This window comes from Cannabis sativa, chromosome 2, assembly GCF_029168945.1.
Source record: "Cannabis sativa cultivar Pink pepper isolate KNU-18-1 chromosome 2, ASM2916894v1, whole genome shotgun sequence".
Lineage (NCBI taxonomy): Eukaryota > Viridiplantae > Streptophyta > Magnoliopsida > Rosales > Cannabaceae > Cannabis > Cannabis sativa.
The window spans coordinates 25,534,966-25,678,814 of NC_083602.1; the positions used below are offsets into that span (position 1 = coordinate 25,534,966).

The 143,849-nt window shown below is 32.3% G+C and overlaps 8 protein-coding genes, 6 long non-coding RNA genes, 7 other non-coding genes and 2 pseudogenes across 32 annotated transcripts; 5 read left to right on the forward strand and 18 right to left on the reverse strand.

The window, feature by feature from the left end:
- Positions 1-9: 9 nt before the first annotated feature.
- LOC115721638 (U1 spliceosomal RNA) lies at positions 10-170 on the reverse strand. Its single transcript, XR_004012645.2, has one exon. It is a non-coding gene; the product is annotated as a U1 spliceosomal RNA (small nuclear RNA).
- Positions 171-10,333: 10,163 nt separating this feature from the next.
- On the reverse strand, positions 10,334-12,177 carry LOC115710193 (uncharacterized). The gene is made up of 3 exons (XR_009686218.1): positions 11,851-12,177; positions 11,621-11,694; positions 10,334-10,545 (listed from the first exon to the last, which is right to left on the reverse strand). It is a non-coding gene; the product is annotated as an uncharacterized LOC115710193 (long non-coding RNA).
- Positions 12,178-22,813: 10,636 nt separating this feature from the next.
- LOC133028968 (rRNA-processing protein fcf2-like) lies at positions 22,814-28,199 on the reverse strand. 4 transcript variants are annotated; one of them, XM_061110361.1, is made up of 6 exons: positions 28,088-28,199; positions 25,103-25,339; positions 24,957-25,017; positions 23,753-23,821; positions 23,511-23,626; positions 22,814-23,104 (listed from the first exon to the last, which is right to left on the reverse strand). In XM_061110361.1, exons 2-6 carry the CDS (start codon positions 25,336-25,338, stop codon positions 22,996-22,998), a joined length of 591 nt encoding a protein of 196 aa, XP_060966344.1. In that variant the 5' UTR covers position 25,339; positions 28,088-28,199; the 3' UTR covers positions 22,814-22,995. The 4 variants fall into 4 exon arrangements, with proteins under 4 accessions (XP_060966344.1, XP_060966341.1, XP_060966343.1 ...); XM_061110358.1 differs by lacking the exon at positions 28,088-28,199 and adding an exon at positions 25,450-25,734; XM_061110360.1 differs by lacking the exon at positions 28,088-28,199 and adding an exon at positions 25,461-25,540.
- A 380-nt stretch (positions 28,200-28,579) lies between these two features.
- On the reverse strand, positions 28,580-34,036 carry LOC133034885 (rRNA-processing protein fcf2-like). 4 transcript variants are annotated; one of them, XM_061110365.1, is made up of 6 exons: positions 33,923-34,036; positions 30,929-31,165; positions 30,783-30,843; positions 29,580-29,648; positions 29,337-29,452; positions 28,580-28,930 (listed from the first exon to the last, which is right to left on the reverse strand). In XM_061110365.1, the coding sequence occupies exons 2-6, from the start codon at positions 31,162-31,164 to the stop codon at positions 28,822-28,824; spliced, it is 591 nt and encodes a 196-aa protein (XP_060966348.1). In that variant the 5' UTR covers position 31,165; positions 33,923-34,036; the 3' UTR covers positions 28,580-28,821. The 4 variants fall into 4 exon arrangements, with proteins under 4 accessions (XP_060966348.1, XP_060966347.1, XP_060966346.1 ...); XM_061110364.1 differs by lacking the exon at positions 33,923-34,036 and adding an exon at positions 31,287-31,366; XM_061110363.1 differs by lacking the exon at positions 33,923-34,036 and adding an exon at positions 31,276-31,364.
- A 378-nt stretch (positions 34,037-34,414) lies between these two features.
- LOC133033876 (uncharacterized) lies at positions 34,415-37,227 on the reverse strand. Its single transcript, XM_061108936.1, has 6 exons — positions 37,168-37,227; positions 36,765-37,054; positions 36,619-36,679; positions 35,414-35,482; positions 35,173-35,288; positions 34,415-34,765 (listed from the first exon to the last, which is right to left on the reverse strand). The coding sequence occupies exons 1-6, from the start codon at positions 37,225-37,227 to the stop codon at positions 34,657-34,659; spliced, it is 705 nt and encodes a 234-aa protein (XP_060964919.1). The 3' UTR covers positions 34,415-34,656.
- A 153-nt stretch (positions 37,228-37,380) lies between these two features.
- LOC133034886 (uncharacterized) lies at positions 37,381-38,719 on the reverse strand. The gene is made up of 2 exons (XR_009686213.1): positions 38,667-38,719; positions 37,381-37,592 (listed from the first exon to the last, which is right to left on the reverse strand). It is a non-coding gene; the product is annotated as an uncharacterized LOC133034886 (long non-coding RNA).
- A 1,532-nt stretch (positions 38,720-40,251) lies between these two features.
- LOC133034887 (rRNA-processing protein fcf2-like) lies at positions 40,252-42,932 on the reverse strand (annotated as a pseudogene).
- Positions 42,933-43,217: 285 nt separating this feature from the next.
- On the reverse strand, positions 43,218-44,553 carry LOC133034888 (uncharacterized). The gene is made up of 2 exons (XR_009686214.1): positions 44,503-44,553; positions 43,218-43,429 (listed from the first exon to the last, which is right to left on the reverse strand). It is a non-coding gene; the product is annotated as an uncharacterized LOC133034888 (long non-coding RNA).
- A 1,505-nt stretch (positions 44,554-46,058) lies between these two features.
- On the reverse strand, positions 46,059-46,972 carry LOC133034889 (uncharacterized). Its single transcript, XR_009686215.1, has 2 exons — positions 46,816-46,972; positions 46,059-46,409 (listed from the first exon to the last, which is right to left on the reverse strand). It is a non-coding gene; the product is annotated as an uncharacterized LOC133034889 (long non-coding RNA).
- Positions 46,973-49,023: 2,051 nt separating this feature from the next.
- Positions 49,024-51,417, reverse strand: LOC133034890 (uncharacterized). Its single transcript, XR_009686216.1, has 2 exons — positions 50,022-51,417; positions 49,024-49,731 (listed from the first exon to the last, which is right to left on the reverse strand). It is a non-coding gene; the product is annotated as an uncharacterized LOC133034890 (long non-coding RNA).
- Positions 51,418-51,447: 30 nt separating this feature from the next.
- LOC133033877 (uncharacterized) lies at positions 51,448-53,080 on the reverse strand (annotated as a pseudogene).
- A 390-nt stretch (positions 53,081-53,470) lies between these two features.
- On the reverse strand, positions 53,471-54,806 carry LOC133034891 (uncharacterized). The gene is made up of 2 exons (XR_009686217.1): positions 54,468-54,806; positions 53,471-53,682 (listed from the first exon to the last, which is right to left on the reverse strand). It is a non-coding gene; the product is annotated as an uncharacterized LOC133034891 (long non-coding RNA).
- Positions 54,807-63,375: 8,569 nt separating this feature from the next.
- LOC115721506 (U1 spliceosomal RNA) lies at positions 63,376-63,534 on the reverse strand. Its single transcript, XR_004012525.1, has one exon. It is a non-coding gene; the product is annotated as a U1 spliceosomal RNA (small nuclear RNA).
- A 197-nt stretch (positions 63,535-63,731) lies between these two features.
- LOC133034893 (cysteine synthase-like) lies at positions 63,732-67,645 on the forward strand. 2 transcript variants are annotated; one of them, XM_061110371.1, is made up of 11 exons: positions 63,732-64,032; positions 65,357-65,428; positions 65,531-65,640; positions 65,772-65,829; positions 66,035-66,298; positions 66,389-66,526; positions 66,621-66,672; positions 66,758-66,837; positions 67,074-67,133; positions 67,247-67,327; positions 67,436-67,645. In XM_061110371.1, exons 2-11 carry the CDS (start codon positions 65,390-65,392, stop codon positions 67,523-67,525), a joined length of 972 nt encoding a protein of 323 aa, XP_060966354.1. In that variant the 5' UTR covers positions 63,732-64,032; positions 65,357-65,389; the 3' UTR covers positions 67,526-67,645. The 2 variants fall into 2 exon arrangements, with proteins under 2 accessions (XP_060966354.1, XP_060966353.1); XM_061110370.1 differs by lacking the exon at positions 63,732-64,032 and adding an exon at positions 64,663-65,046.
- LOC133035233 (U1 spliceosomal RNA) lies at positions 63,880-64,040 on the reverse strand. The gene has a single exon (XR_009686511.1). It is a non-coding gene; the product is annotated as a U1 spliceosomal RNA (small nuclear RNA).
- A 106-nt stretch (positions 67,646-67,751) lies between the features above and the next one.
- On the reverse strand, positions 67,752-67,912 carry LOC115721448 (U1 spliceosomal RNA). The gene has a single exon (XR_004012471.1). It is a non-coding gene; the product is annotated as a U1 spliceosomal RNA (small nuclear RNA).
- A 679-nt stretch (positions 67,913-68,591) lies between these two features.
- On the forward strand, positions 68,592-72,127 carry LOC115719689 (cysteine synthase). The gene is made up of 11 exons (XM_030648834.2): positions 68,592-68,892; positions 69,169-69,263; positions 69,373-69,482; positions 70,021-70,078; positions 70,448-70,711; positions 70,791-70,928; positions 71,043-71,094; positions 71,275-71,354; positions 71,515-71,574; positions 71,661-71,741; positions 71,848-72,127. The coding sequence occupies exons 2-11, from the start codon at positions 69,225-69,227 to the stop codon at positions 71,935-71,937; spliced, it is 972 nt and encodes a 323-aa protein (XP_030504694.1). The 5' UTR covers positions 68,592-68,892; positions 69,169-69,224; the 3' UTR covers positions 71,938-72,127.
- A 59-nt stretch (positions 72,128-72,186) lies between these two features.
- LOC115721472 (U1 spliceosomal RNA) lies at positions 72,187-72,346 on the reverse strand. Its single transcript, XR_004012493.2, has one exon. It is a non-coding gene; the product is annotated as a U1 spliceosomal RNA (small nuclear RNA).
- Positions 72,347-86,873: 14,527 nt separating this feature from the next.
- LOC133035281 (small nucleolar RNA R71) lies at positions 86,874-86,980 on the forward strand. Its single transcript, XR_009686557.1, has one exon. It is a non-coding gene; the product is annotated as a small nucleolar RNA R71 (small nucleolar RNA).
- Positions 86,981-94,295: 7,315 nt separating this feature from the next.
- Positions 94,296-97,747, forward strand: LOC115719520 (cysteine synthase). 5 transcript variants are annotated; one of them, XM_030648598.2, is made up of 12 exons: positions 94,446-94,655; positions 94,758-94,824; positions 95,057-95,152; positions 95,242-95,351; positions 95,491-95,548; positions 95,817-96,080; positions 96,159-96,296; positions 96,409-96,460; positions 96,844-96,923; positions 97,029-97,088; positions 97,178-97,258; positions 97,371-97,747. In XM_030648598.2, exons 3-12 carry the CDS (start codon positions 95,114-95,116, stop codon positions 97,458-97,460), a joined length of 972 nt encoding a protein of 323 aa, XP_030504458.2. In that variant the 5' UTR covers positions 94,446-94,655; positions 94,758-94,824; positions 95,057-95,113; the 3' UTR covers positions 97,461-97,747. The 5 variants fall into 5 exon arrangements, 4 of the variants coding, with proteins under 4 accessions (XP_030504457.2, XP_030504458.2, XP_030504459.2 ...); XM_030648597.2 differs by lacking the exon at positions 94,758-94,824 and having other exon boundaries at positions 94,296-94,655; XM_030648599.2 differs by lacking the exon at positions 94,758-94,824 and having other exon boundaries at positions 94,446-94,710.
- A 640-nt stretch (positions 97,748-98,387) lies between these two features.
- LOC115711040 (ethylene-responsive transcription factor 5-like) lies at positions 98,388-98,930 on the reverse strand. Its single transcript, XM_061109266.1, has one exon. It carries the CDS (start codon positions 98,928-98,930, stop codon positions 98,388-98,390), a length of 543 nt encoding a protein of 180 aa, XP_060965249.1.
- Positions 98,931-108,739: 9,809 nt separating this feature from the next.
- LOC133035250 (small nucleolar RNA R71) lies at positions 108,740-108,846 on the reverse strand. The gene has a single exon (XR_009686527.1). It is a non-coding gene; the product is annotated as a small nucleolar RNA R71 (small nucleolar RNA).
- A 7,549-nt stretch (positions 108,847-116,395) lies between these two features.
- LOC133034895 (uncharacterized) lies at positions 116,396-117,841 on the forward strand. The gene is made up of 6 exons (XM_061110373.1): positions 116,396-116,555; positions 116,685-116,815; positions 117,058-117,166; positions 117,291-117,330; positions 117,612-117,701; positions 117,787-117,841. Exons 1-6 carry the CDS (start codon positions 116,417-116,419, stop codon positions 117,818-117,820), a joined length of 543 nt encoding a protein of 180 aa, XP_060966356.1. The 5' UTR covers positions 116,396-116,416; the 3' UTR covers positions 117,821-117,841.
- The last annotated feature ends 26,008 nt before the right edge of the window (positions 117,842-143,849 follow it).

Below are 143,849 nucleotides of genomic sequence, written 5' to 3' on the forward strand. Positions count from 1 at the left end.
CTACATTAGAGAGGGGCCGCGCGAACGCAGGCCCCAACTACCACAAATTATGACGTTGGCTCTCCTACTTGAGGAGACCATAAGCTGGCACCCCTCCTAAGTGCAATGGAGGTCACCAACCTAGGCCATGAGCCTTCATGATCGCTCATTGACCCCGTCCAGGTAAGTATGTAGCTCTTCGTTCTTTCCTTTACTTATACTATCAACAGCTATTTTATGTTTTATTCGTATTCAATGTGGGACTTAAGGAAATAGCTTTGGTGTCAACTGCTAGGTGCCGTGAGTGAGATCCAACTCCACATGTACTCTACATTTGGTAATAATCCCAAAAAGAAAAAGGATAGGAAAAATCAAATTACTACTCCAACAGTATTTTGAAAAGGAAAAATCACTAGCATTTGGATGAGATCATCTCCTAATTGAGTGTTAAAAAAGTAGTGTATTGTTATATTTTAGCATACTTAAAAAAAAATACTACTCCAACAATATTTTAAAAAGTATGTCAAATTTGGCACATGTTGAAAATTGTGCTAAATTTGACACAAAATATTACATTGTGTCAAATTCTACTTTTTTTATTTAATATAGTGCCACTAATTATTATGACTTATTAACTTTTACATAACTTTATCATTTTTATTTACAATGTTACTATTATTTAAGCAATAAAAAAATAAAAAATAATGATGTTTGTATATTTTTAATATAATATTAATGATGATCAATATAATTATATTTTTTTATATCTTTACATTAGAGCACAATTATAAATTTATAAATAGTGGGCTAATTATAACACAAACTTAATTTTTGTGTCAAATTTAGCACAAATTTTACATTTTACATTGGAGATAATAGGAGGTGCTATATAGGTGGTGTATTTTTATTTTTTTTAGCATTTTTTAAGAAAAGATTTCTCCAATAGTGTACTGTAAGTTGTGACAAATTTGACACACTAAAAATTAAGTCAAATTTAGCATAAGATATAACATTGTATCAAATTTAACACACATAAATATTACTTTTTTAATTATGCTTTTGCTACTAATCATTTATAACATGCTTTAATACATATATTTTAATTACAATATTATCATTAATAATTTTTAAAATATGTAGTTTATTGTAATCATTAATGATATTTTACTTTTTAGACTAATATATGTTATGTTATTATGTATTGGAGTACAATTGTAAAGGTTGTGTGAAATATAATATTTTTTTTTTTTGTGCTAAATTTAACACAAAATTTGTATCTTGCATTGGAGATGATATAACTACCTAACATGACATCTACAAGGGAATTTAAATGAAACAAAAACCAATAATTATAATTTGAAACAATGTGAATAACCTTTGATATCTTTGAAAAATATACATATATATATATACTAGGTGGTAGAAAACGTGCCAAAGAACTTCCGTTAAAATGAATGGATTAATCATATTTCTTATTTTTATTAATTATATTTAAATAAAAACAGATAAAATATCTAATTAAATTAGCAGATTAGATGTAAAAAAAATTAAAATTCTAATCAAAATCACTAAAGATATGTACATATTTATAACAAAAATATTAAGATAGCATATTGTTATTGGTGTATTTTAATATCAGCTTCTAAAATTTTTAATTTAATAAATGATTTAAAAAAAATACCAATTAATATTAGGTACCAAATCAGTATAGTATTGAGCACTTAAGGTGTCACATAGCAATAATAATACAAAAAGTTATTTACTAAAAAAATAGTACAAAGATATTCAAAAAAAGTAAAATTAAAAAAAAAAAGATAAAAAATCTACAAACCAATTATTGAGTACCAAACCAATATATCATTAAGTACATCATTGTAAAAAAAATAAAATTTAAAAAAACAAAAAAAAAACATAAAAGATAAAAAAAAAATTAGCAAATGTTACAAAATTATTAAAAAAATACTAACTAATTAGTAATTATTTACAAAAAAATAATAGTGAATAATACAAAAATTATCCATAAAAAAGAAAAAAAAATACAAAAGACAAAAAAAAATTACAAATCAATTATTGAGTACCATACTGATATGACAATAAGTACGTTAAGGGCCCGTTTGGTACGTAGGACTGGATTGGATTAGACAGGTTAATTTGTCCAATCCAGTATTTGGACATGTTAGAAGTCTGGATAACTAATCCAGCTAATCTCATCTATCTGGGATTATTTATCCCATCCAGCAGGGTGGGATAAATAATCCCATGCAGGTAAGATTTTTTTTTTTATCATTTTTTTAATTTTAATTTTATTAATATATTTTAAATTTAATAAGAATTTAAATGAAAAAATTATCACACATTTATTTATACATTTTTTTAATCAAAAACTTATTCATTAAAATTAGTGAAATGTATAATTTTAAATTATTATACATAAGTTTTCTAAATTTTAAATATTATTAATTAAACAATAGTTACTTAAATTAATTCTAAGAAAAATAATATGACAATAAAATTATACATTATTTTTAATTACTAGAAAATTTATATAAATATTTTAAAAAATTAATATTTATATTAAATTAGTGTTTAAGATAAACACTTTTATATTATTCAAGTATTTTTATTTTATTATTTTAATTATTTATTAAATAAAAAATATGATAAAATATTTTCTTATATATTTATGATTTATACTTGATTATATAAGATATATTATTTTATTTTATAATTTTATAATTTAATTATTTTTATTTTTTGCTGTGAATTATTCATTTGTTATTTATCATTATATATTTTAATTTAATTTATTATTATTTATTTTAATTTTAATTTAAGTTTTTCTTTTTCTAAAAGGAAATAAATAAAATAGTCCAGTTTATTCTTGAACCAAACACAAGATTACTTTCAGCATAATCCAATCTTGTCCAGTCTAGTCTAATCCTTTTCAGTCCAATCCTGCATACCAAACGAGCTCTAAGAGTACTAATAGCAAGTACAAAAAACTATTTACCAAAAAAAATATAATTAAAACAAATTTAAAAATGTACGAAAAAATTGTATCACACTGATATAGTATTAAGTACATTATCGATATGGCATTAAGCTCATTAAAAGTACTAATAACAAGTACAAAAAATTATTTACCAAAAAAATAGAATTGAAAAATTAAATTTTAAAAAAAATAGAATTAAAAAATAAAATTAAAGAAAAATAGAATTAACAAAAAAAAGTAAAAAAAAACGAACTTAACAAAAAAAAAAAACTCGCAAAAGACAAGAACAACTTGTCAAATATCCACCTTTCTATGGATGTTATAGATATTACATGTATAAATTTTTCATTTGTTTTATTTATATTACTGGTGTTTAAAAAATTTTACAATCATCCAACATAGTCGGTCCTAGGTATAAGCGGGTTAGACTTGTGCTTAGGACTCACATTTTTTAAGACCTAAAAAATCAAAAGTCTTATTATGTTTTTATTTAAGTAAAATTAAGTATATTGTAAACAACAAATTTTACAGTTTAGTTAGTTGGAATGTATGGCACATTACGCAATGTTGTTGGTTCGAGTCTCGTGATAATTTTTTTTTCAATATTTTCTTTATATATTTTTGAAAGTGAGGATTCTAAAATTTAAATGGTCTTAAGTCTATATATTCTCAGGATCGGCTTTGTCTGCCCAAGCCAAATCGAATAAACCAACGAAAAATTTAGCCCGAATAACTTAATGAAAATTCAAACCGCCCAATGAATATGTTGAATGGGTTAAAGATTATTCTAAATCTCCTAATATAACCCAAATAAACCGATTTATGTATTTTTTTTTAAATATATATATAAAATATTACATAAAATATGTTTATTGGTTAAAAGTTTAGACTTTATGGTATTTAACTTGAAATTTAGACTTTATAATTAATAATTTTGATTGCATTTGAATATTAAAACTGAAATATAAAATTTACATTATATTAATTTTTTTTAAGGAATGTTTGATTAATACTTTAATATTTATTAAATAGATGTTACGTGCCAAGTCACGTATGTTAATTTTATTTTAGTTTTTAGTTTTTTTTTAATATCATAATTTTAAAATTAATAATATTCAATGTAGTGATAATCATTGAAATTTGAAAGCATAATAGTGATTTAAATAAAAATAAAATTACTATTATACTTTGTAATAGTAATTAAAAAAAATTATTATTCGTCCTAAATTTATCTTCAGAATTAATGAAAATGCTCATCTGGTTAAACTATCAAAACATTCAAATTTAATTTAAAATGATATTTAAAATTTAACTAATTCTAAATGTAGGATACTGACCCTTACGTGACAACATCTAATAATTTGTTATTTTTTTATTTAAAAAAAAGTCACCCAATAACTTCTCATAAACTTAAAATTATGTTATATAACCATATTTTATATAGAATAAATGTGATCGAGCCAAAAAAACAAATAGAAAAATTATTTAACAATGTATATATATATATAATATATAAATAGTAGTAAATTCTTATTTAGAATAAAATCTAACGAAATAACATAAATATATTTAGAAAACCTAATCGTAGATGTACAACAGCAAAAACTCAATCGTATTTTTTTTTTTTTGGATTTAATGAGATTTATTTTATTATATATAAATAAAAAGTGACTCATGAATTTCTCATAAACCATTTTATTTTTAATAATAAACTATTTTACTTTTAATAAAAAGTCACCATGAATTTCTCATAAACTAAGAATTCTGTTACATAAGCACACTTTATATAGAATAGATATTTTTCTTATATTAAAGTTCTTAAAATTAATTTAGATTATAATATTTTTAAACTTGAAATTAAATACTATATTTTTGTTTTTTTTTTAAAAAAAATCTCATTATTTAAATATTAAAAAACTAACAATAATAATTATAAAAAAAAAAGTGTATAACTCTCATTCTCTAAAAAAAAGTGTATAACCCGACCAAACATAGTAGTCTTTACTTCTGCAATGAGAATAAGAAAATACTATGTTTCATGACTTGCATATAAGAAAATAAATTTAAAATAAACTAAAAAAACTATAAGGCTCATCATGCGAACGTAAGCCCTTTCTGTAATAAATTATAACATAGCCTTTCTTATGGAGACCTTAGGTCACTCGCTTCTAAAGTGCAATGGAAGTCAACTACCTAGGTCATTAGCAGTGTTAGTCCTAAGCTCAAATTTGGGGGTTTTATATTTATACAAATATTTATCTAATCAATTAATATTAAATATAGTGGGTTGATGATGTATTTTAAAATAGAGTAAATTACGCATACGGACGGAATTTCAAAATTAATATCACAACTAACGATGTTTAATTAATTGTGAAATATATAGTTAGTTTCTTGAACAATTATATACGTAGGTTTGTACTTATTATTTTGCTTTTTTTTTTATTTCTTTTTCTCTTTCTTTGTATGTACTCACTACTTTATTTTTTATTTTATATTTCTTTCTTCTTTTTCCTAAACATCAATTCATCTCCTTCCTATTCTTTTTTTACCTGTTTTGAAAGTACATTTTTGATAATAACAATATGATTCTTTTCAAAATTATACTTTCTGGTTTTTTTTTTTTTAAAAAAAGTAGTTTTAAAATTATTTTCCAATTACATAGATAATTGTTTAGTCTTAAAAGTTCTATCATTATGATATATTTTTCAATGCAATCATTTTAATATGAGGGAAGCATATATTTTTTTTACTATTATTAGAAAAAATAATTTAAATTAAAAGTAATTTATAGTTTAACTAAAAAGCAAAATCAAAATTTAAGTTTAAACAAAATAAAATATATCAACTAATTTTATTGGTTATTAAAAATATATTTTATTATTTAATATTTAAAAGTTACTAAATTGTATACTACATAAATTTATATTGTGAAACAATATTGATCAATTTCTTATTATATTTTTCAAGTCACAACATTAATAATTATTTGTGCTAAAAAATTACACTATTACGATCTACTCTTAAAAATTAAAGATATATATTTTTTCCGACTAGTATTAAATAGGTAACATTTTAGTTACTAAATTGTATTCTCACAAATTTTTTTTGTAGAGCATTTTCGATTGTTTTTAAAAATAACTTATAAGAAAAGAACTATAGGTTTTTTACCGAATAAAATTTTCAGAATTAAAAGTAACCTTATAGCTTCTTAATAAAAAAAAGTAATAAGTAATAACTTAAATAAAATTCAAAATTAATGTGTCAACTGATTAATATTATTAAAAATTGTTTGTAATTTTTTTATAAAAGTTATTATATAGTATATATTCTATATAAACTTATTTTGAAAAGAAAGTTATACTTATTTTGCTAATATAAGCTACTTAGTAATTTTATGTATTTTATTATACTTTATTAGATTTAAATATATTTTAAAATAACGTAAACGTTACTATATAAAAATAAGCAAACAAAAAAGTAACATAAATGTATCTTCATGAACTATATATATAACTCAAATAAAATTATGATTTTAAAAGTTAGTAACAAATTTATATTTATATAATATATATATGGGTGCACTCTTAATGGGTATTACCCATGAATGGGTAAAATTAGAAAATTTTGAGTTTTTATACTTAATTTTTTTGTCTAATTAAAAAGATCTCTTATTTTTATATCATATGGGCTGAGATTGTTCCATCGGTAAAAAAATAAAAAAAAAGTTTTTTATCAAGAAAATAAGAAAAGAAAAACTTGAGTTTGAGTTAAATATTTTTGTATGAACATATTTTTGATATAGTGTAAAAAGAGATATTTTTTGATATTTTTTTTAATTAAGTAGTTAAATTAAGAATAGAAATTTAAATTTGTGATTTAATTATTCGTTATTAGATCAAAATTCGAAGGTTTGATATTTTTAAAATTAATATTTATAGTTAAATTTGTTTAGTAACCATTCATGGGTAATACCCATTAAGAAGTGTTCCATATATATATAAAGATAATAATATTTTACAAACAAATTAGTATTTTCGTGTCTTATTTTTTTTAATAACATGTTATAGTAATTTTTAAATATATATTTTTAGGGGATTTTTTTATTTTTACATTTTAAAGTAGTTTTTTTTCACATTTTTATGGAAATCCATATAGCAACCTGCATATCAACTAATGGAGCAATCTAAATCACAACTTAAATTTAAATAACAACTACCGAAACAACTGAAATCATAAAAATAAAAACAAAAAGTTAAAAAAATATTATATGAGATGATTCCCTTCTTTTTATTAACAACAATGAAAAAAATAAACTAAAAGGTTTATTAGGAAAAAAAAAACTAAAAAGTTATTTTTGATTTTGAATATATGTTTTACACATTTTAAAATGATGACATTCAAAAATAATATTGTAGTTAGAAAAAATGATAAAAGTTAAAAATTAAAAAAGGAAAAAATAAATAATTTGTTGTTAAAAAAACAAAAAGGGAAAAAAAAAGGTCAGCAAAAGTGACGCTGACAATGAATTAATAATGCAGTGCATTATTTCTTATTCGGTATTACTAACCTTATTTTTAATAATTAAAATTATTTTTGTTATTTTTATAAATAATTATCTAATCATGTATAAATATAAAAAATCCCCAAATATATATATACATGACTCAACCCCATTCCGACCCAAATTAAATGGGTTGTCATTTTTCCAAGGGAAATTTTTATATCTATACATAATAATTAAATCAATTACAATAATACCGTACAAATTTAAAATTATACAATTACAGCAACACGTTAACTATTATATACCTGTTAATTATATTTAGTGTTTGTTTGTTTCCTTAAACAAGCTATGATGATATTTTCTCACTTCTTAAAACTTCAAAAATAAATTCTGACAACATTACTTATTATTTGAGCTCAATGACACCTTCATGATCTACCTTTATAAAATATATATTTTGTCATTATTTCTAAAATCAAAATAAACCAATTAATTACCTATTATATCAATAAAATAGTACAATTACATTTATACAAGCAACTTTATTTTAATTAATTAATTGAAACTTAAATTTATATTTTAGCTAATTTTTGTATTATTTTCAAACTTAGAAACCAATAAATTACAATATATGATAACAGAGATACTTATATAATTCAGACAGTTATCATATATAATTTATTTAGCAAAAAAGCTATGTAGGATAGGTAGTCAATAATTTTTTATCAATTATAAAAACTTATTTTATGTTATATTATTTGAGATACATTTTTGATTATTTCTAAAATTTATTTTGAAAATCTTAATATGCCAAATGAGTTACATTTAGATCATATTATATATCTTATAATTATTTAAAGTATATTTTGGTAACTTTTTATAAACTAATGAACAAATTATCATGCTATCAAAAAATTACTAGTGTCTGTAGTAATTCAACATATCAAAAATACACTTTTCGTTATCTTTTTTTTTTAAAAAAAAAAAAATTAACTAATTAGTTACTTTTATATTTTTTTTTTATTTTTACTTCATATTGTATGAGATACTTTTTAGTTATTTTAAAATTGTAAATATCTTAATATACAAATTACTTATTAAGTTACATATTAGTAACTTTCAAGTTTATTTAGAAACTCTGTTTCAAAAAAAAAGTTAATTTAGAAACTAATAAATTGTAAACCATATTTAGCAAATAGTTCCATTTAATATAAAAAAATTTATAAATTATATGCTTTATATTAAATAATTATGTGCATAAAAATATATTAATTTATAAATTACTATGTAGTAACACATATTATCAAAATGCACATTTTGTTATCCATTTATTTATTATTATTATTTTAAAATAAACCAATTTCTTTATTTTTATCATATTATCTAGAATACTTTTAATTACTTTCAAAAATTACTCGTAAACATCTTCATATATGAATTGTTTGTTAAGTTACATACTTGTAACTTTCAAGTTTATTTTAAAAACTAATTATAAAAGTAAAATGTAAATTAAATAGAAAAGTAAACCCGTGAATAACCAAGTATTTTTTAGCAACCTTTGAATTTGGTTTATATATCAAATTTTGTTCAATTTAAAAAATTAGTTACTTTTTGGCTAACTAAATGAAAAAAATAAATAAACTACTTTTGAATGTAGTTATTTTAACATGTAAGAAATACATATATTTTTCATTTGTCATCATAATACAAAGCAACTAAATCAACTATTTAGTTTTTGGTGATACCTAAAATGAAACTTAGAAGCAACTACGAAGTTACTTTTCTACATACAACACAAAAATAATTCATTCTTTTTTTAATATGTATATTTTGATAAAAAAAAAATAGTTGCTTAATGATGACAATAAAAAATATTGTGATGTTGGGATTTTAGTGGGGGCCAATGATATTTTAACTAGTAAATTAATCCTATACACTAATTAGTTACTTGTTTATAAAATTTTTACTTTTATAATTATTTGTATACATTGTTGCAATTTAACTAATGAGTACATAACTTTTTGAAAAAATAAAAAAACGAATGAGTATATAATTAGTATGGTAAGTAATTAAGTAATTACTTTGATTCTAAAGAAGACAAAAAATATATGGTTCCACATCTCAAAATGATCATATTGAACATTAAATCGTAATTGTATAATTTTTGAAGCTAAACAAATAGTGGTGTGATTATAATTTTTTCTTAAGTTGCAGAAAAAAAATATTTATTTTATTGTTTCTATGTATAATTACCTAATTTTTAATTTTACAAGTCTTCCTTAAAAAGAAAAAAAAATAAAGAAGAAGTTGTGAGCTTAGCTATAAAATGTGAACAGTACCAATAGTTTTAAAACGGTATAAAAGAACGTTAAATTTGTTATTGAGATAGATTAAGTTATAGTTAATAATAAAAGACAAAAAGCGTGTCTACATGTAAATATCTCTTTTTCCAAACCAATTAACTTTCGGCCCATAATTATACAAGTTGGTCGGCCCATTTTCGGGTTGGGTTGGCCGGGTTGGTCGGCCCAACCCTACCCATGATCAGCCCTAAGTCACACTGAGCATAAGTAACAAATGTACCAGAAATAAACCTTTCAAAAATAATTCAGTTTCCTAGGGTTCCAACTACGGAGCACAGCGAGCAAATTGGGTGGTCTGCGCAGTTTTTTATTTGGCGGGTTTTTAAAAGTGCAACCCATAACCCCATTTAAGCAGCGGTTTTGGGTGGATTATTGGGAGGATTGGATTAAATGAAATTAATGATTAAGAAAGAAAAAAGTTGTAAATTTTATAATCTATTAGTTTGTTAAATCTGTAAAAAAAAAAAAATATGTGGTTCATTCACAACAAAATAATCCATCCTTCAAGCATCTTTCTTAAATGAAGATTTTGTTTTAATGTAAGAAATTGATAATACAAAACATATACCAGAGTAAAATAAAAAGAATATGCTAAGACCAACTTGCATGGTCTTTTTTAACCAAAAATATAGCTACAACAATTTTATTATTTTGCATGAAGAATGCATTTTAACATTCAAGTAATCATAATAGCCCATCCTGATCTGATAAGAATAATGGATTAGAAGATCACTTTTAGATCAAAGATGATATTAGAAAGAAGAAGAATGAAGGGTTGCAAATAAGAAAAATAATCTGTTAAAGATAACCAAGAAAAGAAAAAGTTTGAGAAACAAGATAAACTAAACTAAAACTAAGTAGAAGAACAAGACAGAAAAAGAAATCAATACACGAATAAAACAACCCAAATTAGAATATCAGATAGAACCAAATCAACATTTAGGAGTCAAAGTAAATGGAATCTGTCCCAAAAACATTGAAAAAAAGCAAATTTGATCGGTGAATACACAAAGGAAACTACTATTACAACAATATAATACCAATGCTATGGAATTAAGCAACCAAAACCTAAATTACGAAGTACTACAAAGTGCTTCAGAAGGTAGTTTACTCATTAAAATCAATACACAAATAAATATAACCCAAATTAGAATATTAGATAGAACCAAATCAACATTTAGGAGCCAAAGTAAATGGAATCTGTCCCAAAAAAATTAAAAAAAAAAACAATTTTGATCAGTGAACACTTAAAGTAGAGAAATTTGAGCATCGGTCGGTTTGGTCGGTTTTTTTATAAATAAAAATCCGAATTTCGGTTTTCGGTTTGGATTGGTTCAATCCGAAAACCGACCGACCAATCCAGAAACATCCTTAAAACCGACCAATGTGAACCGCGGTTTGGTCGGTTAAAACCGACCAAACCGATTTTTTTTTTGTGTAAAATATAATAAAATTGTTCACTTTATTCTTCTCACAACAACACCACACAAAAGCAACACAAAGACAAACACTATCAGTATTTGGACCATAACAAAAAGACCCCATTCATTCCTTGTCTCTCCCAATTATTCACACTCTAATCATATAACCAACAATCATGTCACAACACACAACAACAACACTATGCACAATACAATGTATATACAACAAAAAAGATCACGGGATTTTGCTACCCCTAATTCTACACCAACAAATACCAGAGAAGAGAGTTTTAATTTTAAGAGAAAGAAAAGAAAACAACAATACAAGAGTACTACGAAGCTGTTTGTGTAAGAATACCTTAAACCAATTTGGGTTGTGCTTAGAGTGAGATATAGGTCGAGTCTTGGCAGAGTCTTGACACAGTTTTAAACCTGAAAATGAAACCTAAAATAATTTAAATTTTAAACTCAGAGCTGTTATTCAAATAAAAGATAAAGAGCATTAAATTTGTGAGAAAGATCTGAGAGTAGAATAAATAAAGAAAAATAAAAGAATGTACAAGAAAAAGAAAAAAAAATTACAATTACCTTAAATCTGAATATGGAAGATGGTGCTTGATTGATGTTGATGATGAGAAGAGAGTTTCGGATGGAGAGACGAGAGAAGAAGAGAGTGAGAGTAAGAGTGACTGGGTGAGTGAGATTGGGGGTCGGGGGCGGGGCAATGGATTATGGATTGAAACTTTGTTTGAAGTTTGAACTTTAAAGCCCTAAACTATGGCTATGGCAGAAAAAAAAATGAGAGAGAAGAAGGTGAGTGTGGTGAGAGAGAGTGAGTCACGAGTGAGAAGGAAAGGGTTTGGAGAGAGAGAGTCAATCAAGTCAATCACTTTATTAAAGGTTTATACTTTTAAATTTTAATATTAATAATGTAAAGCCCGCTTAGTTAATTTGGAAATTAGCAGTTATTTATGTTAATCAGGAAATTATTTATAGCCATTTAAATAATTTATTATGGAATTCAGATATGCATAATTATGTTATCAGCAGTTTTTATATTTCGCATTTCCGGTGTCCGGTATTTTGGAACGCGGCGTTTGGCTCAGTAGAGATCACAACTTAGTATGTTAGTATTTTGGGGACGGGTTTTAGACATTGGGAATGTCGGGAATGGCCGGGAATTTAGAATGTCCCAAAAAATACCCCTTAAGTATGATTTATGTGGTTTTTGTATGGAGGGGCAAAATGGTCTTTTTGCCCCAATGATATTTTGTCTTATGTGACTTTTAATTGGAATTAAATGTTTAATTTATGCATGTTATTTGGCTGAAAGAATTAGTGTGTAAAGACTCCTTTTTATTCATTTTCATTTAACTTAGAAAAAAATAGAATATTTTCAAAAGAAACTCTCTTTTCTCTCTCTCTTTTTCGGCTGAGAACTTTGGGGTTCTAGAGCTGGATTTTGTGGTGATTCAAAGCTTGGGTTTGCAAACTTTATTGATCTCTTGTGTGGTATGTGTTTCCTAGTCCCTTTCTCCTTAAATTCTTGAAGAAAAATGATGAAATTGGATGATAATGCATGTGATTTTTGAGAGATGTTTCTGCTGTGTTTTGTTGTTGATTTAAGTTGTTTAAAGCATGATTTTTGATGTTAAATGAGTTGTGTGAAGCATGAGTAGCTAGGTTGTTCAAGCTTTTAAATTATATGTGAAAATTGATGATTTTTGTGAGAAAATGCCATGTTTTGTTTCTGTATATTTGCTGGATGTTATTGTTAGTTTGCAGAGGTGTTTTAATGCTTAGTTAAGTAGAATTAACTAGGCTAGGGTGCATGCTAGTGGGTTTAACCAAGTTTGAGTTCTTGAACTCAAAGCTTGGTCTTCAATGGTGAATTTTGCATGTGGGATTTCTGGGTAGGTTTGATGCTCTAGAATGGTTATTTGGGACCTATAGAGGAGGTCTGGAAAGTTTGGGATCATTTGGGTTCGAATTGGTCAAGATATGGGAATTTTTGGTTGCTGCCTGCGAGGAACCGGAATTCCGGTTGAGCATCCGGAATTCCGGATGGGGGTTCAGATTTTCCCAGAACCGGAATTCCGGTTGGGCAACCGGACTTCCGGATGGGGGATTTTTCAGAACCCTAGTTTTCCTCGTTTTTGGATTTTTAGGGGTATTGCCATGCTTTTTATCGATAGGGAAACTTTTAGTTTCGAGTTTTAGTCCCCGGGAAGTGATTTAGCGTGTCACTTATAGCGTTGTGATTTTTATGGTTTAGGAGCCGATGTCCGCCGTTCAGCTTCAGTTCCAGTCAGGTTGACCGGCACACCTGAAATCGGAATCCAGGTAAGATTAGTATAACAGTATGCATATGTAGATTACATGTTTAGCGTGCATGTAGGAAGCCTGTTAGATTACATTAGATATGTATTAGGCTTCGAACCATCCAACCCTGTCACGTCGGTACAGGCTGGAGTATGACCAAAGACGGCGGAGTATGACCGGTTTGACCGATCAGGCTGACACGTGGTTGGTGGTTCCGTGCTATTGACGTAGCCCGTCGGTACAGTGTGGAGTATGACCAGCGGGCGGAGTAGGACCGGTTCGACCGATCGGGAGGGTATAGTAACACGTCGGTACAGTGGAGTATGACCGACGGCGGAGTATGACCGGTTCGACCGATCAGGTTGTTACGTGTCAATAGTACCGTCCCCTGAACGTTCAAAACTCAGTACCATGTTGGACATGGCAGTAGTGCTCAGTACCATGTTGGACATGGCAGTAGCGGGACTCAGTATCGTGTTGGACACGGCAGTCAGTTTTATGTATGATATTATTATGCTTTTCTTGCGAGTCCGTCGAGCTCACGGTTTATTTGCATGTGTAGGTAAAGGCAAGGCGATTCTTTGATGGACCGTGAGCGAGCTTATGAGATTGTACATGTCGGGGCGGTTAGGCCTGGAGCGTACGATCCTCGGGACAGCACGGCTAAGATTTTGTAAATGTCGTTAGACGACTTTATTTTGATGTAAAAGTTAAACAGTAAAAACGTTTGTAAATATTTTTATAAATCGGGATCCCGAGACTTTTTATAATATGGTTTATAAGTTTAATTAAAAAGCAAAATTTTAATTAATCACGTTTTTCCATAAACCTCGTTGACTAGCAACGAGCTGCACAGTACGTTTAAAAATCACGTAATACGCCTAAGATAGTTAGGGTGTTACAATTTGGTATCGGCCGCCGGGTTGTCTTAGAAGATCGTCACGACATGTACAATCATCATCGGCGGATTAGCTCGGTTCACGGTTCAGTAAGCCTTTATTGCTTTAGTAGTTTGTTTTATTCAGTTATGAAAAAGAAAAGCCTGTTAGGAAGCATGTTAGTAGCCTGATAGTAGAATAGGCGCATGTTTCATTTCTAATTTCCAAATTAAGCGGCATTAGTAAGCTCGCCCTGAATACGACCTGATATGCCAACTCTTGGTTTCGCAGGCGGTTCTAACTAGATGGACGCCAGGCGGACCACGAGGAGTCAGGGCAACTCCGTAGGGTCGAATCAGGGACAGGGAGCTCAGTTTCCCCCACCTGCTAGGGGCCGAGGTAGAGGTCCCCGAGGCAGGGCTCGTGGTCGGGGTGATGAGAACCCGCCACAGGCTGCCCAGGCTCCCCCAGCCGATCAGGGAGCCCCGAACTGGGAGTTGCGGTTTGCGGAGATGCAAGCCAGGATCGAAGAGCAAGACCTCGAGATTCAGAGGTTGAGACAGCAGGGTGCTCCTGCAGTTCCAGTGCCAGTAATTCCAGAGGCACCTGCCCCTGCTGCCCAGGCCGAGATAGTGGTGGCGGCCCATAGATTGGAACCGTTGTATGAGAGGTTCCGGAAACAAGCACCTCCGGTATTCCTGGGAGGTCCAGATGTGTCGAAAGCCGAGCAGTGGCTTACGGTGATCACCAGGATTCTGAACTTTATGGGTGTCACCGGCAACGACAGAGTGGTGTGCGCCACATTTCAGTTCCAGGAGGATGCCCTGGTATGGTGGGACATGGTGTCTCAGATTCACGATGTCACCACCATGACCTGGGAAAGATTCCAAGAACTTTTCAACGCGAAGTACTACAATGAGGCGGTTAGAAGCGCCAAGAGAAAGGAATTCGTTCACCTGACCCAGCGGGAGAACATGAGTGTCACTGAGTATACTACTCGGTTGTGGGACAGGCGAGGTTAGCCTCGGGTATTGTGCCGACCGACTTCAGTAGGAAGGAGAAGTATCTGGACGGGTTGAATCCCAAGATCAGGCATGACCTGATGATTACCACTGACGACAGCACCACCTATGCTCAGATGGTGGAGAAGGCACTGCGAGCTGAGGGCGCAGTGGGGTGTATGTCAGATTCAGCCCGGTACTCGGTTGGTGGCGGAGCTCCTACCCCTCGCTTCGGGCTTCGGCGGGGAGTAGTGGTTCGGCCATTGATCGAGAGGAAGAGGGCACCCAGCTTCGGCGGCTCGAGCCAAAACAAGAGGTTCGGGGGAACCGGAACGAGAGGGAGTCGTCTGGTGGTAATGAGACTCGCTTCTCCTATCCCGAGTGCCCTATCTGCAAGAGGCACCATCGGGGAGAGTGCAAGGGGCAGGGATGCTTTCATTGTGGCATGCCCGGGCACTTCAAGAGGGAATGTCCCCGGCTCGGCCGGAGGCACCGAGAGCTCCGGCGATACCCACTCCGGCCTGGGGTATTCGCGATCACGCGAGGCGATGCGGATGCCGGCCCATCGGTTGTTACAGTCGGATTCTTATTAACGACTCGTTTTATTCGGTCTTTGTTTGATTACGGGGCTACACGTTCTTATGTGGCGGCCGAGTCTTTAGTAAGTTGGGTAGACCCTTTGATAGATATGAGTCGGGGTTTGGAACCACATTTTACAGCGGAGAATTGGTTATCTCCAATAGGTGGATTAGGTCTATGCCGATCAGGATAGATGGTAGAGAGTTGAGCGCTGATCTGATAGAGATGAGCTTAGTCGAATTTGATATTATCTTAGGAATGGATTTCCTATCTAAATATTCGGCGAGCATTGATTGCAAGAGGAAGATGGTGGTCTTCCAACCAGAAAGTGAAGAACCGTTCGTATTTGTGGGTTCGGTTCAGGGGTCTCGGATCCCGGTGATCTCGGCTATGTCAGCGAGAGAATTATTGCACGGTGGGTGCTTAGGGTTTCTGGCCGTGGTGGTGGACACCACTCGGCCAGACACCATTCGGCCAGAGGACATCAGTGTGGTTCGGGAATTTCTGGACGTTTTTCCCGAAGAACTTCCAGGGTTACCACCTCATCGGGAGATTGACTTTGTGATTGACTTGGCACCAGGGGTGGATCCGGTTTCTAAAGCCCCGTATAGGATGGCTCCAGCTGAACTTAAGGAGTTAAAAATTCAGCTCCAGGGGTTGCTTGACATAGGGTTCATTCGGCCCAGTGTATCACCTTGGGGAGCCCCGGTTTTGTTCGTGAAGAAGAAAGATGGCTCTATGAGGATGTGCATCGACTACAGAGAGTTGAACAAGCTGACGGTGAAGAATAAATATCCATTACCTAGGATCGATGACTTGTTCGATCAGCTTCAGGGGAAGACGGTCTTCTCTAAGATTGATCTCCGTTCGGGTTATCATCAGTTGAGGATCCGAGAGGAGGACATTCCAAAGACGGCTTTCCGCACTAGGTATGGACACTACGAGTTCCTGGTTATGTCATTCGGACTAACCAATGCTCCTGCAGCATTCATGGACCTGATGAATAGAGTATTCAAGGATTTCCTCGATATCTGTGTAATTGTGTTTATCGACGACATCCCCGTGTACTCTTAGTCAGAAGAGGAGCATGAGTTACATCTTCAGATGGTACTGCAACGACTTCGAGAACATAGACTCTACGCCAAGTTCAAGAAATGTGAGTTCTGGTTGTCTCAAGTGTCCTTCCTAGGGCACATAGTGAGTAAAGATGGGATCAAGGTGGATCCCGGAAAGATCGAATCCGTCAGGGATTGGCCGAGACCGAAGACAGTGACAGAGATCAGAAGCTTTTTGGGATTAGCTGGGTATTACCGTAGGTTCGTGGAGGGGTTCTCCAAAATTTCAATGCCCCTAACCGAGCTTACAAAGAAGAATCAGCGATTTATACGGTCGGATAAATGCGAAGCTAGTTTTCGGGAGGCCGAAACGAGAGGTTGATTCTTTGCTCCGGTACTAGCTTTGCCTTCGAACGAGGAGAAGTTCGTGGTCTATTGTGACGCATCCAAACAGGGTTTGGGGTGCGTATTGATGCAAGCCGATCGGGTTATCGCTTACGCCTCCCGTCAGTTAAAGGATTATGAACAGCGATACCCGACTCATGATTTAGAATTGGCCGCAGTGGTTTTTGCACTGAAGATTTGGCGGCATTACTTGTATGGAGAGAAGTGCGAGATCTATACCGACCATAAAAGTCTCAAGTATTTCTTTACTCAGAAAGATTTGAACATGAGACAGAGGCGTTGGTTGGAGTTAGTGAAGGATTATGATTGCGAGATCCTTTACCATCCCGGGAAAGCCAATGTAGTGGCTGATGCCCTGAGCAGGAAGGGTCCCGGGCAAGTAGCTAGCATGGTTCAGATCTCACCTCAGCTAGCAGGGGATATGGTTAGATCCAGCATTGAGTTTGTGGTAGGTCAGCTTCACAACTTAACGCTGCAATCTGATCTATTGGAAAGAATAAAGGTTGCTCAGACGACAGATCCGGAGTTAGTGAAGATCCGAGATGAGGTATTGGCTGGTCAAGCCAAAGACTTTTCAGTGTCAGATAACGGGATGCTTTTGTATAAAGCCAGGGTTTGTGTCCCGAACAGTGTGGACTTGAGGAACGAGATCTTTGAGGAGGCTCATTCTACCCCGTATTCTCTGCATCCCGGCACCACCAAGATGTACCAAGACTTGAAACCGTACTTCTGGTGGAACGGTATGAAGAAGAATTTGGTAGAATTCGTATCGAGATGCCTCACGTGTCAGCAGATCAAGGCTGAACATCAGAGACCAGCAGGGTTGTTGCAGCCTCTAACCCTACCAGAATGGAAATGGGAGGATATTGCTATGGATTTTGTGGTCGGGTTACCTAGGACCACGGGTATGTTTGATTCCATCTGGGTAGTGGTGGACCGATTTACGAAATCTGCTCATTTTCTGCCGGTTAGAACAACGTTTACAGTGGATCAGTTGGCAGAATTATACGTCAGGGAGATAGTGAGACTTCACGGGGTACCAAAGTCTATAGTTTCGGACAGGGATCCGAAATTCACCTCCAAATTTTGGCAAAGCTTGCAACGGGCAATGGGTACGAAGCTAAAATTCAGTACAGCATTTCATCCTCAGACAGATGGTCAGTCCGAAAGGACAATTCAGATATTGGAGGATATGCTGAGAGCCTGTGTTATGGACTTTGAGGGTTCATGGAGTAAATACCTACCGTTAGTGGAGTTCTCGTACAACAACAGTTACCAGAGTACGATAGGGATGGCACCCTACGAACTGTTGTACGGTAGGAAATGTAGATCCCCTATCCACTGGGATGAGACAGGGGAGAGGAAATACCTAGGTCCAGAATCAGTTCAGCGGACCAATGAGGCAATAGAGAAGATTAAAGCTAGAATGCTTGCCTCCCGGAAGCGGACGGAAGAGTTACGCGGTCCGAAACGTCGAGATGTTGAGTTCCGAGTAGGGGACCATGTGTTTTTGCGAGTATCTCCGATGAAGGGGATTAAACGTTTCGGGAAAAGAGGCAAGTTATGCCCTAGATTTACAGGACCTTTCGAGATTCTCGAGAAGATAGGTCAAGTGGCATATCGGTTAGCATTGCCTCCAGCTTTATCAGCAGTGCACAACGTATTTCATGTCTCAATGTTGAGAAAATACGTTTCAGACCCCTCTCATATAATCAGTTATGAGAGCCTTCAGCTTCAGTCAGATATGTCCTATGAGGAACAGCCAGTGCAGATCCTGGATAGAAAGGATAAAGTCCTTCGGAATAAGACCATAGCATTGGTCAAGGTTCTCTGGAGAAACAGTAAGGTGGAAGAAGCCACCTGGGAGCTTGAGTCAGATATGCGAGCTCAATATCCAGAGTTATTCAGGTTAGATTTCGGGGACGAAATCCTTTTAAGGGGGGGATAGTTGTAAAGCCCGCTTAGTTAATTTGGAAATTAGCAGTTATTTATGTTAATCAGGAAATTATTTATAGCCATTTAAATAATTTATTATGGAATTCAGATATGCATAATTATGTTATCAGCAGTTTTTATATTTCGCATTTCCGGTGTCCGGTATTTTGGAACGCGGCGTTTGGCTCAGTAGAGATCACAACTTAGTATGTTAGTATTTTGGGGACGGGTTTTAGACATTGGGAATGTCGGGAATGGCCGGGAATTTAGAATGTCCCAAAAAATACCCCTTAAGTATGATTTATGTGGTTTTTGTATGGAGGGGCAAAATGGTCTTTTTGCCCCAATGATATTTTGTCTTATGTGACTTTTAATTGGAATTAAATGTTTAATTTATGCATGTTATTTGGCTGAAAGAATTAGTGTGTAAAGACTCCTTTTTATTCATTTTCATTTAACTTAGAAAAAAATAGAATATTTTCAAAAGAAACTCTCTTTTCTCTCTCTCTTTTTCGGCTGAGAACTTTGGGGTTCTAGAGCTGGATTTTGTGGTGATTCAAAGCTTGGGTTTGCAAACTTTATTGATCTCTTGTGTGGTATGTGTTTCCTAGTCCCTTTCTCCTTAAATTCTTGAAGAAAAATGATGAAATTGGATGATAATGCATGTGATTTTTGAGAGATGTTTCTGCTGTGTTTTGTTGTTGATTTAAGTTGTTTAAAGCATGATTTTTGATGTTAAATGAGTTGTGTGAAGCATGAGTAGCTAGGTTGTTCAAGCTTTTAAATTATATGTGAAAATTGATGATTTTTGTGAGAAAATGCCATGTTTTGTTTCTGTATATTTGCTGGATGTTATTGTTAGTTTGCAGAGGTGTTTTAATGCTTAGTTAAGTAGAATTAACTAGGCTAGGGTGCATGCTAGTGGGTTTAACCAAGTTTGAGTTCTTGAACTCAAAGCTTGGTCTTCAATGGTGAATTTTGCATGTGGGATTTCTGGGTAGGTTTGATGCTCTAGAATGGTTATTTGGGACCTATAGAGGAGGTCTGGAAAGTTTGGGATCATTTGGGTTCGAATTGGTCAAGATATGGGAATTTTTGGTTGCCGTCTGCGAGGAACCGGAATTCGGTTGAGCATCCGGAATTCGGATGGGGGTTCGAATTTTCCCGAACGGAATTAGGTTGGGCAACCTGGACTTCGGATGGGGGATTTTTCGTAACCCTAGTTTTCCTCGTTTTTGGATTTTTAGGGGTATTGCCATGCTTTTTATCGATAGGGAAACTTTTAGTTTCGAGTTTTAGTCCGGGAAGTGATTTAGCGTGTCACTTATAGCGTTGTGATTTTTATGGTTTAGGAGCCGATGTAATCCGCCGTTCGGCTTCAGTTCCGGTCAGTTGACCGCACACTGAATTCGGAATCCAGGTAAGATTAGTATAACAGTATGCATATGTAGATTACAGGTTTAGCGTGCATGTAGGAAGCCTGTTAGATTACATTAGATATGTATTAGGCTTCGAACCATCCAACCCCGTCACGTCGGACAGTGGAGTATGACCAGCGGCGGAGTATGACCGGTTTGGCCGATCAGTGACACTTGGTTGGTGGTTCCGTGCTATTGACGTATCCCGTCGGTACGGGCCGGAGTATGACCAGCGGCGGAGTAGGACCGGTTCGGCCGATCGGGAGGGTATAGTAACACGTCGGTACGAGCTGGAGTATGACCCGGCGGCGGAGTATGGACCGGTTCGGCCGATCCGGGTTGTTACGTGTCAATAGTACCGTCCCCGAACGTTCAAAACTCGGTACCATGTTGGACATGGCGGTAGTGCTCGGTACCATGTTGGACATGGCGATGGCGGGACTCGATATCGTGTTGGACACGGCGATCGAGTTTATGTATGATATTATTATGCTTTTCTTGCGAGTACGTCGACTCACAGTTTATTTGCATGTGTAGGTAAAGGCAAGGCAGTTGCTGATGGACCGTGAGCGAGCTTATGAGATTGTACATGTCGGGGCGGTTAGGCCTGGAGCGTACGATCCTCGGGACAGCACGGCTAAGATTTTGTAAATGTCGTTAGACGACTTTATTTTGATGTAAAAGTTAAACAGTAAAAACGTTTGTAAATATTTTTATAAATCGGGATCCCGAGACTTTTTATAATATGGTTTATAAGTTTAATTAAAAAGCAAAATTTTAATTAATCACGTTTTTCCATAAACCTCGTTGACTAGCAACGAGCTGCACAGTACGTTTAAAAATCACGTAATACGCCTAAGATAGTTAGGGTGTTACAAATAAAATAATAATATATTATATATTATATATTATTATTTATCACTTATTAGTTATTAGTATACATAAGTAAAAAAAATTAAAAAATTATATATGGAAAAGGTTTTTCGGTCGGTTTCGGTTTTATTGGTCGGTTTACGATCCGAAAAAAAACCGACCGACTATTGGCGGTTTAAACCGTTGGCGGTTTTTTCGGTTTTCGATTTCGCCGGTTTCGGTTCCAGCGGTGTTCGGTAGGTCGGTTTGAACGGTTTTTTCGGTTTTCTGGATTTTCTGCTCAGCCCTAACTTAAAGGAAACTACTATTACAACAATATAATATCGATGCTATGGAATTAAGCAACCAAAACCTAAATCACAGGCTAATATTTACAGGGTACTACAAAGTGCTTCAGAAGGTAATTTACTCATTAAAATCAATGAAGTTAATAAAAATACAAGACTATAAACCATAAATTGAAAAGCACAACAGAGATTAAATGAAGATTAAGAAGCACAGAAATAAATAAAAAATAGTTCTTTAACCTTTACCTGCGTGAGAGAGATAGAGTTAGAGGCGGTGCCGTTGAGCGAGGGATCGGCACTCGGCGGTGGAAAGGCCTGAGAAGAAGAGTGAGAGAGAAGTTGAACGAGAGAGAGAGGTAATAACTGTAGTGTTTTTAGGGGTTTGTTCTTGTTCTTGTTGGGCCTTTAATATGGGCCTATTCGCTAGCCATTGAAGATGAAGGAATTATTTTTCCTAGAAAAAAAAAATTATTATGTATTTATACAATTTTTAAAATTTTATTTACATAAAATATGATATTTTGATGTATTTTATATTGTACTTCATATGTTAAGAAATTAGTGGCGCTCGAATAAATTAGGGAAAAAATAAAAAGAAAGATTATCTCCCATTTTCATGAACAAAGCTCATAGAAGAGTGTTTGAAATTATATTCATCATAACACCCAATCAAACATGTTTTATGAACATAGAAAAGGTAATAAAATTGCTCGAAAATGATTAATGAACAACTTAGGCTTAACAAAACTACAGGTCATTTTATCTCATATAATATAATGCATGATAACTATATCATACTTTTACTTGAAAGGAACAAATAATACTATTAGCTTAGTTAACATTATAATATTACATTTTCATCAGAACAAAAATGTTGGAACTTTGGTGATCTAAAATCTAAACCTGAAACATAGACACACACAGTTTAGTTGCATCTTCAATAATGGAATCAGTTTACAAAGAAAGAAGAAAAATAAAAATCAATGTCTTCTTTGGTTTGCTCGGTTTTTCGGGTGTTTTCCTTTTATCTTCCATTTATTATTCCCGCCAGGTTGATTTTTCTCTTCTATTTCGCGAACCTTGCGCTTCCTGAAAAGATCAAAGATTAAGGCATATAACATCAGTAACCAAATAAGTTAGATCAGAGAAAAACCTTTCGCCAACAGAATTTACTATCAATCAATCTTCCTTACATTCAATTAGAATTACTAATGCATTACTAATCTCAATTCTAAAACATGATTCGGAAAATCAATGTTATGCTTAGATGTGAAGCACTTAAGGATTGAGAAAAGTGGAGCAAAACAATATCCAAACAACTTTCTCTAAAGTTCTAATCCCTCTTTTGTGAAAACCAAATGCAAATATATATGTTGGCTCTTGTTTTGCCCCTCTACCTCGATAGATCCAATATCCAACCGGAGCCTACGATTTATTTATTTTCATAATGCAAGAAACACGACAAAAGCATAAATCATTTCAAAGCCTATCTTACCTGTAAGCTCCAAGAGTGCGATCAGAGAGCAGCTCGGCTGCAAGAGATGTCTTCCTTTCTTTCTTTGTTAATCTACCATCAAAGAAATCTAGTGGAGACTCTATGATTGTTCCCACCTGATTAATAGCAATAATTACAAAGAACAAAAGAAAGGAAAAAACAACCGTCAAAGGATTTCAAACAAGGAATATAGATTGAATTGGAATATTTATATACGCAATAGGATGGTGGTATACACTTGCCTGGAAATACTTGTTTGACTTTGATTCACCCTTCTTGTAATGCCTTTTTGGATCCATCACATTCCTCAACTATAAACATATGCCAAGTATAATGCGAATCAGTAAAAGCAAAATGAATTTTCCCAAGAAAGAGTTTCTACAATTACATGAACTTGCAAGCAAGTAAATGAAACCCTTTTATGTTTTCCATTGATGAACTTAAATTAAGTCTATATGAAATAACTTGTAGGATATTCATCCTTTATCTCAAAACAAAAGCTAACAAGGCACGACTAAAATCATACTCAATTTTTGGCTGGAGATCAAAAGGGAATTTTTTTTTTAAAAAAAAAAAATCAAAATGCTCGTACTTATGTCATGTGTTAGGTAGAATGACCAGAATGTTGCAATTTGATTGATCCATCTCAGGTGGCATTTAAATCAGATGATAAAAATAGTAATGAAAATGATAGGGCTGTAATGCTTATTCATATAACGGTGATTATATTGTAAAGGCATTACAAAGTTTTTGAAATCAACTAAACAATGGCATTGTAATGACGATTCTATTACGATTATGTTATTGGTAACAGTTGAATACAAGGAGAATTTCAATGAAGCAAAGCTTGCCTAGAAAACTTGGACACTCGCTTATCTCATTCTAACAAAAATATCACCAAACAATATAATAAGCGGGGAGGACACCAAGGTGATTCTCAAAACCTTCCACCTAAGGTTCACTCAAGTGAATGGGTAGGGGTGAGTATTTGACTGAGTGTGTGGTCCGAAACTAAAATCTCTGCAAGTGTAGTTGGAGGGAACAAAGAAGAAAAAGAAACGATACTTATACCGCAGTAATAGAGGCCTTTAAATAGTTAGCCCTAATCCCAATTTTCTGGGACAGCTACTCTACATTACATCATATGTAATTAATACAAGAAGATGAAAAAATTAACTCTTTCGAATAAGATTACCACGATAAAGACAAGGAATGCAATCTCAAAGAGAATAAAAATTCAATTGGATTTTACAATGGGCAAAAGTTATGAAGAAATGCAAGAATTAAAGGCCGTGGACTTTATTCTTTAAGTGTTAACTAGTATAATTGTACAGGGGTAAAAAATTTATTCAACGTTAAGAGAAACAAGCAAAGGATTAACTATGCGTAATGATCAATAAAACGAACTTTGAATAGGAAATATAAAATGGTCAACGACAACTGCACCTTAAGCAATTGAAGATCTTTTTGGAGCTCAGGGGTGATGGTTGGTGCGGGCATGTCAAACCTAATTAAAGTAGAAAAGTAAGTGTAAATTATAGATAATTACAACGGTAGCAAATATATAGATACAAGACAAACAAAGTAGGTACCAATTATGCCCAGCAGTATCTTTGATTTGTTTTCTGAGTATCCTGTTTAACTTCTTAGGGTCATTTGGTGGAACAAAAAGCCCATCAACAAGCTCTGAACTGGGTTTCCAAACTACACTGCTTTCAGGCTGATTTTTATGAGTTGTTGTAGCATTAGAAGCAAAGCCCTTTGCAGATGACAAATTGGGCAACTTTGGTTCCCATGATAGGCCAACCACTGCCTTGATTTCTGACATTCTATAACACAAAACAGCAGATGAGAATGAGAAGGAAAAAAAAGGAGCTCTTTCTACACATAAAAACAACATGATTCAAAGAGTCACACTGAGCATAAGTAACAAATGTACCAGAAATAAACCTTTCAAAAATAATTCAGTTTCCTAGGGTTCCAACTACGGAGCACAGCGAGCAAATTGGGTGGTCTGCGCAGTTTTTTATTTGGCGGGTTTTTAAAAGTGCAACCCATAACCCCATTTAAGCAGCGGTTTTGGGTGGATTATTGGGAGGATTGGATTAAATGAAATTAATGATTAAGAAAGAAAAAAGTTGTAAATTTTATAATCTATTAGTTTGTTAAATCTGTAAAAAAAAAAAAAATATGTGGTTCATTCACAACAAAATAATCCATCCTTCAAGCATCTTTCTTAAATGAAGATTTTGTTTTAATGTAAGAAATTGATAATACAAAACATATACCAGAGTAAAATAAAAAGAATATGCTAAGACCAACTTGCATGGTCTTTTTTAACCAAAAATATAGCTACAACAATTTTATTATTTTGCATGAAGAATGCATTTTAACATTCAAGTAATCATAATAGCCCATCCTGATCTGATAAGAATAATGGATTAGAAGATCACTTTTAGATCAAAGATGATATTAGAAAGAAGAAGAATGAAGGGTTGCAAATAAGAAAAATAATCTGTTAAAGATAACCAAGAAAAGAAAAAGTTTGAGAAACAAGATAAACTAAACTAAAACTAAGTAGAAGAACAAGACAGAAAAAGAAATCAATACACGAATAAAACAACCCAAATTAGAATATCAGATGGAACCAAATCAACATTTAGGAGTCAAAGTAAATGGAATCTGTCCCAAAAACATTGAAAAAAAGCAAATTTGATCGGTGAATACACAAAGGAAACTACTATTACAACAATATAATACCAATGCTATGGAATTAAGCAACCAAAACCTAAATTACAGGGTACTACAAAGTGCTTCAGAAGGTAGTTTACTCATTAAAATCAATACACAAATAAATATAACCCAAATTAGAATATTAGATAGAACCAAATCAACATTTAGGAGCCAAAGTAAATGGAATCTGTCCCAAAAAAATTAAAAAAAAAAACAATTTTGATCAGTGAACACTTAAAGTAGGGCTGAGCATCGGTCGGTTTGGTCGGTTTTTTTACAAATAAAAATCTGAATTTCAGTTTTCGGTTTGGATTGGTTCAATCTGAAAACCGACTGACTAATCCAGAAACATCCTTAAAACCGACCAATGTGAACCACGGTTTAACCGACCAAATCGATTTTTTTGTGTAAAATATAATAAAATTGTTCACTTTATTCTTCTCACAACAACACCACACAAAAGCAACACAAAGACAAACACTATCAGTATTTGGACCATAACAAAAAGACCCCATTCATTCCTTGTCTCTCCCAATTATTCACACTCTAATCATATAACCAACAATCATGTCACAACACACAACAACAACACTATGCACAATACAATGTATATACAACAAAAAAGATCACGGGATTTTGCTACCCCTAATTCTACACCAACAAATACCAGAGAAGAGAGTTTTAATTTTAAGAGAAAGAAAAGAAAACAACAATACAAGAGTACTACGAAGCTGTTTGTGTAAGAATACCTTAAACCAATTTGGGTTGTGCTTAGAGTGAGATATAGGTCGAGTCTTGGCAGAGTCTTGACACAGTTTTAAACCTGAAAATGAAACCTAAAATAATTTAAATTTTAAACTCAGAGCTGTTATTCAAATAAAAGATAAAGAGCATTAAATTTGTGAGAAAGATCTGAGAGTAGAATAAATAAAGAAAAATAAAAGAATGTACAAGAAAAAGAAAAAAAAATTACAATTACCTTAAATCTGAATATGGAAGATGGTGCTTGATTGATGTTGATGATGAGAAGAGAGTTTCGGATGGAGAGACGAGAGAAGAAGAGAGTGAGAGTAAGAGTGACTGGGTGAGTGAGATTGGGGGTCGGGGGCGGGGCAATGGATTATGGATTGAAACTTTGTTTGAAGTTTGAACTTTAAAGCCCTAAACTATGGCTATGGCAGAAAAAAAAATGAGAGAGAAGAAGGTGAGTGTGGTGAGAGAGAGTGAGTCACGAGTGAGAAGGAAAGGGTTTGGAGAGAGAGAGTCAATCAAGTCAATCACTTTATTAAAGGTTTATACTTTTAAATTTTAATATTAATAAAATAATAATATATTATATATTATATATTATTATTTATCACTTATTAGTTATTAGTATACATAAGTAAAAAAATTAAAAAATTATATATGGAAAAGGTTTTTCGGTCGGTTTCGGTTTTATTGGTCGGTTTACGATCCGAAAAAAAACCGACCGACTATTGGCGGTTTAAACCGTTGGCGGTTTTTTCGGTTTTCGATTTCGCCGGTTTCGGTTCCAGCGGTGTTCGGTAGGTCGGTTTGAACGGTTTTTTCGGTTTTCTGGATTTTCTGCTCAGCCCTAACTTAAAGGAAACTACTATTACAACAATATAATATCGATGCTATGGAATTAAGCAACCAAAACCTAAATCACAGGCTAATATTTACAGGGTACTACAAAGTGCTTCAGAAGGTAATTTACTCATTAAAATCAATGAAGTTAATAAAAATACAAGACTATAAACCATAAATTGAAAAGCACAACAGAGATTAAATGAAGATTAAGAAGCACAGAAATAAATAAAAAATAGTTCTTTAACCTTTACCTGCGTGAGAGAGATAGAGTTAGAGGCGGTGCCGTTGAGCGAGGGATCGGCACTCGGCGGTGGAAAGGCCTGAGAAGAAGAGTGAGAGAGAAGTTGAACGAGAGAGAGAGGTAATAACTGTAGTGTTTTTAGGGGTTTGTTCTTGTTCTTGTTGGGCCTTTAATATGGGCCTATTCGCTAGCCATTGAAGATGAAGGAATTATTTTTCCTAGAAAAAAAAAATTATTATGTATTTATACAATTTTTAAAATTTTATTTACATAAAATATGATATTTTGATGTATTTTATATTGTACTTCATATGTTAAGAAATTAGTGGCGCTCGAATAAATTAGGGAAAAAATAAAAAGAAAGATTATCTCCCATTTTCATGAACAAAGCTCATAGAAGAGTGTTTGAAATTATATTCATCATAACACCCAATCAAACATGTTTTATGAACATAGAAAAGGTAATAAAATTGCTCGAAAATGATTAATGAACAACTTAGGCTTAACAAAACTACAAGTCATTTTATCTCATATAATATAATGCATGATAACTATATCATACTTTTACTTGAAAGGAACAAATAATACTATTAGCTTAGTTAACATTATAATATTACATTTTCATCAGAACAAAAATGTTGGAACTTTGGTGATCTAAAATCTAAACACGAAACATAGACACACACAGTTTAGTTGCATCTTCAATAATGGAATCAGTTTACAAAGAAAGAAGAAAAATAAAAATCAATGTCTTCTTTGGTTTGCTCGGTTTTTCGGGTGTTTTCCTTTTATCTTCCATTTATTATTCCCGCCAGGTTGATTTTTCTCTTCTATTTCGCGAACCTTGCGCTTCCTGAAAAGATCAAAGATTAAGGCATATAACATCAGTAACCAAATAAGTTAGATCAGAGAAAAACCTTTCGCCAACAGAATTTACTATCAATCAATCTTCCTTACATTCAATTAGAATTACTAATGCATTACTAATCTCAATTCTAAAACATGATTCGGAAAATCAATGTTATGCTTAGATGTGAAGCACTTAAGGATTGAGAAAAGTGGAGCAAAACAATATCCAAACAACTTTCTCTAAAGTTCTAATCCCTCTTTTGTGAAAACCAAATGCAAATATATATGTTGGCTCTTGTTTTGCCCCTCTACCTCGATAGATCCAATATCCAACCGGAGCCTACGATTTATTTATTTTCATAATGCAAGAAACACGACAAAAGCATAAATCATTTCAAAGCCTATCTTACCTGTAAGCTCCAAGAGTGCGATCAGAGAGCAGCTCGGCTGCAAGAGATGTCTTCCTTTCTTTCTTTGTTAATCTACCATCAAAGAAATCTAGTGGAGACTCTATGATTGTTCCCACCTGATTAATAGCAATAATTACAAAGAACAAAAGAAAGGAAAAAACACTGTCAAAGGATTTCAAACAAGGAATATAGATTGAATTGGAATATTTATATACTGCCAATAGGATGGTGGTATACACTTGCCTGGAAATACTTGTTTGACTTTGATTCACCCTTCTTGTAATGCCTTTTTGGATCCATCACATTCCTCAACTATAAACATATGCCAAGTATAATGCGAATCAGTAAAAGCAAAATGAATTTTCCCAAGAAAGAGTTTCTACAATTACATGAACTTGCAAGCAAGTAAATGAAACCCTTTTATGTTTTCCATTGATGAACTTAAATTAAGTCTATATGAAATAACTTGTAGGATATTCATCCTTTATCTCAAAACAAAAGCTAACAAGGCACGACTAAAATCATACTCAATTTTTGGCTGGAGATCAAAAGGGAATTTTTTTTAAAAAAAAAAAAAATCAAAATGCTCGTACTTATGTCATGTGTTAGGTAGAATGACCAGAATGTTGCAATTTGATTGATCCATCTCAGGTGGCATTTAAATCAGATGATAAAAATAGTAATGAAAATGATAGGGCTGTAATGCTTATTCATATAACGGTGATTATATTGTAAAGGCATTACAAAGTTTTTGAAATCAACTAAACAATGGCATTGTAATGACGATTCTATTACGATTATGTTATTGGTAACAGTTGAATACAAGGAGAATTTCAATGAAGCAAAGCTTGCCTAGAAAACTTGGACACTCGCTTATCTCATTCTAACAAAAATATCACCAAACAATATAATAAGCAGGAGGACACCAAGGTGATTCTCAAAACCTTCCACCTAAGGTTCACTCAAGTGAATGGGTAGGGGTGAGTATTTGACTGAGTGTGTGGTCCGAAACTAAAATCTCTGCAAGTGTAGTTGGAGGGAACAAAGAAGAAAAAGAAACGATACTTATACCGTAGTAATAGAGGCCTTTAAATAGTTAGCCCTAATCCCAATTTTCTGGGACAGCTACTCTACATTACATCATATGTAATTAATACAAGAAGATGAAAAAATTAACTCTTTCGAATAAGATTACCACGATAAAGACAAGGAATGCAATCTCAAAGAGAATAAAAATTCAATTGGATTTTACAATGGGCAAAAGTTATGAAGAAATGCAAGAATTAAAGGCCGTGGACTTTATTCTTTAAGTGTTAACTAGTATAATTGTACAGGGGTAAAAAATTTATTCAACGTTAAGAGAAACAAGCAAAGGATTAACTATGCGTAATGATCAATAAAACGAACTTTGAATAGGAAATATAAAATGGTCAACGACAACTGCACCTTAAGCAATTGAAGATCTTTTTGGAGCTCAGGGGTGATGGTTGGTGCGGGCATGTCAAACCTAATTAAAGTAGAAAAGTAAGTGTAAATTATAGATAATTACAACGGTAGCAAATATATAGATACAAGACAAACAAAGTAGGTACCAATTATGCCCAGCAGTATCTTTGATTTGTTTTCTGAGTATCCTGTTTAACTTCTTAGGGTCATTTGGTGGAACAAAAAGCCCATCAACAAGCTCTGAACTGGGTTTCCAAACTACACTGCTTTCAGGCTGATTTTTATGAGTTGTTGTAGCATTAGAAGCAAAGCCCTTTGCAGATGACAAATTGGGCAACTTTGGTTCCCATGATAGGCCAACCACTGCCTTGATTTCTGACATTCTATAACACAAAACAGCAGATGAGAATGAGAAGGAAAAAAAAGGAGCTCTTTCTACACATAAAAACAACATGATTCAAAGAGTCACACTGAGCATAAGTAACAAATGTACCAGAAATAAACCTTTCAAAAATAATTCAGTTTCCTAGGGTTCCAACTACGGAGCACAGCGAGCAAATTGGGTGGTCTGCGCAGTTTTTTATTTGGCGGGTTTTTAAAAGTGCAACCCATAACCCCATTTAAGCAGCGGTTTTGGGTGGATTATTGGGAGGATTGGATTAAATGAAATTAATGATTAAGAAAGAAAAAAGTTGTAAATTTTATAATCTATTAGTTTGTTAAATCTGTAAAAAAAAAAAAATATGTGGTTCATTCACAACAAAATAATCCATCCTTCAAGCATCTTTCTTAAATGAAGATTTTGTTTTAATGTAAGAAATTGATAATACAAAACATATACCAGAGTAAAATAAAAAGAATATGCTAAGACCAACTTGCATGGTCTTTTTTAACCAAAAATATAGCTACAACAATTTTATTATTTTGCATGAAGAATGCATTTTAACATTCAAGTAATCATAATAGCCCATCCTGATCTGATAAGAATAATGGATTAGAAGATCACTTTTAGATCAAAGATGATATTAGAAAGAAGAAGAATGAAGGGTTGCAAATAAGAAAAATAATCTGTTAAAGATAACCAAGAAAAGAAAAAGTTTGAGAAACAAGATAAACTAAACTAAAACTAAGTAGAAGAACAAGACAGAAAAAGAAATCAATACACGAATAAAACAACCCAAATTAGAATATCAGATAGAACCAAATCAACATTTAGGAGTCAAAGTAAATGGAATCTGTCCCAAAAACATTGAAAAAAAGCAAATTTGATCGGTGAATACACAAAGGAAACTACTATTACAACAATATAATACCAATGCTATGGAATTAAGCAACCAAAACCTAAATTACAGGGTACTACAAAGTGCTTCAGAAGGTAGTTTACTCATTAAAATCAATACACAAATAAATATAACCCAAATTAGAATATTAGATAGAACCAAATCAACATTTAGGAGCCAAAGTAAATGGAATCTGTCCCAAAAAAATTAAAAAAAAAACAATTTTGATCAGTGAACACTTAAAGTAGGGCTGAGCATCGGTCGGTTTGGTCGGTTTTTTTATAAATAAAAATCCGAATTTCGGTTTTCGGTTTGGATTGGTTCAATCCGAAAACCGACCGACCAATCCAGAAACATCCTTAAAACCGACCAATGTGAACCGCGGTTTGGTCGGTTAAAACCGACCAAACCGATTTTTTTTTTGTGTAAAATATAATAAAATTGTTCACTTTATTCTTCTCACAACAACACCACACAAAAGCAACACAAAGACAAACACTATCAGTATTTGGACCATAACAAAAAGACCCCATTCATTCCTTGTCTCTCCCAATTATTCACACTCTAATCATATAACCAACAATCATGTCACAACACACAACAACAACACTATGCACAATACAATGTATATACAACAAAAAAGATCACGGGATTTTGCTACCCCTAATTCTACACCAACAAATACCAGAGAAGAGAGTTTTAATTTTAAGAGAAAGAAAAGAAAACAACAATACAAGAGTACTACGAAGCTGTTTGTGTAAGAATACCTTAAACCAATTTGGGTTGTGCTTAGAGTGAGATATAGGTCGAGTCTTGGCGAGTCTTGACACGATTTTAAACCTGAAAATGAAACCCAAAATAATTTAAATTTTAAACTCAGAGCTGTTATTCAAATAAAAAATAAAGAGCATCAAAATTTGTGAGAAAGATCTGAGAGTAGAATTAATAAAGAAAAATAAAAGAATGTACAAGAAAAAAAAATTACCATTACCTTAAATCTGAATATGGAAGATGGTGCTTGATTGATGTTGATGATGAGAAGAGAGTTTCGGATGGAGAGACGAGAGAAGAAGAGAGTGAGAGTAAGAGTGACTGGGTGAGTGAGATTGGGGGTCGGGGGCGGGGCAATGGATTATGGATTGAAACTTTGTTTGAAGTTTGAACTTTAAAGCCCTAAACTATGGCTATGGCAGAAAAAAAAAAAAATGAGAGAGAAGAAGGTGAGTGTGGTGAGAGAGAGTGAGTCACGAGTGAGAAGGAAAGGGTTTGGAGAGAGAGAGTCAATCAAGTCAATCACTTTATTAAAGGTTTATACTTTTAAATTTTAATATTAATAAAATAATAATATATTATATATTATATATTATTATTTATCACTTATTAGTTATTAGTATACATAAGTAAAAAAATTAAAAAATTATATATGGAAAAGGTTTTTCGGTCGGTTTCGGTTTTATTGGTCGGTTTACGATCCGAAAAAAAACCGACCGACTATTGGCGGTTTAAACCGTTGGCGGTTTTTTCGGTTTTCGGTTTCGCCGGTTTCGGTTCCAGCGGTGTTCGGTAGGTCGGTTTGAACGGTTTTTTCGGTTTTCTGGATTTTCTGCTCAGCCCTAACTTTAAGGAAACTACTATTACAACAATATAATATCGATGCTATGGAATTAAGCAACCAAAACCTAAATCACAGGCTAATATTTACAGGGTACTACAAAGTGCTTCAGAAGGTAATTTACTCATTAAAATCAATGAAGTTAATAAAAATACAAGACTATAAACCATAAATTGAAAAGCACAACAGAGATTAAATGAAGATTAAGAAGCACAGAAATAAATAAAAAATAGTTCTTTAACCTTTACCTGCGTGAGAGAGATAGAGTTAGAGGCGGTGCCGTTGAGCGAGGGATCGGCACTCGGCGGTGGAAAGGCTTGAGAAGAAGAGTGAGAGAGAAGATGAACGAGAGAGAGAGGTAATAACTGTAGTGTTTTTAGGGGTTTGTTCTTGTTCTTGTTGGGCCTTTAATATGAGCCTATTCGCTAGCCATTGAAGATGAAGGAATTATTTTTCCTAGAAAAAAAAAATTATTATGTATTTATACAATTTTTAAAATTTTATTTACATAAAATATGATATTTTGATGTATTTTATATTGTACTTCATATGTTAAGAAATTAGTGGCGCTCGAATAAATTAGGGAAAAAATAAAAAGAAAGATTATCTCCCATTTTCATGAACAAAGCTCATAGAAGAGTGTTTGAAATTATATTCATCATAACACCCAATCAAACATGTTTTATGAACATAGAAAAGGTAATAAAATTGCTCGAAAATGATTAATGAACAACTTAGGCTTAACAAAACTACAAGTCATTTTATCTCATATAATATAATGCATGATAACTATATCATACTTTTACTTGAAAGGAACAAATAATACTATTAGCTTAGTTAACATTATAATATTACATTTTCATCAGAACAAAAATGTTGGAACTTTGGTGATCTAAAATCTAAACCTGAAACATAGACACACACAGTTTAGTTGCATCTTCAATAATGGAATCAGTTTACAAAGAAAGAAGAAAAATAAAAATCAATGTCTTCTTTGGTTTGCTCGGTTTTTCGGGTGTTTTCCTTTTATCTTCCATTTATTATTCCCGCCAGGTTGATTTTTCTCTTCTATTTCGCGAACCTTGCGCTTCCTGAAAAGATCAAAGATTAAGGCATATAACATCAGTAACCAAATAAGTTAGATCAGAGAAAAACCTTTCGCCAACAGAATTTACTATCAATCAATCTTCCTTACATTCAATTAGAATTACTAATGCATTACTAATCTCAATTCTAAAACATGATTCGGAAAATCAATGTTATGCTTAGATGTGAAGCACTTAAGGATTGAGAAAAGTGGAGCAAAACAATATCCAAACAACTTTCTCTAAAGTTCTAATCCCTCTTTTGTGAAAACCAAATGCAAATATATATATGTTGGCTCTTGTTTTGCCCCTCTACCTCGATAGATCCAATATCCAACGGAGCCTACGATTTATTTATTTTCATAATGCAAGAAACACGACAAAAGCATAAATCATTTCAAAGCCTATCTTACCTGTAAGCTCCAAGAGTGCGATCAGAGAGCAGCTCGGCTGCAAGAGATGTCTTCCTTTCTTTCTTTGTTAATCTACCATCAAAGAAATCTAGTGGAGACTCTATGATTGTTCCCACCTGATTAATAGCAATAATTACAAAGAACAAAAGAAAGGAAAAAACACTGTCAAAGGATTTCAAACAAGGAATATAGATTGAATTGGAATATTTATATACGCAATAGGATGGTGGTATACACTTGCCTGGAAATACTTGTTTGACTTTGATTCACCCTTCTTGTAATGCCTTTTTGGATCCATCACATTCCTCAACTATAAACATATGCCAAGTATAATGCGAATCAGTAAAAGCAAAATGAATTTTCCCAAGAAAGAGTTTCTACAATTACATGAACTTGCAAGCAAGTAAATGAAACCCTTTTATGTTTTCCATTGATGAACTTAAATTAAGTCTAGATGAAATAACTTGTAGGATATTCATCCTTTATCTCAAAACAAAAGCTAACAAGGCACGACTAAAATCATACTCAATTTTTGGCTGGAGATCAAAAGGGAATTTTTTTTTAAAAAAAAAAAATCAAAATGCTCGTACTTATGTCATGTGTTAGGTAGAATGACCAGAATGTTGCAATTTGATTGATCCATCTCAGGTGGCATTTAAATCAGATGATAAAAATAGTAATGAAAATGATAGGGCTGTAATGCTTATTCATATAATCGGTGATTATATTGTAAAGGCATTACAAAGTTTTTGAAATCAACTAAACAATGGCATTGTAATGACGATTCTATTACGATTATGTTATTGGTAACAGTTGAATACAAGGAGAATTTCAATGAAGCAAAGCTTGCCTAGAAAACTTGGACACTCGCTTATCTCATTCTAACAAAAATATCACCAAACAATATAATAAGCGAGGAGGACACCAAGGTGATTCTCAAAACCTTCCACCTAAGGTTCACTCAAGTGAATGGGTAGGGGTGAGTATTTGACTGAGTGTGTGGTCCGAAACTAAAATCTCTGCAAGTGTAGTTGGAGGGAACAAAGAAGAAAAAGAAACGATACTTATACCGCAGTAATAGAGGCCTTTAAATAGTTAGCCCTAATCCCAATTTTCTGGGACAGCTACTCTACATTACATCATATGTAATTAATACAAGAAGATGAAAAAATTAACTCTTTCGAATAAGATTACCACGATAAAGACAAGGAATGCAATCTCAAAGAGAATAAAAATTCAATTGGATTTTACAATGGGCAAAAGTTATGAAGAAATGCAAGAATTAAAGGCCGTGGACTTTATTCTTTAAGTGTTAACTAGTATAATTGTACAGGGGTAAAAAATTTATTCAACGTTAAGAGAAACAAGCAAAGGATTAACTATGCGTAATGATCAATAAAACGAACTTTGAATAGGAAATATAAAATGGTCAACGACAACTCGCACCTTAAGCAATTGAAGATCTTTTTGGAGCTCAGGGGTGATGGTTGGTGCGGGCATGTCAAACCTAATTAAAGTAGAAAAGTAAGTGTAAATTATAGATAATTACAACGGTAGCAAATATATAGATACAAGACAAACAAAGTAGGTACCAATTATGCCCAGCAGTATCTTTGATTTGTTTTCTGAGTATCCTGTTTAACTTCTTAGGGTCATTTGGTGGAACAAAAAGCCCATCAACAAGCTCTGAACTGGGTTTCCAAACTACACTGCTTTCAGGCTGATTTTTATGAGTTGTTGTAGCATTAGAAGCAAAGCCCTTTGCAGATGACAAATTGGGCAACTTTGGTTCCCATGATAGGCCAACCAACCGCCTTGATTTCTGACATTCTATAACACAAAACAGCAGATGAGAATGAGAAGGAAAAAAAAGGAGCTCTTTCTACACATAAAAACAACATGATTCAAAGAGTCACACTGAGCATAAGTAACAAATGTACCGAAATAAACCTTTCAAAAATAATTCAGTTTCCTAGGGTTCCAACTACGGAGCACGGCGAGCAAATTGGGTGGTCTCAGCTTTTTATTTGGCGGGTTTTTAAAAGTGCAACCCATAACCCCATTTAAGCAGCGGTTTTGGGTGGATTATTGGGAGGATTGGATTAAATGAAATTAATGATTAAGAAAGAAAAAAGTTGTAAATTTTATAATCTATTAGTTTGTTAAATCTGTAAAAAAAAAAAAATATGTGGTTCATTCACAACAAAATAATCCATCCTTCAAGCATCTTTCTTAAATGAAGATTTTGTTTTAATGTAAGAAATTGATAATACAAAACATATACCAGAGTAAAATAAAAAGAATATGCTAAGACCAACTTGCATGGTCTTTTTTAACCAAAAATATAGCTACAACAATTTTATTATTTTGCATGAAGAATGCATTTTAACATTCAAGTAATCATAATAGCCCATCCTGATCTGATAAGAATAATGGATTAGAAGATCACTTTTAGATCAAAGATGATATTAGAAAGAAGAAGAATGAAGGGTTGCAAATAAGAAAAATAATCTGTTAAAGATAACCAAGAAAAGAAAAAGTTTGAGAAACAAGATAAACTAAACTAAAACTAAGTAGAAGAACAAGACAGAAAAAGAAATCAATACACGAATAAAACAACCCAAATTAGAATATCAGATAGAACCAAATCAACATTTATGAGTCAAAGTAAATGGAATCTGTCCCAAAAACATTGAAAAAAAGCAAATTTGATCTAAGTGAATACACAAAGGAAACTACTATTACAACAATATAATACCAATGCTATGGAATTAAGCAACCAAAACCTAAATTACAGGGTACTACAAAGTGCTTCAGAAGGTAGTTTACTCATTAAAATCAATACACAAATAAATATAACCCAAATTAGAATATTAGATAGAACCAAATCAACATTTAGGAGCCAAAGTAAATGGAATCTGTCCCAAAAAAATTAAAAAAAAAAACAATTTTGATCAGTGAACACTTAAAGTAGGGCTGAGCATCGGTCGGTTTGGTCGGTTTTTTTATAAATAAAAATTCGAATTTCGGTTTTCGGTTTGGATTGGTTCAATCCGAAAACCGACCGACCAATCCAGAAACATCCTTAAAACCGACCAATGTGAACCGCGGTTTGGTCGGTTAAAACCGACCAAACCGATTTTTTTTTTGTGTAAAATATAATAAAATTGTTCACTTTATTCTTCTCACAACAACACCACACAAAAGCAACACAAAGACAAACACTATCAGTATTTGGACCATAACAAAAAGACCCCATTCATTCCTTGTCTCTCCCAATTATTCACACTCTAATCATATAACCAACAATCATGTCACAACACACAACAACAACACTATGCACAATACAATGTATATACAACAAAAAAGATCACGGGATTTTGCTACCCCTAATTCTACACCAACAAATACCAGAGAAGAGAGTTTTAATTTTAAGAGAAAGAAAAGAAAACAACAATACAAGAGTACTACGAAGTCCGTTTGTGTAAGAATACCTTAAACCAATTTGGGTTGTGCTTAGAGTGAGATATAGGTCGAGTCTTGGCAGTCTTGACACGATTTTAAACCTGAAAATGAAACCTAAAATAATTTAAATTTTAAACTCAGAGCTGTTATTCAAATAAAAGATAAAGAGCATTAAATTTGTGAGAAAGATCTGAGAGTAGAATAAATAAAGAAAAATAAAAGAATGTACAAGAAAAAGAAAAAAAAATTACAATTACCTTAAATCTGAATATGGAAGATGGTGCTTGATTGATGTTGATGATGAGAAGAGAGTTTCGGATGGAGAGACGAGAGAAGAAGAGAGTGAGAGTAAGAGTGACTGGGTGAGTGAGATTGGGGGTCGGGGGCGGGGCAATGGATTATGGATTGAAACTTTGTTTGAAGTTTGAACTTTAAAGCCCTAAACTATGGCTATGGCAGAAAGAAAATGAGAGAGAAGAAGGTGAGTGTGGTGAGAGAGAGTGAGTCACGAGTGAGAAGGAAAGGGTTTGGAGAGAGAGAGTCAATCAAGTCAATCACTTTATTAAAGGTTTATACTTTTAAATTTTAATATTAATAAAATAATAATATATTATATATTATATATTATTATTTATCACTTATTAGTTATTAGTATACATAAGTAAAAAAATTAAAAAATTATATATGGAAAAGGTTTTTCGGTCGGTTTCGGTTTTATTGGTCGGTTTACGATCCGAAAAAAAACCGACCGACTATTGGCGGTTTAAACCGTTGGCGGTTTTTTCGGTTTTCGATTTCGCCGGTTTCGGTTCCAGCGGTGTTCGGTAGGTCGGTTTGAACGGTTTTTTCGGTTTTCTGGATTTTCTGCTCAGCCCTAACTTAAAGGAAACTACTATTACAACAATATAATATCGATGCTAAGGAATTAAGCAACCAAAACCTAAATCACAGGCTAATATTTACAGGGTACTACAAAGTGCTTCAGAAGGTAATTTACTCATTAAAATCAATGAAGTTAATAAAAATACAAGACTATAAACCATAAATTGAAAAGCACAACAGAGATTAAATGAAGATTAAGAAGCACAGAAATAAATAAAAAATAGTTCTTTAACCTTTACCTGCGTGAGAGAGATAGAGTTAGAGGCGGTGCCGTTGAGCGAGGGATCGGCACTCGGCGGTGGAAAGGCCTGAGAAGAAGAGTGAGAGAGAAGTTGAACGAGAGAGAGAGGTAATAACTGTAGTGTTTTTAGGGGTTTGTTCTTGTTCTTGTTGGGCCTTTAATATGGGCCTATTCGCTAGCCATTGAAGATGAAGGAATTATTTTTCCTAGAAAAAAAAAATTATTATGTATTTATACAATTTTTAAAATTTTATTTACATAAAATATGATATTTTGATGTATTTTATATTGTACTTCATATGTTAAGAAATTAGTGGCGCTCGAATAAATTAGGGAAAAAATAAAAAAGAAAGATTATCTCCCATTTTCATGAACAAAGCTCATAGAAGAGTGTTTGAAATTATATTCATCATAACACCCAATCAAACATGTTTTATGAACATAGAAAAGGTAATAAAATTGCTCGAAAATGATTAATGAACAACTTAGGCTTAACAAAACTACAAGTCATTTTATCTCATATAATATAATGCATGATAACTATATCATACTTTTACTTGAAAGGAACAAATAATACTATTAGCTTAGTTAACATTATAATATTACATTTTCATCAGAACAAAAATGTTGGAACTTTGGTGATCTAAAATCTAAACCTGAAACATAGACACACACAGTTTAGTTGCATCTTCAATAATGGAATCAGTTTACAAAGAAAGAAGAAAAATAAAAATCAATGTCTTCTTTGGTTTGCTCGGTTTTTCGGGTGTTTTCCTTTTATCTTCCATTTATTATTCCCGCCAGGTTGATTTTTCTCTTCTATTTCGCGAACCTTGCGCTTCCTGAAAAGATCAAAGATTAAGGCATATAACATCAGTAACCAAATAAGTTAGATCAGAGAAAAACCTTTCGCCAACAGAATTTACTATCAATCAATCTTCCTTACATTCAATTAGAATTACTAATGCATTACTAATCTCAATTCTAAAACATGATTCGGAAAATCAATGTTATGCTTAGATGTGAAGCACTTAAGGATTGAGAAAAGTGGAGCAAAACAATATCCAAACAACTTTCTCTAAAGTTCTAATCCCTCTTTTGTGAAAACCAAATGCAAATATATATGTTGGCTCTAGTTTTGCCCCTCTACCTCGATAGATCCAATATCCAACCGGAGCCTACGATTTATTTATTTTCATAATGCAAGAAACACGACAAAAGCATAAATCATTTCAAAGCCTATCTTACCTGTAAGCTCCAAGAGTGCGATCAGAGAGCGGCTCGAGCCGCAAGAGATGTCTTCCTTTCTTTCTTTGTTAATCTACCATCAAAGAAATCTAGTGGAGACTCTATGATTGTTCCCACCTGATTAATAGCAATAATTACAAAGAACAAAAGAAAGGAAAAAACACTGTCAAAGGATTTCAAACAAGGAATATAGATTGAATTGGAATATTTATATACTGCCAATAGGATGGTGGTATACACTTGCCTGGAAATACTTGTTTGACTTTGATTCACCCTTCTTGTAATGCCTTTTTGGATCCATCACATTCCTCAACTATAAACATATGCCAAGTATAATGCGAATCAGTAAAAGCAAAATGAATTTTCCCAAGAAAGAGTTTCTACAATTACATGAACTTGCAAGCAAGTAAATGAAACCCTTTTATGTTTTCCATTGATGAACTTAAATTAAGTCTAGATGAAATAACTTGTAGGATATTCATCCTTTATCTCAAAACAAAAGCTAACAAGGCACGACTAAAATCATACTCAATTTTTGGCTGGAGATCAAAAGGGAATTTTTTTTTAAAAAAAAAAATCAAAATGCTCGTACTTATGTCATGTGTTAGGTAGAATGACCAGAATGTTGCAATTTGATTGATCCATCTCGGTGGCATTTAAATCGATGATAAAAATAGTAATGAAAATGATAGGGCTGTAATGCTTATTCATATAACGGTGATTATATTGTAAAGGCATTACAAAGTTTTTGAAATCAACTAAACAATGGCATTGTAATGACGATTCTATTACGATTATGTTATTGGTAACAGTTGAATACAAGGAGAATTTCAATGAAGCAAAGCTTGCCTAGAAAACTTGGACACTCGCTTATCTCATTCTAACAAAAATATCACCAAACAATATAATAAGCAGGAGGACACCAAGGTGATTCTCAAAACCTTCCACCTAAGGTTCACTCAAGTGAATGGGTAGGGGTGAGTATTTGACTGAGTGTGTGGTCCGAAACTAAAATCTCTGCAAGTGTAGTTGGAGGGAACAAAGAAGAAAAAGAAACGATACTTATACCGCGGAATAGAGGCCTTTAAATAGTTAGCCCTAATCCCAATTTTCTGGGACAGCTACTCTACATTACATCATATGTAATTAATACAAGAAGATGAAAAAATTAACTCTTTCGAATAAGATTACCACGATAAAGACAAGGAATGCAATCTCAAAGAGAATAAAAATTCAATTGGATTTTACAATGGGCAAAAGTTATGAAGAAATGCAAGAATTAAAGGCCGTGGACTTTATTCTTTAAGTGTTAACTAGTATAATTGTACAGGGGTAAAAAATTTATTCAACGTTAAGAGAAACAAGCAAAGGATTAACTATGCGTAATGATCAATAAAACGAACTTTGAATAGGAAATATAAAATGGTCAACGACAACTGCACCTTAAGCAATTGAAGATCTTTTTGGAGCTCAGGGGTGATGGTTGGTGCGGGCATGTCAAACCTAATTAAAGTAGAAAAGTAAGTGTAAATTATAGATAATTACAACGGTAGCAAATATATAGATACAAGACAAACAAAGTAGGTACCAATTATGCCCAGCAGTATCTTTGATTTGTTTTCTCGAGTATCCCGTTTAACTTCTTAGGGTCATTTGGTGGAACAAAAGCCCATCAACAAGCTCGAACTGGGTTTCCAAACTACACTGCTTTCAGGCTGATTTTTATGAGTTGTTGTAGCATTAGAAGCAAAGCCCTTCGCAGATGACAAATTGGGCAACTTTGGTTCCCATGATAGGCCAACCACTGCCTTGATTTCTGACATTCTATAACACAAAACAGCAGATGAGAATGAGAAGGAAAAAAAAGGAGCTCTTTCTACACATAAAAACAACATGATTCAAAGAGTCACACTGAGCATAAGTAACAAATGTACCAGAAATAAACCTTTCAAAAATAATTCAGTTTCCTAGGGTTCCAACTACGGAGCACAGCGAGCAAATTGGGTGGTCTCATGCTAGTTTTTTATTTGGCGGGTTTTTAAAAGTGCAACCCATAACCCCATTTAAGCAGCGGTTTTGGGTGGATTATTGGGAGGATTGGATTAAATGAAATTAATGATTAAGAAAGAAAAAAGTTGTAAATTTTATAATCTATTAGTTTGTTAAATCTGTAAAAAAAAAAAAAATATGTGGTTCATTCACAACAAAATAATCCATCCTTCAAGCATCTTTCTTAAATGAAGATTTTGTTTTAATGTAAGAAATTGATAATACAAAACATATACCAGAGTAAAATAAAAAGAATATGCTAAGACCAACTTGCATGGTCTTTTTTAACCAAAAATATAGCTACAACAATTTTATTATTTTGCATGAAGAATGCATTTTAACATTCAAGTAATCATAATAGCCCATCCTGATCTGATAAGAATAATGGATTAGAAGATCACTTTTAGATCAAAGATGATATTAGAAAGAAGAAGAATGAAGGGTTGCAAATAAGAAAAATAATCTGTTAAAGATAACCAAGAAAAGAAAAAGTTTGAGAAACAAGATAAACTAAACTAAAACTAAGTAGAAGAACAAGACAGAAAAAGAAATCAATACACGAATAAAACAACCCAAATTAGAATATCAGATAGAACCAAATCAACATTTAGGAGTCAAAGTAAATGGAATCTGTCCCAAAAACATTGAAAAAAAGCAAATTTGATCTAAGTGAATACACAAAGGAAACTACTATTACAACAATATAATACCAATGCTATGGAATTAAGCAACCAAAACCTAAATTACGGTGTACTACAAAGTGCTTCAGAAGGTAGTTTACTCATTAAAATCAAGACACAAATAAATATAACCCAAATTAGAATATTAGATAGAACCAAATCAACATTTAGGAGCCAAAGTAAATGGAATCTGTCCCAAAAAAATTAAAAAAAAAAACAATTTTGATCAGTGAACACTTAAAGTAGGGCTGAGCATCGGTCGGTTTGGTCGGTTTTTTTATAAATAAAAATCCGAATTTCGGTTTTCGGTTTGGATTGGTTCAATCCGAAAACCGACCGACCAATCCAGAAACATCCTTAAAACCGACCAATGTGAACCGCGGTTTGGTCGGTTAAAACCGACCAAACCGATTTTTTTTTTGTGTAAAATATAATAAAATTGTTCACTTTATTCTTCTCACAACAACACCACACAAAAGCAACACAAAGACAAACACTATCAGTATTTGGACCATAACAAAAAGACCCCATTCATTCCTTGTCTCTCCCAATTATTCACACTCTAATCATATAACCAACAATCATGTCACAACACACAACAACAACACTATGCACAATACAATGTATATACAACAAAAAAGATCACGGGATTTTGCTACCCCTAATTCTACACCAACAAATACCAGAGAAGAGAGTTTTAATTTTAAGAGAAAGAAAAGAAAACAACAATACAAGAGTACTACGAAGCTGTTTGTGTAAGAATACCTTAAACCAATTTGGGTTGTGCTTAGAGTGAGATATAGGTCGAGTCTTGGCGTAGTCTTGACACGCTTTTAAACTGAAAATGAAACCTAAAATAATTTAAATTTTAAACTCGTAGCCGTTATTCAAATAAAAGATAAAGAGCATTAAATTTGTGAGAAAGATCTGAGAGTAGAATAAATAAAGAAAAATAAAAGAATGTACAAGAAAAAGAAAAAAAAATTACAATTACCTTAAATCTGAATATGGAAGATGGTGCTTGATTGATGTTGATGATGAGAAGAGAGTTTCGGATGGAGAGACGAGAGAAGAAGAGAGTGAGAGTAAGAGGGCGGGGCAATGGATTATGGATTGAAACTTTGTTTGAAGTTTGAACTTTAAAGCCCTAAACTATGGCTATGGCAGAAAGAAAATGAGAGAGAAGAAGGTGAGTGTGGTGAGAGAGAGTGAGTCACGAGTGAGAAGGAAAGGGTTTGGAGAGAGAGAGTCAATCAAGTCAATCACTTTATTAAAGGTTTATACTTTTAAATTTTAATATTAATAAAATAATAATATATTATATATTATATATTATTATTTATCACTTATTAGTTATTAGTATACATAAGTAAAAAAATTAAAAAATTATATATGGAAAAGGTTTTTCGGTCGGTTTCGGTTTTATTGGTCGGTTTACGATCCGAAAAAAAACCGACCGACTATTGGCGGTTTAAACCGTTGGCGGTTTTTCGGTTTTCGATTTCGCCGGTTTCGGTTCCAGCGGTGTTCGGTAGGTCGGTTTGAACGGTTTTTCGGTTTTACGGATTTTCCGCTTTCAGCCCTAACTTAAAGGAAACTACTATTACAACAATATAATATCGATGCTATGGAATTAAGCAACCAAAACCTAAATCACAGGCTAATATTTACAGGGTACTACAAAGTGCTTCAGAAGGTAATTTACTCATTAAAATCAATGAAGTTAATAAAAATACAAGACTATAAACCATAAATTGAAAAGCACAACAGAGATTAAATGAAGATTAAGAAGCACAGAAATAAATAAAAAATAGTTCTTTAACCTTTACCGCGTGAGAGAGATAGAGTTAGAGGCGGTGCGGGTTGAGCGAGGGATCGGCACTCGGCGGTGGAAAGGCCTGAGAAGAAGAGTGAGAGAGAAGTTGAACGAGAGAGAGAGGTAATAACTGTAGTGTTTTTAGGGGTTTGTTCTTGTTCTTGTTGGGCCTTTAATATGGGCCTATTCGCTAGCCATTGAAGATGAAGGAATTATTTTTCCTAGAAAAAAAAAATTATTATGTATTTATACAATTTTTAAAATTTTATTTACATAAAATATGATATTTTGATGTATTTTATATTGTACTTCATATGTTAAGAAATTAGTGGCGCTCGAATAAATTAGGGAAAAAATAAAAAGAAAGATTATCTCCCATTTTCATGAACAAAGCTCATAGAAGAGTGTTTGAAATTATATTCATCATAACACCCAATCAAACATGTTTTATGAACATAGAAAAGGTAATAAAATTGCTCGAAAATGATTAATGAACAACTTAGGCTTAACAAAACTACAAGTCATTTTATCTCATATAATATAATGCATGATAACTATATCATACTTTTACTTGAAAGGAACAAATAATACTATTAGCTTAGTTAACATTATAATATTACATTTTCACCAGAACAAAAATGTTGGAACTTTGGTGATCTAAAATCTAAACCTGAAACATAGACACACACAGTTTAGTTGCATCTTCAATAATGGAATCAGTTTACAAAGAAAGAAGAAAAATAAAAATCAATGTCTTCTTTGGTTTGCTCGGTTTTTCGAGTGTTTTCCTTTTATCTTCCATTTATTATTCCCGCCAGGTTGATTTTTCTCTTCTATTTCGCGAACCTTGCGCTTCCTGAAAAGATCAAAGATTAAGGCATATAACATCAGTAACCAAATAAGTTAGATCAGAGAAAAACCTTTCGCCAACAGAATTTACTATCAATCAATCTTCCTTACATTCAATTAGAATTACTAATGCATTACTAATCTCAATTCTAAAACATGATTCGGAAAATCAATGTTATGCTTAGATGTGAAGCACTTAAGGATTGAGAAAAGTGGAGCAAAACAATATCCAAACAACTTTCTCTAAAGTTCTAATCCCTCTTTTGTGAAAACCAAATGCAAATATATATGTTGGCTCTTGTTTTGCCCCTCTACCTCGATAGATCCAATATCCAACCGGAGCCTACGATTTATTTATTTTCATAATGCAAGAAACACGACAAAAGCATAAATCATTTCAAAGCCTATCTTACCTGTAAGCTCCAAGAGTGCGATCAGAGAGCAGCTCGGCTGCAAGAGATGTCTTCCTTTCTTTCTTTGTTAATCTACCATCAAAGAAATCTAGTGGAGACTCTATGATTGTTCCCACCTGATTAATAGCAATAATTACAAAGAACAAAAGAAAGGAAAAAACACCATCAAAGGATTTCAAACAAGGAATATAGATTGAATTGGAATATTTATATACGCCAATAGGATGGTGGTATACACTTGCTCGGAAATACTTGTTTGACTTTGATTCACCCTTCTTGTAATGCCTTTTTGGATCCATAACATTCCTCAACTATAAACATATGCCAAGTATAATGCGAATCAGTAAAAGCAAAATGAATTTTCCCAAGAAAGAGTTTCTACAATTACATGAACTTGCAAGCAAGTAAATGAAACCCTTTTATGTTTTCCATTGATGAACTTAAATTAAGTCTAGATGAAATAACTTGTAGGATATTCATCCTTTATCTCAAAACAAAAGCTAACAAGGCACGACTAAAATCATACTCAATTTTTGGCTGGAGATCAAAAGGGAATTTTTTTTTAAAAAAAAAAATCAAAATGCTCGTACTTATGTCATGTGTTAGGTAGAATGACCAGAATGTTGCAATTTGATTGATCCATCTCAGGTGGCATTTAAATCAGATGATAAAAATAGTAACGAAAATGATAGGGCTGTAATGCTTATTCATATAACGGTGATTATATTGTAAAGGCATTACAAAGTTTTTGAAATCAACTAAACAATGGCATTGTAATGACGATTCTATTACGATTATGTTATTGGTAACAGTTGAATACAAGGAGAATTTCAATGAAGCAAAGCTTGCCTAGAAAACTTGGACACTCGCTTATCTCATTCTAACAAAAATATCACCAAACAATATAATAAGCAGGAGGACACCAAGGTGATTCTCAAAACCTTCCACCTAAGGTTCACTCAAGTGAATGGGTAGGGGTGAGTATTTGACTGAGTGTGTGGTCCGAAACTAAAATCTCTGCAAGTGTAGTTGGAGTGGAACAAAGAAGAAAAAGAAACGATACTTATACCGCGGTAATAGAGGCCTTTAAATAGTTAGCCCTAATCCCAATTTTCTCGGGACGGCTACTCTACATTACATCATATGTAATTAATACAAGAAGATGAAAAAATTAACTCTTTCGAATAAGATTACCACGATAAAGACAAGGAATGCAATCTCAAAGAGAATAAAAATTCAATTGGATTTTACAATGGGCAAAAGTTATGAAGAAATGCAAGAATTAAAGGCCGTGGACTTTATTCTTTAAGTGTTAACTAGTATAATTGTACGGGGGTAAAAAATTTATTCAACGTTAAGAGAAACAAGCACAGGATTAACTATGCGTAATGATCAATAAAACGAACTTTGAATATGAAATATAAAATGGTCAAAGACAACTGCACCTTAAGCAATTGAAGATCTTTTTGGAGCTCAGGGGTGATGGTTGGTGCGGGCATGTCAAACCTAATTAAAGTAGAAAAGTAAGTGTAAATTATAGATAATTACAACGGTAGCAAATATATAGATACAAGACAAACAAAGTAGGTACCAATTATGCCCGGCGGTATCTTTGATTTGTTTTCTCGAGTATCCTGTTTAACTTCTTAGGGTCATTTGGTGGAACAAAAAGCCCATCAACAAGCTACGAACTGGGTTTCCAAACTACACTCGCTTTCGGGCTGATTTTTATGAGTTGTTGTAGCATTAGTAGCAAAGCCCTTTGCAGATGACAAATTGGGCAACTTTGGTTCCCATGATAGGCCAACCACTGCCTTGATTTCTGACATTCTATAACACAAAACGAGATGAGAATGAGAAGGAAAAAAAAGGAGCTCTTTCTACACATAAAAACAACATGATTCAAAGAGTCACACCGAGCATAAGTAACAAATGTACCGAAATAAACCTTTCAAAAATAATTCGGTTTCCTAGGGTTCCAACTACGGAGCACGGCGAGCAAATTGGGTGGTCTGCGCAGCTTTTTATTTGGCGGGTTTTTAAAGTGCAACCCATAACCCCATTTAAGCAGCGGTTTTGGGTGGATTATTGGGAGGATTGGATTAAATGAAATTAATGATTAAGAAAGAAAAAAGTTGTAAATTTTATAATCTATTAGTTTGTTAAATCTGTAAAAAAAAAAAAATATGTGGTTCATTCACAACAAAATAATCCATCCTTCAAGCATCTTTCTTAAATGAAGATTTTGTTTTAATGTAAGAAATTGATAATACAAAACATATACCAGAGTAAAATAAAAAGAATATGCTAAGACCAACTTGCATGGTCTTTTTTAACCAAAAATATAGCTACAACAATTTTATTATTTTGCATGAAGAATGCATTTTAACATTCAAGTAATCATAATAGCCCATCCTGATCTGATAAGAATAATGGATTAGAAGATCACTTTTAGATCAAAGATGATATTAGAAAGAAGAAGAATGAAGGGTTGCAAATAAGAAAAATAATCTGTTAAAGATAACCAAGAAAAGAAAAAGTTTGAGAAACAAGATAAACTAAACTAAAACTAAGTAGAAGAACAAGACAGAAAAAGAAATCAATACACGAATAAAACAACCCAAATTAGAATATCAGATAGAACCAAATCAACATTTATGAGTCAAAGTAAATGGAATCTGTCCCAAAAACATTGAAAAAAAGCAAATTTGATCGGTGAATACACAAAGGAAACTACTATTACAACAATATAATACCAATGCTATGGAATTAAGCAACCAAAACCTAAATTACAGGGTACTACAAAGTGCTTCAGAAGGTAGTTTACTCATTAAAATCAATACACAAATAAATATAACCCAAATTAGAATATCAGATAGAACCAAATCAACATTTAGGAGCCAAAGTAAATGGAATCTGTCCCAAAAAAATTAAAAAAAAAAAACAATTTTGATCAGTGAACACTTAAAGGAAACTACTATTACAACAATATAATATCGATGCTATGGAATTAAGCAACCAAAACCTAAATCACAGACTAATATTTACAGGGTACTACAAAGTGCTTCAGAAGGTAATTTACTCATTAAAATCAATGAAGTTAATAAAAATACAAGACTATAAACCATAAATTGAAAAGCACAACAGAGATTAAATGAAGATTAAGAAGCACAGAAATAAATAAAAAATAGTTCTTTAACCTTTACCTGCGTGAGAGAGATAGAGTTAGAGGCGGTGCCGTTGAGCGAGGGATCGGCACTCGGCGGTGGAAAGGCCTGAGAAGAAGAGTGAGAGAGAAGATGAACGAGAGAGAGAGGTAATAACTGTAGTGTTTTTAGGGGTTTGTTCTTGTTCTTGTTGGGCCTTTAATATGGGCCTATTCGCTAGCCATTGAAGATGAAGGAATTATTTTTCCTAGAAAAAAAAAATTATTATGTATTTATACAATTTTTAAAATTTTATTTACATAAAATATGATATTTTGATGTATTTTATATTGTACTTCATATGTTAAGAAATTAGTGGCGCTCGAATAAATTAGGGAAAAAATAAAAAGAAAGATTATCTCCCATTTTCATGAACAAAGCTCATAGAAGAGTGTTTGAAATTATATTCATCATAACACCCAATCAAACATGTTTTATGAACATAGAAAAGGTAATAAAATTGCTCGAAAATGATTAATGAACAACTTAGGCTTAACAAAACTACAAGTCATTTTATCTCATATAATATAATGCATGATAACTATATCATACTTTTACTTGAAAGGAACAAATAATACTATTAGCTTAGTTAACATTATAATATTACATTTTCATCAGAACAAAAATGTTGGAACTTTGGTGATCTAAAATCTAAACCTGAAACATAGACACACACAGTTTAGTTGCATCTTCAATAATGGAATCAGTTTACAAAGAAAGAAGAAAAATAAAAATCAATGTCTTCTTTGGTTTGCTCGGTTTTTCGGGTGTTTTCCTTTTATCTTCCATTTATTATTCCCGCCAGGTTGATTTTTCTCTTCTATTTCGCGAACATTGCGCTTCCTGAAAAGATCAAAGATTAAGGCATATAACATCAGTAACCAAATAAGTTAGATCAGAGAAAAACCTTTCGCCAACACAATTTACTATCAATCAATCTTCCTTACATTCAATTAGAATTACTAATGCATTACTAATCTCAATTCTAAAACATGATTCGGAAAATCAATGTTATGCTTAGATGTGAAGCACTTAAGGATTGAGAAAAGTGGAGCAAAACAATATCCAAACAACTTTCTCTAAAGTTCTAATCCCTCTTTTGTGAAAACCAAATGCAAATATATATGTTGGCTCTTGTTTTGCCCCTCTACCTCGATAGATCCAATATCCAACCGGAGCCTACGATTTATTTATTTTCATAATGCAAGAAACACGACAAAAGCATAAATCATTTCAAAGCCTATCTTACCTGTAAGCTCCAAGAGTGCGATCGAGAGAGCGGCTCGAGTGCAAGAGATGTCTTCCTTTCTTTCTTTGTTAATCTACCATCAAAGAAATCTAGTGGAGACTCTATGATTGTTCCCACCTGATTAATAGCAATAATTACAAAGAACAAAAGAAAGGAAAAAACAACCGTCAAAGGATTTCAAACAAGGAATATAGATTGAATTGGAATATTTATATACGCCAATAGGATGGTGGTATACACTTGCCTGAAATACTTGTTTGACTTTGATTCACCCTTCTTGTAATGCCTTTTTGGATCCATCACATTCCTCAACTATAAACATATGCCAAGTATAATGCGAATCAGTAAAAGCAAAATGAATTTTCCCAAGAAAGAGTTTCTACAATTACATGAACTTGCAAGCAAGTAAATGAAACCCTTTTATGTTTTCCATTGATGAACTTAAATTAAGTCTATATGAAATAACTTGTAGGATATTCATCCTTTATCTCAAAACAAAAGCTAACAAGGCACGACTAAAATCATACTCAATTTTTGGTGGAGATCAAAAGGGAATTTTTTTTAAAAAAAAAAATCAAAATGCTCGTACTTATGTCATGTGTTAGGTAGAATGACCGTAATGTTGCAATTTGATTGATCCATCTCGAGTGGCATTTAAATCAGATGATAAAAATAGTAATGAAAATGATAGGGCTGTAATGCTTATTCATATAACGGTGATTATATTGTAAAGGCATTACAAAGTTTTTGAAATCAACTAAACAATGGCATTGTAATGACGATTCTATTACGATTATGTTATTGGTAACAGTTGAATACAAGGAGAATTTCAATGAAGCAAAGCTTGCCTAGAAAACTTGGACACTCGCTTATCTCATTCTAACAAAAATATCACCAAACAATATAATAAGCAGGAGGACACCAAGGTGATTCTCAAAACCTTCCACCTAAGGTTCACTCAAGTGAATGGGTAGGGGTGAGTATTTGACTGAGTGTGTGGTCCGAAACTAAAATCTCTGCAAGTGTAGTTGGAGGGAACAAAGAAGAAAAAGAAACGATACTTATACCGCAGTAATAGAGGCCTTTAAATAGTTAGCCCTAATCCCAATTTTTAGGACAGCTACTCTACATTACATCATATGTAATTAATACAAGAAGATGAAAAAATTAACTCTTTCGAATAAGATTACCACGATAAAGACAAGGAATGCAATCTCAAAGAGAATAAAAATTCAATTGGATTTTACAATGGGCAAAAGTTATGAAGAAATGCAAGAATTAAAGGCCGTGGACTTTATTCTTTAAGTGTTAACTAGTATAATTGTACGGGGTAAAAAATTTATTCAACGTTAAGAGAAACAAGCAAAGGATTAACTATGCGTAATGATCAATAAAACGAACTTTGAATAGGAAATATAAAATGGTCAACGACAACTGCACCTTAAGCAATTGAAGATCTTTTTGGAGCTCAGGGGTGATGGTTGGTGCGGGCATGTCAAACCTAATTAAAGTAGAAAAGTAAGTGTAAATTATAGATAATTACAACGGTAGCAAATATATAGATACAAGACAAACAAAGTAGGTACCAATTATGCCCAGCAGTATCTTTGATTTGTTTTCGAGTATCCCGTTTAACTTCTTAGGGTCATTTGGTGGAACAAAAAGCCCATCAACAAGCTACGAACTGGGTTTCCAAACTACACGCTTTCAGCTGATTTTTATGAGTTGTTGTAGCATTAGAAGCAAAGCCCTTTGCAGATGACAAATTGGGCAACTTTGGTTCCCATGATAGGCCAACCACTGCCTTGATTTACGACATTCTATAACACAAAACAAAGATGAGAATGAGAAGGAAAAAAAGGAGCTCTTTCTACACATAAAAACAACATGATTCAAAGAGTCACACCGAGCATAAGTAACAAATGTACCGTAAATAAACCTTTCAAAAATAATTCAGTTTCCTAGGGTTCCAACTACGGAGCACAGCGAGCAAATTGAGTGGTCTGCGCAGTTTTTTATTTGGCGGGTTTTTAAAAGTGCAACCCATAACCCCATTTAAGCAGCGGTTTTGGGTGGATTATTGGGAGGATTGGATTAAATGAAATTAATGATTAAGAAAGAAAAAAGTTGTAAATTTTATAATCTATTAGTTTGTTAAATCTGTAAAAAAAAAAAAATATGTGGTTCATTCACAACAAAATAATCCATCCTTCAAGCATCTTTCTTAAATGAAGATTTTGTTTTAATGTAAGAAATTGATAATACAAAACATATACCAGAGTAAAATAAAAAGAATATGCTAAGACCAACTTGCATGGTCTTTTTTAACCAAAAATATAGCTACAACAATTTTATTATTTTGCATGAAGAATGCATTTTAACATTCAAGTAATCATAATAGCCCATCCTGATCTGATAAGAATAAAGGATTAGAAGATCACTTTTAGATCAAAGATGATATTAGAAAGAAGAAGAATGAAGGGTTGCAAATAAGAAAAATAATCTGTTAAAGATAACCAAGAAAAGAAAAAGTTTGAGAAACAAGATAAACTAGACTAAAACTAAGTAGAAGAACAAGACAGAAAAAGAAATCAATACACGAATAAAACAACCCAAATTAGAATATCAGATAGAACCAAATCAACATTTAGGAGTCAAAGTAAATGGAATCTGTCCCAAAAACATTGAAAAAAAGCAAATTTGATCGGTGAATACACAAAGGAAACTACTATTACAACAATATAATACCAATGCTATGGAATTAAGCAACCAAAACCTAAATTACAGGGTACTACAAAGTGCTTCAGAAGGTAGTTTACTCATTAAAATCAATACACAAATAAATATAACCCAAATTAGAATATCAGATAGAACCAAATCAACATTTAGGAGCCAAAGTAAATGGAATCTGTCCCAAAAAAATTAAAAAAAAATGCAATTTTGATCAGTGAACACGCAAAGGAAACTACTATTACAACAATATAATACCAATGCTATGGAATTAAGCAACCAAAACCTAAATTACAGGGTAATATTTACAGGGTACTACAAAGTGCTTCAGAAGGTAATTTACTCATTAAAATCAATGAAGTTAATAAAAATACAAGACTATAAACCATAAATTGAAAAGCACAACAGAGATTAAATGAAGATTAAGAAGCACAGAAATAAATAAAAAATAGTTCTTTAACCTTTACCTGCGTGAGAGAGATAGAGTTAGAGGCGGTGCCGTTGAGCGAGGGATCGGCACTCGGCGGTGGAAAGGCCTGAGAAGAAGAGTGAGAGAGAAGATGAACGAGAGAGAGAGGTAATAACTGTAGTGTTTTTAGGGGTTTGTTCTTGTTCTTGTTGGGCCTTTAATATGGGCCTATTCGCTAGCCATTGAAGATGAAGGAATTATTTTTCCTAGAAAAAAAAAAATTATTATGTATTTATACAATTTTTAAAATTTTATTTACATAAAATATAAAATATGATATTTTGATGTATTTTATATTGTACTTTTGTTAATATTTTTTTTTATTATTTTGATGATATTTGGATATTATTTTATTGTAACTTTTTTATTATTTTTATAAAATACTGTAAAAATATATTTAAACGTAAAAATATAAAAAATTTATAAATATAATGATTTATGTAATTGATGATTGATTGGGCTTTAGGTTGGGTGAAGACATTGTATTTTTGTAAATTACACAAAAATTAGAAATTATTTCATAAATATCCAAAAAATGATAAATATTTATATTTTGGAGAGTTTTATTTACACCTCATAAAAGTATATAAAAGTATTAGTACACTCTATTTTAATAATTTTTATTTTATATGAAATATACATCTTTAATTTGTAATAGTTTTTTTTTTCTTTCTTATCATGTTCTTAAAAAATATACCTATAAAATATAAATAAAATGTATTTTAAATATTAAGACAAAAAGATTAAAATAAAAATTATATATGATTTTATTAAAAAAAAAATCATACCTAATTTTTTTTTAAAAAAAAAATTGAAAATAAAAATGAAACTAACTATTGCATTAAAAGAAAATAATGTGAAAAAGAAATTTCAAAAAAATATTAAAAAAGATTTTAAAAAAATAATTTAAGTTAATTATTCTCTTATATTGGGTGCTATAAAGTGCAAATAAATTTTTTCTTATATTTTAAAGAATATACAATTTTTTTAAATATTTTTACGAATTTTAACTATTTATTTTTACAAAAAATTACAGTGTATTCATCTTTGAAAAAAATGTTTTTTTTCCAACAAGTGAAAAACCTATCGGAAAATGTTTTTTTTTTTTGAAGGAAATGATGTATCACATTAAATTAAATCAGCTGTTACAGGAGCACTAATAGATCTAGGACAAGCATCTGTCCACAAATCAACCCCTACAGAACTAGTAACAGACTTTGCTAGTGCATGGGTCACACCATTCGCAACACGCGAAATGGCACAACAAGAACCACCACTAACAGCAGCTAAGAGAGAAATAATCTCCTCAACAATGTTTTAGTATTGTGCTTTCAAGTTTGCTATCTTCTGTCTAGGTATGCACATTTTTCTCACGGGAATGGCCTCGTGGGGACCCGCTCTTAATGGGACGAGAATTCCTCGTTTAAATAAGGAACGAGGTGGGGATGGAGATTAATTTTTGTTCTGAAAGTTAAACAGGGTGGGGATGAGAAGGACACTTACCATCCCAATAGAGACCCATTTAATATTTTGTGTATCTTTTAATAATATTTTATATTTTATAATTTATGTTCATATTTTTTAGTATATTAGTATCATTTTTACTAATTTTTAAGTTGTGTTTTGAATAATAAATAGTATATTGAATAAAAAAAAAGTTTAATATTTTAATTTTTATGTAGTTTAATATTTTTTTATATTTTTAAAATTTTAATATAAACTTTATTTTTATATTAGGGATTCCTGCTCCATCCCCGTTCTATTAGAGAATTTTTCACCCGCCCCCGATAAAAAATAAATGGGAATAATAATTAAAATTTTTAACGGGAATAAAAACCGGAGAGCACTCTCTCCTAATTCTTTGCTCTGTGTGCTTCCTTACTTGTGTCGTACTCATATCTATTTTATTTATTTATTTGTATTATTTATTGTCGTATTTAGTTCAAATTTTTTCTTCAACCTCTTATAATTACAACTTTTTATGGGGTGCTTATAAAACACTATTTGATTTTGAACCCTCATTCCCCATCCCATTGTATTTATCCCATTTAATAAATTTTTACTAATTGGAAATTAGTAGTAAAATTAAGACTTATTTAATGAAAAACACTACATTGATCAAGTCTTAACGGTCAAAATAACAAATAATAAAGAAAGGGGCAGGAGTGTTAGAATGGGCCGGGGCCCACAACGCCGAACTCTTGTCTGGGCCTTCTTTGTCTTCTCTACCTCTACTACCCACTCTCCAACAAGTAAGCAACTATTAGAGTGTTACTTACTCAATTTACTATTATTTTTTTGAGTAAATTACGCATACGGACGGAATTTCAAAATTAATATCACAACTAACGATGTTTAATTAATTGTGAAATATATAGTTAGTTTCTTGAACAATTATATACGTAGGTTTGTACTTATTATTTTGCTTTTTTTTTTATTTCTTTTTCTCTTTCTTTGTATGTACACACTACTTTATTTTTTATTTTATATTTCTTTCTTCTTTTTCCTAAACATCAATTCATCTCCTTCCTATTCTTTTTTTACCTGTTTTGAAAGTACATTTTTGATAATAACAATATGATTCTTTTCAAAATTATACTTTCTGGTTTTTTTTTTTTTAAAAAAAGTAGTTTTAAAATTATTTTCCAATTACATAGATAATTGTTTAGTCTTAAAAGTTCTATCATTATGATATATTTTTCAATGCAATCATTTTAATATGAGGGAAGCATATATTTTTTTTACTATTATTAGAAAAAATAATTTAAATTAAAAGTAATTTATAGTTTAACTAAAAAGCAAAATCAAAATTTAAGTTTAAACAAAATAAAATATATCAACTAATTTTATTGGTTATTAAAAATATATTTTATTATTTAATATTTAAAAGTTACTAAATTGTATACTACATAAATTTATATTGTGAAACAATATTGATCAATTTCTTATTATATTTTTCAAGTCACAACATTAATAATTATTTGTGCTAAAAAATTACACTATTACGATCTACTCTTAAAAATTAAAGATATATATTTTTTCCGACTAGTATTAAATAGGTAACATTTTAGTTACTAAATTGTATTCTCACAAATTTTTTTTGTAGAGCATTTTCGATTGTTTTTAAAAATAACTTATAAGAAAAGAACTATAGGTTTTTTACCGAATAAAATTTTCAGAATTAAAAGTAACCTTATAGCTTCTTAATAAAAAAAAGTAATAAGTAATAACTTAAATAAAATTCAAAATTAATGTGTCAACTGATTAATATTATTAAAAATTGTTTGTAATTTTTTTATAAAAGTTATTATATAGTATATATTCTATATAAACTTATTTTGAAAAGAAAGTTATACTTATTTTGCTAATATAAGCTACTTAGTAATTTTATGTATTTTATTATACTTTATTAGATTTAAATATATTTTAAAATAACGTAAACGTTACTATATAAAAATAAGCAAACAAAAAAGTAACATAAATGTATCTTCATGAACTATATATATAACTCAAATAAAATTATGATTTTAAAAGTTAGTAACAAATTTATATTTATATAATATATATATGGGTGCACTCTTAATGGGTATTACCCATGAATGGGTAAAATTAGAAAATTTTGAGTTTTTATACTTAATTTTTTTGTCTAATTAAAAAGATCTCTTATTTTTATATCATATGGGCTGAGATTGTTCCATCGGTAAAAAAAAAATAAAAAAAAAGTTTTTTATCAAGAAAATAAGAAAAGAAAAACTTGAGTTTGAGTTAAATATTTTTGTATGAACATATTTTTGATATAGTGTAAAAAGAGATATTTTTTGATATTTTTTTTAATTAAGTAGTTAAATTAAGAATAGAAATTTAAATTTGTGATTTAATTATTCGTTATTAGATCAAAATTCGAAGGTTTGATATTTTTAAAATTAATATTTATAGTTAAATTTGTTTAGTAACCATTCATGGGTAATACCCATTAAGAAGTGTTCCATATATATATAAAGATAATAATATTTTACAAACAAATTAGTATTTTCGTGTCTTATTTTTTTTAATAACATGTTATAGTAATTTTTAAATATATATTTTTAGGGGATTTTTTTATTTTTACATTTTAAAGTAGTTTTTTTTCACATTTTTATGGAAATCCATATAGCAACCTGCATATCAACTAATGGAGCAATCTAAATCACAACTTAAATTTAAATAACAACTACCGAAACAACTGAAATCATAAAAATAAAAACAAAAAGTTAAAAAAATATTATATGAGATGATTCCCTTCTTTTTATTAACAACAATGAAAAAAATAAACTAAAAGGTTTATTAGGAAAAAAAAAACTAAAAAGTTATTTTTGATTTTGAATATATGTTTTACACATTTTAAAATGATGACATTCAAAAATAATATTGTAGTTAGAAAAAATGATAAAAGTTAAAAATTAAAAAAGGAAAAAATAAATAATTTGTTGTTAAAAAAACAAAAAGGGAAAAAAAAAGGTCAGCAAAAGTGACGCTGACAATGAATTAATAATGCAGTGCATTATTTCTTATTCGGTATTACTAACCTTATTTTTAATAATTAAAATTATTTTTGTTATTTTTATAAATAATTATCTAATCATGTATAAATATAAAAAATCCCCTTTAAAATATTAGGTGAGGTTAGCACGTGCATCGCTTTTTATTCCATTTTAATTTTGTCTGCTAAAATGTTATTTTATAAATAATTGTAACAAAAAATATAAAATCTAATTTTGACATCTAAATTGTTGTACAAATTATAAATTAAAATACATATGTTAATATTATACAAGAGTAAGAATAAATTTTTAAATTGAGTATTTTAGTTAGATACAAGTATAATCATATATAAGATAATTATTATTTTGATATATTTTAAACATTATTTATATAATTTGTACATAATTTTTATATTGGCTTATAAAAAAAAAATCAAAAAAATCATAAAATTGTTATAAAAGTATTAGATTTATTGATTTTATATAGTAAGCATTCTTATTAGAGAAAATAAGAAAGTTAAATTAATATAATTTTCAATTAATAGGGATTTAATTAAATTTATTAAGATGAGTAGTAAAAATAAGAAAGTTATTTTTCTATTATAATTAAGTACTCTACAAGGTAAATAAGATATAGTAAAAGATAAAATATTAAATTTTGATTCTCTATTATCATATTCATATTACCAATATGAATTATATATAATGTGAGGATATATTATATGAGATTTGATTATATATCACATTATTTTATACTTTACACTTTATTAATATTAATATAATTATATATTTTTGTGAAGGGGGAAAGTGGTATGGTAATATCACACCATTACCACACTATGTAGCACATTAATTGAAGTAAAGGTGTAGGATGTCACTACACAAAAAATTATTTTAATATAATTATGTATTAATTTTTTAATTATGTTTAAGTCTATAGTTATTTCAATAATCGCGTATTTACACATAGAAATTAGCAGTTTATTATTATTTTTTTATATGTGCATGAGTAGAAATTAAGCTTTATTGCTAGAAATAGGTATTAGAGATGTAATTTCTCAATTACGGAAATTTTATTGAATTTTATGTGTGTCATACATGTTAATTATGAGATTTAACTTTTTCATGTTTTATGTTCGGTAATAGTGTAATTCGACAGTTTGACCATTAGTGTCACTTTGATATGGTTGAGTATCTTAGATTTAACGAGACAAGATTTATGGACAGTTAGAATATTGTAGTTATGCAGGGTAATTAGTTATGATAATTTTACCCCTACTTGTGAAGGTTACTTAGTAGACAAGTAAGGGAAATTTTTGTCTTTTTTTCAGCTAAGCTTATTCTAGAATTAATATTTAGTGGATTTTGATGAAAAGTAAACTGTTATATGCTGAAGTTACTAAATTATTCAAGAAGGAACTAGATAACTCCACCAAGAAAATCAAGTTACACTCTCTCTCTCTTCAAACCATCTTTCTCTCACCCCTAACCTAAACTCAGAGAAAAACCAAGAACAATTCATCCATTTAGCAAGGTTTTTCAGCTTTAATTTTAAGAGGAATTGTAAAAATAGATCAAGGTAAATTTTAAGTTTATTTTTTTTCCTTTGAATTTTCAAGTTAAAGTTTGGTTTTATGCATGATTTTGTGAAAGTGGTTCTGTATGAGTTTGGGGAGGTTAGAAATTGTTTTAGGGATTGATTATGATTGTTTGTGGTTGTTTCAAGGGCTCGTAGCAACTGTGGTTTGAGTTGAGTGGGCTTGAGTTTTAGAACTCAAAGCTTGCTCAATAATGGTGGTTTTATTTCAGAGATTTGTTGGTGCCTTTATTTGCTGAATTATGTTTAGAGCATGTTTTTAAGGTGTTTTGGAAAGTTTGAGCAAGTTTGGGTTAGAATTGAGGAAGAAATGTTCGAGTTTTATAACTCTGCTCAGAAATAGTTCATGGTTTCTCTAGGCAGGTAAATGGTTACCCATTTGGGGATTCGATTACCCGTTTGGAATGATTTTTGGGTACCTCAATTTTCATATTTTCTCGATATTTAGAGTATTGCACGCTATTTATTGATAGGGAAACTTCAAATTATGAGTTTAAGTCTCCAAAAGTATTTTAGCTAAACACTTACAAGTATTACATTAATGTGACTTAGGGCTTCCGATCATCGAGCAGTTTTTCCACTCAGGTTAACCGACACACCTGCTTACAGAATTGAGGTAAGATTAGTATAACATATGCATGGGCATCCGATCCAATCCAACATTTTTTTCCTCATCAGATCCAATCCAATTAGTAATTGGATTTGAAAAATTATCATCTGATCCAATCTAATTAGATCTTAAAATCTAATCCAATTACTAATTAGATTGGATCGATTTATTAATTGGATATCAAATTACACACCTAAATTTTAATATTAACTTAAAAATATGAAGAAAAATTAATACGTAAAAACTAAGTATCACCCTTTATTTAAGTTTAATACTCCATAAATATACCATCGTTACAAGTGTAATGTAACTAAAAGTTTCAAATAATTAAAACAACAATATTGCTAAGTAATAAAATAAAACAAAATATCATGAAAATAAATACACAAAACAACCAAATATTACAAATTCAACACAAAAAAATATAATAAAAAGATAATTAATATATATTATATTTTTCAATATTTTTTATCATATAATAATTTTTTAACATATACAAATGTAATTGGATTGAATCGGTTTTTAATTAGATTTTGAGATTGACATCCAATAACCGATCAAATCCAATCAGAATTCAACTTTTAGGATCCAATTGGGTTGGATTGGATTGGATTGGATCAGTTCAGTTCAATTGGATTGAATTGGATGTTGCCCACCCCTAGATGCACATATGCACATGTCTAGTATGCATGTTTCAGTTGCCATCAGATTAACATATCGGGGTATTAGTATGGTGTACACAGAGTTGCACCGTGATACCAACAAATATATATTAGGAAAAACAGAAAGCCATCATATTAACATATCAAGGTATCGGTATGGTGTACACGAAGTTGTACCGAAATACCAACAAATATATGTTAGGCTTTACAGAAAGTATGGACTAATTCTACCAACACTAGTACGCCTAGAGTACTGAGTGCATGTGGTATTATGGTTAGTTGTACTTATAGTATGGATTGATATTACCAACACTAGTACGCCTAGAGTACTGAGTGCATATGGTATTATGGTCAATCGTACTATAGTCAAGAACGTTCGAGACTCAGTCATACGCGTTGCACGCAGGTTTTAGACTGCATGGTAATTAAGTGTATGGACGCTAATTACAAGTCAAATAAATATTTATATTTTATATTTTTCTTATTGAGTCTATAAACTCACAATTATGTTTTCATGTGTGGTAAAGGCAAGGCCAAGGTTGAACAGTAGTGAGTTTGGAGCTAAGTGAAGATTGTACATATCTAGATGGTTAGACTTGGATTTTCCAAATCTTTGGTGTAACGTCCCCGCTTCAAGCCTCCATTGGGTCTTTACACCCACGGAATGATGGCTCTTATACACGAGTACGCCACTCTAGCTGCTTCATGGACTGATGACTGGCCCTACAGACCAACATGAGTGTTTCCAGCATGCTTTGTCCTCAATCGCATGCTTCTTGGGAAAACTTCCTAAGAGGTCACCCATCCTAAAATTGCTCTAGGACAAGCACGCTTAATTGTAGAGTTCTTTCATATGAGCTACCGAAAAACAAGATGCACCTTGTTGATATAGGTAGTACCAATCAATCCATTTAAGCCCTCTTCAATTATGTAGTCACATACCTACACAATCTCAGAATCATCCCGCTTGACCTTCCCCAGGCGATGTGGGATTGCACAGCTTAAATACCGAGTAAGTTGTGCACTCCTGGCAATTTCTCTTATGAATTAAGATAATTTGTTAAACATTGATGTGACATAATATTAAATCAATCTAAGTGTGTCAACTCAACTAACTATTTTTGTAGATTCCATTAATTATGTAGATACTTTTTTCTTTTCTTAAAATACTTAAATTAATTGATGTGTCACAATTAGATTAGTTTATTGCATTATGAGACACCATAGATCTTAATTCTTCTCTTATCTACATTGATTATATTAATATAATATATATGATAACTTAAATTTTAGTGTTTTTTTTCGGAGAGGGCTTAATTTTAGTGTTGAATTATACATTTTCACTTTTGTGCAAACATGTACTTTCTTTCAAGATACATAATCTAATTACCACAATTGAAAAAATATATATAAAATATAATAAACAGTAGAAAAATGGGGTACTTTCAATATACATAATAAGCAAATTGCCACAATAGAAAACACATAAATGTAGAAAAATTGGAAATTAATTTAGAGAGGGGCCGCGCGTACACAGCCCCCACTACCACAAATTACGACGTACAATCTCCTCGAATGGGAGATGTTAGGCAAGTGCACCTCCAAAGTGCAATGGAAGCCACCTACCTAGGCCATGGGCCTTCTTGATCACCCATAGACCCCGTCCAGGTATGTAAGTTTTTTCACTTCTACTTATTCTTGTTTTATTAGTCACTCCTGACCCCTTCTTTTGTTCTTTCCTGATGTGGGACTTTATAGTACATGTTATCCAAATTGTTCAAATTACTATATATATATATAAATATATTTTGGAATTTGGGTGTTAATAAAGATTTCATGAATGAGATAAAATGGGTAAGAATAGAAAACAAACTTAACATACGTTTATTATACAGATAGGAATAAGCTTTAAAAATTCATCAATATCTTACCAAAAAAATCATAAATAGCTCCCAAAAATATAACATTAAGAACTAAAAAACATTGAAAAAAGTAGAAGAGAAAAATTGAGATACATTTAGAGAGGGGCCGCGCGAACGCAGGCCCCCGCTGCCACAAATTATGACGTTAGTTCTCCTACTTGAGGAGACCATGGACAAGCACCCTTCCTAAGTGCAATGGAAGTCACAAGCCCAGGCCATGGTCCTTCTTGATCGACCATTGACCCCGTCCAGGTAAGTAATTAATCCAGAGCTACTTATGTTTAATTTATACATCTACTAACCTCCACCTTCACTTATGCGTGTTCCATGTGGGACTCTTCCATTTAATGATACAAATATAATCGATAGGGATTTAGAGATTACAGACTTTCCTTTTCATAGAAATGTGAAATTAACTTTTCTTTATATAAGGGGTTCATGGAACTTATTCTTTGTCATCTCCATGTGAAAAAGAAAACTGCTAAGATTTCCTTCTTAAAATAATTTCAGTAGCAAAGTGAAAAATGGTCTTTGAGGAGTAAAATTTAAGCATATGATACCTCAAATTTACAACCGCCTGCTGCAATTAGAGATAGGTTCCAATTCATTAAATTAAAAGAGACCATAATAACGTTATATGGAGAAGACGAAGAGCAAAAGACCATTTAGTAACGAAATTTTATTTTATGCAACAAATAATAGTTGCTGTACTGCTAGCAAGGTAACCCAACTAAAATTTGTTTTTGGAAACACTTTTGCAAAACAAAGTGTTTTACATCTGGGGATGGATGAGCCGTAACAAGTAATTAAGGACAAGCAAAGCAAATATCTTCAAGATTTATAATTGAAAAAGAGCATTATTTAAATCAAGGACTAGAGTTATCCATGGAGTTGTAGATAATTTAAATTAATTGGTTAGTTTTTTACTTGTTTATGTTGATTGGATTAAGAAAAGAATTGTCCCAATGCTACAACAACGCATAGATTCCTGTATACTGTAGAACAAGACAAACACATAAAACACGACCATCGATTGTGATAAAAAAATAGACCCAAATATATGTGGGACCAAGCATAGATAAAAAAAAAAAAAAACAAAAAACAAAAAAAACTTCCAATCAAAGTGAAAAAAGTATCATTTATCACAAAACACTAAAAAGGAATTACTACAAGAACATAGACTTGGGACTGTGAGCGAAATAATGAGTATCACACAACACAACAATACCCGCAGACTGCAGTGACCGGTGTTCAGCCTTAAAACAGGTTAAAGGAAGATGTAGTACTTAGATTGCTTGTGCCTTGTTGGTTTGAGGCACTCTGCAAACACTAATGTTTGAGTTAGTTGGTTTTGACCAAATTGTTATTTCAGTTTCTGGTACTGATTATTGAATATATTTCATGGTCTGTTTCACATATTGGGTGATTTTGTCATTCTACCTTATACAGAATATGTGGTTTTTGTTTTTTCCTGTAATTTTACAGGTATTGAGCCTTTGAATTTTTTCTACTCGTCCCTTTTAACTAATTATACCTTTGTTTTCAAAATGGTCCTCGGCAACTTTGGCCTTTGAAGAAAACAATTTGTGGTTGTTTGAAATAAAATAACATGGAGGGCAAGTTCAGAATCAAAAAAGATGTTACTGAAGTAATTTTTCTTTACCAGAAATTAATTTTATGAATTTATTTATTTTTTGTTGCTTTTATGCGGTTTTACTAATGGTCTTCTCTTTTATTTTGGTTCGTGTAGTTGATTGGTAATACGCCAATGGTTTATCTCAACAATGTTGTGGATGGCTGTGTAGCCAGAATTGCTGCCAAGCTAGAAATGATGGAGCCTTGCTCTAGTATTAAAGACAGGCACATACATATATAAATCCTCTTCTATTTCTTTGAAACTAATATCATATTTCTAGGCAATTGGTCAATTTTAGAGTTTTCTATAGATTGATTAACAATGCATTTGACCTTATTGTTCTTCTGGTATTCAGAATTGCCCACAGCATGATTCAAGATGCAGAGGAGAAAGGTCTAATCACACCAGGAAAGGTTAGTCGTGATAGTTTTCAATGTCTAGAGTTATAGTTATATTTTTGACCATACATATTTCATAGCATGGTATTACTGTCCAGCCCATTTGAAAGCTTTTCTAGTTCAGCAATTATGTTTCTGTAACATGATTTCTTTCTGAATTTAAACAAATTATCTTTGTTCTGATTTTGCTTAATTTATTGGGATTGGGGTTTGATTGAAGACTGTCCTCATTGAGCCTACAAGTGGCAATACTGGTATTGGATTAGCATTCATAGCAGCACTTAAGGGTTACAAGCTTAAACTTACCATGCCAGCTTCAATGAGTCTTGAAAGAAAAATTATACTTCGAGCTTTTGGAGCTGAGGTGTATCTTACAGATCCTGCAAAGGCCTTTAAAGGGGGTCTAGATAAGGCTTTGGAGTTGCTAAAGAACACACCAAACGGTTATATGCTTCAGCAATTTGAAAATCCTGCTAATCCTAAGGTACCATAATGTAATTCTTAGTCTTATGAGTTTACCATATTTGGTCAGATTTTGAGTTGGGTTCTTATGTTTTTTCTTTCTTTCTTCCAGATTCATTATGAAACAACTGGCCCAGAAATATGGAGGGACTCGGGAGGAAAAGTTGATGCATTGGTTTCAGGGATAGGGACTGGAGGTACAGTAACTGGAGCAGGGAAGTTCCTTAAGGAGCAAAACTCAGAGATCAAGGTTGAATTTTAATTTAGTTGTGAATGAGAAAAATGGTGTTCAAAGAGAGAGAGAAGTTAATGTACTAATGGTATATTTTCTTGTTTGTATGTAGATTTATGGGGTAGAGCCTGTAGAAAGTGCAGTCTTGTCTGGTGGATTGCCTGGTAATTTATCAGTTTAAATTTATGTGGCTTAAATTTATTGTTTTAGTTTGTCCTAATATAGATATATCTGTTGTTTTCTTATAAGGAAAACATCTGATCCAAGGACTGGGTGCTGGTATAATTCCAGATATTCTAGATGTTAGCCTGCTACATGAAATTTTCCAAGTAAGTTTTGGAGCTACTTATACTGGTTTTGAATTTGACATATAATTTGTATCTGCCTCATGAGTCATTGTTCCAATTTCCTAATGAAAACATCACCACTATGAGTGAAGTGTTGCAACCTAAGCTAAATATGTCATTTGGTCATGAAGTTCAAATGGGAATATCTTTAACTTGATTGTTAGAAACCTAATAATGAAGTCATTTCATATTCTTTTCGATGCTGTCAATGTTTTCAGATATCCAGCGAGGAAGCGATTGAGATGGCCAAGCTGCTTGCCTTGAAAGAAGGCTTACTGGTGTGTCATTCAATTTCCTAATGATATTAAATAAAGAATAAAAAGCTCTAGATTTCTTTTGCTTTTAATATATCCAATTATGATGCTCATTTAGGAAGATGTATGTTTTACAGGTAGGAATTTCATCTGGTGCTGCAGCTGCTGCTGCCATTAAGCTTGCGAAAAGGCCAGAAAATGCTGGAAAGCTCATTGTGGTAAGTCATATTCTTCTCTTAAATTTACTTCTATATTGAAAGATTATTGTGTGCGTAATCCGATTATATTTTCATGGATTAATATCATTTAATTTTGTCAATGTTCAGGTTGTCTTCCCTAGTTTTGGAGAACGTTACCTTTCTACTGCCCTATTTGACTCCATCAGGCATGAGGCAGAAAACATGACTTTTGATTGAAGTTTATTTTTTTTTTTCGTTAGGACTTTGACTGAAGATTTTAAATACAGTTGTTTGAAGATAGTTATTTTGTAAGATTTAATGGTTAAATTCATAATAGCAATCCCATCAAGTTGACTATTTTGTACGAAAGAAACAGTTCGCACAACTATATCATTTTGCTTTCACAGTTAAAATTCAATAACTAAAATTGCAAATTAAAAACTAAAATATGGAACTTAATTGGAGAGGGGCCGCGCGAACGCAGGCCCCCGCTGACACAAATTATGACGTTGGCTCTCCCACTTGGGGAGACCATAAGCAGGCACCCCTCCTAAGTGCAATGGAGGTCACCAGCTCAGGCTATGGGCCTTCTTGATCACCCATTAACCCCGTCCAGGTAAGTATGTTATGCAGTTTCCTATCTTTCCTATCTATACATCCAATTCTTCAACCAATTTCTATACTTTTCCAATGTGGGACTCTTATATTGCATCCTACACAACACGTGAAAACAAATTACCAATATCAAGTTAGGCTCTTGAGAAGCGACATTCTGATTTGGAGGATTAAGGACATGAAAATACTAATGAGTAACCAGTCTTAAAAATTTTATAGACTTTTCCCTTTATAGATTTTTATCTCACTAAAAGTATGAATGCAAGTACAGAATAACACTTTCAAAATCCATTGCATAAAACCATAAAACAGCTTGAAAATTTGGCTGAGATCAAAGCAAACTATAAAACAAAGAAATCAATAAGCATTACATAAGAAAGAAAGAAATTGCATTTAAGGTGAGGTCTACTTCATATAAATATATATATATATTGCTGTTGTTATGTATTGAATTGGTCTCTGCTCTTTTTGTTTTGTACTTGTTTATTATGTTGATTGGATTAAAAAAGATTATCCCAAAGATTTGATTATCTATAGATTCATGTACCAAATACCAACCACAATGCAGAAGATGACCATAAGATTTAACAAAGAAAATATTGGATCCAAATGTGGACCCCAAGCATGGAGAAAAGTACAATCTTGCTTTCCAAGTAATGCCACTTACCTAAAATCATTAAGATAAAGAACTACCGTTAAAACTTAAAGCATAGACTCACTCAACTCTGAGTATATCAAAGGAGCCTGAGTCAACACTCAAACATAAAGTACAATTAAGCTGCAACTTTAGTCACAAACAAAATAAAATATGTATATAGTAGAGAAAAACTATGAAACCAACAATTAGGTGTTATTTATATCATGATGAACTTTGTATATAAAGAGATATTCATGATGAACTTAGTCTCATAATCTTTTTTCTTTGTTGTTGGTTCTGAGTTACTTTACTTCAGATCAGATTTGCAAGGATTTGGAAGTTCCACAACTGAGTATGACTTTTTATTGTTTCCATAAATTGATTGTTCATGTACTTTTAAGTTGAAGCATGTTCGATCTAAATCATTAGATTGTCTCTTATGTTTTAGTTTTCAAATCCTCCTAAATTTCTTTTTGAGCTTTATTGATTTTGACAAGTTTATTATATCAAGTAGTTCCTTTTATCAGATACTGGATACTGAGCCTTTGACTTTGACTTTTATACCATACCTTGCACTATTTGTGCTTTTCTTCGTTTTTTCTAACAAAATGGTATGCTGCTGTTTTAGCCTTTGGAGCTTAGAGAGGGAGAAAATAGCTCTGTAGTTCTTTGAAATAGAATAAGATGGAGGGCAAGTTCGCAATCAAGAAAGACGCTACTGAAGTAATTTATCTTTGTCATAACTTAATCTTATGATGCTTCTTTTGCTTGCTATATATAGTTATATACTACTTTACTAATGGCTTTCTTTTTTTAATTTTGGTTCATGTAGTTGATTGGCAATACGCCAATGGTTTATCTCAACAACGTCGTTGATGGCTGTGTAGCCCGCATTGCTGCCAAGCTAGAAATGATGGAACCTTGCTCTAGTGTCAAAGACAGGCAGGCACAAATATATAAATTTTAGGGTAAATAGCGGCATAAGTATCCAAAGTTTTATGTTTGTAAGCGGCATAAACCCAATGTTTATTTTTAGTGGCATAAGTACCCAATGTTTGTGAAACTGTAATTTTTTTTCAGTTTTGTCAATACAGACTCTATTTTGAATTTATTTAAAGAACATTTGGAAGTAACTGATCCTATATATTTCTATTTAGACCCAATGATAAAAAATTTAGGCCTTATATGTACCCTGTTTAAGACAATATCAGAGTCTATACTGACAAAATTAGAGAAAAATTACAATTTTACAAACATTGGGTACTTATGCCGCTAAAAATAAACATTGGGTTTATGCCGCCTACTAACATAAAACTTTGGGTACTTATGCCACTATTTACCCTAAATTTTATTTCAATAGTTCTTTGGAATCTACATTAATTTTAATCGATGTTATGAGAATTCTAACCTTTTGTGTTTGTGTTAGAACTTTTGATTGATAAAAAAACTATGCAATTGGTCTCACTGTTCTGGTATGCAGGATCGCATACAGTATGATTCAAGATGCAGAGGAAAAGGGCCTAATTACACCAGGAAAGGTTAGTCATGAAGATTTCCTATATTTAATATATGGTTATATAATTGGCCATACATATTCTATAGCATGGTATTACTATATATCGAGCCATTGCCATAGTACATATACAGTTTTTATGCAATCCAAATCTAGTAAATGTTTTATATATATATGCTAATAATTTTCCCGCTACAAGTTCAAACTAAGTTCAGTTTAGTTCTTTTCTTCTCTTTATTTCAAATTTTGTTAAGCCTCAAAAGCAAGTATGTTCAGTCAGTCATACAAGGGAGGCTACCACACATGTAATTGATTTGTTGAATTTCTGAACTCTGAACTAACATCTTTTTCTGACCGGCTATGCTTGAATAATGTGCGTGTGGTGGGGTGAAAGACTGTCCTAGTGGAGCCTACTAGTGGCAACACCGGCATTGGATTGGCATTTGTTGCAGCAGTCAAAGGTTATAAAGTAAAATTAGTTATGCCAATTATAAGCAGTCTCGAAAGAAGAATGGTGAACCGAGCTTTTGGAGCTGAGGTGTACATCGGAAACCCTGAAAAAGGGATTCAAGGGGTTTTTGATAAGGCCTTTGAGCTAGTAAATGAGACCCCTAACAGCTACATGCTTAATCAATTTGAAAATCCAGCCAATCCAAAGGTATTATGCAGAAACAATGGGGTCTGTGATGTTGCCATCATGATCAGATTATTTAATTAAGCTGTCTTTGTTCTTGCAGATACATTATGAGACCACTGGCCCTGAAATATGGAGAGATTCTGAAGGGAAAATTGATGTCTTGGTTGCAGGGATAGGAACTGGGGGTACAGTAGCAGGTGCAGGGCAGTTTCTGAAGGAACAGAACCCAAATATCAAGGTTCATACTTTATATACAACATGTGTCTAGTTTCGATCATTTTTTGTTGTTTGAAAAGGGAGATGGAAACTATTTTTAATTATGTTAATTGGGCTTCTCTTTAATTATGTATAGGTTTATGGGGTAGAACCAGCAGAAAGTGCAATCTTTAATGGTGGAGCACCAGGTGAGCAATTATTCTTAAATCACTTGGTATCCATATTCATCGTTGTGCTTTGCTCTCTCTTATATTTTTGGATATTTAGTTCTTGTAAAAAACAAAATCTTCAGCTTGTCATTTTTGTTGCATTTATGATTAAATTATTGAATTTTCTAACTAGACACGCATGGTTTGGACATGTCTTAGGGAAACATGCTATCCAAGGACTTGGAGTTGGTTTTGTCCCAGAAGTTCTTGATGTTAAGCTACTTGATGAAGTTATTCCAGTAAGTTTAAAACCATTTTGCATATTTCTCAATTCTCAATAGTAGTTGTTAAATGTTAGACCAAATAAATTCTCCTGGTCAACAAGTTCAATGGAAACTTCCATGATTTAATTATACAAAGCTGCTAATGAAGTCATGCCATATTCCTTTCAATAACCAGGTATCAGGCCAGGAAGCCATTGATATGGCCAAACTTCTAGCCTTGAAAGAAGGTCTGCTGGTATGTCATCTAATTTACCTTTTTATCATTTGACTTAATTGAGTTAATGACTTACCTTACTTATTTTAAGAACATATATTTTGCAGGTAGGAATTTCATCTGGTGCTGCAGCTGTTGCGGCCATTAAGATTGCAAAGAGGCCTGAAAATGCTGGAAAACTTATTGCTGTAAGTCTTGATGTGTTCTTTTAAAGATTATTATCTTTGTGGTGGTGGACAATACTCTAATATAATGGACTAATATATTTAGTTGATTCTGTTTAAAAAAATTCAGGTTATATTCCCCAGCTTCGGAGAACGTTACCTTTCTACTGAACTATTTGACTCCATCAGGCAAGAGGCAGAGAACATGACTTTTGACTAAACATTATTCAGAGTTTGCTTCATCGTAATTGTTATGTATTGGATTTAGTCATCCAAATATCAGATCTTTCTTGTCACTTACTCAGCAACCAGATTTTTACAAAATAAATTTCTCATCTTCACTTGTGTTCTAATGTATTGAATTCAGCCATAATTTAATCAGATCTTGATAGCTGTTTAGTTAGTTTCAACTGCATAGAGAAGAATATGAGTATGATGAGACTAGAGCAATATTGAAAGACTAAATTGACAGGGGCCGCGCGAACGCAGGCCCCCACTGGCACAAATTATGACGTTGGTTCTCCCACTTGGGGAGACCATGGGATAGCACCCCTCCGAAGTGCAATGAAGGTCACTAACCCAGGCCATCGACCTTCTTGATCACCTATTGACCCCGTCCAGGTAAGTGCCTTTAGCCGTGGGCTACTGTTGTTATCTATAGATCTCTTTTCCCAACCTAATCGTATTCTCCTTCGATGTGGGACTACGCTATTCATGCTATTCTTCCTAATTTTGAACACTAGAATAGTGCTGACAACAATGGAATGAAAATAAAATGAAAGGCCAAGAGTTTTTTTTTTTTCAAACCAATAGCCTATGATGCATGCAGCAAATATTTTGTAAGCAGATAATCTCTAATATAATTGTTTTTCTTTTTAAAGAATAGTCTATTAATTGGAAAATTAGACCAAATGGTCATTACAAAGTAAGTCATTCGAGAGATAAAAAACAAGAAAACACCCATACTAGTGGTGGGCGAAGGTCCACCGAGTCATATTATAAGCGGCAAAATTACATGATTTACGAATACAGGAAAACATACAACCGATAAAACTATTAGAGAGCTCATAACAAAAATTAAAATAGTTCTCAATCTACCAACACGACGAGAAACACGATTGATAGAGTTGATGACGACCCTAGAGTTGAGGCGGTGGCTTGTTGCACATTTAATAGTTCATTTGACTAAATTAAATGAACATTTATTAATAATTTCTACATTGTTCATTTACGCTTCAGGCTTTTTCAACTCATTCTAACTTAACTTTGAATAATATTGATTTACAGTTGGTATATATCATTTTGAACTATATCGTTTTTATATACTTTGTGCAAGAATTATTTTCAAAAATTATCATCGATCCCAACTGCTTTTCTCCCCCTGATCTAGAGAATTTTTAAAATTTGTGATATCTAATAATATTAATACACCAAAGGGATTTCAATTTATCACAATGAATCAATATTTGTTTTAACTCATATACTATATGACATTGAACTTCAAGTTCAATAAACTTTAGGTTCAAGTTCAATACTTATGAACTTAATTCATTTCTAAGAATGAGTCATAAGTGCATAATTAGAAATATATAAATTTATAAATTTTACAAATGCATGATCATATAATCGTATCACATCAATAAGAAACTATGCAATAAAAATCTAACAATGGCTCGAGATTATTAAAGAAATATAATTTAAATATTTTCTATGTGCAAATATATACACATTCTTCTTTTGAGCCTTATAAATTAACAATGAGAAGAATCTTCTGGTTCTTCAACAAAATTTAGTCAAATCCTTTACAATTTATTGCATATGATTGATCATGTTAAAATAACTCAATTCATGAACTTCAGGTTCACTATAATTTGTATTTCAATGAAACTTTCATAAGGTAATGTAAAATCACTTCAACATAATCATTACAAGTTTCATTTTTATATACACGAATAATATAATTATATTATTCTCCAAAATATATGCACTCTTCAGGAGTCACTATTATGTTTATCAAACTTTATATTTCTTCAGGAATCACTATCATCAATTTAATGATGTGTATAATTTACATGACAACTTCATCATGTTATTGTAATGGTCAAATAGATATAACCATAATATATCATTCATTTTTCCTTGTATCTTTCTAACAAGTCGTCTAATTTATTAATAAACTATTCATTAAACTAATTATCATGACTTGATATATTATATTAAATGTACAATTAGTACATATAATAAGTTATTTCTTATCACTTTCACAACTAGATAAAAGTTATACATCTAGGTACATACAAAGATATTTTACTACTCCAAGTAGCAATTGTATGTAAGACTTCTTCATGAAGCTTTTCAAATAATCATTTTGTGATTCTTTATCACTTTTATTATATTGGTGTTGGGTTTTGTGCCCTAAATAAATCTCATTTCAATATAATCAGATTTACTAATTAATAAAGATCAAAAATCACATTTTATGTTGCATGGTTCTCATGATTTATTTCATGATTATAAATTCTATTAGGTCCAGAACATATGTATTTGTTCATGATTATAGTGTTGTCAGCACAGTGGAATATGATCATAATTATATGTTCAAAAGTTTAATTCCCTGATTTGTCAGTTCACTAGATTTAGACTGCCATGATAATCAGCGATAGGTATACTTACACCTTGGATAAGTGTTATGTCCTTTCCACGGCATTGGCAAAGTTTACCAGTATCGGATGTATGGAGTATACATTGGAAGGGACCGATATTGAACTTGGATTAGATATGATAAATTTACCGTAATATCTATTCAATTCAATATCACCTAGTTGATCCTAGATCAAATGATCTTAATCCTGACATAGTTAGGTTCGATCTTAAGAGTGTTATCCGTGTTCTTTTATTTGTTAGTTAAGTCTACTTTTTGGTCAGGGTGATACGTACATTTTGGGAACATGATAGTACAATTAAGTGGGAGCGCTAAACATAGATATGGAATCTATAACTTCTATAGGTATTTAGAAGTGAAACAATGATTTCCTTTGAGCTTAGTTGAATAGAGATAAATGATTGAGATCTCATTTTAGTGATTATATTAGTTCACTAAAATATCATTTATGGGTGGCTAAGTATTTTAAGGATAAAATACATTGAAAGGGTGTAACGGTAATTTTATCCCTATGCAATGTAGATCATCTATAGAGGATCATTGATTATTAGGATTATAACAATGAATAATTAATACGTATCTATATCGTGGAACATATAAAGCGTTCTATATAACTGAGAGTGCGATTCCAAGTTCTATGGTGGATGCAATGAGGAATTAATAATTCCTCATTGGAAGCTCGGTTATATAGGCTCATGGTCCCCATACTAGTTGAGATAAACTGCTTGTAAGACTCAGTTAATTGATTTTAGTTAATCAATTATAATTCTAAAATTATACTATGTCTAGTTTATGAATTTTTCACTATGGCTTGATTGTGAAGAAATATTGTTTTGGGGTTCATTTGTTAATTAAGAGATTTTATGGAGTCTAATTAATAAATATTATAAATGAAAATTTTATTTGATAATTATTTTAATTATTAAATAAATAGTTTTGGCATTTATAGGGTTGAAGTTGCAAAAAGTGGTATTTGTAAAAATAGGTAAAATAGTTGAGAAAAATGATAAAGACCAAACCAATGTGGGGCCCATTAAGTGGCCGGTCATAGGGTGCTCATTTTACTCTATTTTTATTAATTTTTCATTCCTAATAATTCAACCCTAACCATATTGAAGAATAGTATAAAAGGAAGGTTATGGTCTCTTCATCCAAACTAATGTTGTTACGAATTTTATGTTTATTACGCAAGTATACGCAATCAAGTAGTATCTCACGCAAGTGAGGTCGAACCACAGGGAATTGGATTAAGTACTACTAAACTATACTTATGATTCTATTTGGTAAAATAATAAGTTTGCAATTTAAAAGTAAATAACTCAGAAAATTAACAAGAAAATAAACGACGATTAATCAAGATGAGAGATTAGGGAGGTGAATCCTGTTGATAAGTTACCAATGTTAATACCTAATTGCTATCCTTATCTTAATGTGAATGACAGATTATAAATTAACCTAACTCTTTTCAGATCTTTTAGGTTCTAAATCTTATGTTCTCTAATTAACTTCTTAATTAAATCAACACAAAATCAGCATTAAGCAATAATCTATTCGTCACTGAGGCTATGTAAATACTTTCGTTTCACATCAAAACCTAGACTATCCAATTTTAGCATTCTCAATTCTCACTTTTCAGATTTCGAATTGAGATCATTAAACATGTAAAAGGTGATCAAGCTTGCACATGGAATTAAACACAAATAGAAATAGTATTCACACACAAGATGAAGGAATGGCAATTATTTATTAACTAGGCATAAACTTAAACAACATTCATCATCCTCCCTTAATGGGAAATTTAGCTCAACATAACTCTAAAAACATCCATGATTAAATCAAAAACAAAACTATACATAAAAGAAGAAATTAAGGGTAAAAGAAAGAAACTAGAAGGTGATATTGCTCCGGGTCTTCAAGATAGCTTTCTCTCCACTTGCATCCACTATTTAGGTCTCTTTCTGCTTACTTTGACCTTCAGTGTCGTATTCCTTATATAGGGATGAGAGGTGTGCCTCCAATTTGAGAAAAAATCAAAATTAGGTCAAATCTGCGATTTCCGTACCTAGTCGCGACTAGCATTTAAGTTGGTCGCGACTACAGGCAAACCTCGAAAATCAGAGGTTCTGCCAAATCTCGAAGTCGCGACCAGAGTCGCGACCAGGAAAAAGGGTCGCGACCTGGCTCTCTGGAGGTCGCGACTACTGACGCGTCTGGAGCCGAATTTCCAATTTTTTTCCAGTTTGTCCCAGTTTTTCGCCATTTGACTGAATTTAAACTTTAACACCCCGGGAACTTGAAACAATGTAAATCAAGCGTAAATCTGCTCCAAAAGACACCAATAGACGAGAAAATGCTAACTTTAAAGACCCGAAACATAGGCTAAATATAACCTAACAAAATCCCCCAAACTAGATTCTTACTCGCTCCCGAGTAAGGTAAAAAAAAAAAAAAAACTAACTACGCTATCAGATAATCACTACGCTGCTGACTCATGCTCTGTTTTCTTCCTTGCATAAACTAGAATTTCGATCCTAATAACTCTAACAATTAACTCAGATGCTCAATTCATAACACTATATACAACTACAAAAATTTATTCAAATGTGAAACATTGTTATAAAAGTTTTACTCTTTCCAACAGTTCCACAGCCCGATAACTCATAAGCTTGCATGCTTACCTTTCTCCACTAATGTTGACAGTATTCGTTGGAATCATTAGGTCTTTTCAAGGCTTAGGTAGTCTGGCTCAGATATTCAGGGATAAGCAAAAGACAATTTTGGCTCAAGATATCATAAGCACACAAACAGAACCCACAAGCTCCTTACTTTTCTTTTTCTAAAACCCCATAATGTTCCCAAATTTACCAAGATTGATAGAAGTCATCTCTATTATTTTTCCAACATCACTGAATAATTTTTTTTGAACACATATTTTTACTTTTTATTGTGTTGTTTTTTTTTTTTATCATATTTCATTTTTTTTCTTCAGTGACATTGAATTACACAATTTTTTTCTCTTCTCAATCTTACAAGTTTTTCTCCCTCTCACTATTTCCTCACACTAAATGTTTCTCCTCCCCCAAACTAATTATGTAGCTTATGATATCATGGATAACATGGTGAAGAAAAATTAATAGTGTGGTTACAATTTTTCAAATCAATGGGTGAAAAACATAACAGGTTTAGGCTCAAAAGGTTAACTAGGGATACACATTATTATGGTAGGCTTGAAAGGCTCAAACTATCCAAGAAATGCCTAAGTCATATTCCAATTGAACACCATCAAAGATTTCGTCTCAAAAGAATAAACATGCAAGTTCTAAGCTATCCTGTCAATCTTACCACAAACCATAGTAAAACAATTATAACAATTTTCACAGATTGAGTATTTGCAGATAAACACAGGTTTCTGAGCATCCAAACTAATCCAAAGAGTTAACAGAATCAAGCACACAGTTATTTTACAGTTTTAGATCACATCACACTAATCAGCAGTATACAACTATCGTCAAGCTTATTGCCATTCCTTAACTAAAACAAAAAACTAAAACAGAAAATTAAAATGCAGAAATTAAAGTGCAGAATTTAAAATGCAGAAATTTTTAAAATTTTTAAGTCTCTCCCCCCAAACTAAATATGACATTGTCCCCGATGTATACAGTAACATGCAGAGAGAAGAGACTTACCTGAGACCCTAACAGAAAGGGTTGGGTGGTGGCGGCTGGTCATATGGGTAGAACAGAGGAGGTTGCGCCAAATAATTCGGGTCATCAATCCCGATGTTCATTCTATTGATGAGAGAGTTAAGTTGCTGAACTTGTCCCTCATCATAGACACTCATCTGCACCATGTATTGTTGCATGTGGTTGTTCTGCTGAATTATATAACTCAGCTGTGCTTGAGTGTATTGTGTTGTGGGATCGATAGGCCCAGGCAATTGTAGGGGCTGCTCCTCTTCTTCTTCAACACTAGGCTCTCGTTGCCGCCTACGCCCTTGCGGTGCATCAGGTGGAGGTTGGCCATAGGGATGTGGCTCTTTCAGCCTGTTGACAAAGGCGATGTCCATCTTGCGGAGTGGCAACACCGTGTTGTCATACTCCAATTGGGGAACTTCATATGCCCCGCAGAGTTCTGTGATAACTCCCGCCAAACCAAAACCACCTCCCGTGGCTCCTTGCACGATCTGATCAATGCTATGCCTTATGACTTGTCCAATGTTTATGTTGTACCCCTTCATTATGGCGTACACATATTTCAGGCGATCCATTTGGACATCGGAGAAGTGCTTATTTGGCACTAACCGAACACTTACAAAGTACAGCCATGTTTTCGCCACCGGGTTCAATTCACACCGGTATAGGATATTTGGCGACCCCTCTGTGCCATCATTATCGTGGAACCTCAACCCAGGAAATCCCACTATCTCCGCCACATCCACCATATCAAACTGCTCTTCCTCCTCAATAATTCGGAGGCGTTGTTCTTCCCTAGTGTAATCTTGGACAGAGAACATCACATTGAACGCATCAGCAATAGCGAGAACCTTCTTGCCCCGCACCTTTACTTCCCCATTCCGGCGGTCGGGCCAATTTGCAAGAAATTCACAGGCCATAGTAACATTAGCCCGACCCCGAGCATCCACAAAACTCCCCCACTTCATCCTCTCTATTTGAGCTCGAATTGTTTCAAACCGAGGTTGACGTCTCAAAGGATTCTCGGGGAATTCAATACCCTGATCTTCAATGTAAGCCCTATTCTTAATTCTCATGAAGCGATTTTGGGCCTCAATGTTACAAAATCGGGTCCTATCAAAACCCGTTGGTGGTGGGTTTGAAGACGAACCCTCCTCCACATTCCTAGTTCTCTTAGGTGCCATTTTTTTTTCTAGCAAAAATAGAATATTTTTTTTCTCTTCTTTTTTTTTTCGAATTTCTTTTCTTTTTTTTTTTGATTTTTTTTTCTTTCAACTAATGCTAAAAAAAAAAAATTGAGCAGCACCTCCCTTTAATTTTCTATATCCCAAAAATTTTAAATCACTCAAATAATATTCTCAAATACTCAACACCATAATACAATAATAACAAACCCAATATCAACAATATTCTTGCACAACACACAATTACACCACCCACAATCTAGAAAAAGTTAATCAAATTCCTTAAAGATTAAAGGAAGTGATACTTACAAACCCGAAGAAGCTTTACTCCACCTCCATTGTTGAATGTTCTTGAAAGCTTGAGGTTGAAGATGAAGACTGGTGATTTTCGAATTTGGGGTGTTATGGGTGATTTTTGGTATGGTTTTTGATGATGTGTGTAGATTGATGAGTGAAATTGGGTTTTTGAATGGATTGGGTTTAAGAAATTTAAAAAAAGATGAAAAGATTGAAGATTGGTGATGAAAAATTGAATTTTTGAGAGAAAAAGGGTAGGGTTCGGCTGAGAGGTATTTGAATTTTGAATTTTTGGTGTAGGATTGAATGAGGGGGAAAGTTTGAATTTATAGAAAAAATCGCGAGCAAGTCGCGACTTGGCCTAGGGCTAGTCACGACTAGCTCACACTCGAATTTAAGCCGTCTCTGGAAAATAGGGAAGTCGCGACTGGGGTCGCGACTTGGCCAAAGGCTAGTCGCGACTTCTGGAACCAAAAAATTTCTTGAGTTTCTGTTAAAGTCCAGGTCGCGACCAGGGTCGCGACTTGAAAAATAGGTCGCGACCCAGGAATCACCAAGTCGCGACCACTGGGCTCCAGTCCGAAATAAACCTTTTTTTCACGATTTTCACGATTCAACTAAAAAGAATAATGTCTGGTACTAATCTAAAAATTAAAAATACTAAAAATACTAAAGCCTAAACTAAAAACATAATCAAAAAGTCTAAAAAATTAATGAAAACACTTGGGTTGCCTCCCAAGAGCGCTGTCTTTATCGTCATATAGCCGGACGCTGAGCCTTGTTCTTCAAAGTGGCACCAGAATCATGGCGGACTTAGCTTGGTCAAATTGACCTCCCAAATAGAGCTTTAAACGCTGTCCATTAACTTTGAAAGTTTCTGGACCATCGCCTTTTAACTCCACCGCTCCATAAGGAAACACCTTGACCACTGTGAATGGTCCTGACCACCTTGACTTCAACTTTCCAGGAAACAGCTTCAACCTTGAATTGAATAGTAACACTTGTTGCCCTAGTTGAAACTCCTTCCTTACTAGACCTTGGTCATGCCACTTCTTAGTTCTCTCCTTGTAGATTTTTGCGTTCTCATAGGCTTCATTTCGAAACTCCTCTAGCTCATTCAACTGTAGAAGTCTTTTCTCCCCTGCAGCTTTTAATTCCATGTTAAGAGTATTCATGGCCCAGAAAGCTTTATGTTCTAATTCCACCGGCAGATGACAAGCCTTTCCAAACACCAACCGATATGGAGACATGCCAATCGGTGTTTTGAAAGCAGTTCTGTATGCCCACAATGCATCATCTAGTTTTCTTGACCAATCTTTCATTGATCTTTGCACTGTTTTCTTTAGAATCATATTGATCTCCCGATTAGAAATTTCAGCTTGGCCATTACTTTGGGGATGGTATGGTAAAGCAGTGCGATGTCGGACACCACATCTTGAAAGGAGTGCTTCAAACTGTTTATTACAGAAGTGACTCCCTTCATCGCTTACTATTGCTCGAGGAGTACCAAACCGAGTAAAGATGTTCTTTTGTAGAAAGCGGAGAACTGTCTTACCATCATTTTGTGGTGTAGCTGCAGCTTCAACCCATTTAGACACATAGTCGACAGCCAATAGAATATACTGATTGCTAAAGGATGAAGGAAAAGGGCCCATGAAGTCTATCCCCCACACATCAAACAATTCCACTTCTAAAATCCCTGTTAAAGGCATCTCGTTTCTTCTTGAGATATTACCTATCCGTTGACAACGATCACATGCCTTAACAAAGGTAGTAGCATCCTTGAATAGCGTTGGCCAAAAGAATCCACTTTGCAACACCTTAGCAGCCGTTCTGGTTCCACTGAAATGTCCTCCACATGGTAAAGCATGGCAATGATTTATGATAGAATACATCTCCTCTTCAGGCACACATCTTCTAATTATCTAATCGGTGCAGTGCTTGTAAAGGATTGGCTCTTCCCAATAATAATGTTTCACCTCAGAAAAGAACTTCTTCAATTGTTGACGCGAAAGCTCAGGAGGGGTTATTTTTGCAGCCAAGAAATTAACATAGTCAGTGTACCAGGGTACCATCAGGTTTTCCCTCACACTAAAGAGTCGTTCATCAGGAAATTGCTCATTTATTTGTACCTCCTTTGTATTCTGACTTTCTTCTAGCTCTAATCTTGACTAGTGATCTGCTACCAGATTTTCGGTGCCCTTCTTATCTTTTATCTCTAAGTCAAACTCTTGAAGTAGAAGTACCCACCGAATCAGTCTCGGCTTTGCATCCTTCTTGGTCATAAGGTATTTGATCGCTGAATGATCTGTATAGACAATGACCTTATTCCCAATCAGGTAGGGTCGTAATTTATCACAAGCAAACACAATTGCCAGCATTTCTTTTTCTGTAGTGGCATAATTTAATTGAGCATCATTCAGAGTTCTACTAGCATAGTAGATTGTGTGAAACACCCTGTCAACTCTTTGACCCAAGACCGCTCCAATTGCATAATCACTTGCGTCGCACATCAACTCAAAAGGCAACTCCCAATTTGGTGAAGTGACTATCGGTGCTGAAATCAATCTCTCCTTTAGAACTTTGGAAGCCTTTAAGCAATCTTCTCCAAACTCAAATGGAACACCATTGACAAGTAAGCTGGACAAAGGTTTTGAAATCTTGGAGAAGTCCTTGATAAATCTTCGGTAGAAGCCAGCGTGTCCTAGGAAACTCCTCACTCCTTTTACAGAAACTGGAGGTGGCAAATTCTCTATTGTTGAAACTTTAGCCTTATCCACCTCAATTCCTGCCTTTGAGATTTTGTGCCCAAGAACAATTCCTTCTGTTACCATAAAGTGGCACTTCTCCCAGTTTAGCACCAAGTTAGACATCTCGCACCTAGTTAGCACTTTTTCCAAATTTTCCAAACAATGATCGAAGGAGGAACCAAAAACCGATAAATCATCCATAAAGATTTCTATACAAGATTCAATCAAGTCTGAAAAGATAGCCATCATACACCTTTGAAAAGTAGCAGGGGCGTTACACAAACCGAATGGCATTCTTCTGAAAGCAAAGGTACCGTAGGGACATGTGAAAGTAGTCTTCTCCTGACCTTCAGGTGCTATAGCTATCTGGTGGTATCCAGAGTAGCCATCAAGAAAGCAGTAATATTCTTGCCCCGCCAATCTGTCTAGCATTTGATCAATGAAGGGCAAAGGGAAGTGATCTTTTCGTGTTACTTTGTTGAGTTTCCTGTAATCGATGCAAATCCTCCAACCAGTGACTGTTCTAGTAGGAATCAACTCATTCTTTTCATTCTTGATCACAGTCATTCCACCTTTCTTTGGAACCACTTGCACCGGGCTAACCCACTTACTATCTGAAATGGGATAAGCAACTCCAGCATCCAACCACTTGACTATTTCCTTTTTGACAACTTCCTTCATGGGTGGATTGAGTCTTTGTTGAGCGTCGATTGTCGGTTTGGCATTGTCTTCCATTAGAATTCGGTGCATCACTGTTGAAGGACTGAATCCTTTGACATCACCTAGTGTCCAAGCGATGGCCTTGTTGTGAGCTCGGAGTACCCTCAGAAGTCTATCAGTTTCCACATCAGAAAGAGAAGCTAACACAATAACTGGCAGCTTTTTATCTTTACCCAAAAACTCATACCTCAAGTGACTAGGAAGCTGTTGGGTTTTATGCCCTAAATAAAACTCATTTCAATATAATCAGATTTACTTATTAATATAGATTAGAAATAACATTTAATGTTGCATGGTTCACATGATTTATTTCATGATTATATGTACATAATGTATGAATTCATCTGAAACCCTTTTCACATACTTGATCCTGTTTATTGTGCCGTCAACACATTGGAAAGTAAACATGACTATGTGAATAAAGTTTTCTAGATTATCAGACACAGGGTTTTACTGATATGATAATCTACAACAAGAGTTTACTTGTATTTGGAGAAATACTATGTTCTTTCCAGAACATTGGTTAAAGTAAAGCTCAGGTTGGATGCATGGAGTATGCATCGGAAGGGACCGATATTGAAATTTGACTTAGATTTATTAAACTTACCGTAATATCTATTCAAGTCAATACTGCCTAGTTGATCCTAGATCAAATGTTCTTAATCCTGTTATGATTAGGCTCAATCTTGAAAGGCTATTCGTGTTCTTTGATTTGTTAGTTAAGCCTACTTTTAGGTCAGGGTGATACGTACATTTTGGGAACACGGTAGTGCAATTGAGTGGGAGCGCTAGCATAAACATGGAATCTATAGCTTCTATCTGGCGAATAGTAAGCAAAGGATGATCTCCTTCGAGCTTGACCAAACGAACATAAATGGTGGAGTACTCATTTCACATAAGCTGAAATATCATTTATACGGGGTCAAGTGTTTTAAGGATAAAATACATAGTAGGGTGTTACGGTAATCTAATCCCTTTACTGTGTAGATCATTCATATAGAGGATCATTGATCAAATTAGGATTATAACAATGGATAACTAATGATGTGTCTATATGGTGGAACATATAGAGCATTCTATATACTGAGAGTGCAATTCTAAGTTATATGCGTGGATTCAACGAAGAATTAATAAGTTAGTGAATTTTAGTGCTAAATTCTTGATCTACTTATTGGAAGCTCGGTTATATAGACCCATGGTCCCCCCACTAGTTGAGATAATATTGCTTGTAAGACTCATATAATTGGTTTTGATTAATCAATTATAATTCTCAAATTAGACTATGTCTATTTGTGAATTTTTCACTAAGTAAGGGCGAAATTGTAAAGAAAGAGTTTTAGGGGCATATTTGTTAATTATGATACTTTGTATGGTTCAATTAATAAATATGATAAATGACAATATTATTTAATAATTATTTATAGTTATTAAATAGTTAGAATTGGCATTTAAATGGTTGAATTAGGAAATTGGCATTTTTGAGAAAATCAGATACAAAAGGTGTTAAAATTGCAAAATTGTAAAGCCCAAGGCCCAATCCACTAAGTGTATGGCCGGCCACCTATGTAGGTATTTTAAGTTGATTTTTTCATTATTTTAATGCCATATAATTCAAATCTAACCCTAGTGGAATGCTATAAATAGATAGTGAAGGCTTCAGAAAAATAAGACTTTTCTTCTCACACTTTCTGAATCAGAAAAACTGAGCCTTTTCTCTCCCTATCTTTAGCTACCACTTCTTCTTTCTTCTTCCTTTGAATTTCGAAATCCTTAGTGATTAGAGTAGTGCCCACACACATCAAGCAATACCTCAATCATAGTGAGGAAGATCGTGAAGAAAGATCATCAGCAAAGGAGATTCAGCATCAAAGATTCAGAGAAAGAGATCCAGGTTCAGATATTGATAATGCTCTGCTACAGAAAGGAATCAAGGGCTAGATATCTGAACGGAAGGAGTCATTATATTCCGCTGCACCCAATGTAAGGTTTCCTAAACTTTATATGTGTTTATTTCATCGTTTTAGAAAGTTCTTATTTAGGTTGTTAATAAACATACTTGTGAGTAGATCTAGGATCCTGGTAAAATAATTTCCAACAGAAGCACCTTCAATTCAAGTTCTGGAGGCTTTTCAGTAGATGGCATAAGCTCTTTTGGAACTGCTCCCAATTCCTCATAATACCTTCTGTTCGAGGGCCCATAGGAATCAAGCCACTTCACATAACCCATGACCTCTTGTCCCTCTTGCTCCGTCAATTCATCTTCAGTTAAACTTAGTTTGAGAGGATCATCTAGCAGCTTTTTCTCGCCCACAATTTCATCAATCCAATCAATGAAGAAACAGTTATCACTTGCCTTTGGGTATGTCATAGCCTTTAGCACATTAAAGACCACTTCTTCTCCTTGGACTCTCAGCTTTAATTCACCCTTCTGAACATCGATCAAGGCTTGGTCAGTTGCCAAGAATGGTCTCCCAAGAATGATTGAGACATTGCTATCTTCTTCCATATCCAAAACAATGAAATCAGCTGGAAAAATGAACTTGTCAACTTTAACTAACACATCCTCAATGACTCCTCTAGGATGAGCTAGTGATCGATCCGCCAATTGGAGAGTTACCGCGGTTGGCTTTGCTTCACCCAACTGCAATCTTTTAAACACTGATAGAGGCATCAAGTTAATGCTGGCTCCCAAGTCACATAGTGCATTTATTCCTTCAATTCTCCTAATAGTACAAGGAATAGTGAAACTCCCTGGATCTCTGAGTTTGGGAGGGAGTTTCTTCTGTAGAATGGCGCTGCACTCTTCAGTTAGAGCCACTATCTCATAATCCTCCATCTTTCTCTTCTTTGACAGAATCTCCTTCATGAACTTCACATAACTTGGCATCTACTCTAAATCTTCAGCAAAGGGAATGTTTATGTGAAGTCTTTTGAAGACTTCTAGCAATTTGGTGAACTGCTTGTCTAGACTTGACTTTCTGAGCCTCTGAGGTTAGGGTATTTTCACATGGTGATCAATGCTAATTGGTGGAGACTGTTGTGGTTGTGCTGGGCTATCAGTAGCCTTCTCTGCTGTTGGTGTTGGGGTTGGCATTGGTTGAGCTTTATTCTCCTTTTCTCCATTAGCTGGTTGTGGCAGTTCAGGATCATCATAATTTTTACCGCTTCTCAGGGTAATTGCTTTGTAGTTTTCTTTGGGGTTTACTTCAGTTGTGCTAGGCAAATTCCCTTGAGGACGGGTTGCTACCTGAGTTGCTAGTTGGCCCATCTGAGTCTGCATGTCTTTAATTGAAGATCTAGTTTCAGTCATGAATTGTAGCAGTAAATCTGTTTGCAAACTAGAATTTCCACCAGAGGCTTGTTGCTGATTAAACTGTTGGTTCTGTGTCTGGTTCTGATTTCGTTGCTGATAGAACCCACTGTTTCTTCGGTTATTACCCTGGTTGAACCCATAATTGTTGTTGTTATTCTGCGAAAAATTTCCAATGGCTTTAGCTTCATCCATTGGCAAATCATCCACATCTGCTTGACACTCTGAAAAGTGATGACTTCCTCCACATAACTCACAAACAACTTGGGCTTGTTTAGCTTGCCCTGCAATTAGCTTTGTCAATGCCTCAACCTGAGCTGTCAACTTTGTGATGGCATCAACCTCTAACACGCCAGCAACCTTCTTAGATTGACTCCTTTCAGTTGGCCACTGCTGATTGTTTAGAGACATCTCTTCCAATAGATCATAAGCCTCATTAGCACTCTTTCTCATAAAGGCTCCACCAGCTGCTGCATCTATTAGAGTTTTAGTGTTACCAACCAACCCGTTGTAGAAATTGTGGACCAGCATCCACTTCTCTATACCATGATGAGAGCACTTTCTGATCAGATCTTTAAACCTCTCCCAAGACTCATGGAGAGATTCATTATCTTGTTGGCAGAAGTTGTTGATTTCTCCTCTCAGCTTTGCAGACTTTGCTGGAGGAAAGAACTTTGACAAGAATTTTGTTGCCAGATCATTCCAGGTGGCAATAGAGTTGGGTGGCAAGGAGTTTAACCAACTCTTGGCTCGTTCTCTGAGCGAGAATGGGAACAGTCTCAGTCGAATGGCATCATCACTAACTCCATTAATTTTAAAAGTTTCACAAAGTTCCATGAAGTTAGAGAGATGCAGATTAGGATCTTCAGAAGGGAGGCCACCAAACTGAACTGAAGACTGCACCATTTGAAGTATGGCAGGTTTGATCTCAAAGTTGTTCGCATCCACTGCTGATGGCCTGATACATGACTGCACTCCCGTTAGAGTAGGGAGAATGTAATCTCTCAAGCTACGACCATTAGCTTGATCTTTCACGACGCCACCATTATTACCGTTATTACCTCCATTGTTTGCAGCATTAGCATTCACATTAGCAGCCATGATTTCTGAAGTTTCAGCAGTTGCTAAAACTCCTTCTTGCCTCTTGTTCTTTCGGTTTCTCCTACAAGTTTTCTCGATTTCAGGATCAACTGGTAATATGACAGCTTGTCCTTGACGGCGCATACACTTAGGATTCCTGTAATAGATCAAGAAAATATTGCAAGAAAAAGGTTAGAAAATCAGCAAGAGAAAATATACCAAAGTAGAAGTTAGTATAATTTTGTGTAATATTAATCTTTAAACAATTCCCCGGCAACGGGGCCAAAAACTTGTTACGAATTTTATGTTTATTACGCAAGTATACGCAATCAAGTAGTATCTCACGCAAGTGAGGTCGAACCACAGGGAATTGGATTATGTACTACTAAACTATACTTATGATTCTATTTGATAAAATAATAAGTTTGCAATTTAAAAGTAAATAACTCAGAAAATTAACAAGAAAATAAACGACGATTAATCAAGATGAGAGATTAGGGAGGTGAATCCTGTTGATAAGTTACCAATGTTAATACCTAATTGCTATCCTTATCTTAATGTGAATGACAGATTATAAATTAACCTAACTCTTTTCAGATCTTTTAGGTTCTAAATCTTATGTTCTCTAATTAACTTCTTAATTAAATCAACACAAAATCAGCATTAAGCAATAATCTATTCGTCACTGAGGCTATGTAAATACTTTCGTTTCACATCAAAACCTAGACTATCCAATTTTAGCATTCTCAATTCTCACTTTTCAGATTTCGAATTGAGATCATTAAACATGTAAAAGGTGATCAAGCTTGCACATGGAATTAAACACAAATAGAGATAGTATTCACACACAAGATGAAGGAATGGCAATTATTTATTAACTAGGCATAAACTTAAACAACATTCATCATCCTCCTTTAGTGGGAAATTTAGCTCAACATAACTCTAAAAACATCCATGATTAAATCAAAAACAAAACTATACATAAAAGAAGAAATTAAGGGTAAAAGAAAGAAACTAGAAGGTGATATTGCTCCGGGTCTTCAAGATAGCTTTCTCTCCACTTGCATCCACTATTTAGGTCTCTTTCTGCTTACTTTGACCTTCAGTGTCGTATTCCTTATATAGGGATGAGAGGTGTGCCTCCAATTTGAGAAAAAATCAAAATTAGGTCAAATCTGCGATTTCCGTACCTAGTCGCGACTAGCATTTAAGTTGGTCGCGACCACAGGCAAACCTCGAAAATCAGAGGTTCTGCCAAATCTCGAAGTCGCGACCAGAGTCGCGACCAGGAAAAAGGGTCGCGACCTGGCTCTCTGGAGGTCGCGACTACTGACGCGTCTGGAGCCGAATTTCCAATTTTTTTTCCAGTTTGTCCTAGTTTTTCGCCATTTGACTGAATTTAAACTTTAACACCCCGGGAACTTGAAACAATGTAAATCAAGCGTAAAACTGCTCCAAAAGACACCAATAGACGAGAAAATGCTAACTTTAAAGACCCGAAACATAGGCTAAATATAACCTAACAAATGCCTCCAAAGCTAATAACCTAGCTTTTGATAAGACCTCTTCCTTCTTCTTTCTTCTTCAATTCAAAACACTTAGTCTTTCTTTACCAAATAATATTCAGCCATTAGTGATTGAGTAAGTGCCCACACACATAAGTTGGTCCTCAATCATAGTATGTAAGACTGTGAAGAATCCAATCAACAAGAAGGAGAATCGGGCTCAAATCTTTGTGATACTCTGCTACAGAAAGGATACAAGGGTTAGAGATTTGAGTGGAAGGAGTCATTTAATTCTGCTGCACCCACTGTAAGGTTTCTTAAACTTTATGTCTTTATTTCATTATTTTTAGAAATTTATATTAGGATGTTAAACAACATACATGATAGTAAATCTAGATCCTGGTAAAATTAATTCCAACAATTGGATCACTAACAAATATTAGTAAATTATATATTCACTTCTGGGAATATGCAAACTGAATTAAGTAGTAACTGTATATATACATATAATTGTATCAACAATAATTTAAAACTATTGATTTCAAGAAATAATAAAGTATGTATATACTAATTTGCTCATGGCATTATCAATATATGTAAAATCTATATTCTTTGAAATAGAATTTCATGTCTATTCATTCTCTTCAGAGAATGATATTTAAATATTCTAAATGTACAATAAATTTGTACAATTCACATTCTCTTCAATAATCAAATATACTTTTATCTAGATTATAAGTGTGTCTGTACTACAGGTACGCGACTACTATTATTCAATTCCACACATGATATATAGATTTCATGCACTTTGATTGTGTGTGGTATCTCATCTTTTGTTTGTTTCTAAATTCTTCTGGAAATATTTGAGTAGCAAGCAATGTCATTGATTATTTAAAATCATTACATTCACTTCGGGGAATGACGTTGAACAAGTAGAACATTATTATAAATTTCGTAAAAATTTATTACTTGTTCATCCATAAAAATATAAGAAATTATTCAGCAATCTCTTTTACGATATTTTAAAGAATACATGAATACAGTTTTTGCATAATCTTCAAGATGTATGCAAAATTTGATCTTTAATATATGTCACATGCAATAATTTCCAACATTGCAAGTAATAACAATGTATAATAACATGACTAATACGAACAATCTTTAAAAGTAGTTGAATTCAATTCATATCATTCTCTGCAGGGAATGATGAACAATAAATACATGTCTCATGTATTTAAATAACATTAGTCATGTTCATTGTTATTCTTATACTTTGATGTTTCAATGCAATTTTCTTAACATTCTTCTTTTTTGTATTCAAAACCCTCTATAAAATTGCATCAATAATAATCATTTTTAATGATTCTTTAGTTGTATTCACATAAATACAATATATATTTTTTTTGACAAATATAAAACATTTACTTCAAGAAATGTCGTCAAAATTTATATCGATATTAGATTACTTTTCATTGTCATCAAAGAATACAAAAACATATACATAAATATGTATTTATCTCTTTCATTATATATCCGTCAACTATATGATGAATATTACGTTTGCATAATCTTCAGGATATATGCAAGATTTTATTGAGTATGCATAATCTTCAGGATATATGCAATATTTTATTGAGGATGCATAATCTTCAAGATATATGAAATATTTTATTGAGGAGACATAATCTTCTGGATTTATGTATAATTTAAAAAAATTTATATCTATCATATCATAGGCACACATATATTGTAAATATTATGAATAATAAAAACATAATATATATAATATATAATATACAGATATATAGATAAAAAGAAAAGGAAGAAAAAAATTATTGACATTGTTTCAGTTAGATGAGTATATATATAAATATATATTTAGTGTATCGTGACCTTGAAATAATTTAAGAACTTTAACAAAATACTTACATTGAGGCTTGAGCAGAGACTCGTGCTTGAAGCTTGGGCAGAGACTTGTACTGATAACGTGTTATAAAATAATATAAAATAGATGAGAAGAAAGAAGAAAAAGAAGAAGAAGATGAAGAGAGAAAGAGAAAGTGAATGAGAATTTCTCAGTTGTTTATTCTAATGGGGTGAACCCCAATTTATACAAAAGTATGGACTAAAGAAATGAGAAACTAAGTTAATATGTAATAAATGAAAATACAATCAAGCATTAATGATGATAATTAATATGGTGATTTGGACATCTATAAATAATATTTCATAATAATGTTAATATTATTGTGAACTAATATTTTCTTCTTTTATCTTATTGACTAAAAAATATTAATTGACTATATATACCATACTAAAATTTTAATTAATGTCTAACACTAAATACTATGAACCTATATAGTACTTTTAAATTATGATTTACTAATTAGTTGACTACAAAAATTTAAAATATAAAAATATTTATTTATAATTTAATAAAATTGTTGCTAATTCTCTCCCACTCATTAAACCTTTTTATTTATTTTTTTTTCTTTTTTCTTAATCATTTTTTAAGTTAATAATTATTATTTTAATAAAAAAGTAAAATATCAACAACCAAAAAGTATACATACGTATATATTTTTTGAAAAAGGCTAATTAGCAATTTTGTCCCCCGAACTTTGACATGTACTAAATCATGCCCCCTGAACTTTTTTGGCCGTTAAAAATTCCCCTTGAACTATTAAGATTGTTAGATTTAAGGACTTTTGTCTAATTTTAGTAAAAAAATTCTAACATGGTTGAAAGTTCAGGGGGCATTATTTAGTACATATCAAAGTTTGAGGGGCACGATTTCGTAGATATCAAAGTCTGGGGAACATGGTTTAGTACATAAACAATCATTGAAATAGTAAAATTGAATAAAATTAGACAAAAATCCTTAAATTTAACAATCTCAATAGTTCGGGAAGAATTTTTAACGGCCAAAAAAGTTCAGGAGGCATGATTTAGTATATGTCAAAGTTCGGGGGGAAAAATTACTAATTAGCCTTTTGAAAAATCATATGCTTAAAAATAATCTTCTTACTATAAAATTGTTTCCGGCCAAATAATAGTTTATAATTATTTTTTTATGAATCAAATCAATTGTAATTTATAATTAAAAAAATGCTACGCGATTAATAATTATTTATTTATTTTTTTTTAAAAAAAAAAACTACGAAAATATCTACCAACGTAACAATATAAGTTCTTTCACTTTCATTCAGCCGCTTGGAAAATAAAATCAAAACTGGATGAAAGAGAACAAGTTTGCTCCTATTGTCATTCACATTTTTTTTTTATTTAAGATTGTAAAATTTTTATCTATCTTATCTTATTATTAATATATATGAATGCATCTCTATTGTTGTATCATTCGAAATATTTCTGAAAGAGAATGAGAATATATAAATATGTAAGTACTTCATGACATGTAAACTATAAACGTAGACTTATGGTAAAAATATTTGACACTTATTGATTATTAATGTTGTTTTTTTTTCAGTTGTTATGAATTTTTTTACTATATTTAAATTTACTTTTGGAATAAACATAAAAAAAAAATAATTATTTATATTATTAAAAAAAATATCAAAAAAATTGAAATTTGATATCTCACTAAACAAAGTGAATAAGAGTAAGAATAGAGAAAAAGATAAGTATGGTATTATATTGTAGCAAATAAAAAATAGGCTAATTAGGATTTTTTTTTTCCCCGAACTTTGACATGTACCAAATCATGTCCCCTGAACTTTTTTGGCTGTTAACAATTCTCCCTGAACTATTGAGATTGTTAGATTTAAGGACTTTTATCTAATTTTATTCAATTTTAATGTTTCAGTGATTGTTTATGTACTAAACCATGCTCCACAGACTTTGATATCTACCAAATCATGCCCTTCAAATTTTGATATATACTAAATCATGCCCCTTGAACTTTCATCCATGTTAGAATTTTTTTACTAAAATTAAACAAAAGTCTTTAAATCTAACAATCTCAATAGTTCAAGGGGCATGATTTGGTACATGTCAAAGTTTAGGGGAAAAAAAATCCTAATTAGCCTAAAAAAATACTAGAAACCTTAAAAAAATATGTTAATATTATTGTGAACTAATATTTTCTTTTATCTTATTGACTAAAAAATATTAATTGACTATATATACCAAACTACAAATTTTTAATTTATAAATTTTTTAATTAATGTCTAACACTAAATACTATGAACCTATATAGTACTTTTAAATTATAATTTACTAATTAGTGACTACAAAAATTTAAAATATAAAAATATTTATTTATAATTTAATAAAATTGTTGTTAATTCTCTCCTACTCATTAAACCTTTTTATTTATTTTTTTCTTTTTTATTAATTATTTTTTTAAGTTAATAATTATTATTTAAAAAAAAAGTAAAATATCATCAACCAAAAAATATACATACGTATATATTTTTTGAAAAATCATATGCTTAAAAATAATCTTCTAACTATAAAATTGTTTCCAAATAATAATTTATAATTATTTTTTTATGAATCAAATCAGTTGTAATTTATAAATATTTATTATTAAAAAATGCTACACGATTAATAATTATTTAATTTTTTTTTAAAAAAAAACTACAAAAATATCTACCAACATAACAATATAAGTTCTTTCGCTTTCATTCAGCCGCTTGGAAAATAAAATCAAAACTAGATGAAAGAGAACAAGTTTGCTCCTATTGTCATACGCATTTTTGTTATTTAAGATTGTAAATTTTTTATCTATCTTATCTTATTATTAATATATATGTATACATCTCTATTGTTGTATCATTCGAAATATTTATGAATGAGAATGAGAATATATAAATATATAAGTACTTTATGACATGTAACTATAAAGGTAGATTTATGGTAAAATAAATTGACACTTATTAATTATTAATGTTGTCTTTTTCGGTTGTTATGAATTTTTTTTACTATATTTAAATTTACTTTTGGAATAAAAATAAAAAAAATATAATTACTCATATTATTAAAAAAATATCAAAAAAATTGAAATTTGATATCTCACTAAACAAAATACAAAGGCACGCTAAGCGTGTTTTCTAATTTAAATATAAGGTGGTGTTTGCTTTGATGTCATGTAATATAATGTGAATAGTAATTGTAATATAATAGAATAAGAATTGTAATAGGAATGGAATTATGATGTTTGGTTTAACTCTATAATGAACATTGTAATCAAATTAATAAGTTGTATATTGACAAAAATATTCTTAGTTTTCTTATTTTTAATATTTCAAATTTTAAAAAAGTAATAAAAAAAAACAAAATAGATATTTTCTAACAATGTAATCGCATTACATTGGTTTTATAATATAATAGGGATTACAATAAATAAGTAATGAACATTACAATGTAAAACAATTACAAAGATTTAAAAATAAAAACAAACTGATAATAACGATTCTATTACAATTCTTACACTAAACAAAAAAAAAAATGTCATGATTTATAATCTTTACAGCCTAGACTCATAAAATAAAAATGTTTAGAACTTAGAGTTACCCGTTTATGAGGGTAGAAAAGAAGCCATAGCAGTCCAAAACACTCTAAACTCAGTCGACACAATAAGTGCGGTGACCACTGTGGCCGAAACAAGTTGAGAGAAAACGAAAGGGTGGTATGAGATTTTTACTGTAAGCTGCTTATCCACACCCAGTTGATAGTTGTTGTTATCGCCTGTATGTGGAGTTCTTAAGTCATTTCAGGTCAGGTTTACTAGACTGGTCCCTTTTTTGATTTGAAGCAAATTGAATTTATAATGTATGAACTGACTTTAACTCTCTCTCTCTCTCTCTCTACTGTTTTAGTTCTAAAATCCTCTTAAAACATTCTGAATTGGTGTGTTCATCTTCACAAATCTGTTTCAATTACTGGGTACTTGAAACTTTCATGTGCCCTTTCTCTACTACTTATTATACTCTGTGAATAATCTTTATTTTCTTTGATTCAAATTGTTTAGAAACTGGATTGAGATGTTAACACTTGTCCTGAGGCCTCTCAGTTCTTGTGATAAAGTTAATTCATGATAGATGCTTTACCTTCCTTTTTTATTTTCCTGTCTTTTAACCATTTGTACATTTTATGTTTACAAAATGGTCTTTGGCAGTTCTAGCAATTGGAGCATAGAGAGGAGAAAATTCACTGTGTTTGGAATAGAAAAAACATGGAGGGCAAGTCTAGAATCAAGAAAGATGTTACTGAAGTAATATGTCTTTATCAGAACTTAATCTTATGATTCTTCTTTTGCTTTGTATGCCGTTTCACTAATGATCTTCTCTTCGTATTTTGTAGTTGATTGGCAATACACCAATAGTTTATATCAATAATGTTGTGGATGGCTGTGTAGCCCGCGTTGCTGCAAAGCTAGAAATGATGGAACCTTGCTCCAGTGTTAAAGACAGGCACAGATATATTATATTTCTTCTATTTCTTTTTAATGTGCATTAATTGTATTTGGTATGAGAATTCTAGTCAATTGGGTTTGTTTTAGTTTAATTGGTTGAGTTACAATGCATTTTGTCTCACTGTTCTGATATTCAGGATAGCACACAGTATGATTCAAGATGCTGAGGAGAAGGGTCTAATCACGCCAGGGAAGGTTAGCCATGAAGATTCTTTATGTCTTGAGATATGATAATAGTTGGCCACTCATATAGGATGATATGACCAGAGCTCATTTTCACGGTTTGTCATGTTGATGAAATCTTCTTACAAGTTCAAGTGAAGTTCATTCCTTGTCATATGTATATTTCTTTGCTCATTCATGCAAGAGAGACTGCCACTTATGTAATTGATTTGTAAATTTCTGAACACTCAACTAACATCTATTTCTGGTTGGGTATGCTTGCGCAATGGGTGGGTTAAAGACTGTCCTTGTTGAGCTTACCAGTGGCAACACTGGCATTGGGTTGGCGTTCATTGCAGCAGCAAAGGGCTACAAGGTTAAATTAGTTATGCCAAGTTCTTACAGTGTCGAAAGAAGAATTGTGCTTCTAGCTTTCGGAGCTGAGTTGTACCTCACAAACCCTGAAAAGGGATTTCAAGGGGTTTTAGATAAGGTCTCCGAGCTGCTAAATGATACCCCCAACAGTTACATGCTCAATCAATTTGAAAATCCTGCCAATCCGAAGGTATTATGCAAAAACAATGGGCCTTGATGTTGCCTTCATGATCAGGCTTTTTGAATTCTGTTATCTTTGTTTATGCAGATACATTATGAGACCACTGGCCCCGAGATATGGAGAGATTCTGACGGGAAAGTTGATGCCTTTGTAGCAGGGATAGGGACTGGGGGTACAATAACAGGTGTAGGGAAGTTTCTGAAGGAACAGAACCCAAACATCAAGGTGTCATACTTTATGCATACTTGTGCCTAGTTTAGATTTATTTTTTATTTGTTTGGGGAGGGAGAGAGTAAGTGTTATCAGTTTTATTAAGCTTCCATGTATTTATTTATAGGTTTATGGGGTAGAGCCAGTTGAAAGTGCAATCTTGAACGGTGGATCACCAGGTGAGTAATAACTCATAATACACTCAATTTCCTTGTTCATCATTGTTGTTTACCTTCTCTTATATTTATGGAATATGGGTGCTTGTTAACTGTTAAGGATAAAAAGTATAGCATGAGCCATGAGGAATGGCCTAGTGTGCTTGAATGTCAATGTCCAATTACTAGTATAGAATAATAAATTAGAATCTTGAGCCTGCCATTTATGAATAAAGAGAGAGAGAGAGGGGGAGAGGGTGAGGGAGAGGGAGAGAGAGAGAGAGAGACTTGAGAAATTTTGATGTTTCTTTCTCTCATGCATGTTGTCCTATTCTTTGGCCTATAAGTTGTACTTGTTTAAATTATTGATTCTCTAACTAGACATGTATCCCACGGACATGTCATAGGGAAACATTCCATCCAAGGAATTGGAGTTGGTTTTGTCCCAGATGTTCTGGATGTTAAGCTACTTGATGAGGTTATTCCAGTAAGTTATGAAGCCATTTGAGTAACTCATTAGCTTTTTAAGCATTGGTTGTTACAAAGTATTTTAATGGTTTAGGAGCTCTTTACTGATATCACAACATTTCAGGTATCAGCTGCCGAAGCTATTGAAACCGCTAAACAGCTTGCTTTAAAAGAGGGTTTGCTGGTATGGCATATATGATGACTTCAAATTATTGTATGAATTTATGAGACTTGACTTTCTAGTACTGATTGTGGTAACATTTTCTTTTGCAGGTAGGAATCTCATCTGGTGCTGCAGCTGCAGCGGCCATTAAGTTGGCAAAAAGGCCCGAAAATGCTGAAAAACTCATCGTGGTAAGTTCTATTTTTCCCTCGAGTGATATACTATAGAATTAAATAAGTAGCCAAGATCGGTTAAAACTTGCATACTGATTATCTTTTTGCTTCTTCTACACTCTCTTTGCAGGTTTTGTTCCCAAGCTTCGGAGAACGTTACCTATCAACTACTCTTTTTGATTCCATAAGGCATGAGGCTGAAAACATGACTTTTGAGTAAACTGTACAGAGGTTCCAGGAGACTGCTATTGCTACTGATTCTTGACTCTTTTGAGTGAGACTCAGAACAAACCTTTAGACTGAACTATTTTATAAATACCTTTAAACTTGTTAAACAAAACAAATTATCAATATGAGAATTTCTTTGATTTATAAAACTCCATCGAACTCCAGCTATGTAACCATTTTGGTTGCATAGAATGTCCCTGTATAAATAAATGTAATGTAAGGATGTAAATTTTTCCTATCACTGAGTTTGTGATAATCATAAACAAACTTATTATCAAAGTAATTTTTAGGAAGGGATGAATGTTTTCAAAGCTCCAACCGACCTGAAGAGAAAAGTTTCTGATAGGAAGACAACTGAACTATGGTCACTAGTCAGTTGATATAAACATATTTTATATTGTTATAATGTTTTGGTTCCTTGCTCATTTATTATAACCATATTAATAATGGAGGTTTTAAACATAATTTCATTCATACTTTTTGGCTGTAATGATTTCGTTTAATAAATAAATTATAAAATCGTAAATACTTAATTTGAATAGAGAATATTTTACTGTATAATTATTGTTTCCAAAATTTAATTTATCTGAGGAGTTTTTAAGGTAAATGGTGAAACAAAAACTTTGTTACAAATAGTGAGGTATGTACTGTGATTCTTTTTATTGAATTACAAAACAATATCAGGGAAAAAGGATTATCCTAGTAAACTAATTGAAACAAGTGAAAATTACACCTAATATGGGATTTTGAAATATTTTTACATAAATATGGCAATTTTAAGTTTGGCCATTTTGTATGGCATTTTTTTTATTTTCAAACTTATATATGGTATATACTAAGCCATATTTATGTTATTATTAGTTTTGAATACCATATTTAATGCTTTTGTATTTTTTCTAAGTCAAACCCTATTTTTTTTTTAAAGTTGTTTATCTCTCAAGTGCTGCCTCTCTCTTTTCTTCTCTTTCTCCGGTGGCCGATTCTTGCTCCGATTATTGTTAGCTCCGGTAGTTGAAAATAGCTCCAGCGACCGATAGTATTTGTCGGCAGAAGCGTTGTCAGAAGCCGACGATGACATGGCCGGAACCTTCGCCGACACCGGAGAATTTGGCAGTGGTATGGCTACGTTAATAGAGGGGCGGCGCTGGCTTAAACTGGAGGGTTTGGAGTAGTGGCCGCCGGTATTTACTGATATGTTTGGTTTGGTTTGAAACTCAAAACTGTGATTAGCCTCCTCACAATAGTCATCGTTATTAGTTGTTTCTTTCTTTGGAACTTTGAAAGATTGGTTATTTTGCGATGAGAAGGAATAATCATGATCAATGTGATGAGTTTGGTTTTGGGTATTAATATTGGTTGTACAATTGTTAAGGTTGTTGATAAAGCTGTCCATTGAACCAAAATCATTGAGAAGATGTTGCCTTATCAGCTCCAAAGTGGTAACTTCTCCTTCCAAAGCCATTAAGTTGTATAAGAGTATTTTTATGGATTTTTCACAGCTTCGAAACTGGTTTCACAATATTCAAAGATTTAAAATTAGTTTCACAGGTTTTGAGGGTACTATAATGGGGTTGGTCCATTTTATGATATTACTTTTATTTTAATTTTGTTTTTATTATTTTTTTTCTAGGTTCGAAAATAGTTTTTACACTTGTATTTTGTTTCTGGATTATTATTGTACATTGTGTGTTGTTTTGATTATATCTGTTAGTATTTTTTTTGGTTGACCGATAAAACTGGTTTCAGTTATATGCATTGTTTATCATTTATGTGTTGTTATGATTTTTCATAAGATCAAAACTAGTTGCACAGGATTCATAAGTTCTTTCATAGGTTTTGAGGGTTCCGTGATGGGGATTCTCCATTTTATGATGTTATTGTATCATTTTTAGATTATAATTTTTTGTATTGTGTTTTTTCAGTATGATGTTGATGAAACTGGTTTCTTAACTGTTTTTAATGAAATAAAATATAATATGGCATAAATACATAAAAAAAAAAAAACTGGTTTTTTCTACCGAAAAAACACAATACAAAATTATAAAACCAGTTTCATCAATATTAAAAGAAACTAATTATTTCATTAAAAGAGACAAAAAAAAAAATAGTTTCATCAATAACATGATAAAAAATACACAATGCCTAATAACTAATTTTTTACAAACGATACTAAATTTAAAAACCAGTTTCGAACATATAAATTTTATATCAATACCTTATAACCAAACTTCTAACTTCATTCTTTAATCCGGCATTTAATTTTTTATTTGTTTGCTCAAAAATCAGAGTTGATTTAAACATACAATATGCAGCAAATATAACAAAGAGAATCAGATATTAAAATCAAAGAGAAACAAAGAAAATTAAAGAGACAAAAATACAATAAAAACCATAAAATAATAACAAAAAAAAAAAATTGTGGAATGTGAAAAACCAGTTAGTAAAACAATCAAAATAAAAACAAACAATTAAAAACCAGTTTCTTGAAATAATCAAATAAAAAATTGAAACTTAAAACTCAATTATGAACAACAGTATAAAAAAAACTAGTTATGAAAACTAGTTACTTAAAAAAAACTAATTATGAAAATAATAAAATAATATGTGTATCAGATCTGATTATTTAAAATAAAATAAAAATTGTTGTTCAAATATCATACAATAATAAAACTGGTTTTATACAAACTAAAAAATATACAATAATATCATAAAAATGGGGCAACCCCATTACATACACAGTTAAATCTGTGACACCAGTTTCGACCTGTGAAACCAGTTTTGACGCTATAAAAGATCATGACAAAATATAAATGTTAACAATGAAGTTAACTGAAACCAGTTTAATCAGACAATCAAATTAAAAAAAACACACACACACACACACACACACAAATACAAAAAAAAAAAAAAAATACTAATCACAAATATAATCAAAACAATACACAATGCATACCAATAATTTAAAAACAAAATATAAGTGTAAGTTTCGAACCTAAAAACAAAATAATAAAAAAGTAACTTAAAATAAAAAATTTGTAATAACTTAAAGAAACTATTTTTTTTTTCAATTCTTTTAATGAAATTATTAGTTTCTTTCAATGTTGATGAAACTGATTTTTAAAGTTTGTATTATTTTTAGATTATAATTTTTTATATTATTTTTTTTTCAAGATGATGTTAATAAAACTGGTTTTTTTTTTTTTTTTTTTTTTTTTTGCTGCTACTTTTAATGAAATAATTAGTTTTTAACAAAAAACAAAGAAAAAAAACAAACAGTAGTTTAAATAAAAAAAAAACAAGTTTAAAATCTGTAAAAAAAAAATAACATCTATAGTTGAGATCATTTTTTATTTATTTTAGTGTTTTATTTTTTAAAAAAAGAAAAAAAAAATAAAAAGAAGCACAAATTTAAAGTTTTTTATGGCATTCCTCATGACTTTTTCCCATATTTGCAAGTTTTTTTTAAAAAATGCCATATTTAGTGTAATTAAGTTTTTATGCCATATATATCAAAACTTATTCTTATTTTCCCATATTTTTGTAAATAGCCCTTGAAACAAACCATTGAGGTCAGCACTGGTGGGTCGAATACAAAATGAGAATTATAAAAGGAAATTACACTATATATCTCTTTAGTTTAATTTGATATTTTTAATGTTTACTCTTTCTTTCAAAATCTATCATGTTTACCTCTTTTTTTAATATTTGTACTAATTTTACCCCTATTATTTTACGATAATTTCCATTATTCTCTAATCAAAAGTTTGCCTTAACTTTCTCACAAACCAACACATCTATTTACAAATAATACGAATCTATTATGTTTAAAATTATGTCTAAATTATATGACTGTGTGAGGATAATTTAAGTACAATACTCATAAAAAAGACATATTTAAATTAAATTTTACTTAGAAATAAATTTGATTAATGTATAAAGAAAGTGAGTATTTTTCAATTTTTCTCACGTTATTTTATAGTGGTGTCGGACACCGTAGTGCCTATACAAATGATAATATAATAACAATATTTATACAAAAGGTTATTTACAAAAATATGAAGAAAAAAAAGACAAATTTTAATATATATATATATATCTTTATATATTAAAAGTGTCTATCTAACGGCATTTCTTGGTTTAACGGCATTTCTTGGTTTAACAGAATATACTTTAAAAATAAAAGAATATTCTGTTAAATTTAACGATGTTAATAGGTTTCATCTACCGTTAACAAATAAACCCAATAATTAAACCAAAAAATTAAACAATCTTTTTTTAAATTAAAAAAAAATTAAAAATTTCAATAAACCCAGAATATACATTAGCGATATCTTCATATTATTATATTATATTCAATAAAACGATGGTTTTTAAATTTCAAATTAAAAATTTGACTAATTCTTTATTCAAATTTTTATTATTATTATTATTTTTAAACTATTAAAATAATAATTTTAAATAAATATCTACTCTAATAAATATCTAATTTGTGAATAGTATCAAGCCAATATTAGCAATGTTTTCTCCTCAATATCGCTGGTGATTAATAAAAGAGGAGAATTCTAAGAATGAGTAATTCAGAGAAGAGAGCCAATGTGAATTATGAGCCTTATATTGATCCAGATTATGAATTTAATTAAGGTAACTAATGCGATTTATTGTATTCTTTCTCAATTTTAATTCTTAGCCTTAAAACAAAAAATTATATATTTGTTATTATTCATGATCTCGAGTAGTGCTTAATTATCTGGATTATTTGGTTAATTTGGTGTTCGTTTTAGGGTTTGTATAGACAATATATGATACATGTTCATATTCCACACTTATAAAGGTATTTCCTTTCTTAATTATTAATTCTTCTATATTTTTTATTGCTACATACTTTCGTCTTTCGTCTGCTGGATTTTCTTTTTATTTCAATTGATTAGAATATCGATGTTTCTTAGATAGTATAATTTTACTTCAATAAATAATTTTTATTTTTTAAAAAAAAGTTATAATTTTCCCTAATAAAATTATTAAAACATATATAGTTATATACACTACTCACCCAGTGGAAGAACCATTAAATATCAACGATCAATTCAGAAATTATGAAGAAAACACAATTAAATAAGAGAGAAAAAAACAAAGAAAGAATGCCTCAATTAATATTTTAAACTCTATATAAAATAATACATTTTTTTTCTAGAAACATAAAGCTACAGACTAATTTAAATTATGATAAATCAATATAAAATTTAAACTCTATATTAAAAAATACCTTTTTTTTTCTATAAACATAAAGCTACAGACTAATTTCATTAACAATTATCAATATAAATATTCAAGTATGAATAGATCAGAACAATTCAAATCAGAACAAATAAATATTCAAGTATTATAATAAATTCATAAACAAATAAATCAGAACAATTCAAAATCTCAAATCAAGAAAATTAATTAATAGTTTAGATTTATAATCTTTACAAATATGAAAAACTTAAATAGATCTATCTACTATTGTTGTTGTCGTTGCTTAGTTACTAAATTTTTAAACAAAAACTACTAGAACTTATATAAAACTAATATTTACGTGGCTCGCCACGTAACTCTCATCTAGTATGTATATATATGGCATTGGTGACTATTCAATGGTTACATTTTTATTGTAACCATATGGTTACATTTTTCTTTGACCTGTAATAGCAGGTTACTAATAGGTAGACTTTCTTTTTTTAGAATTAATTAATTATAATTAACTATTTTCTTAAAATAATTAATTAAATAGTAGACATTCCTTTTTTAGAATTAATTAATTATAATTAACTATTTTCTTAAAATAATTAATTAAATATTCAACAAGACCTCTTTTAGCAATTAATATTTATATTTAAATCCTTACTTGAATTATTTTAATAATTAAGCCCTTTAATTATAATATTTACAATAAAATTTATTTATTTTTTTACAAAAATTAAACTTCATTTGACACAAATTAAAATGCTCTTCTTATAATAATTTTTTAAATAATTAATTATTTTTAAATGATATTTAATTATTTTGTTACAAAAATATGAACTAAGTATGAGGCATTAAGCTAATCAATCGATAACAAGTGCAGCCATTTTTTTTTCTAAAAAATCCTTCAACTTATTTCATTTTTTACTTTTTAAATATTTAAATAAAAAAATAATTAATTAAGTGAAATAATTTAAAATTAAGATTACAAGTATAATAAAATTTAAATTATGAAATTATATGTGTATAATTTTAAATTATAAAAAAGTTTTGCTATAAAATTTTAAATAATTTAAGTATAAAAAAATAAATTGCTAAAAGATCCTTATATAGTAATAAATTGCAAAAAATTAATTAATAATTATAATTAATTTAATTCTAAAATATAATTAATCTTAATTAAAGTTTTATAAGGAAATAAATGATTAGGTTACTTTCAGGTTACAAGTTATTTATTATTTATTTTTATTTAATTTTTAAATTAATCACAACCATTTAATAGTTATCCAATGCTTAAAAAAAATGTAACCATGGTTACAATAAAAATGTAACCATTGAAACCTCTTTCCATATGGCATAGAAACTTTTTTTTTTTTCAAATAGTAAGCAAACCAATAGTTACAAAATGATAAGCTTGTCCTCCACTATAGCAGAGGCAACCATTGGAGGAACTCCGCCATCCCAGAAACAAGAAGTTTTACAACATAAAACATTCTTAGCTATTAAATGTGCTATTAAATGTTCTGCATTATTCGTCGATCTCGATTGAAAAAGGACACCTAAAATACCATTCTCAACCATTAACTTGCGAATATCACAAAACATTAAATCCCACGAATATCACAAAACATTAAATCCCACTCCCCACACAGCTTTGGCGGCCTACCAAGCATCACCACTGTCATGTTGCACGCTCCAAAGACAGCAACCTAGCCAATTCAATATGATATTTTTCCAAAAAAACTTTAAAATATTGGAAACATTATTGTGTATAAAAATAAATGCAATAAAAAAACTTTAAAATTGTGTTTTTTTCTCTTTTTCTTTTTTTTTTTTTTAAAAAATACTAAAATTAAGAACAAAAATAATCTCAACTGAATTTTTTCTTACAGAAACTAAAGCAATAGTACTAAAATAATTTTAGTAGGACAATAATTTAATAAACTAATTAATTCTATATAATCAAAAATTAATTTTTTAACCAAAAAAAAAAAAAAAGTTACAAATACCAAAACTTGTACATAAATTTTATATGCTTCTAATTAAGACTTACCACCAACTCACTATCAAAACTAAAACTAACACAAGACCAAAATTAAAACTAATTACAAATTTCTCAGAAGCTCAAAGATTCAACCATCAACCCATTACACAATACAGTCACTATCTACTAAAATAAAATATTAACCGAAATAAAAGTAGAAATTAGAATGAGAATATTCGACAATATTTTTATCATCGTCAAAAAAGTTGTCGCTATCGAAAAATCAACGTAGTTAGAGATTGAAATTGTCAATGATCGATGTTGGACGTTAGAATTGTCGCCGAAGTTAAATCTTATAATTCGACAAAGAGAAATCACTAATATTTATTAGCTAGTTAAAAGAATAAAACCTTGAAACAAGTTATGTAAATTAACCAAAAATTAAAAACTAAATCTTAGAGCCAATTACGTATAATAAAAAGCAATAATTTAATCCATAAACCAATCTCATATTACAAACTAAAAAATAAACAAACATATGACGCCTAAAGTAATCAAATGATACATCAATTACAAAAATCAATTATTTTAAAAAGAAAAAATACACACCATAAAAGAAATTTTAAATGACCTATAAATGTTACATTAAACAACTTAGCAAAAATTTAATATAGAGACATCGATTACGTAAAATAATTAAATTAATAAATTAACCCACATAAACTAATTACCTAAATGACTAAAATAAACATTAAATACAAAAATTAGTTACTTAATACAGTTAACTAAAAAAATTAAAACAAAAACATAAGAAATCTAAAATAATAAAATGATATATTGAAACAGAAAAATTAGTTAATTAAAAAAAAAAAAAAGCATACCACCATAATAAGAGAATTCTTAAAAGATAAAAAAACTTAAATCATTGAAACGAGTTGCATTAACTAATTAAATAAAAAATTTGGCATGGAAAAACCATTTACATTAAACAACCAATGGAATATCGTATAAAAAGAAACTAATTACATTAACAAATAATTAAAAATTTGACAAAAAAAAATCAATTATATTAAACAACCAATTAAAAAAAAACAAAACAATAAAAAAAATTAAAACACAAAAACAAGTTAGTCAAAAGAAAAAAAAATATAACATTTTTTTTAACAAATAGCTTATAAAATTAAATTATCAGAACCCAATTTCACTTATCAGCTAGTTAAAAATTTTACATTGTGAAACCAGTTTCCTAAAATAACAAAAGAAAAAAAAAACATAATGCTTAATTACGTACAACAACAAACCAATTTCATGTTGGAAATTGTTGTACTCCAATAGGAATACCAAACCAATAAGATTACAACTCTATGACAATTAATACAAAGGACAAAATCACATATTAAATAATGTTACAAGACTAAACAAGTTATACACATAAAATAGAGAATATAGAGAGAAGAGAAGAATTACAACTCAAAGCAATAAGCTATACATAAACATAATATACAAGTAGCATATATATATATATATAAGAGATGTGAGAGCAATCTCAACACCATATACACCACAAGTGTACAATAGGAAAATCACCAAACTTAACAAGGTCTTACACCTTTGTCCAAAAGTTTATTTCTCCCCACCACAAGCACTTAGGAAAAAGAAAGAATAGAAATAACTTTTGGATTTATCAAGCCTATAGTGTTTCAAGCAATGTGCTCTCTTGATAGAAACTTATTCTCTCCCAAAGTGAACCCAAGACCTCTATTTATATTATTTTGAGGATCACATTTAAAAATTAAATCCTTTCATCACATGGTGGTTACTAATACTTTAATTGGTATTTAATGGGATAGAAATATTGGACAAAAGAGCTGGAAACATGTTAAATTAATTTATGTACATTTATGAATGTTTTCAAAAACTGGTTCCAGGTGTTTGTAAAACAACCATAAAACAACATAAAAACAACCATTAAACAACTGTTTCTAGAAAACTCAAAATTTAGTTTTTGTAACTCCTCTCCGAATTAAATATTCCTCCAACATCCCAATACTCATTTAAATGATATAATTGGGTATCAGGTGTTCGTAAAACAACTATAAAACAACATAAAAACAACCAGGCTATTTTTAGCCTATGTTTTGGATCTAATTTATGTGCGTTTTTCGCTGTGTTGGGACGGAATTACGATTGTTTTCTATATTTTCAGGTTCTTTGGAATAAAAGAGGTCTCGGGTGCAGAAATTCAATAAAAGACGAGCTGAGCCGAAGAAAACACAATTTTTGAGGAATTGTGTATATCTGGCCGCGGCTAGACACAACTTGGCCGCGGCCAGATCACGAAACTTTGGAATGCTACAATCGCCGCGATGAGGGGGAGTCTCGCCGCGGCCATTTAAGAGATACAGAGAGACCTGAATTTTGCAATTATCTCGCCGCGGCGAGAGGAAGCTTGGCCGCGGCGAGATCCCGTACGGACCAGGGGCAATTTCGTCCATCGAACCCTAAATTTTAGTTATAAATAGAAAACTGCGATTGGAAGTCTGGGGAAGCAATTTGGAACCCTAAAATACAGCAGAGAGCGGCAGGAAGAGCGCAGAGATTCAAGTGACGATCCAAAATTCATCCACCAACAGTTCTTTTCTTTATTCCTCTTTAATTTATTTATGTTGAATATTGCTTTAGGAATGGTTATGGATTTGTTTCTGAACTAAATTTCCCATTTAGGGAGGATGATGATTGTTGTTTAATGTTTTGCCTAGTTAATGTTTAATTACCATTCCTCCATTCTTGTTTGTGAAATTATCTTAATTTGTGTTTAATTTCATGTTTAAGATTGATCACCTTGTGCATGCTTTATGATCTCAATTCGAAATCTGAAAAGTGAGAATTGAGAATGCTAAAATTGAGATAATCGATGTTCTATGTGAAACGAGAGTATTTACATGACTTATGTGACGAGTAGATTATTACTTAATGCTGATTTCATGTTAGTTTAATTAAGGAATTAATTAGATAACATGTGATTTAGAATCTAGAAGATCTGAAAAGAGCTAGGTTATTTTATAATCTGTCATTCACTTCAAGAATAGGATAGTAATTAAGCATTAACGATTTGGGTAAACAACAACAGGATTCTCCTCCATATCTTCTCATCTTGCTTAAACTTTAACTGTGTTTTACGTTTTCTGATTTACTTTACCTTTCTTAAATCATAATTGTTTTCGATTTACCAAATAGAATTAATAGTATAGTTTAGTGGTATTTAATCCAATTTCCTGTGGGATCAACCTCACCTGTGTGAGTTTTACTACTTGATTGCGTATACTTGCGTAGTGTTTATAAATTATAGCAACAAGTTTTTGGCGCCGTTGCCGGGGAATTGTATAAAGATTGATATTACATAAAATTATACTAACTTCTACTTTGGTTTATTTTTTTTTTCTTGCTAATTGCTAATCTGTTCTTGCAAGATTGTTTCTATCTATTTCAGGAATTCTAAGTGTATGCGCCGTGAAGGACAAGCAGTCATAGTACCAGTTGATCCTGAAATTGAGAAGACTTGTAGGAGAAACAGAAAGAAGAAGAGGCAAGAAAGAGTTTCAGCAACTGCTGAAACATCAGAAATCATGGCTGCTAATGTTAATGCGAATGCTCCAAATAACGGTAATAATGGTGGTTCCGTTGAAGATCAAGCTAATGGTCGTAGCTTGAGAGATTACATTCTCCCTACTCTTATTGGAGTGCAGTCATGTATCAGGCCACCGACAGTGGATGCGAATAACTTTGAGATCAAACCTGCCATACTCCAGATGGTGCAGTCTTCAGTCCAGTTTGGTGGGCTCCCTTCAGAAGATCCTAATCTGCATCTCTCGAACTTCATGGAACTGTGTGAGACTTTTAAAGTCAATGGAGTTAGTGATGATGCCATTCGTCTGAGACTGTTTCCATTCTCACTCAGAGAACGAGCCAAGAGCTGGTTGAATTCCCTGCCACCCAACTCTATTGCCACTTGGAATGACTTAGCCACGAAATTTTTGTCAAAGTTCTTTCCTCCAGCAAAGTCAGCCAAGTTGCGAGGTGAAATCAACAACTTCTGTCAGCAAGATAATGAATCTCTCCATGAGGCTTGGGAGAGGTTTAAAGATCTAATCAGAAAATGCCCTCATCATGGCATAGAGAAGTGGATGCTGGTTCACAATTTCTACAACGGGTTGGTTGATAACACTAGAACTCTGATAGATGCAGCAGCTGGTGGAGCTTTTATGAGAAAGAGTGCTAATGAGGCTTATGATCTATTGGAGGAGATGGCTCTAAACAATCAGCAGTGGCCAACTGAAAGGAGTCAAACTAAGAAAGTAGCTGGTGTGCTAGAGGTTGATGCCATCACAAAGTTGACAGCTCAGGTTGAGGCCTTGACAAAGCTGATTGCAGGGCAAGCTAAACAAGCCCAAGTTATTTGTGAGATATGTGGAGGCAACCATCACTTTTCAGAGTGTCAGGCAGATGTGGATAATTTGCCAATGGATCAAGCAAAAGCCATTGGGAACTACTCCCAAAATAATAATTATGGGCACAACCAACAGGGGTTCTACCAGCAGAGAAATCAGCCCCAACAAAACCAACAACAAAGTCCTAGTGGAGGCTCCAATATCCAAGCTGATTTATTGCTCCAATTCGTGATGGAAACTAGAGCCTCTATTAAAACTCTAGAAACTCAAATGGAACAATTGGCTACTCAAGTGGCAAAACAAGCTCAAGGAAATTCACCTAGCACTAGTGAGGCAAAAGGAAAAGAGCAATGTAAAGCAATTTCCTTGAGGAGTGGAAAGAATTATGATGGGCCTGATGTGGTACAACCATTGAATGAAGAAGTTAAAGATCAATCAACACCAACTCCAACATCAATAGAAAAGAAGGCTACTGATAGTCCTGCACCACAACAGTCTCCACCAATCAGTATTGATCATCATGTGAAGATACCTTATCCTCAGAGACTCGGAAAGACCAATCTAGACAAGCAGTTTACAAAATTTCTAGAGGTCTTCAAAAGACTACACATCAACATTCCTTTTGCTGAAGCCTTGGAACAAATGCCCCGTTATGTGAAGTTCATGAAGGAGATATTGTCTAAGAAGAGAAAAATGGAGGACTATGAAACGGTGGCATTAGCGAGGAGTGTAGCGCCATTTTGCAAAAGAAACTACCGCCCAAGCTTAAAGATCCGGGTAGTTTCAATATTCCATGCTCTATAGGGGGTTCAGTGGAAACTAAAGCTCTATGTGATCTGGGAGCAAGCATTAATCTAATGCCATTGTCTATCTTCAAAAGGCTAGGATTGGGAAAAGCAAAGCCTACAACAGTGACTCTACAACTGGCAGATCGTTCTTTGACTCATCCTCGTGGGATAATTGAAGATGTACTGGTGAAGGTTGGTAAGTTTATCTTCCCTGCTGATTTCTTAATTCTTGATATGGAGGAAGATTCAACTATTCCCATTATTTTGGGAAGACCATTCTTAGCCACGGGTCGAGCATTAATAGATGTTCAAAAGGGGGAGTTAAAGTTGCGAGTGCAAGATGAAGAGGTCAATTTTAATGTTTTTGCCCCAACTGACATTCCTACCTGTTGCAAGATTGAGGTGGTGAAGGGTTCTTTTGTTAAAACTGATAAGAAGAAAGCAAAGCCTAAAGAGCGACTTCGAACGATTCAGCGTCGTTGGAAAAGATTGATGTGTGGTAGTTCTGAAGGTGAGCTTACTCTTGTGCAAAACTCTGAAATCAACACTATTGGTGGTAAATTTTCTTCATTCAGTACGAGGGCTCTTTTGGATGCAAAAGGTGGACTTGATCACTTCGGATGGGGCTCAGGTAAGTTTCTCTCAACCACAATTTTATTTTAACACATTGGGGACAATGTGCATATTTAGTTTGGGGGGAGAGATTTAAAATTTTTAGTTTTTTTTGTTCAGTTTTTTTTTCGTTTTTTTAGTTAGTCTTTGTTATTGTTAGTGTCATGTGTTGATATCTGAGCTGGAAGATTGATTGAACTACTGTTGTTTACTTGTACAATGGATTGGAATCTTAACTGTGTGCTTAACTTGTAACTGTTTGAATTAAGGTGGATGTGTATTAGAAGGTTGTTCATGTAGATGTAAAACATTTATTTTTGACGCATATCACTTGTGTTCTATTTGGATTGTGGAATGGTGGCTTAACATGGAATAGAATTTGTTTGACATAATCTCTTGAAGCGAAATTCTTGTTGATTTTTGTTTGGAAAGTGATTTGGGCAAGTTTTCTTTTGGATCGATTGAGCCTTTCAAGCCTACCTAAAAAGTTTTATCATAGTATACCCAAAGTTGAGCCTTAGCCTGTTTTAAAAATTTTCACCACTTAGCTGAGCTGAATTTGTTATCTTTAACTCGTTTCACCCTGAACATACCTTATTATGCCATGAGCCTTTAAGCAAGTTTGGGGGGGGGGGGGGGATAAAGTGTTGTAAGTGGAGAAACAAAGTGTAGGAGTGAGTGATTGAAAAAAATATGGTGTGTTGTGCCTCTAGAAAAAATAGAAGAAAAAAAAAGAAAAGAGAAAATATGTGCAAATATCTTCTTGAAAAAAAAAACTACGAAAAATATGAGGTACACACATAAAGAAAAAAATCGCAATCTCTTACTACTGTTTTTGGGATATATGGAAGAAAAGAAAGAAAAATAAATGTCGAGGCTTGCTTGGTTAATAGTGCTTATGGTATAGTGTAGCTTAAATGACTTCTCACCTACCCATGTACCTAAGCCACGCGATGATAACCGAAAAAGACCTATTGATTCCAAAGAGAAATGTGTCAACATTAGTGGAGAGAGGTATGTCATTCAAACTTATTGATCATGTGTTAGTGGAATGTTGGAAAGGTTAGAACGGTTGTGATATGGACGGCAATTGCGATGTTTTATGTTTGTATGAATTGCTTACTTGTAAATTGCACATCCAAATTAGTTCTTAGAGTTGGCAAGTTGAAATTCTGGTTATTGATGGCTTGAAGTTCTGCAGGTGGTGGTAGCAGTTCAATCGTCGGAAAGTTTAGTTATCATTATTTGTTTGTTTTTAGTTCGAGTTTTAGTTTACTCGGGGGCGAGTAAAGAGTCAGTTTGGGGGAGTTTGTTAGGCTATTTTTAGCCTATGTTTTGGATCTAATTTATGTGCGTTTTTCGCTGTGTTGGGACGGAATTACGCTTGTTTTCTATGTTTTCAGGTTCTTTGGAATAAAAGAGGTCTCGGGTGCAGAAATTTAATAAAAGATGAGCTGAGCCGAAGAAAACACAATTTTTGAGGAATTGTGTATATCTGGCCGCGGCTAGATACAACTTGGCCGCGGCCAGATCACGAAACTTTGGAATGCTACAGTCGCCGCGGCGAGGGGGAGTCTCGCCGCGGCCATTTAAGAGATACAAAGAGACCTGAATTTTGCAATTATCTCGCCGCGGCGAGAGGAAGCTTGGCCGCGGCGAGATCCCGTACGGACCAGGGGCAATTTCATCCATCGAACCCTAAATTTTAGTTATAAATAGAAAACTGCGATTAGAAGTCTGGGGAAGCAATTTGGAACCCTAAAATACAGCAGAGAGCGGCAGGAAGAGCGCAGAGATTCAAGTGACGATCCAAAATTCATCCACCAACAGTTCTTTTCTTTATTCCTCTTTAATTTATTTATGTTGAATATTGCTTTAGGAATGGTTATGGATTTGTTTCTGAACTAAATTTCCCATTTAGGGAGGATGATGATTGTTGTTTAATGTTTTGCCTAGTTAATGTTTAATTACCATTCCTCCATTCTTGTTTGTGAAATTATCTTAATTTGTGTTTAATTTCATGTTTAAGATTGATCACCTTGTGCATGCTTTATGATCTCAATTCGAAATCTGAAGTGAGAATTGAGAATGCTAAAATTGAGATAATCGATGTTCTATGTGAAACGAGAGTATTTATATGACTTATGTGACGAGTAGATTATTACTTAATGCTGATTTCATGTTAGTTTAATTAAGGAATTAATTAGATAACATGTGATTTAGAATCTAGAAGATCTGAAAAGAGCTAGGTTATTTTATAATCTGTCATTCACTTCAAGAATAGGATAGTAATTAAGCATTAACGATTTGGGTAAACAACAACAGGATTCTCCTCCCTATCTTCTCATCTTGCTTAAACTTTAACTGTGTTTTACGTTTTCTGATTTACTTTACCTTTCTTAAATCATAATTGTTTTCAATTTACCAAATAGAATTAATAGTATAGTTTAGTAGTATTTAATCCAATTCCCTGTGGGATCGACCTCACCTGTGTGAGTTTTACTACTTGATTGCGTATACTTGCGTAGTGTTTCTAAATTATAGTAACAACAACTGTCTCCAAAAAATTCAAAATTTAGTTTTTGTAACTCCTTTCTGAATTAAATATTCCTCCAATGTCCCAATCTCATTTAAATGATATAATTGGGTATTGTAACAGTTTCTAACAGCAAGAAACTTATCTCATTGATTCCATAACTTCCATATGTAATAACTCACTTAATTACATGTGATCATTAAGTTACAATCTATTTTCAAATTTGTAACTCCTCATATGTTACAACTTTTATGTGTATTATTATACTATATATATGATATAATACAACATCTAACACATAAGATATATTAATCTCATATTAATATAAAATGTGTCAGATTTAAATATTTTAATCTATATTATATTATAACAAATAATATAACATTCCCCCACTAGATTAAAATTTGTGACACACTATTGTAACATTATTTAATCAATCAAATATTACATATATCCCCCACTTTGATTGAATAAATCAAACACTTTTATAAAGATCTTGCTTAGATGCATAAAGTAAAATGTCTTTCGACTTGAATTTTATTTTAGTGTAGGTATCACAAAGTTCGTTAAAATTTTGGTTGCCATAGCATTGAACCACTATTTCTTTAATACAAACCGGTCATAACACACACATTCACTTGAGACCTCATTAGATCTTGCTTGTGCACCGTTAATGGCCATTTGCAACATCCATTTCATGGGCTCTCTAGAGAATAACTCTCAATTCTCATAAGAGGCGGCATTACCTCTAGTCCATATAGGTGGAAATTAGTGTCTCGCAACTTCTCTTTAGACACATCATTCCATTAAAAAATCTTTCCGTTTTAACCCTCCAAATTTTACCATTAGTACTCATTCATAGATGGGACAAGTTGAGTACTACTTTTTTACTCTATTGACTTGTTATTACCTATTGAACTTAAGGCTACATTTTTACTAGTGTTAAGATAGGTTACCATCAATGAGTAAAACTCTATGGGAGTTTAGGTCCCATCCCTCAAAATTTAATGCTTTAATCTTGTACGGAGATTAAGTGATTTGTTATAACCACACACTTTTCGATTCCAAGCGAATCTTGCTAGCCAAAATTAGTGTCCATTATTACATGACCACTTTTCTCCTTAAGTATACTTAAGCTTTGGAAACTTAATCATATAAGATACATTTTCACACTTTCTCTATTTCTCACAAATTTTAATACCAAGCATATCAAAATTTATACACTAACTTTAGACACCAAACATATCTAAGTTATACTCAAGTCTTAGGCACCAAGCATGCCTAAATTTCACATATTATCCATTTTTTTTACCAAATTGCTTGATAAATATTGGATATCACTCCCACATTTTCTCACATCACTACTAGAAAAAGTAAATTTAGCAACACTTTTTTTAACTAAGAAAAATTAAAAGGCAACATAAATTGTTACCAAAAGTATAAGTTATATGACAACACTTTTAAAACTGTTGCCTTAGGCTCATATTTAAATAAATCTAATGCAACACTTTCTATACAAATGTTGCTATATATTTGAATTTAATTTTTTTAACAATTATATATATTATTTTTTTTATTTCTTCAAAATTAAACAAAAAAAAAAACTATTTAAAAGATTTCATTCAAATTTGAATTTTTCCCAAATTTTCATATAAACGCATATGAAAATATTCATCTTCTTTTATTAATTTGGCCAAAATTAAATTACACTGATATTCTACAAATCACAAAATTACATCAAGGTAAGTATTGAGTTATCTCACTGTACAAACTCTTTACAACTTATATGATCGGGCTATAAAAATCACTAAGTACACATTTATACAAATGTTCTACTATACATATATATTCAACTAGATTAAAAGAATAAGTTTTTAAAAAAATATGTCTGCTACATCTACTTTTTCTCGATGATGACTGTTGATGTTGTATCTCTCTGCATAAATAAATAAAAATTAGTGTACTAACAAAAACTATAATCGCTAACGAAAAATAACATTACCTCTAAAACAAACATATATCTTTTAAGAGATCAATCAAAGGTAGAACTCTATTGTACATGAGTGAGAAATGAACATTAATTACATATAATTTCAATGTCTTGAGGTTGATAGCTTTGCCATTGCACCTGTCCAATCCCTTGATCCATTGATTCTTCAGGTTTGGTAAAGAAGTAAAAAAGATTCAGCAAAATAAGAGAGAGAAATTCAAGCGACAACAAGAGTAAAATATTCAGAAATTACAAATGAGGTGCCAAATATAAAAAAACTGCTCAAAACTTTTTACATTAACCCACGTCCCACTTTTAGAAAAGTTTTTTATTTATTATTTTTTTTAAAAAAAAATTATGGTATATATCTTTATATATTAAAAGTGCCGGCAATTCCTTTTTTTAAAAATTATCTTGGTTTAACGATTCCTTTTTTTATTTAGCCTTACACGATTAACTTAACAGACTCTTAACGTTAAACGTTAACAAATAAATAAACCCAATAATTAAACCAAAAAATTAAACAATCTTTTTTTAAATAAATATATTTAATAAACAAAATTACCCATCAGATCCCATCTTCCTTTGAAACCCCTAAAATCTCTCCTAGAAAAACTCTAACAACCAGTCCATCTAAAAATATCTTCATGAAACGAACCCCAATCGAATGCTTTATCATTGGAATCGTCGAAGGAAGTTAACGATTACCATGTTGTTTATAAAGGAGGAGAAAATTCTTCTAAATAAGCGGGTACCTGATCTGAAATCTGCTACCTGTGTAAGTTTTCAATGTTTCGTGACAATTATTCTATCGATAATCCCTTTTCTTATTTTAAAAATTAACCATTTGTTAAAAGGATAAACCTTTCTTTATATTTTTCAGGAAAAATGGTTACCTCTTCATACTCTAGCTGCATCGGGAGAATTTTACTTTGTCGATGCTGCAATGAAACACGGTGCTGATGTTAATGCTGTGGATAAGGTAAGTAGAATAGAATGACTGTCAAAATGTTTTCTTGTGTCTGCATTCTTGTTCTTCCTCATTAGAACTTTCGATTTCCTTACTTGGTAGGATGGTTGGACTGCTATTCACAAAGCAATACTCGGGAAAAAACAGGCTGTTATGAACTATCTTCTGAGGGAAGATGCAAACCCTTTCGTTTGTGATATAGTGAATATATAATAAACTCATCTTCATCAGTGCTTTTTATGCCTATTCTTAATTTCGTAAATGATCGTAGAAGCAATGAACTACAATAGAAGCAAACGTCTATGAATATGTGTTGCCATAAATCATTATAGAGCATAATAGCATTAAGCGTTGAAGAATGAAAGATCTTATCTGAGTGCAATGGAATCATTATGGAAAAATGGATAAAAGGCATAATATCACTAAATATAGGGAGAGGCTAGATAGAACACTATCATCTCCCAAGCTAACAGATGCTGAATCTCTTAAGAGCCTTGTAAAGAATCAAATCCTACAATCTTCAGGGAAAGAAACCGAAGGTTGGTTTTTTTTGGTTCATAACATTATAACCATTTGCTATGTTTTATTGGTCTAACCAGTAATATGAAAGTGAAACATACTTGTTGAATTTGTCAAACACCATAACCAGCCCTTTCTGAGTTCTACAGGATGTAGTGATGCGGTAATAGAAAAGAGGACCGGTGAAGTGTCGAATTTTCTTGACATGTTAAGGAGTGTCTCTGAGGTTGGCACTGAGGGATCAAAAACTCATGACACAGCATCTCATCCAGAATGGAAAGTATGATATCTACTCTGCCTATGGTTTCTTGCTGTTAATTCATTCCTCTTGTAGTTCAGATAATTTAACTCCTTTTTGATCATTTATTCTATTCAATAATTTGGAGAAGTGAGAGAACTATAATGCCTGAATTGTTCAGTTCATAAGCTGTTCAGTTTAATAGTTTGCCTCATTTTTACTTTCGTGAATTGCTGAGTTTATGCTTTGGCAATTAATGAATGAATTTGTTCATATTTTTACAGTTAAAGCAGGACAATGAAGAGTTTCGTGTTATGTATCGCGAAGGGCCACAAGGCTCTCCCTTTCATTCATTACTTGTAGAAGGCTATGTAAATGGACCTTTAGATGTTTGTAAGATCAGCTGAAACTATTAAAATACTTGAGCCTTGTTTTAGAATAATGAGTCTTCAAATCAGTTAGATTACTAAAGCAAATTAGATATTTTGATCAAATCAGAACTTTTTTCTCATTGCAGGCTTATGTATTTCATGGGAGTCAGCACTTTACAGGAAATGGTGAGTCATAGCCTTCATGTCTCTGTGATTTTTTTTTATTCTTGACTAAAATCTAATAGGCACATACAATGATAATTTGGTGACTACACTTAATAAGGAAATTTCTCTTCACTATTTTATTCCTTTTCGAAGTAAAAATAGTAAAAATCCATCATCTGTGCTCTAACGTCTATATTGCCCAAATTTAATGTTTCATACCAAACATTTACTGTGGAACAATGGGAGACAACTGTGATTAGATGTAGATATTAACTTTGTTTCCTTTTTTCCTAATTTCTCAGGTGGCCTCAATCGACAATCCCAACTTTCAAAATCCTCTCTTGCAATTGTTTGCAGAAGGTTCGGATCGGTGAACAGATATCTTTAGTAAGGTTTGTCTAGAACGCAACTGTAGAAAATCGACTTGTATTTTGGTTTCTTCTTTGAATATTGAATGTTCTTTATCTTTTTTGGAAGAAAGGGTGAAGGTTTCGTGGCCACTATCAACTAGAGAAGCTATTGTACACTATTTTCGTTTCTTGAGTTTTCATATATAGTGCCCATTTTCATGTTTTCTTTTATTTATTTACTTCGGTTATGGTTTGTGTAAAACAGGATGGAGCGACATTGATGCATTATGCTGTCTGAACAACTTCGAGTCAAGCAATAAAAATTCTCCTCTTGTATAATGTCGATATAAACACTCAGGACAATGTAAGCTTCATACTTCTTGCTATTGCTCAACTTTTTGTGCATATTCAAACGATTTATTAAGTTAAATTTTGATTTCATTCGTGTTTGAGAACTCACTAGGATGGATGGACACCGTTACATCTCGCTGTTCAAGCACGAAGAACAGATGTTGTGAAGCTCTTATTGATCAAAGGCGCTGATAAGACATTAAAAAACAAGGTAACAACACAGGCTGAATCCTTCTTTGCTTTAATCCTTTGTTTGGTAGGGAGGAAAAATGAGAGGAAAGAAAGTATATGGAAGAAAAGTGGAAAGAAAGGAAAAAAAAAGGTAGTGTTTGGTGAGAAAGAAAAATGGAGACAAGAGAAAAGTGAGGAGAAAAATATTAAGTGGGGCCTACCGAAATTTTTCTCCTCCAGTTTGGAGAGAAAAATGGAATGAAAAGTTTTATAAACATCAATAAATCAATTTTCTTTCTTTCATGTCCACTAAACAACAAGAAAGAAATAAACTTTCTTTCTCTCTTACATTTTGTTTCCCATCTATTTCCTTTCTTTCATACCAAACATAAGATTAATGGTTAGAATTTGTTGTTTGGTGCAGAATGGATTGACTCCTCTTGATATATGCCTGTGTTCGGGTCGGGACAGGCGCACTTACGAGCTAATCAAGCTTCTAAAGCTCTTCCCTAAGCATAGAAACTCAGGTCCATGAAGTCTAAGGTTCGAGTCTTTCCTGAGTACTTATGTAACAATTGTTATAATTCCCCGATACCCGTAGGGTTAGGCGGGGTTGTTAGTTTTAAGAAACGAAAAAAAAAAAAAAAGAAACCCCAAATCATAAAATTTGTAACCATTTTCATACATGAGTTGTCAAGTTGGGTTTATAGAGACATAGATGATGAAATCTTAGATAAAAAAGGTTACAACTCCGCAAAGACAAAGACAACATTGGCAAATGAGGCTTCATTATTGATGTGAGCTGCTTTTTCTAATTTTTCTTTTTGTAATTATTTTAAGAATTGAATATTTATTTAGAAAGTTAATGAAAGTTATTGGTTATTTAAGATTTTTGCTCCTAAATTATGATCTATACATGATTTTGCCATATGAATTTTTGAAAAATTATTCCATATATTATTTTTTAACTTTTTTTTAATTTACAGTTTGGGTTGCTTCGGTAATTTTTGAGGTAGTTTTTATGTGGATTTTAGTTGCAATTTAAGTTGTTCCGTGAGTGGTTATGGGGGGTTTTATATAGAATTTCGTAAAAATGCAAAAGACAAAAAAAACTATTTTGAAGTGTAAAAATAAAAAAATTCTTAAATTTTGATGTTTCTGCTTGCCTTTATGATTCAGGGGATAGCCAACACGTAAGGAACACATTTGTTGATAGAGTTTTCTTTAGGATTGGAGGGAACTATATCATCCAAGCAATGGTCGTTTGATGAACAAGTTACAATAAAAATTATCCCCTTACAAGAGAGATAGAAAGAACCTCATTCCACAAAACACTAATTTTTCTATGTACTCGAATATCTTTGAATCGCACTTAGGGATATTGATAATATGCATAATCCTAATGGTCTTTCAATAGTAATAGAGTGCAGCTTGTACATTACATCTACTATGCAAGTAGTTTCATATAATGTGATTTGGTTAAAAGCATTGTATCATTTGGTGCCAAGTGCCAACATGTATAAAACTGTTTATTAAAGTTTTAAAAAGATAAATTAGCTTTGTGGGGCCTCAAATTTCAAAAATTTACAATGTAAAGAAAGAGAAACCTTAAATAATTATATCACTCTACTTACAAAAATCTAAAAAAAAAAAATTAAAACCTTAAATAAAACTAACAATACGTGGCTCGCCACGTAACATTCACCTAGTTATATATATTGGTATATATATTTTTCTTAAGTAGCAACGGATTTTTTTAATATAGCAACTGTTACATCATAAGTGTTGGCATAGGATATTTAAATTTATTCTTTAAAAAAGTATAATTTACAATTTGATACTATTAGTAACACTTTTTCTATAACAGTTACTAATTTGAAAAATAAATAAATTCCCAACACTTATTTTCCAAATAATGCTAAATGTGATTTATGTAGTAGTGCATATCACTATCAAGATAATGTCTTGATTTTAAAATATGGATGACCACTTTGTTTTTATAATTTCTCTTTTATTTCATTCTTGAAATTATTTTCACTAAAATTGGACACCAAAATATGTCAAAATTTTTGCTTATGCACATAACCAAAATTGATTTAGAATTTGAGTTTTAAATCAAATAACTAATCAACAATGTCTTATCACATTTTGATTAAGTTTGTGGCTCACCCCCACATTTCCACCATAAAGTGTATATAAAATATCACTTTTGTATATTTTTCTCTTGAAATAACTCTATAAGGTCACTTTGAAAATATCATTTGACATTTTTAGTTTTCTCAACAAAATTAAATATCAAACTCACATCACCATTTAAAAAATAATGTGATGATTTGTTCCCATAATTTTAACATTGTCTCCTCATTGAGATTAGCCCAAAATTATTCCAAAGTTGACAAAATTCTCATCAATTTTGTTCACCACTTTAGTTATTTAAGATTCAAAATTACTTTTCCAACTTTGTTATCTTTTCACAATTTTCGAATCCACCATGATTTACTTTGATTTGAGTCTAAAAATTGCTCTTCCAATTATGACTCATTTTATAAGTTTGGATCCACTTTTGATCCATTTGTTCTTGCTATAACAAGACAAATCTTATAAGTGTAACTCTCATAGTTTACTTTCTCATCTCATAAAATGAGATAAAAACCACTAATGGAAAAATAATTCCAAAACTCCATTCAAAAAATGATGAATACATCTTTTCCATCATTATCACTATTATTATTATCATATACACTAACACTATGTTTGGTAGAGGGGAGAGGAGGGAGGGGGAGGGGTGGAGAGAGGGATTGGAAAATCCTCTTGTTTGGCAAGAAGGAGAGAAGAAGTGAGAGGAGAGATGGGAGAGGGTCTCCCTCCAACCACATTATTTTTAATCCCTCTTAACATGTCTTAACATGGGGGAATTCAAGAAAAAGACAAAAAAATTATACAATTTTTTTTTCTACCCTTGAAAAAAATAATATATAATTATATTAAAAATAATAAAATAGTAATTTTAATATTTATTTTACTCTTCATTTTTCCTTATATACTCCTAATACTAAACAACACAAAGGAGAACAAATATCATTTCCATCCCTCCTACTCTCCATCTTTTCTACACTCTCCATCCATCCTACTCTCTCTCCTTCCTACCAAACATAGCCTAAATATAATTAGTTACACATGTTACATATCTCGCATTATTAATTTACATCACAACTATACATCGCATATATATAACATATACTCATCATAATATATATCATCTCCACATAATATATATTATATATGTATCACATACATAAATATTCTCATCATAAATATATATTATCATATATTCAACATATATAATAAATATAACTCATATACATGTTATATATTATATATCTAACATATACATATTAACATGTAACATATTCAAATATCATATTATATATCACTATAATAATATGACATATACACTGATACATATACAACGTATATATATCTCATATACAATAACATAAAAATCTATATCTCAACATAAGAAAATATATGTTAATATTGTTGGATATTATTTTACCAGGATCTTAGATCTACTCACAAGTATGTTGTTTAACACCCTAAATATGAACTTTCTAAAACGATAAAATAAACACATATAAAGTTAAGAAAACCTTACATTGATGCAGCGGAATTAATGTCTCCTTCCACTCAGATCTCTAACCCTTGTATCCTTTCTGTCGCAGAGTATAATCAAGATTTGAGCCCGAATGTCCTTCTCTTTGAGTTTGATCCTTCACAATCTTCCAATCTATGATTGAGTTACTGCTTGCTGTGTGTGGGCACTCACTCTTTCACTAGGGTCAAAATTTAGGAAGAGAAAAGAGAGAGAGGGGTTTCGGCCAAGGTATAGAAAAGGGAAGGCTCAGTTTTTTCTGAAGAGAGAATTTTCTGTCAAAAAAGGTTATTAAAGCATGTTTTTGACTGGGCCATCACTTTATATTTATAGGCAACTACTAGGTTTAGGTTAGGAATTATTTGGCATTAAATAATGAAAATATCAATTTGAAATTTCACAATAAGTGGCCGGCCAAGGTGTATAGAATGGGCCCCACTTGATTTTGCAGTTTTAATAAATTTTATTTCTATTTTCTCAAAAACGCTAATTTTCCAATTCTAACCATTTAAATGCCAAAACTAATTATTTAATAACTAAAATAGATTATTAAATAATATTGTCATTTAATTTAATTATTAACTAGACATATAAAGTCCATTAATAAATAAATAAACCTAGAATCTCTTTTCTTTACAATTTCGCCCCTACTTAGTGAAAATTCACAAATTAGACATAGTCTAACTTTAGAATTATAATTGACTAATCACGAATCAATTAATGAGTCTTACAAGCAGAATGTTCTCAACTAGAATGGGGACCATGGATCTATATGCTGAGCTTCCAATAAGTGAACCGAATTTACCAAGTAAATTCCTACTTATTAATTCTTTGTTGAATCCACTCTTAGAACTTAGAATTGCACTCTCAGACTTATATAGAGCATATTATATGTTCCACGATATAGATATGCTATCTCATTTAACCATTGTTATAATCTTATTGTGATCAAAGATCCTCTATATAGATGATTTACATCGAGATGGGATAATTTTACAGTTCTCACCCCTCAATGTATTTTGCCCCTTAAAACACTTAGCTACTTGTAAATGGTGTTTAGTGATCTAATAATTAGTCAGTTAAACAAGAGCTCATACATTTACTTCTATTTGCTAAGCTCGAAGGGAATAATCACTTGACTTCTATACACCAGTAGAAGCTATAGATTCCATATTTATGTTCAGCACTCCCACTCAATCATACTATCATGTTCCCAAAATATACGTATCACCCTGACCCAAAAGTAAGCTTAACTAATAAATCAAAGAACATGAATAGTACTCCTGAGTTGAGCCTAAGCATATCAGGATTTAGATTCTTTTAATCTTAAGATCAACTACTGATATTGACTTGGAAAGATATATAACGGTAAGTTTGTAATATCTTAACTAAGTTGCAATATCGGTCCAATCCAATGTATACTCCATACATTCGAAACTAGTATACTTTACTAATGTCCTGGAAAGAACATAACACTTACTTTAAGTGTAAGTACACATCATCGCTGATTATCACATTAGTGTAAATCCAAAACACTGATGAAATAGGGACTTAGTCTTTTGATTCATATGATCACAATCACATTCCACTGTGTTGACGACACTGTAATTGTGAATAAACATATGATCTGGATTTAACTGATTTTGTGTGTAAATGTAATAAACATATTAAACCATTAATGTGTAAAATTCATGCAAACATAAATCACTTCAAATTTCTTATATTGATAGCCAATCAGATTGTAAAGGGTTTTATTTAGGGCACAAAAACCCAACAAATATAAATTTTACTATTATAAAAAATAGAAGATCACAAAATATCACAATTCTTACCCTTGTATTTATTGGAAATTATTTTACCAGGATCTTAGATCTACTCACAAGTATGTTGATTAACATCCTAAATATGAACTTCTAAAACGATTATGAAATAAACACATATAAAGTATGAGAAACCTTACATTGGGTGCAGCGGAATAATATGACTCCTTCCGTTCAGATCTCTAACCCTTGTATCATTTCTGTCGCAGAGTATTATCAAGATCTGAACCTGGATCTCTTTCTCTCCTTCTTTAGTGTTGAAACTTCTTCTTGTTGAATGTCTTTCTTCACGATCTTTCTCACTATGATTGAGGTATCACTTGCTGTGTGTGGGCACTACTCTAATCACTAAGTGGTTCGAAATTTCAAGGAAGAAGAGAGAGTAAGAAGTGGCGGCTAGGGTTTAGAAAGAGAAGGCTCAGGTTTTTCTCTGAATGAAAAGTGTAATTTTCCTGAAGCCTTCACTATCTATTTATAGCATTCCACTAGGGTTAGGTTTGAATTATTTAGCATTAAAATAATGAAAATATCAGATGATAAAGCCTATAAAAGTGGCCGGCCATGGCTATGTGGATTTGGGCCTCACTTTTTGCAATTTTGCAGTTTTATCATTTCTACATCTCATTTTCTCAAAAATGCCAATTTTCAAATTCAACCATTTAAATGCCAATTCTAACTATTTAATAATTATAAATAATTATTAAATAATATTGTCATTTATCATATTTATTAATTGAACCATACAAAGTATCATAATTAACAAATATGCCCCTAAAACTCTTTCTTTACGATTTCGCCCTTACTTAGTGAAAATTCACAAACAGACATAGTCTAATTTGAGAATTATAATTGATTAATCAAAACTAATTATATGAGTCTTACAAGCAATATTATCTCAACTAGTGGGGGGACCATGGGTCTTTATAACCGAGCTTCCAATAAGCAGATCAAGAATTTATAACCTAAATTCACTGATTTATTAATTCTTCGTTGAATCCACGCATAGAACTTAGAATTGCACTCTCAGTATATAGAATTCTCTATATGTTCCACCATATAGACACATCATTAGTTATCCATTGTTATAATCCTAATTTGATCAATGATCCTCTATATGAATGATCTACACTGTAAAGGGATTAGATTACTGTTATACCCTACAATGTATTTTATCCTTAAAACACTTAACCCCGTATAAATGATATTTCAGCTTATGTGAAATGAGTACTCCATTTATTTTCGTTTGGTCAAGCTCGAAGGAGATCATCCTTTACTTACTATTCGCCAGATAGAAGCTATAGATTCCATGTTTATGTTAGCGCTCCCACTCAATTGCACTACCGTGTTCCCAAAATGTACGTATCACCCTGACCTAAAAGTAGGCTTAACTAACAAATCAAAGAACACGAATAGCCTCTTGAGATTGAGCCTAATCATAACAGGATTAAGATCATTTGATCTAGGATCAACTAGGCGATATTGACTTGAATAGATGTTACGGTAAGTTTAATAAATCTAAGTCAAAGTTCAATATCGGTCCCTTCCGATGCATACTCCATGCACCCAACCTGAGCTTTACTTTAACCAATGCTCTGGAAAAAACATAACATTTCTCCAAATGCAAGTAAACTCTGTTGTAGATTATCATATCAGTAAAACCCTGTGTCTGATAAATCTAGGAAACTTTATTCACATAGTCATGTTTACTTTCCAATATGTTGACAACACAATAAACAGGATCAAGTATGTGAAAAGGGTTTCAGATGAATTTATAAATCAAATAGTCAAGCAATTGATAAGGTGAACCAAAACATACACAAATGAATGAAAAATACTTCTGTTTCTTTATTGATGTTGAATAAAATGGATTACATTGAAATAGAGTTTTATTTAGGGCATAAAACCCAACAGTATTATCACATGTTGATTTCTTACCTTCCATTGAAGCAAGGTAGGAAAGGATAAGCTTTTGACTGTTAGAAATTTTTGTGCTCCAATAGAAATACCAAACCAACACTTTTTCAACATTTCAAACCTGTAAACCCTCGTAAAAAAATCATAACAAAACCTAAAATAATAAATAATGAAGATAATTGAAACTAGTTCATCAAACAACCAAATGAAAAAAAAAAACATACACACAGTCAAAACAAATTAAAAAACTCACAAATATAATTAAAACAACACACAATACACAACAAAAATCTAAAAATAAAATATAAGTATGAAAATCAGTTTCGAACCTAGAAATAAAATAATAAAAAACCTTAAATAAAAAATATAGAATAACATCATAAATTGGAGCAACTACATTACAAAAGCCTCAAAACCTGTAAACTCTGTGAAACTATTTTCAAACTGGTGAACCCTATAAAACCTGTTTCGACCTTATAAAAAATCATAACAAAACATAAATGATAAAAAAACAAAGATAACTGAAACCAGATTTATTAGTAAAAAAAAAAAGCATACACACACAAAAAAAATACTCACAAATATAATCAAAACAACACCCATTGCACAACAAAAATTTTAAAACAAAATATAACTGTGAAAACTAGTTTCGAACCTTGTTAAATTGGTTTTAGCCGTATAAAAAATCATAACAAAATATGTGAACTCATACAAAATCATAACAAAACCTATAAAATCAGTTTCGACCATATAAAAAATAATAAGCCAAACTTAAAATAAAAAATAAACAAAACACTACAAAAAATAAAGTAGTCCTATTACAGCAAAATACAAAAACCAATTACGTAAAGTGAACAAATTAAAAATTAATACGCAAACAAAAAAAGTATCAAAGCATAATTGATAACTAAAACCAGTTTCATCAAATACTATTACATAACTGACAACAAACCCTAAAAACATATATAAATCAACCAGCTTTATCATTACAAGATCAATGCAAATCTATAAAAATTATGGTAAATACTATTTTGGACCCTCTGTTTTACAAAAGTTACCAATTGGACCCTGTGTTTTGTTAAATGACAAAATGGACCCTGTATTTTCTAAAATAGTACAAATAGGACCCTGAATTGATTTTTTGTCAAAATAAAGTTTAATTATAATCCGATCTAAAAGTGCTATGACAAAACTGTTTACATTTTTTGCATCTGTTCGTATTAAGCATTGTCTTCAAGTTGGTTGCATTAAAAATTTTTTTATCAAAAATTAAGCTCAGGGTCCTATTTTTACTATTTTAGAAAATACAGGGTCCATTTTGTCATTTAACAAAACACAGGGTCCAATATGTAACTTTTGCAAAACACAGGGTCCAAAATGGTATTTACCCTAAAAATTAAGAATGATAACATACCATGAGAACCATTAATTTTGGTGAGGTGGTCGTATCATATTTGGTTCATTGTATATGTGATTCCAATGTCACTATCACAACTCATAATCAATCTAAAGTAAACATCTAATGCCTTGGAAAACACAAGAAAATGTTACCTCAGAAGTAGATTCATCCTCATTAAAGCTTCAGCGACACTTGATGCCAATATTTCAATTTGCTCACGAAACCACCGACTAATCAATTTCTTTATTTAACAATTTTAAGAAGTTTCTTTGAGAGGGTTTGTAAAATAATATATTCAAATATCACTTCTATATTTCTTAAGGTATTGAAAGCTTCAACCCTAACCTCCACACTCATAACTCTAGTCAGAAAATACACCTACAATCATAAACATAACACAAACATTATCTTACGACTTATAAGTAAAGCTAATGTTTGTTAGCATTTTGAGAGAACAAGAAAAGAATGTCCACCAATTCAACTAGAACAGTTTAAAGAGATCGATCATTTAAATAGTAAAGCTAATGTTTGAGGCCCATTTACAACGTTCTGTCAGATAGAGAGTTGCTGGTGTAGGATGTGAAGATAGAACAAAGCAAAACCTAGTCGATATTTAAGTGTATCAAATAACTCTGCTAATCCATTTTTTCACTCCATCTTGAGAAGCCCTCTGTAGAAGGGCTAAAAATCAGACAGGAACAAGATAACAACAAATATGATCAACATACTGATATGGAAAATAAAAAAACATAACTTTAACATAGATGAAAACATATTAATGATTAGAACAAATAATAAGGAAAGATACTTACAATATTTATTAGTACAAGAAAACATGCCTTATATTATGAAATATTAGTATTATGTAATATTATAATTTAGAGAAAGAAAATAGAGAAGAGATGAGAATTTTCTAAGTGTTTTATTCCAATAGGTGATCTCCTATTTATACACATACAAGAGTCAAATATTAAGAAACTAAGAGAAAGGGAAACTAAGAAAAAGGAAATGTTGATTACATTAATGGTAATAAATAAAAGATTTGGACATCCACATAATTAATACTATTTATAACACTCCCCCTTGGATGTCTATAATAACTGCCTCATTAAAAACCTCGCCGAGAAAACCCAGTGGGACAAAACTCGGTCAAGGAAAAAAAGAGTGCAGTATGAAATTACTCCCCCTCATTTTGGCATTCGTGGAGATCCTTTAATCGACGCATTCCAATCTTGTGAACCATCTTCTCAAAAGTTGATGTTGGTAATGACTTCGTGAATAAGTCTGCAAGATTATCGCTTGATCGAATTTGTTGAACATCGATATCACCATTTTCTTGAAGATTGTGTGTAAAGAAGAATTTTGGTGAAATATGTTTAGTTCTGTCTCCTTTAATGTACCCTCCTTTAAGTTGAGCGATGCAAGCAGCATTATCTTCATAGAGAATTGTTGGTACTTCTTTATTAGATGTTAATCCACATGTTCCTTGAATATGTTGTGTCATTGATCTTAACCAAACACATTCTCGACTTGCCTCGTGAATTGCAAGTATCTCAGCATGATTTGAGGAAGTAGCCACCAGAGTTTGCTTTGTGGATCGCCAAGATATAGCAGTGTCACCGCAAGTGAACAAATAGCCAGTTTGAGATCTGGCTTTATGTGGATCAGATAAATATCCTGCATCTGCGTAGCCAATAAGTTGTGACCCACAATTATTAGAATAGAATAATCCTTTATCAATAGTACCCTGGAGATAGCGGAGTATGTGCTTAATCCCTTTCCAATGTCTATATGTTGGAGCAGAACTAAATCTTGCTAATAAATTGACAGAGAAAGCTATATCAGGTCTTGTACAATTAGCAAGATACATCAATGCTCCTATTGCACTAAGATATGGTACTTCTGGACCAAGGAGCTCTTCATGTTCTTCTCTAGGTCGAAAAGGATCTTTTTCTACATCAAGTGACCTAACTACCATTGGGCTACTCAATGTGTGTGATTTATCCATATAAAACCTTCTCAAAATCTTTTCAGTATAAGTTGACTGATGAATGAAAATTCCACATTTTAAATGCTCAATTTGTAGACCAAGACAAAATTTTGTTTTTCCTAAATCTTTCATTTCGAACTCTTTCTTTAGATATTCCACAGCTTCTGAAAGTTTTTCAGGAGTTCCAATAATATTCAAATCATCAACATATACAGCAATGATAACAAACTCAGGACTTGAACTTTTTATAAAAACACATGGGCAAATAGGATCATTTTTATATCCTTCTTTTAATAAATATTCACTAAGTCGATTGTACCACATGCGTCCTGATTGTTTTAATCCATACAATGATCTTTGTAATTTAATTGAGCACATTTCTCGATTGCTTGAATTATATGCATCAGGCATCTTAAATCCTTCAGGGATCTTCATGTAAATATCACTATCTAGTGATCCATATAAATAAGCTGTGACTACATCCATTAATCGCATATCGAGTTTTTCACTCACAGCCAAGCTAACCAAATATCTTAATGTTATTGCATCCACCATAGGAGAATATGTCTCCTCATAATCAATACCTGGCCTTTGAGAAAAACCTTGAGCTACAAGTCTTGCTTTGTATCTCACAACTTCATTTTTCTCATTTCTTTTACGTAAACATACCTATTTGTATCCAACGGGTTTCACACCTTCAAGTGTTTGGACTATAGGTCCAAATACTTTGTGTTTAGCAAGTGAATTCAATTCTGCTTGAATTGCTTCTTTCCATTTTGGCCAATCTTTTCTATTTTGACATTCTTTGATAGATTTAGGTTCAAGATCCTCGTTTTCATTCATAATTTCTAGCGCTACATTATAAGCAAAAATATTGTCGACAATTACTTCGAGTCGGTTCCATTCTTTTCTTGTATTGACATAATTTATTGAGATCTCATTATTGCTAATATTTTCAGGTACCTGAATCTCTTCAAGAGATTTGTTTATGTCAACATCTTCCTCGAAATTTTTAGCCTCTTCATTAGGGCCATCTTGATTATTTGCTCCCTTTCTTTTTCGAGGATTTTTATCTTTGGAACCGACTGGTCTACCACGTTTCAAACGTGCTTTAGAATCATTAATTAATTGTCCTTCTGGGACTTCAATTCGAATTGGAGCATTTTCAGCTGGAATATGTGATTTTGTAATTTTCTTTGGGTCAGTGAATGCATTTGGTAATTGATTTGCAATATTTTGCAAATGAATTATTCTTTGAACTTCAAGTTCACATTGATTTGTACGAGGATCAAATTGAGATAATGATTGTGCATTCCATATAATTTCTTTTTCCAGCTGTTTCTTTTCCCCTCCCCCTAAAGCTGGGAAACTTGTCTCATCAAAATGACAATCAACAAAACGTGCTGTAAATACATCTCCAGTTGTGGGTTCGAGATATTTAATGATAGATGTGTTGGAAATTATTTTACCAGGATCTAGATTTACTAACAAGTATGTTGGATTAACAACCTAATATGAATTCTAAAACAATGAAAATAAACACATATAAAGTTAGAAAACCTTACAGTGGGTGCAGCGGAATAATATGATTCCTTCCGTTCAGATCTCTAGCCCTTGATTCCTTTCTGTAGCAGAGCATCACCAAGATCTGAACCTGGATCTTCTTTTCTCCTTCTTTGATGCAGAAATTCCATAGTCTTCCATACTATGATTGAGATACCACTTGATGTGTGTGGGCACTACTCATCTCACAAGGATTTCGAAAATTCTCTCTCTTTTCTCTCTTAATTTCGTGGCTTATCATGCATAAGAGAAGAGACACAAAGGTTGCTTTATATAGGGAGAAGGAAGAGCACAACTTTCCAAATAAAACAGTTTCCTCTTTCACTGTGTAATTGATTAACTGCCTTATTTAGTGTGATTCACCACTTTCCTATTATAGCTAGGCTTTGATTAGCAATTACCTGACAATTAAAAAATAAAAATAATAATTGGGAAACACAAAGGAGTGCTCGGCCATAGAGGGAAATGGGCCTCACTTGGATTTTGCAGTTTCCTCAATTTTATTTCAATTTCTCCAAAAATGCCATTTTTCCAATTCTAATCATTTAAATGCCAAAACTAATTATTTAATAACTAAAATAGATTATTAAATAATATTGTCATTTAAAATAATTATTAATTAGACATGCAAAGTCTCTCAATTAATAATTAAACCTAGAAACCCTTTTCTTTACGATTTCATCCTTAAACTGTGAGAATTCATAAAGTAGACATAGTCTAACTTTTAGAATTATAATTGATTAATTAAAATCAATTAACTGAGTCTTACAAGCAGTATGGCCTCAACTAGTATGGGGACCATGGGTCTATATAACCGAGCTTCCAATAAGTCGAACCGAATTTACCAAGTAAATTCCCTAACTTATTAATTCCTCATTGAATCCACACTTAGAACTTGGAATTGCACTCTCAGTCATATAGAAACGCTCTATATGTTCCACGATATAGACACGTCACTAGTTATCCATTGTTATAACCCTAATGTGATCAATGATCCTCTATATAGATGATTTACACTGTACAGGATTAAATTACCGTAACACCCTACAATGTATTTTATCCTTAAAACACTTAACCCTGTATAAATGATATTTCACCTAAGTGAAATGAGATCTCCACCATTTATCTTCGTTTGGTTAAGCTCGAAGGAAATCATCCTTTACTTCTATTTGCCAAATAGAAGCTATAGATTCCATATTTATGTTAGCGCTCCCCCACTCAATTATATTACCGTGTTCCCAAAATGTACGTATCACCCTGATACAAAACTAGGCTTAACTAACAAATCAAAGAACACGAATAACACTCTTGAAATTGAGCCTAACCATATCAGGATTTCGATCATGTGATCTAGGATCAACTTATGATATTGAATTGAATAGATGTTTACGGTAAGTTTCAAAATCTAATTCAAAGTTCAATATCGGTCCATTCCAATGCATACTCCATGCATCCGATACTGGTAAACTTTGCCAATGTCCTGGAAAGGACATAACACTTTTCCAAGGTGTAAGAATACCTATCGCTGATTATACCATGTCAGTCTAAATCCAGTGTTCTGACAAATCAGGGAATCAAGTTTTGAACATATAATAAAGATTATATTCCACTGTGCTGACAACACTATAATCTTTAACCAACTCATATGTTCTGGACTTAAAAAGAATTCATACATTATATACACATATAATCATGAAATAAATCATGTGAACCATGCAACATAAAATGTTATTTCTGATCTTTATTAATAAGTAAATCTGATTATATGAAATGAGTTTTATTTAGGGCATAAAACCCAACAAGATGGAGATTCATACCCAACATATATTCCCAGCCTCCTTTGAGGACCCATCTTTGTTCGTTGTGGTGGAGCAATCGGAACATATACTGTACAACCAAAGATTCTTAGATGGGAAATATTTGGCTCCTGACCAAAAGCCAATTGTAGTGGGGAGAATTTGTGATATGATGTTGGCCTAATGCGTACAAGTGCCGCAACATGTAAAATAGCATGTCCCCAAGCTATAATTGGGAGTTTTGTTCTCATAAGTAATGGTCTTGCGATTAATTGGAGGTGCTTAATAAATGATTCTGCTAGACCATTTTGTGTATGTACATGAGCAACAGGATGTTCAACATTTATCCCTATTGACATACAATAATCATTAAAAGCCTGTGATGTAAATTCACCAGCATTATCAAGGCGGATTGTCTTGATTGCATAGTCTGGGAATTGTGCTCGTAATCGGATTATTTGAGCAAGCAATCTTGCAAATGCTACATTACGAGTAGATAATAAGCAAACATGTGACCATCTAGTTGATGCATCTATCAATACCATAAAATATCTGAATGGTCCACATGGTGGGCAAATAGGCCCACATATGTCGCCCTGAATTCGTTCAAGAAATCCAGGGGATTCAATTCCAACCTTTACCGGTGAGGGCTTAATGATTAACTTTCCTTTAGAACAAGCAGCACATGAGAACTCACTGGATAAAAGAATCTTTTGGTTCTTCGATGGATGACCATGTGAGTTCTCTATTATTCTACGCATCATAATTGAACCGGGATGGCCTAACCGGTCATGCCACATAACAAATAAATTTTTCTGGTTTGCGAACTTCTCGTTCACAATAACATGAGTTTCTATTGTACTTATACGTGTAACGTACAAACCTGAAGACAAACCAGGTAATTTTTCTATTATGCATTTTTTTCTTGAAACAATAGATGTAATGCAAAGATATTCAAAATTATTTTCATCTATTGTCTCAATATGATATCCATTACGACGTATATCTTTGAAACTCAACAGATTCCTTTTTGATTTGGTGGATAATAAGGCATCATCTATAATAATTTTTGTTCCTCTAGGCATCAATATAATGGCTCTTCCGGAGCCTTCAATTAAATTTGCAGTGCCTGATATTGTATTAACATTTGCCTTCATTCTTGATAAATTTGAAAAATATTTATCACTTCTGAGTATTGTATGAGTGGTTGCGCTATCCACCAAACACATATCATCACCATTATTTGTAGAATCATGTATAGAATGACAAATGTCCATTACTTCATTAACAAAAAAAAACATAATAAGTTCAAAATATAAATGCTTAAATAATAAAAGTTCATTACATAAATATGCCAAATAAAATAAACACCTTAAAGTAAATAAATGATAATAATAAAAAAAACATAACAAAGAAAAGTGACTAATTGTGGACATTCCCATCTCCATTATCGATATTCATGTTGTTATTAATGAGATCTTCATTAAAAAAATCTGCAACATCTAAGTGCGTAATATCCAAAGGCTCTTTGAGAAAACCATCATCTTGATAGGCAAAATTTGCTTCTATTTTCTCCTTTCCTTTCACAGATGCTTGATAAAGATCAGCAAGGTGTTTTGCCGTACGACAAGCACGTGCCCAGTGTCCTTTTATTCCACATCTGGAACATAAATTTTCAGAATTTCTATGATTATTATTTTGAGGACCTTTTCCCTTGTTCTCAGTAGTTGTGTTTTTCATTGGAGTATATGAATTTTTATTTTGACCATTACGATGCCAAACATTGCTTCGACCGCGATCGCGACCACGACCGCGACTTTGATTATGGTCACGACCACGTCTATTACTTCGATTATGATCACGACTACGACTATGATTATGATTGTCAGCAATTGTAGCATTCACTTCAGGGAATGGAGCAGACCCAGTTGGGCGAGATTCATGATTTTTCATCAAAAGTTCATTATTCTGCTCAGCTACTAGAAGACATGAAATCAATTCTGAATATTTTTTAAAATTTCGCTCTCTATATTGCTGCTGCAGGAGCACATTAGAGGCATGAAAAGTAGTATATGTTTTTTCTAACATTTCATAGTCAGTAACTTTTTCTCCACACAACATTAATTTAGAAGTGATATTAAACATTGCAGAGTTATAATCACTTACTGATTTAAAATCTTGCAACCTCAAGTGCAACCAATCATTCTTAGCCTTTGCCAAAGCACAAGAGGATCTTTTACGGTTAAATATTCAGATTTTAACCCCTCATGGAGATGATGGCGAAGGAAAATCACAGCCTTGGCCTTATTTTGTTTTGTTTCAGTATTTTGATATTTGATGGTGTCTCCAAGACCCATAGCATCTAAATGGATTTCAACATCAAGAATCCATGATAAATAGTTTTTTCCAGAAATATCAAGTGCCACAAAATGAAGTTTTGCAAGGTTTGCCATGGATAAAACTATATCAATATAAAGTGTAAATTATTAGACATATACATAAACTTTGAAAAAAAATACAACAAAATATAGTACAATATAGAATAAGATAATAAGATTAAACAATATAATATGATAAACAAATCAACACACATATATAATATATAAGCATCTATATAGATATATATAAGCATAGACATATATTGTATAAATATTAATTCATTAAAAAAAATGGCTAACTCGAATGTGTTTCAGTCAGATGAGTATATATATACATATATATATTTAGTGTATCATGACTTTGAAGCAATTCGAGATCACATAACAAAAATATTGTCATACCTTGGTTAGAGGCTCGTGCTGATAACGTATTATGAAATATTAGTATTATGTAATATTATAATTTAGAGAAAGAAAATAGAGAAGTGATGAGAATTTTCTGAGTGTTTTATTCCAATAGGTGATCTCCTATTTATACACATACAAGAGTCAAATATTAAGAAACTAAGAGAAAGGGAAACTAAGAAAAATGGAATGTTGACTACATTAATGGTAATAAATAAAAGATTTGGACATCCACATAATTAATACTATTTATAACACCTTAAAAGATTTTTTATTTCATGTAAATGCATAAAAATTAATTTCTTGATCCAACATACATTGATTATAGAGTGAAATGTATTTGACCAAAATATGTGAAAAATATCATACCTAAAACTGACGAACTGGTAAAGCATCGTAGAATTCACTAGGGTTTTTCATATAAACCAGAAAATCGCGGTTTAAATCCGGACCACGACAATCTGAACCACTGTAAATCGTAACTGGGGAAACTGTTTTTGGTGGTTTGGTCAATCCAAACCGTTTACGGCGTAATGGTTCGGTTGCAGTTCGGAATAAATAGTTAACGGTTAAACCGGACTGGACCGTTTATAATAAATAATTAATTTATATATATTTTATATATGACTATATATATAATTTTGAAATTTTTTGTGTGTCAATTTTTTTATTGCATGAATTTTGAATTTTTATGTTATGTTTGACCTTTGAGAATGCTTTTAATCGTTATTTATATGTTATAGACCTTTTACTTATCATGTTAAATATATATTTTGAAAAATAAAATTAAAAACTTAGTAAAAATAGTACATTTACTTAAAAAAATAAGAATAATTATAAATTCCACTTAAATCATGGTTTCGAACCGAACCAAACCAAACCGTTTATTGGTCTGGTCTGGTTTCTAATATTCAAAAAATCGTTATACTGGTTTGGTTTCAAAAACTATAAAAATCCAGACCAAACTAATCCGTGAACACCTCTAGAATTCACGAGCAATTATGATCGTTGGCATTAGCAAAAGGATTCAAAAAAACAAAGTAAGGAAAATAACTGTAGTTATCAAAAGAAAAAAAAAAGCATTCATATTGTAAGGACTAGAATGGACACAAGTTTGCTGTTTAAATAAATTGAAAATGAAAATAAAATTGTTGTCTTTAGTTTTCAAATTAAAAATATTAGAAACTCAATAGACATACTTTATTTTATTCTCTTTTTTAAATTTAAATTTATAAGTATATATGTAAATGTGTACATGTAGAGATAAACAATGTACATCTTTAATCTTACAAATTCATGAGCAATTATCATTGTTGCTAGTAAATTTGTTAAGAAATTATTTTCAAATTAAGAAAACAAAAGTTAATGCAAGCAAACCCTTAAAATATGATATTTATGTGTTACAGCATAAAATTTAATAAACTTTACAACTTGATAAACACTAAAATCCAATTTTCAAATTCGCAACATCGAGTAAGCTAATGAAAAGTAAAATATTCAAATTCGAAGAACTACCCACACAACTCCCATCTTGCCTTTGGTTCTTCAGAAACAATAATAAAGAGCTTTACTAAGCAGACTAAATTCATTTGAGAAATTAAATTGACAAAGATTTTCAATTCATCATATTAAAAGTTAATATTAATTATCTATGCACAAACGTTTCATAAGCATAAAAAGGGAGAAGATCAGAGAACACAATTTATTTTATTCAATTACAAAATAGACATTATAATACACAACATCAACAAGAAGATAACTTTTTACCTCATGAAGGAACTTGCTCCAATGCAGCATGACATGATACCAGTGTTTGAGCCAATGTACTAATTGTCCTTTTATCAATCTGGTTTGTAATATCTTCATCAACACATATCAAGTTATCGTGAAGTTTCTGTAATTTTGGACTACACTTGACCAAGTGTACATGCAATGACTCAATGAAATTTTTAAACTTTGACACATCCTGCATTACAAGCATTATATTAAAGATACACTCTCATTTCTCTATTTTCTACCTCAATATATAAAAATTGAAATGAGAATCGACGATTCATACATGAAGAAGATCAACCATAAGAGTTTCTCTTCCTAGGCCTAGCTCAACTAGATTAACTTTCTTTGGTTTCCCAATTTGCTCCCACAAGCAAATTGCCCAAACACCAACCATCTACAACAACAGTTCAATATACAAAGTAGTTCATTATAACCAACCTTCAATACTCAAGTGAACTAACAAGAATGAATCTCAAAAAAGCAAATTACCTTTCCAAACATCTGGCTCACTTCAGGAGAGGTGATGAAATCACCTTTGCTCCAAACACATCTCGGTTAATATAGAATCCAACTATAGGATTTGTCAAAACTTCCTCCATATAATCAGATTGGACCACCCCGTAGCTAACAAACAATAAACATAAAAATTGGATTAGCATGCCAGAGGTATGGGGATCGATACCTCGCATCTCAACTCCATCATCCAATGTGCCGACGCTGCAAGAGAAGGGAATCGATGCCCTTTTCCGTTGATCAAATGAAGAGGAAAAGATAGTGAGTTGTAAACGACGGTGGAGCTTGGTCAGAGTTGCAATGGGGGATGGCAGCTATAGTTGAGCCGATCAGAGAGCTGAATGGAGAAAGAGAAAGGACCCTCCTTCATTCGTTTCAATTTTTTAATAAAACAAATAAAGAAGATTAATATGATATTTGGAAGTAATTATAACATAAATATAAATATGACATAATATATACCATAAAAATAAAAGAAAAAACACCTAATTTTATAAAAAGTGCTCAAACTTAAATCTGCCATATATTTGTGATAAAGTTTAAAAAAAGCCAGGTTAAGTTAACTTTTATATCATAAGTGTCTTTCATAGGTCTGTTGCAGTTATTGTTTTTAACCACCTTCTTCTCTCTTTAACTTCCATGTTCTTCTTTTTTTCTTTTGATCTGAGATAGTTTATTCCATATAACTACTTTCTCGGCTTCGAGAATCAACTCTCTTTCCTTTCTCCTGATCTCTGCTACATTCCCAATCTTACATAGATTACCTTTCCAACCTACTATGGATCCTCTTTTACATTCTATACAGAATAATCTTTCTCTCACTGATGAGGAAAGATCAACTTTCGTTCTCACTGATGAGGACACCCCTCTGCCAAACGCAAACTCAACTCATGTCCTACTAGCCAAAGTCGTTATTGAATCCTTTATCCATAAGCCAACCTTTATCAACCAAATGTCGGGTCATTGGAAGGGTCACTATCTCACCATTATCACTGAATTTTGAGATGATATGTTCAAAATCACCTTCATTTGTGCAGGTGATAAACTCAGAGTACTTAATAAAGAGTTGTGACACTTTCAAAACCATCTCATTGTCTTGCACACGTCGGATGTTCTGCAAAATGTCTCCATTTTAGATTTGGGCCTCACCCCTTTTTTGGTTCAAATTTATCGTTTACCATTCTTCAGCAAATCAAAGTCACTTGCTAAGGCTCTAGGAAAGATTATTGGTGAATATGTTGATGTTCATAAAGATTCCCTTGATGAAGGTTGGGGGCCTTTCTTGCGGATACATGTGAAACTCTCTGTTTCTAAACCTTTGCTTAGAGGCCGAATGATTAGCTTACCAAAAGTCAAGGATGATTTTTGGGTTGATTTCAGATATGAGAGATTGCTTGAATTCTATTTTGAATATGGGCATCTTGGTTACCCGTTTGAGAAGTGCATTGCTTTTATGGAAAGAATGGACAATAGGAATGATGAGGATTTTGAGTATGGACCTTGGATGAAGGGTGCAAAGTTACCCAACAATGGTTACGATAAATGTTGACAAGATTTCTCTAATGGAAATGCTTGGCCTTTTCTTACTCGCCTGGCCCGAGACTCTATCACCACAACAATCCCACAACTGAACAAAATGAATTTTCCACAGCCAAAGTTCTTAACACCAGGGGAAACCTCTAACCTAATCTCCTCTACCCCAAACTTGATAGCATCCTTTCCCATTCCATCAAACCAACCCCCTGCCACTCCCTTTAACCCTCCCCTTGTCATTCCTATTGCTTTAAACCAGAGAATCTGTTGAAATTTATTTTACCAGGATCTTAGATCTACTCACAAATATGTTGTTTAACACCCTAAATAAGAACTTTCTAAAACGATAATTAAACACATATAAAGTTAATAAAACCTTACATTGGTTGCAGCGGAATAATGTCTCCTTCCACTCAGATCTCTAACCCTTGTATCTTTTTTGTCGCAGAGTATTATCAAGATCTGAGTCCGAATGTCCTTCTCTTTGTGTGTGATCCTTCATAGTCTTCCAATTTATGATTGAGGTACCACTTGCTGTGTGTGGGCACTACTCTATCACTAAGGTTTCGAAATTGTGAAGAGGAAAAGAGAGAGAGGTAGGGTCGGCTATAGAGAGAGAAAGTGGAAGGCTCAGTTTTTCTGAAAAAACAATCTGAAGAAAACTTGTTGAAAAACTTGTTGTTTGACTGAGCCATCACTTTCTATTTATAAGCAACTACTAGGTTTAGATTAGTAATTATTTGACATTAAAATAATGAAAATATTAATTGGAAAACCTCACCCAAGTGGCCGGCCATAGGTGTTAATGGGCCTTACCTGGATTTTACAGTTTTCACAATTTTTATTTCTATTTTCTCAAAAACGCCAATTTTCCAATTCTAACCATTTAAATGCCAAAACTAATATTTAATAACTAAAATAGAATATTAAATAATATTGTCATTTAATATAATTATTAATTAGACATATAGAGTCTCTTAATTAATAAATAAACCTAGAATCTCTTTTCTTTACAATTTCACCCCTGCTTAGTGAAAATTCACAAATTAGACATAGTCTAACTTTAGAATTATAATTGATTAATTACAAATCAATTATTGAGTCTTACAAGCAGTATGGTCTCAACTAGAATGGGGACCATGGATCTATATGCTGAGCTTCCAATAAGTGAACCGAATTTACTAAGTAAATCCCTACTTATTAATTCCTCGTTGAATCCACTTTTAGAACTTAGAATTGCACTCTCAGACTTATATAGAGCATTCTATATGTTTCACGATATAGATATGCTATCTCCTTTCACCATTGTTATAATCTTAATGTGATCAAAGATCCTCTATATAGATGATTTACATCGAGATGGGATATGTTTACCGTTTTCACCCCTCAATGTATTTGGCCCCTTAAAACACTTAGCTACCTGTAAATGATGTTTTAGTGATCTAAGAAATAGTCACTGAAATAAGAGCTCATCCATTTACTTCTATTTAACTAAGCTCGAAGGGAATCATCACTTGACTTCTATACACCAGTATAAGCTATAGATTCCATATTTATGTTCAGCGTTCCCACTCAATCATACTATCATGTTCCCAAAATATACGTATCACCCTGACCCAAAAGTAGGCTTAACTAATAAATCAAAGAACATGAATAGCACTCCTGAGTTGAGCCTAAGCATATCAGGATTTAGATTCTTTTAATCTAAGATCAATTACTAATATTGACTTAGAAAGATACAACGGTAAGTTTATAATATCTTAACTAAGTTCAATATCGGTCCAGTCCAATGTATACTCCGTACATTCAAAACCAGTATACTTTACCAATATCCTGGAAAGAACATAACACTTACTCTAAGTGTAAGTACACATTATCGCTGATTATCACATCAGTGTAAATCCAAAATACTGATGAAACAGGGACTTAGTCTTTTGAATCATATAATCACAATCACATTCCACTGTGTTGACAATACTGTAATTGTGAATAAATATATGTTCTGGACTTAACAGACTTTGTGTATATATATTAAACATATTAAACCATAAGCATGTAAAATTCATGCAAACATAAATCACTTCAAATTTCTTATATTGATAACTAATCAGATTGTAAAGGGTTTTATTTAGGGCACAAAACCCAATAGAATCAACTCTGCCATCTCTACCAATAATCGCATAACTGCTCCTGCTATACTTCCTCAGCAAAGACCAAACACCATCTAGTACAACACCCCTCAAATTACTGATGTTCCTTACCAAATCGAGACAATTGCACACTCTACAAATGCTAAAAGCTATGATTCCCCTACTGCGCCTAAACAACCTGCAAGTCAATCCAAGCCAAAACAACCTAACAATTCTTTCTCCATACACCTCACTAATGTTTTTACTCCTGACATTGGTTCAACATATTCCTCCATTGTCCCTGTAGCCACCTGTAACACAATGAAAGCATCCCTGTCCCTTGCACTCACCCCGATGGTGCCTCTTGCAGCTAGGGCACTCGGGATAGGAGAATCGGGTCTCATTACCACCAGGACGACTCCTCTCGTTCGGTTCCCCCGAACCTCTTGTTCGACTCGAGCCGCCGGAAGCTGGGTGCCCTCTTCCTCGATCAATGGCCGAACCACTACTCCCCGCTAAAGCCTCGATGCGGGAGGGGTAGGAGCTCCGCCACTAACCGAGTACCGGGCCGATTCTGACATGCACCCCACTGCGCCCTCAGCTCGCAGTGCCTTCTCCACCATCTGAGCATAGGTGGTGCTGTCGTCTGTGGTAATCATCAGGTCATGCCTGATCTTGGGATTCAACCCATCCAGATACTTCTCCTTCCTGCTGAAGTCGGTCGGCACAATTCCCGAGGCTAACCTCGCCAACCGGTCAAACTGAGTAGTATACTCAGTGACACTCATGTTCTCTCGCTGGGTCAGGTGAACGAACTCTTTCCTCTTGGCGCTTCTGACCGCCTCATTATAGTACTTCGCGTTGAAGAGTTCCTGGAACCTTTCCCAGGTCATGGTGGTGACATCGTGAATCTGAGACACCATGTCCCACCATACCAGGGCATCCTCCTGGAACTGGAATGTGGCGCACACCACTCTGTCGTTACCGGTGACACCCATAAAGTTCAGAATTCTGGTGATCACCGTAAGCCACTGCTCGGCTTTCGACACATCTGGACCTCCCAGGAATACTGGAGGTGCTTGCTTCCGAACCGCTCATACAACGGTTCCAATCTATGGGCCGCCACCACTATCTCGGCCTCGGGCGGCAGAGGCGGTGTGCCACCGGAACTACGCGGCACCGGAACCGCAGGAGCACCCCGTCGTCTCAACCTACGAATCTCGAGGTCTTGTTCTTCGATCCGGCTTGCATCTCCGCAAACCGCAACTCCCGCGGGGCTCCCCGATCGGCCGGGGGAGCTCGGGCAGCCTGTGGCGGGTCCTCAACACCCCGACCACGAGCCCTGCCTCGGGGACCTCTACCTCGGCCCCTAGCAGGTGGGGGAAACCGAGCTCCCTCTCCCTGATTCGACCCCACGGAGTTGCCCCGACTCCTGGTAGTCCGCCTGGCGTCGATCTAGTTAGAACCGCCTGCGAAACCAAGAGTTGGCATATCAGGTCGTATTCAAGGCGAGCTTACTAATGCCGCTTAATTTGGAAATTAGAAATGAAACATGCGCCTATTCTACTATCAGGCTACTAACATGCTTCCTAACAGGCTTTTCTTTTTCATAACTGAATAAAATAAACTACTAAAGCAATAAAGGCTTACTGAACCGTGAACCGAGCTAACTGCTGATGATGATTGTACATGTCGTGACGATCTTCTAAGACAACCCGGCGGCTCCGATACCAAGTTGTAACACCCTAACTATCTTAGGCGTATTACGTGATTTTTAAACGTACCGTGGCAAAATTTCTCATTGCTAGTCAACGAGGTTTATGGAAAAACGTGATTAATTAAAATTTTGCTTTTTCATTAAACGTATAAACCATTTTGCAAAAAGTCTCGGGATCCCGATTTATAAAAATATTTACAAACGTTTTTACTGTTCAACTTTTACATCAAAATAAAGTCGTCTAACGACAGTTACAAAATCTCAGCCCTGCTGTCCCGAGGATCGTACGCTCCAGGCCTAACCGCCCCGACATGTACAATCTCATATGCTCGGTCATTACGTCCATCAAAGAATGTACCTTGCCTTTACCTACACATGAACATAAACCGTGAGTCGACGTACTCGCAAGAAAAGCATACTAATATCATACATAAAACTAACTGCCGTGTCCAACACGATACTGAGTCCCGCTACTGCCATGTCCAACATGGTACTGAGCACTACTGCCATGTCCAACATGGTACTGAGTTTTGAACGTTCAGGGGACGGTACTATTGTCAAGTATCCTCCTGATCGGCCGAACCGGCCATACTCCCTACAGCTGGTCATACTCCACCCGTACCGACGGGATAGGTCAATAGCACCGAACCACCAACCAAGTGTCGGCTGATCGGTCGAGCCGGTCATACTCCGCCGCTGGTCATACTCCACTCGTACCGACGTGACAGGGTTGGGTGGTTCGAAGCCTAAATACATATCTAATGTAATCTAACAGGCTTCCTACATGCACGCTAAACATGTAATCTACATATGCATCTTGTTATACTAATCTTACCTCGGATTCCGATTTCGGTGTGCCGCCAACCCGACCGGAACCGAAGCCGAACGGACGGATCGGCTCCTAAACCATAAAAATCACAACGCTATAAGTGACACGCTAAATCACTTCCCGGGGACTAAAACTTGAAACTAAAAGTTTCCCTATCGATAAAAAGCATGGCAATACCCCTAAAAACCCAAAAACGAGGAAAACTAGGGTTCTGAAAAATCCCCCAACCAGCAGACGTTGCCCAACCTAATTCC

Excerpts from the sequence above, each read along its gene's own strand:
- LOC133028968 (XM_061110357.1), bottom strand. The coding sequence starts at position 25,410 with ATGTTGTTTTTATGTGTAGAAAGAGCTCCTTTTTTTTCCTTCTCATTC. Across the intron at positions 25,018-25,102 it reads GATACTGCTGGGCATAATTG|GTTTGACATGCCCGCACCAA; the intron begins GTACCTACTTTG and ends TACTTTAATTAG. Across the intron at positions 23,627-23,752 it reads AGTCAAACAAGTATTTCCAG|GTGGGAACAATCATAGAGTC; the intron begins GCAAGTGTATAC and ends GCTATTAATCAG.
- LOC115711040 (XM_061109266.1), bottom strand. The coding sequence starts at position 98,930 with ATGGCTTTGGAAGGAGAAGTTACCACTTTGGAGCTGATAAGGCAACAT.
- LOC133033876 (XM_061108936.1), bottom strand. The coding sequence starts at position 37,227 with ATGGGTTGCACTTTTAAAAACCCGCCAAATAAAAAGCTGAGACCACCC. Across the intron at positions 37,055-37,167 it reads GACCACCCAATTTGCTCGCC|AAAGAGCTCCTTTTTTTTCC; the intron begins GTGCTCCGTAGT and ends TTTTATGTGTAG. Across the intron at positions 34,766-35,172 it reads CGCACTCTTGGAGCTTACAG|GAAGCGCAAGGTTCGCGAAA; the intron begins GTAAGATAGGCT and ends TGATCTTTTCAG.
- LOC115719689 (XM_030648834.2), top strand. The coding sequence starts at position 69,225 with ATGGAGGGCAAGTTCGCAATCAAGAAAGACGCTACTGAA. Across the intron at positions 70,929-71,042 it reads AACAGAACCCAAATATCAAG|GTTTATGGGGTAGAACCAGC; the intron begins GTTCATACTTTA and ends AATTATGTATAG. Across the intron at positions 71,355-71,514 it reads TACTTGATGAAGTTATTCCA|GTATCAGGCCAGGAAGCCAT; the intron begins GTAAGTTTAAAA and ends TTCAATAACCAG.
- LOC133034893 (XM_061110371.1), top strand. The coding sequence starts at position 65,390 with ATGGAGGGCAAGTTCAGAATCAAAAAAGATGTTACTGAA. Across the intron at positions 66,299-66,388 it reads AAAATCCTGCTAATCCTAAG|ATTCATTATGAAACAACTGG; the intron begins GTACCATAATGT and ends TCTTTCTTCCAG. Across the intron at positions 66,673-66,757 it reads CTTGTCTGGTGGATTGCCTG|GAAAACATCTGATCCAAGGA; the intron begins GTAATTTATCAG and ends TTTTCTTATAAG.
- LOC133034895 (XM_061110373.1), top strand. The coding sequence starts at position 116,417 with ATGGATAAAAGGCATAATATCACTAAATATAGGGAGAGGCTAGATAGA. Across the intron at positions 116,816-117,057 it reads CATCTCATCCAGAATGGAAA|TTAAAGCAGGACAATGAAGA; the intron begins GTATGATATCTA and ends ATATTTTTACAG. Across the intron at positions 117,702-117,786 it reads GAACAGATATCTTTAGTAAG|AAAGGGTGAAGGTTTCGTGG; the intron begins GTTTGTCTAGAA and ends CTTTTTTGGAAG.
- LOC115719520 (XM_030648597.2), top strand. The coding sequence starts at position 95,114 with ATGGAGGGCAAGTCTAGAATCAAGAAAGATGTTACTGAA. Across the intron at positions 95,549-95,816 it reads GTCTAATCACGCCAGGGAAG|ACTGTCCTTGTTGAGCTTAC; the intron begins GTTAGCCATGAA and ends GGTGGGTTAAAG. Across the intron at positions 96,081-96,158 it reads AAAATCCTGCCAATCCGAAG|ATACATTATGAGACCACTGG; the intron begins GTATTATGCAAA and ends TTGTTTATGCAG.
- LOC133034885 (XM_061110362.1), bottom strand. The coding sequence starts at position 31,236 with ATGTTGTTTTTATGTGTAGAAAGAGCTCCTTTTTTTTCCTTCTCATTC. Across the intron at positions 29,453-29,579 it reads AGTCAAACAAGTATTTCCAG|GTGGGAACAATCATAGAGTC; the intron begins GCAAGTGTATAC and ends GCTATTAATCAG. Across the intron at positions 28,931-29,336 it reads CGCACTCTTGGAGCTTACAG|GAAGCGCAAGGTTCGCGAAA; the intron begins GTAAGATAGGCT and ends TGATCTTTTCAG.